Below are 133677 nucleotides of genomic sequence, written 5' to 3' on the forward strand. Positions count from 1 at the left end.
ATATTGAGGTCTTTAATCCACTTGGACTTGAGTTTTGTGCATGGTGATAGATATGGATCTAATTTCATTCTTCTACAGATTGACATCCAGTTTTGCCAGCACAATTTGTTGAAGATGCTCTCTTTTTTCCATTGTATATTTTTAGCTCCTTTATCGAAAATCAGGTGCTCATAGGTTTGTGGGTTAACGTCAGGGTCTTCTATTCGATTCCATTGGTTGACTTCTCTGTTTTTATGCCAATACCAAGCTGTTTTCAATACTGTAGCTCAGCAATTCAGATTTTATCGTTGACTCCTCTACTTAAAATGAGATCATATCTAATACATATCACCAATTTTTTTCTGAATCTCAGCCCCCTCTTTTGGAAAACAAAGACACATGTGTGTGTGTGTGTGTGTGTGTGTGTGTGTGTGTGTTCTTCTTCATCAAACCATGGCTATGTTTTGAAATCTGAAAAAAAAACAACCTAAAATTATGGGATATTGTTGATTTATGTTTTTTAATATATTTATTTATTTTTTTATTTTATTATGTATACAATATTCTGTAATCCAGAAGAGGGCACCAGACCTCATTACAGATGGTTGTGAGCCACCATGTGGTTGCTGGGAATTGACTCGGGACCTTTGGAAGAGAGGGCTGAGCCAACTCTCCAGCCCTCGTTGATTTATGTTGTCTGCTGTGGTTTATAAATGTTTTTCTCTATAAAAGTAAATATTGAGTAAGCAAATACTTGCAACAGATTTTGCATAAAATTGATAATGCAACCCTAATGTCGATTGTGTTTATAACCTGGATTCTAAGAATTGGAGACCTTCAATATTGCTTAATCTTTAAAATGGCAGTACCAGGCAGTCATTATTATCATCATTTGAGAAGGTATAAATCACTAAAGAACATCAGTCCTGTATGTTTTGTCCTGGTATGCAAGACAAAGTTCTAGACTGAAGAGCATGAAGCATTATTATTCCCTCCTTACAGATGAAGCTTCTAAAGCTTGCAGGTTAGAGTCACATAGACAACCAGGAAGAGACCCCACGGGGCTTTGAGGACACTCTGAAAGTTCTACTTCCCCTTTGTAGCAAGTGAGGTACAGGCAGGTTAAAGAAGCTACTGCAGAGTTCCCAAAGAGGAAGTGGAGGAGCGGAGATCTAATCCCGGGTCCATCCCCTGCACTGCTGTGTATTCCCACGACAACGGAGGAGAGGGATCCATAGAAGATAAGCAAACTGTGCCTTACTTTAGTTTAACAAACTGTTGTAAAAAAAAAAATCGTGTTGTGTCTTACAACGTCCTTGTTCGCTTTCTCCTCTCTCCTTGACTCTAAGCCTTTTCTCTTATTTTCAGGGCCCCTTGGTCTCCAGAATCCAAACTTGCTCTACTGTTTTCAGGGACGAAGGTGTGTGGAACGTTGCCCACCCCTTTTTCTCTTTTATGCCAGCTCTCCCCGTCTCTTCCTAGGAGTTCAAGGATTAGCTTTCTTAACGATGTCGCTCTTTGATGCATGAGATTTAGGTGGGCAGCTTCAGCAGAAGGATGAACTGACAAAAACTTTTTAGTAAAGTTCAAATAGAAAAACTTTGTACTTCTGAAAATGATCGGGTTTTTCAGCCACCGCACTTTGTTCCCAGTGTCCTGGGTTGTAGGCTATTCTTCAGTGAACCTTCTCCCTAGGAATCCTTCCGTCTTCAAACACCTTCTTTAAGTTCACTGTTCGTGCTTTCATATCTTATTTCTGCTCAACGCAAACTTTTTTTTCCCACCTCTCTTTCTCTAGTTAGCGCCATTGGAAGCGAGATGAAGGTGGCCTCTCACTTTGCGCTGAGAGTTCACCCAGATAAGCCGACAAACACAAAGGTTACAGAGATGATATTGTATAGGCCACGCTAAGGTCGGGTAACCAGAAACCCAATAACAGGGATTAAGGCCAAAAAAAAAAAAAATCAGCACCGATAATCTTCAGATTCCCATGTTCGCCACGAAAGGGCTCAGTGCTGCCCTGCCTATTTCCTTTGCTCTACATAAAAGAACCTTGTTCCACTTAGAGGCCCTCATTGTCATGAAATCAGTCATTTGAATCAAAGTCCTTAGGGACATTTTCCATGCTGAGAGCGCTGCTTTGAAAGGTGTTTAATTATCCCGCAGACCTGGGAGCTACCCAGCATGCCTTAGGACTTGACAAGTTACCTTTTTACCTTTCTACCAGATAAGAAAACCGTGCAGGGTAAATACTGGAGTATTATATCTAGTTCACTCGTTTCTTACTCCATATATGTCTTTATTTGACATAAAGAATTATTATAGTGCATCGTTATGCAGTAAAACCTAACGATTAGAATGATGGGCTTTAGGCGTCAGGTTGAATCCCAACTCTGTGACCTTGAAGTGACTTAACTATCTTGTGGCTTACTTTCCTCATCTGTGAACCAGAATGCTACTCACACCCCTGGTGAATGTGATCATCCCATGTTTCTTTCTGGAAACGATGGCAAATGCCTTACCGGAAACAGTAACGGGGAACTTGTGCCCTGTAAGAGCTCCCTCGGATACTAGCATCCCATCCTGCAGGGGCGCTCCTAGAGCAGGGAGGTAAACAACCTAAAGAGTACTTAAAGAACTGCCAGAAACTGACCAGATTCACCAGGCCCCTCCCTGAAATATTAAACAGTAAACCTCTAGGGGTGCAGAAGACACTCAGAGGAAGAAAGGCTGAGGAGCTGTGAAGACTCCCAGAGAAGAAAAGCTGCGAGAAAGACTCTGGGACCAGACTAACTGCCCAGAAGAGGCAGAAACCAGCCCAGCTGCCTGGAAGAGGTTTAGATCAACTGAGGTGCCTGGAAGGAACCCCTGCAACCTTTTGAGCCACCTGCAGGCTGTGCAGTGTGCTCCAGGTGCCCAGCTCTGTGAGCTGTCACCCATGCCGGGGTGGATCTTGGTGGTGGGTTTTGGTGATACAGCTGTCTCAGAGTCATTTCTGCTCCTGTAAATAACCCCTCCCTCATATTCTTGTAAATAAGCCCAGTAAAACACATTGGTTTACGGAAGTTGGAATTTGCTGGTGTCTATACTTCTGTGTGTTCTGGGTCCCCTATCTGGAGTGTGCACAGTTTTGTTTCCCCAGAAAAAGCTTTGCCAGACAACAGTTTAAGAGCACTAGTGTTCAAAAAATAATGATTATTCATTACTATATATTTATAGTGTTTAATGCTTGGGAGGTGCTCATAAACATTTGTGAACTGGCCTCACGCCCACTAAATATGCACGACTCTTGGGTTCTTTATGGTATAAATAGAAAGCAAGTCATAGATTTAAGTTTTACCACATATAGGGACATTATAAGTATTTCTATTATAAAATTTAAGCTAAAGAACATAGTAAAATTTAAAAATAATTTCACATATTTATTATTTTAATATACAGATACATACTTTTTCCTAATCCTCAATTTTAGCAAATAAAGACTCCTTTCTATCGTATGATGGGTAAAAATTAGCTACGGAATCCACTGTAGATTTTGGGAGAAGGATGAGGGTCTTGGTGTGGATGTGTATGAGTGTGGGTACCAATGGCATACATGGGATGCCAGAGGCCCACATCATCTACCTCGATTACTTCTCTGACTTTTTTTTTTTTCAATAGGATCTCTCACAAAAGCTGGAACCCTCTGAATGGCTAGCCAGGCTGGCCAGCAAGTTCCTGGAATCTGCCTGTCTCCATCCCCTAACGCTAGGATTATAGTCACTGAAGGACTCAGGTTCTGATGCTTACAGGAGAAGCACGTTCCCGACAGAGCCAATGTTCCATTCCCCATCAAGATGGATCTCCAACAATATACTGGTTGTGTAGACAAAGGTCAGGCCATACCAAAGATTCTTGGGAGATTAATCTCCAGCCCTGAATGGAATTGAATTAATTGGACTCTTCCATTAAATTCTTGTATGAGTGAGTTGTCTAAGATAAATACATCATTAGCCACCCTCCCACATCAGTAGCGAGAGTATTTCAGAATATGTAGGAATCAAATCCGTAGTGTTGTTTTTATTGCTGAGATGTTTTGACCTCCTTGAATTCTCAGATCTTTTTGGTTTTGTTTGTTTGTTTTGTTTGCTTGATTTTACACTCTCAACTTTGGTTTCCCTTCCCTCCTCTCCTCCCAGTCTCTCCCCATCATCTCTCCTACCCATTCCTATACTCCCCCTCCTCTCAGACCTTTCTTAAGAATGATTATCTCTGAACTCGTTTAAGCCAGTCTACCAATCCTAAACAGTTTTAGTTTACCAATGAGAGCTCCTTTTTTTTTATATTTAGTGATAACGATTACTTAGTCAATATTTTCCCCACCACAAACTTCCTACTTTTTCTTACAATATGCTCTTTGTGAATATGCCCACCCGTTCTTATTTGTAGTATATGCCCAGTGTTCATATCACATCAGCTAGATCCTAAGGTGGAATCATGTGACTGAGGTACTTGCATGAGTGTGTCGTAGTACCTGGAGATTTCCAGTTAGAGAGCTCGTTTCCTAGCTGTGAACTGAATTTCTTATGTAGAATGTTTGTAACCCTTGGCACGCAGTACGCTTCATGGTGCCACCTTAAACATGATAAGGGGAATGGGAGCTATCAGAGCAACAATAAATCCAATTTAAGCGTGCGTCCTCTATCATCAAAAAGAAACTGTTTACTTGAAAATCGATGTTTATAACAATGATCACCTCATCCAATGTTTCACCTGGGCTATATGTGATTTGTCAAGGAAACCGCCAGAATATAGAGCAACAGAAAAGAGGGTGGGTGAACATGGGGGATTTATGCCACTGATGATGGCAGTTTCTGGAGCTTATAGTTCATTCAAAGCTTGGGATACTTAAAGCCCAAACACTATCTTTTCCCGCAAGGCTTCTGGAGAGTTGGTTCAAGACTGGTCAAGCTGCACATAACCTCTAGACACGGAGGTCATTTGCGACCTTCCCGTTTCTAGCTGAGAGAAAATTCATACAATAGGGCACATTGTTAGTAAGTATCTTTTATCCAAATTGATAAGGGGTTTGATGACGTTGGAAGAACACATGAAAAAGCTGTTACTTGTCTGAGCAAGTTGCACATATACTGAAAAGAAAAGAAAAAGGGGGAGGGGAAGTGGGTCGACAGGGCCCACTTTAGATTGTAGAATCTGCGCTGTGATTGTCTAGCTGCTTTAAAATCAGATCTTTGCCCCACATCACTCTGAAAAAAAAAAAAGAGAATACCACCATCTATGACACTGACAGTTTCTCTCTTCCCTGTTTACAGTTGTAGCAGTATATTTATTTGAGGGGACACCTGTGCACGCCATGGTGAATAAAGGGAGCTTAGGAGACAACTTTCAGGGCTCAGTTGTCTCTTTCTATCCTGTGGGTCCTGGGACTACAGCTCAGCTCCCCAGGTTTAGCAGAAAAAGGCCTTAACCTGGTGAGCTTTCCCATGATCTCTGCTGGTTCCTACAGGAAGATTCTGTCTTCAGCTAGAACCTACAATAGTACAATTAGCTAGGACCCTACATTCTTCATTAACTTAACCACTTCCAAAGTCTTTCAGCCTGTGGAGAGACTGGTGGCCTTCAGTTGTTCTGATGAAAGGACAGTGCGGCTCCTGTTAGAGAGAGGGAGAGAGAGATTCATACAAAACACTCTTGTCACTTAGGCAATAAACCATGCTCTGACAATTTCTCATTTAAATGATTCCTTAGCGGACGTACATTTCAAAAGTTAAATATGTAAAAAAAGAACTAGGCCCATAAATTTCCTCATAACCAAATAATTGAGAACAGATAATGTCCCTGCCCAAATAAATGTATCTAAAGGAGCATAAAATTGATCAGACACGTAGAAGAAGACATAACTAAAATTATGTAAGAATGTGCAATCATATGATATGTCATACATGATAATGGAGAAGAGTTATATAATAGAATACATGCAAGTTGTAGAACTCTAAGACATTTGAGCATCGAAAGTATATGCATATACTCTTAGGTTGTGAGGAAACAAAATATATGAAAAAACATTCCCAGAATAACACATCATGCAGAAAATCAATTCTGCCCTTTCCTCCTCTCTCAAATTTGTTATATGAACAATCTTAAAATCACTGGGCCAGTGAGATCGCTTAGTGTCTAAAGGCTTTTGTCACCGAGCCTGCTTGCCCGAGTTTGATTCCAGAACATATGTAAGGAGGTGGGCATCCCCCCCAAGGCCTGGAACTCCAACCCCTTTCTGCATGAGCGCACCTGCAGACACGTGTGGATGTACTCCCCCATACACACAAATAACTAAATATTTTAAAGTATAAACCACCCATTCCAGTGAGGTGGTACATGCCTACTATATTCCCACCAACTTAGAAAGCAACTCACTGGAACCTAGGAACTTGAAACAAAATTAACCAACATGAGGAGACCGTGTCTTAAAAGATCGTTTTATTTTTTTTTTTCACCCCTTTGAGGAACAGAATGTTTTCTCTTTCATCTTTATTGGCAGCTCTACTTCTGGATTGGCTAGGTTAGTTCTCATAAGTCAGGTCTAGACATGCGAATGGTGCCTTCCTTCTACTATGAATGGGCTCATCTTGGTCCTCGGGGGTTTTGTTTTTCTAGCTGCAGGTTAGTTGTGTAACTACAATTCACCAAAATTCTGTTTCAGTTTTAAACCTATGTTCAGGAAGTAAAACCGTTTCTACAATCTTTAAAGAGTGGAAAACGGGCTCACACAGATAGGTAAATTAAATAAAACGATCCCATTTCTTTTACCTGAAAACAAAGTTTCTTAAATTAAAAATGGCATTACCCTCCTGATAGAGAAAAGAAATGACAAGAAGATAGCCTCCCTCAAGCCCTGTAAGCATGCTCTCTCTAGAAGGCTCCATTCAGCTTTCCGCAGCTCATTGTATTCTTTCTGTCACTCAGTGTATCTTGAACAATGCTCTTTACTCTTCGTGGAGTGGAGGAAGCTTGTGTGTTACAAATTAATGTCCCTATTGACAACAGTAAACCTAACTAGAAGTGGAAAGGAATGAGCAACTGCTCTGCTTCATAGAGGAAGTGATATTCGAGCCAGGCTTCAGGAATGAAAAAGAAGATTTTAGGCAGAAAATAGCGGAAAAGCTGCTTTGTGCTAAAGGAACAGCGAGCAAAGGAACAAAAAGATCAGGAAAAGGGTAGCTATCCAATGGGGCCCATTGAAAGGAAGTAGATCCTGCAATAGATGAGCCCAGGAAACTACACACACTGTGACCAACTTGTGAGTCTTTAATTTTATTCTCTAGGTACCAAGAATAAAAATCTGTGTCCTGGCGGTGAAGTGGCATGGCTTGATTTGTACACACGTAACAGTAAATTTGGCAGCAAAGTTGCAATGCTATCCGCAGATAGTTAGGTGAGATTCACAAGACTTCTCTGAAGGACGGACAATGAGTTGGAAAAAATAATCCACAGTATTAAAGAGATAAGAATGGGCAATGAGTTGGAAGAAATTACTAGTAATATTAAAGCATTTTGGCAGAAATCAGTTATTGACTATTAATTGTTAATATTTAAAGGAAAACAGTGCCTTAGGAAAATGTTAATTGTCTACTAAGTGAGCCGGTGACTAGACAACAAGAGTTATTTTTGTAAAGTTGAATTAGTTCTTCTGACATACACCCAGAGGTTCTAGCTCTCAGACTCATTGCTCTAATAACGGGCTCATAGATGGTCTCTGGAGCTTAGTCAGACCGGTATTTGGTAGTTGTCCCGGCATTGTGCTCCCAGTCCTAGACCCTGGAGATGAAATTATGCACACGGGAAGGTGTGCACACTCTTTGGTTTGCGCAAAATGATCACGAAAGCAAACAGATGTGAAGTCGCAGCTGTTTTGTGTAAGGCAAGGGATTTATGATTCAGTTTATAATAAGACGAGCCGAGCAAATGGAAGCCGTCAGGAGTAGCTTCACTGAAGAAGGGACTACAGGGCGCATTGATTCCTCCCTGGATACTGGGCAGATGTGTCCTAGGTGAAGATGAGAGAGTGGGGAAGGGAGCTGCAGGTGCACTGAGAGGAGAGCCTATTGTGGGAAGCAGGAAAATGGCTTACCTCTAGAGCAGCTCAGGATATGCCTGGGAGGCCTTAAAGTCTCTCTCTCCCTCTCTTCCTTCTGTCCTTCCTCCCTCCCTCCCTCCCTCCCTCCCNCTCCCTCCCTCCCTCCCTCCCTTCCTCCCTCCCCCCCCCTCCTAGACAGGGTTTTCTCTGTGAAACAGTCCTGGCTGTCCTGAAACTCGCTCTGTAGACCAAGCTGGCCTCAAACTCACAGAGATCCTCTGACTTCTGCCTCCTGAGGGCTGGGATTAAAGGCGTGCATCATCACCATCCTGCAGGTTCTGGATTCTCTACGACAAGAGCAGTGGCAAGCCACCAAAGGCTTTTCAGCAAAGGGGGCTCTGTAATCAGAGAATGAGTCTTGCCCTTTGACTTGTTCCTCTTTAGTTATCTAAATTGGAACTGGATGGCACCCTTTTGGTACAGTTTGCTTTGACGGTGCAGGATTCAATTCGGTGTGCCACTTTTTAAAAAGAACAGGTACATGAGGCTGGGGCGTGGCTCCCTGGGTAAAATACTTGTTACACAAGCATGTTACACAAGCATGTTACACAAGCATAAATACAAATCCTCAGTGTGCAGGTCAGAATTAATGCATGAACACATAGGCCTGTAAGCCCAGGTAGATTATGGGTGTTCAGCCAGTTTAGATGAAATTGCTGTGGTCCAGGTGTAGTGAGAGACCCTGCCTCAAAAACTATAACTTGGCAGATTCCAAGTTTAGAACTCTGACTTCCCACATATGAGCGCATCTCACACATACGTGCATAAACACAAATACATCACACACACAGAGACACACACACAAATCTGCACGTAAAATCAACATACTATCTAAAAGGAGAAGACAACCACAGAATGGTAAGTGAACACAAGACAGGTCCTGTGTTCAAGACAAAGATTTATAACATCTATTTTTTCTAAATTAAACATGCCTAACAACAACAGAAAGAGTAAATCGCCCCCAAAGTTTTCCATCAATTCTACTAAGTTTTAAAAATGCACAAAGAACTACCTACCAATAGCATCAGAAGTATAGAAGACTAGAAAGCCGTATAAAGGCTTTCTGCCCAGCCTACTGCATCTTGAACTGTGAACTGTGTGGCAAGGAGTCTACTGTTTCCACGAGGAAACACCCCATGGGCCTTGTCTACCAGGGCATCATCTTGTCTGTATTAATAGATTTTTGGTTCTCATGATAAGGATTCATGATGACCTGCATCTGCTGAAAAATATCAACTGTGAAGGCGATTGTTTCTGACCCACCGCTCATCCTAGGATGAGTTATCTACGATGTTCAATTTACTATCATCTCTTCCCAATCCCTGTCATGTACTCTTTATATTTCCTTGACCTTTAAGTCACTTGATTGGATCACCCAAATGACAGTGTGGTAACCACAGTGGACAATGTGCTGTATACCTAGACATTGCTGAGAAAGTAGACTTAAGTTTGATTTTAAAATCTCACTATAGGCTTAAAGCAGTGTCTGAGTGGTTAAGAAGACAGATTGCTCTCCCGGAGGACCAGGGTTCAATTCTCAGCACCACAAGGCAGCTCACAACCATTTGTAACTCCAGTTCCTGGGGATCCAACACCTTATTTTTGCCTCCCTGGGTACCACATGATGCACAAACATACATGCAGGCAAAATGCACAGACATGCATGCAGGCAAAATGCCTATGTATAATAAAAAATAGAATTTAAAGTGTATATGTAATAAAATGTATATGATACAAATATGCAATATTTGTCAAACATTAGGGAAAAATAAATTCTTGACTTCAAAAATAATGTTTAAATGTTTTCATGTCTCGTTATTGTGCATGCATACGTATGATGTATGTGGGGATGCACACATGCCAGAGTGTGCACATGGAAGGCAGAGGACAACTTTGTGGAGATGATGCTCTCCTTCCACTTTTACACGGGTTCCGGAGATTTAATTCAGGTCATCTGATTTGCCCTGCAAGTATTTTACCTGTTAAGTCATCACATTGGCTCACATAAAAGTAATCCTTTTCTAAAATATTTATTCTTATTCATGTGCATGTGTGTGTATATGTGTCTGCTACAAGTGTGTAGGTGCCCAGTGGGGTTCAGAATTGAGGACTGGGTTCCCTGAAGCTGGAGTTACATCCAGCTAATAGTTCTGGGACCCAAACTTGGGTCCTCTAGCAACGCAATACATGCTCTTAATAACTGAGTTCTCTCTTCAGTTCCACAAAGTAACTTAATAGAGGAAAACACTTGCTAGGCCTCAACTATTAAGCATTTCTTTTTAATATTTTACGTATTTATACTCACCTATCCCCTTCCTTCTTTGACCAAATCTATTATGTAGCCTTGTCTTGACTGGTACTCACAGAGAACCACCTGCCTCTGCCTCCTAAATGCTGGGATTAAAGGCACACACCACCAAGCCCGCGATTGTTAATACTAGTTCTTGATAAAGACAATTTATACAGAAAAGGTTTGAGCCTCAATCATTCGTTATATTTTGTTGACCGATTACATTATTAAATATACTTCTTAGCATATACTAATGCTATGAACAAGTTCACCATTTGTATAAGCCATGAACCCACATAAAGTCATCTCAGGTTTCCTTGTGGCTGCGAATGCCCGCCTGGCTTTGAACCTTGGAGACAAGTTGTACAGTCTGTTGAGAAATCTGAAGGAAAATCAACCTTCCTCAAAACCATCTCTCATTAGATCTCAACACAAATTCTAGGGATAAAGCTCTTTTGTACATATAGCAGGTATTTGGGAGATTCTGTCTGACAAACCAAAGAGCCAGTGAAGGGCTGTGTCAAGACAAGGATTGCCAGGAGGGACCCCTTAGTTTAAATTTTTTTTTTTCCACTGTGCTTATATTTGGTGCCATTTTGCTTTCTTGTTCTGGTCAAAAGGGTTTGCTGTACTTTTTGGCTAATTTTTTTTTTTTTAAATCAGTCAGTTATATAATATCTTCAGCTTTTCTTCTGGTGTCCCTCATTAAAACTTAATAATCTTATAACTTCAGAAGGACTTACTCTTCCAGCTAGGAGCTCCCACTGAGGATGCACAGAGATTTGCCTCCGCTCTGTTCTCCACAAGCTTGCAGATGAGTGACGTAGACAGGATATTAGCCCCTAAAGCAGCCATGCTCCAGTGCTTGGAATCTGTGATTTATGTTCCCTAGCACTTCTGTCAAGAATCCAAGCTGTCAGTGGAATTTAGATTGCTAAACAATTGCTTTGAAAGTGGAAAGATTATTCCGGATAACCCCCGGTAAACCAATGCAATCTCCTAAATCCTTAGAAGTGCCACAGGGAGGCCGACCAGAAGGTAAGAGTTGGCTGATAGGAGACTCAGTTTAGCAATCCTGGCTTTGAAGATAAAGGTGGCTATGGGTCTGTGAACCAGGGCAGCCTTAGAAGCTGGGAAAGGCGAGGAAATGAAGTCTCTCACTCAAGCCTGCCTAAAGGAATGTGTCTTGGCAACAGCTGATTTGCCTTCAACAATAGGCATTTTGGACTTTTGACCCCCAAACACTAAGACTAACGTGTGATGCTTCCCACCGTTTAGTCTGTGCTAAATTCTCACAGCTGCTGTCGACAAGTAACACAGTGACTTTGGCACATTCGTTTTTTAACAATGACAACCGAGCCAATCAAGGCAAGTCTGGAATACTCCTCTCTTATGAGAACGACTGGACTCCTAAATTTATACGGCTCGCTTGCTCCAAATGATTACTGATGGGGGTGCTGGTTCAATATTTTCTTTATAAGAATTACCAGATGCTTCTTTATTATCCCCCAGTTGCGCTTAAAAATATTGAAGTGCTTTTGGAAAATCAAGAATATTATTGTTTGGCATTTTTTAAAGGCAGTATATACAAGGTTTTGAATTTAAATCATAACTCTCTTACTTGGCTATTTGGAAAAATTAACCTCCTGAGGCCATTTCTTTATCTGTAAAATGGGACACATATGCAGGCACCAGGTCCATAGAAAAGATTTAAAGAGATAATTTATGCATAGTTCTTACACAACACCTAGTACGTAATAACTGAGCCATCGCATAATGGTGACCATTGCATTATCGTTCCGATTTTTACGAACTTTCCTAACCAAAAAGTGGATCTTTAAAACCATTGTGGTGAGGACAGCTCGCACATTTAGTAATCTCTTTCAATTTCGTTTTCAAAAGGCGCTGTATGTAGTAAACTGTTCGGAAACATCTCCTTTAGTAACATTTGACCCTGACTCAATACGTTTCTCACTAAAGTAATTGAGGGGGGAAGAAAGAGAGACGGGCCAAGACACTGGCTAAACCATAGATTGTAATTAAACTTTTTTTGCTGTTGGTTCTATTTCCCTAAGGCGGGGCGGGGAGAAGTCTTTGCTCAGAACCAGGTGAAGTCTGTCGCGAGGCTTCACGGTGATAGACGGAGCTGAGACCCTCCCCGGAGCGCCGGGTGGAACCGCAGTCCCCAAGCGGTGCGAGGTGAGCCTGCTGCAGATCTGGGTCGCGCTGCCCGGGCGACTGCTGCAGGTTGCTCGATCGAGTCCACTGAGACGCCCCTCGCCCCAGTGGACTCTGGCCAGGACCCAGGCGGGGGACGGACGGACGAGGCCGGATCGGTCGAACCTCTGGGACGATCCCCGCCCTCCCTCCGGAGCGAGCTACTTGGCTCCCCGAGGCTCCGGAAGGGAAGGAGGCGTGTCCGAAGCGAGCGGGCGGGCAGGAGGGAGCTGTATATATAAAAAGCGCTGGCGGCTCAGCAGTCCGGGCTTCATTTGCTGTCTGTCGCCGGGACCGGGAGTGTCGCGGGAAAGCAACGGCCGAGGATAGGGCGCTGCGCTCGGGCTACCCAATGCTGGGACTATCTGCAGCCGCTGCTCGTGCAATATGCTGGAGCACCAGAACAGCTAAACGGAGTCGCCACACCGCTGCCTGGGCTGGATCGCAGCGCTGCCTTTCCTTATGAAGAAGACACAAGTGAGTAGGGCACGCCCGGGAGGTGCTCGAAGCCTTTCCAAGAAAATCGCGCCCGGAGCCCTGGGGAGCCCAGCGTGCCCTGGGACCGGCAGCAGGGCCATGTGGGGCTGCGCCCGTCGGGTGAGCCAGCCAGGAAGGTGCGGGGGAGGCAGGCGTGGTGTGCGAGCCCGAGCCTCCCCGCTGCGGGGGTTAGGGGTGAGCCCGGGAGCTGGGGAGCGCCAAGGGTGAGAGGGAGACGGTGGCAAGTTTGCAGCCGCAGCTGCGAAGTTTGGAGCTGTCAGTCGCAAGCCGCAGATGCTGGCTTCGCTCTTTGGCCTGGGAGTTCGACTTCTCACAGGGAAGGCTGTTTTAGCGAGGGAGGTCTTTCCCCGCGGATTCGGGGAGATTATGAAACAGCTTCCCACGCGCCACCCTCGCTCGCTCTCGCAGTCAGATTTATCTGTGCAGTCCCCAGGTGGGCGCGGGACGCGGTGCGGACGCGGGTGCAGCCACTGGAGTGAAGCCAACCCTGAGCTCCTAGGCGGCAGCGCCAGGCGGGGTGTAGAACCTGCCCGGCAGGCGGGGAAAACTTGGCAGCCTGAGAAGTCGGCCGGGTTCACAGCTTTGGGTGGGCCCTTCAGAAAGCTCTAGATGGAGTTGTAGTACTTCCACACTGCATGAAGCCCTCTTCCATTACAAAACAGTAAAAGTTCTTTTTTTTTTTTTTTTCCTTTTCCTTTCTTTTTCTAAATGTGCACCTCCTAAGGATAGTTATTGAGATAATGCCCGGGGTCGCTAAATTGCGCTTTATGCATAAAACATTGCCCGGGGGGTACAATTATGTCTTTTCTTCGTTGACGCACAGATCTGGCTCGGGGTTAGAAAGAGCTACTGTAGTATTCCTGTCTGTAGTTTTTTTACCCTTGGCGGTTGCTACCTCTTCACGGTTCTTCCTTTCTGATTTGTTCTGTTAGCTGCAGCAGGTTGGGTAAAGCAGCTCTTTCACTTCTGTGGGTGATTGCAGTTTCTGAAATGTACGGAAGGGAATGAGATTTGAGGGTTTGTACTCATCTGCTGCATTGATCAGGACGTCGGTGTGTTGCAAGTAATTAATTAAATTACTCCTATGACGTTTTATTTTAAATAGATAGCTAGGCTTGGAGACGGACCCATTAGGACACAGCAAGAATAAAGCACCTATCCTGGGCTTGGAAAGGGACAGGGAAGGGAGCATGGCTTGGCATACTCCAGTGTTTTCCCTAGAACACTCTCCCTGAGTCAGTGAGGGGGGGGGTGGGGGGAGAAGAAAAATGAATGGCAGGTATCCGCCCCTGCCTGCAGGTTAGTTTTTACCCAAGGCAGCACACCTGAGATCACCATAGTGTGCTTCTGAGATGGGGATGTGAACAATTCCTGCAACAAAGAAAAGTTTTGCTGTGTTTGCTTGGTGTACGTGCCTTCTGCTTTGTGGAATAATAAACAAGGGTGGGGTACCAATTTCTTTTCTTATAAGAGCATCTGCTTCCATGAATAATGGTGGCAGCTCCGAATGGAGCAGCTTCTGGTTCCGGAAGAGAGCCCCAACCTTCTTATTTAAACAAGAAAACAGGAGACAGACAAGGTTAATGTCCAACACGCCAAAGCCCAGCAATGGGCTACGGAGTCACTCTGAGACTCAGTAGGATTGATGATCCTTGCACCCTCTTTGCAAAACAAGCGCCGAGAGCTCTGTAATCGCCTTTCTCGCTTTGATGAAATGGCTGTGTAAATAGGATTACATGGAATAATTCCATTGAAAACCAGAAAGAGGTAGATCCAGCCTGAAAGGCTGTGGCCGGTGGCAAAGGGTGACTCAGTGCTGCCGACCAGAGACATGTGAGATGACTTAAGTATTTTAGAAATTTGACCTGTTCGGACCAAGTTAAAGTGCAGGCCCTTGGGGGGAACTTGCTGCTGCTGCTGCTGAAGGGTTTGTAGGCAGAAAGAGGGGAGTGCTCTCATTGAATGAAGGCGCTCATTGTCTCCCCTCTAATGGCCTTCAAGGTCTCCTTTAAGGATACTTCTAGCCATTCACATTCTTGTTCCTAAAAAATTGGACACTGGGGAGAAAAAAAAAAGCACAAAATCAATCAAATAATCCACGGCAATGAAGGAAGGGATTAGATTCTCTTTCCGGTAGTCAAGTCTCCTCATCCAAGAGTGGCAAGGAAATTTTCTGCACAGCTGTGCCTGTGTAAGGGCATGGTATAGGGAACCGGACACTAAGAGAAAGCCAGGCTTTTCTTCTTCTTCTTTTTAATTTTGGATGTTATCTTTGCTTGGAAGGAAAATCTATTAAATACTCTACTGTCAATATAGGAACAATACCAACTTCCCTTCTAGCCCCCTTGTTCTGTATGCTCTCGTTACCCAATAAGTGATAAAAGAATTTAATCATAACCCTTTAAAGGATTTCAATCTAAGTTATACAGCTTGACAAGAATTGTGGAGACACCAGGCATTTTGAGCCTTCAGTCAAACTAAATAAGTGTGAAAATTCCATCAGCAGCCACTTGGGGCTTGATGGATGACCCTTAGATTTACTTAGTACCAGTGATAGACTTCAGTATTTGGAAAATAAGTACACACAGCGTCATGCTGAGCAACCAGGACAATAAATTATGTCTTAAATCTGCAATGAGGAAGGTCTTTTGTATTTTTGAAGTTTCTCTTTGTGTTTGTTCCCCCCACCCCCATAGTGCATGAATTTACGGTATCTAAAGAAAACTGTGACTCTGGCTTAGACACTGTACCGCTCTCAATAAGCAGCTATTTTTAAAAACACAGGACCCTAACACGATGCATTACAATTGAGAGGCCATATTGCAAGGCCAGTGGTGTGGTCAGCTTGCTGCGTTCATGCTTTTGTCTGTTGTGTGCTTACATTTTAGTCCCCTACAGGTTTCCATAGTTGTGGGTGCTGTGGATGTCAGGAATCCTGAGACAGGAAAGGTCTGTCTTGAAAACAATGAGGAAGGGTCTATTTTAGGGCTAGAATACTGAAGCTCCCAAGGAAGCAACACATAGGATTTTAGCTTTTACGATACTAGAGAAATACCCTCTTTCCGTGTATGAGATATTTGTCACGCGGGTGACAGTGGCAGTTACGATATAGGACGTGAACGTGTTTGTTAAAAGAGCATTTTAAAATCTCGTCCCTGCAGTCACTCAGTTTGCAGTGTGTGCTTCCAGTAGTCCTAATTCATGCAGCTTTTAATTGATACATTCTGCCAAGACTTTGAGGCTCAAGTGCGAAGTCGATTACATTTAACATAAAACAGGGAAAATAACCATATGGGAATCTGAAAGTCGGTGCCAAACCAATTAAAATTGCTAAATTGTATTTATGTCCCTAACTGCTGATGTGAAGATAGCGAATCCTGAGTGAGCCTTTGCTCTTTGCTGACAGGTGAGCTGAATCTCACTGCCACCTTAAGTAAGGTTGAAAATGAAATCCCTGCCAAAATAGCTCCTCTTTCAGGGTTGGAAGTTTCTTTTAAGTTCCTTTTCCTCTGTCTCCCAGTTGGTGGAGCACCTCAAACACGTGTTAAGGGGAGGACTCTAGGCTTAGCCTGTGAGAGGCTTAGGCTTTAATTCCTGTTTTACCACTGGGGAGACAAATGACCTTAGGCAAACGGCGTCTTGGGATTTCCGTTTTGTAATCTGTGTGATGTTAGTGAAATAGTTATGAAGATGTTTCTCAGATGGTGGCTGATGGGACTAAAGGGGATAGACAGTCACTGTCCCCGAACAGTAGCTCACTCTAACTACTGTCTGAAGGGAATTGCCTTCCCGCCAATTTAAAAGCCAGAGGAAAATGACCTCTGAGGAGCAATGCAGAGAGCCAGCTTTTCTAAATCCGGATCCTTTAATTCAGCGCCTGGCCTTCATTACAAGCTGACTTCTGATTGTCAGTTGTCCTTAGCACAGACCAAACTAGGAAGGCCCGGACTCCAGGATGGTGCGTGGACCTGCCGATGGGAAGCTCTCAAGTTTTCATTCAAGTCGAAAGTAAAGGAGAGAACTAGAGTGGGATCCAGAAAATACTGGGGGGACACACGTTCCTTTGATTTACTCTTCAATTTATGTACTTGTGCCAAGTTCATCATTGGGTCTGAGGGCCTGTCGTCCTGAAGACGAAGGTCAGCTTGCTCTCTGTGTATTGTCATTGCTCTTCTCAGCGAGGCTGTACATTCATCCCCTCCTTACCAGGCAACAGCTGGTGATATTTCCCCCCATTCTATGAGTTTGGGGATGCCCCCCCCATTTTCTCAACTTCTGCGACGTTGCCATCTGTAAATCAGGGTAAGACACTGGGCTATAAATCTCTGAGTAGAGATCTGTTATCTCTTCAAGTAAGTGAATCAGCTGCAGCTGGAGCAATTCTGCCTTTGGTCTTAGTCTCCCCTGTGGTGAGAGAGAACACCCAAATGGGATGCTTGAACAGTAGCTGTGCCCGGCAGTCGGGCACTCGGGGCTGTTGTGTCTCTGCTTCATGGAAACCATTGGCTCCTGCCCTGCTGTTTTTTGCTGCTGCCTTTTGTCTTAATTATGGGCACACTGAAACACTGTTTACTGGGGCTAGAGCTGGCATTATCATTATCCTTCCCTACCTATTTCTGTCTATCCAGAAACAAAAGAAGGTGGGGCGCTTTTCATATAATTAGGCCTCCTGGTTCTTTTTTTCCCCCAGAAGGATGATGTGTGTCATCCGAGGGAAGACTGTTGTGTTGCCTGTATCCTTTGGGCTGTGTTTTGCTGGTTGCTTCTAGACTAGCACACTGCCTTGGCTATTAGGGGACTCTGGTGTTCTTTTCTTTTTTAAATTTCTTTATATTGCTTCATTGGTGTCTTGCCTGCGTGTAGGTGGGTGAGGGTGTCAGATCCCCTAGAATTGGAGTTACAGACAGTTGTGCACTGCCATGCGGGTTCTGGGAATTGAACCTGGGTCCTTTTGAAGAACAGCCAGTGCTCTATTCATCTGAGCCATCTATCTCTCCAGCCCCTGTGTTCTTTTTATAACCTGGATATTGAGTTGTGTGACTTTGGGAAATCTTCAGACCCCCTCCAAAACTGTTTCCTCATCTGAAAGATGGGAGAGTAGGGCTGGCTACTTCTCTGTGCCTTTGCTTCTAAAATCCCTTCTCTTCTAAAAATCCTTCTAAGAGAGAAATTTGAACCAGATGGTGCAGGAGCTTCCTTTTTACTTCTGACATTTTTGTAGTCATTGCTTCAGTGCAAATACAGTGCAGTATTGGGAGACATTAAGGTTTAATCTTTAGGAATCTCACCTACCGCTTGTTATTTCTCTAAAACAAGAATGATGTTTCTAATTGAAGACCTCCACTCTCTTCTAATGTTCTGAGTTCTGTGAGTGAGGAAGACTCCTAAATAGACAGACAGTCCCACAACGTCCGTTTTCGAGGTCATGCTTCTCTGTGTCGTCCTGCCAGACTCCAACATCTGTATGGGGGTGAAAGCAGAAAGACAAACCTGGTGATGTGGCAGAAAGCATGAGTAGAGAGAACCAGAGGGAGGGCTGTGTGCTTTCATCTGTCTCTAGGTATGTGACTTTGGACAAGTCACTGAGTCTCCCGCATCCCTGAGTCGCATCCATGAGTTAATACTGAGAAGACAGTGGAGGTGAGGGGCAGCAGCTGCGGCTATAGAAATGGACAGAACAGGGAGGCTTGGGGGAAGGCTTGCTCTGTAGTGATGTTTGCCAAGTCCCTGCTTGCCTCAGCATTTACCAGGGTCCGGAGTGCCTCTAGAGCAGTCCCCGTCCACCTCACTTCCTTGGCTAATACTAGATACAGGACGCATAGCTGGCAACAGATTTTCTTCAGATGTCAGAAGCCACGATTCTCCTTGTGGACGTCAGAATATTTAAACGTCAGCTGGACCGTCCTGCCGCCAAGAGACTAGAGATTCCTCTGAAAAACTGTGCATAGCCACGGCTACAATGCTCAATTCTGAGTGTTGCCAGAGAGTAATGAGTTGCCTATTAAAAAGAAAGTTCACAATTGAGGCACTACTCCAGACAACTGAAAAACAAAGACAGCAATAGCCGTCCTTTGGTTATCGGGATGCCCGGTTCACACTCGAGGCTGCACCTGTAGCTGCTGGCGCCGCTTGGCTCTCTTGAGGGCTGTGGATTAGAGCCCGGTTTTGTCGGGAGGGGCGTGATTAGGTGGCCTTTTTTTGTGTGTGTGTTCTCTGCACACAGACGGCAGCTGAAACATCTCCTCGTTGCCTTGCAAAGAATGCCTTTGCTCACTAGGGTGACCGCGAAAGAGGGCGTGAAAAGAGCACAGAGAAACCCATCCATCCACAGTCCCCCGCTTACAAAAGCAAGCCTGGGTCATCTTTGCAAAAGGGCATCTCTGCTGTGTAACTATGTCCCTGGGTAAACCCTGGAGGGAAGAAGACCACAGCCTGGCCGGGAGGCGGGGAGGAGGGGCAGTCAGGGGGGTTTGCTTTGCACACATATAATTGTGTTGCCCCCAGGAGTTCATCCTAGGAACAAAAGCCCCATGGGTGCTTAGAAATTCTTTTTCACCTTGATATATACATGGACTCTCTGAAGCAAATGACCTTTTTTCATCTCAGTGTGCTTACTAAACTCCTGGGCGAATCACAGCTCATGATGGCTTGTGTGTCTTTGAGTGCACATATAGACGAGATTGCTGCCGACCTGCAAAACTATTTAGTGGTGGATGCTTGTGAAGTGTCCCTAGATACTCTACAGTGGTGAGCTTTCTGCTGTATTCTGGGGTGTCCTCTCCCCGCCCCCCAACAACCACCTTATGAAAACACACCGATTCCTGGGTTTCAAAGAACAGAGTTAAGAGAGAATATGTGCTGTTTTGTTCTAAAGGTCTTGCTGCCTCCTGGGTACTGTGTGTTATGCAGTTAAAACTCAAGTCGCTGCTGGAGTGTAGCAGGCTGAGTCCTGGGAAGGGAGAGTAGAGATGTGTGCATAGAAAATAGTTTATACCATGATCTAGAAAACCAAGCCCAAGGGATTGCGAAACAAAGCCCAGGAGTCCTGCGCCAGGCCATTATTTAGGCTTCTATATACACTCACACTTGAGCGCGTAGGAAACGATAAACACATGAGGCCTTCCCAGTTTTCACCACCAACCCAAACTTCTGTGGCTGCTTCTGTCTGGATCCGGGACACTAGTCAACAGCTTGTGCTCGGCAGGCCTCACTGGAGACCTTTTTGGTGCATCCTGCTAGGTGGAGCGCCACACAGGTCTCTCCCCTTGGAAGTTGCAGCTTCACAGAGGAAGCACAGGTGGCTGTTGTTTCCAGGTGGTCACATAGAGGCTGAGCTGCGAAGTCATCAAGGGCCTAGGCAAGGTTCATGAGCATTAGAAAGGCGATGATTCATGTGAAGCTTTTAATATCAAGGTGAAGTTAATTTTGTGTAGAAATACAATTCGCATAGTTTTTTTATTTTTGTAACCAATTAGAAATTGGCTGGTTTTTTTTTTTTTTTTTTTTTTTTTTAATTTAAGCTCTCCCCAGGAGAGTGTTTTAAACCTTTTTGTTTGTTTGTTTTTGTTTTTCAAGACAGGGTTTCTCTGTAGCTTTGGAGCATGTCCTGGAACTAGCTCTTGTAGACCAGGCTGGCCTTGAACTCACAAAGATCCGCGTGCCTCTGCCCCCGAGTGCTGGGATTAAAGGCGTGCGCCACTACCGCCCAGCAAAACCTTTTGCCTATGCTATAATGTTTAAAAGCCACAGTAATCTGTGCCCTAACTCTATTTAGGAAACAGTAGAAACCTCTTTTTCGCTTTTAGAATTATGTCTGGTAATTTACTAAGGTGCAAGGTTTTATTCCAAGTAAACACACATTTCACTGTGAAGAATTTTAATTTAAAAATTCAAAAATAGTTTCTAATACTTACAGCTAATTTTGAAATCTACCATTCACAATCAGAGGGCTTTTTTTTGTTTGTTTGTTTGTTTTTTTTGTTTTGTTTTTCGAGACAGGGTTTCTCTGTGGCTTTGGAGCCTGTCCTGGAACTAGCTTTTTGTAGACCAGGCTGGTCTCGAACTCACAGAGATCCTCCTGCCTCTGCCCCCCGAGTGCTGGGATTAAAGGCGTGCACCACCACCACCCGGCCAGAGGGCTCTTTCTAAGTCCATTATATACTTCAACATTTTAAATAACAGACTTTTCAGTATAAAGTTGACTTGGCTACTTACTGTTAGCATTTCTGTGCACATGCCCCCAAATAAATAAGTCAATTTGAAGGGTATAAATGCTATAATCCATGTAAAGTATTGAAATGTGAAGCCAGTTTAAAGTTCTCACCATCATTTTACAAAATTTAACCAGTTTGGTAATAAAATGTGGCAAAATGGTGCTTCGTAGAAAGTAGTTCCATAATCAATTCACTTAGCTTTTCTTCTGGGAGGTAGATGCCATTCCTTTTTAAATTTCCTTATGCAGACGAGGAAGCTGGCACAGGCATTTCCTCCGTGAATTTGCAATGTTGCCGGTGTTGTCACCCAGAGGGATGTAGCGTGACTCAGCAAGCACATTCGTGGGACTTCTTCAGTTCCGTGGAGATACAGATTCTGTTTACAGGAACCCCGACTAGAAAGCAAAAGTGATTCAGATAGCGCCAACAGCTGCCAGGGAGAGCATTTGGACGGAAAGTCATAGTTACCGTTGCCTAGCACAGGGGCTCATGGTGGATGCTCAATCAACACGCAGTGAAATGAATGTGTGTCTGCTTTGGGTTGTTGACGATTGGACAACTGTTTGCAAACGTTTCCTTTTTTTTAAAGTGCTAAATTAAAAAAATATTACTCGTTTCATACGTACATAGCTCTAGAGGCTAGTTCGGCCACCACTTATAGGCATAATTTTCAGTGAGTAGGCAATTCATTGATTACTAAGGAGCATGTCCTCTGTTACTGGAGCCCACCTGAGTGACAAGAGCTGAGGACAAGACTTTGTTTTTATCAGTTGTTGGCTTTGTGACCCCCTAGTTTTTTTTTTTCTCTGTGTATTTTACTATCCCCATATTCCAGTGGACAGAAGTAACTACAAGGTAGGCGTTTCCATGGAGATAATCAAATGATAGACTATCCGATGTCCTGGCAACTGGCACTTCACATGTTACCATTTCTGTGAAAGGTACCAAGAGGAGTAGCTGCCTAAGAAGTGAAAGGGCAGTTTATTGGGTAAGGCTAGTAAGACTAGTTATTAAGTTAGTATATGTGGAACTCGCCAGGAAGGAGACACTGAGCCACAAACTGCATAAGATTTCCAAGCAAAAATATTTTGAAGTACATAATACAATGACTTGAGGACTATTCCCCCCTTCCACCCCCACCATCCTGCCTTTTGCCAATCCTGAGTTTTATTAAATAAACAAAGTTCAGAAAGATTCAGAATATTTGCCTGGGATTAGCAAGGAAAAGAATGCTAGGAAGTCCAGGGGTTTAGAACCGGAAGCCACACCTATTAAATTCTAAAGACTCCATCCCTCTTAATCACTGAGATGTCACACACCCATGTTGACACTGCTCAGAGACGCCACCTGTGCTCTACTGCTGTGCCCCCCCTCGGCAAGGTGCTGAAGGCTGGTTCTCTACCTGTAGTGCTGTTGGCTGTTGGCAAGTGGCAGAGTCTTCAGAGGGAGGACCTTATCATTTAGTGCATGCTCTTGAAGGGAGCACTGGAGCCCCCAAGTCCCCATTTTCCTTCCTCCTTTTGCTTTCTGGCAACCACAAAGAGAACGTGACTCAGCCACGCTGCTATGCCACCATGATGTGCAGACCCAAAGCAACGAGGCCACATGGCCACATGCTACAGTCTTGGAAACTCCAAGGCCAAAGGAACCTTTATTTCCTTAAAAGTTGATCATCTCAATTTCTTTACTCCACAGCCATGGAAACAAAGGTAATGTGTAAGGTTGGAGTGGCTGCTGTTGCTGCCTTCTCCTCCTACAACCCTCCCCTCCTCCTCCTCCCCTCCTCCTCCTCCTCATCCCCCATGTCTTTTTGAACCAGGGAACCCGAGAGCAAAGTTGAGCCAAAGTTTCCGGTTAAGTGGAAAATTTGCTTTGATGCCAGCTCCTCAGTGCCGTCCACAAGTGTCAATGGTTGTGTTTGAACAGGGCCTGCAAGTCAGGGATCCTGGCCTTCATGGGCAGCTCTCCAACCCCCCATTTCCGGGACTCTCCAATGGGAGCTCGATACTCAGGCCTCCAGACTGCTGTAGGAGAGGCCCATTGCAAACTGTCAAAACACCATTTTACTGGATGGGTTTGGCATCTTTCGAATAAAATAGTACTTGAAAGGCAAAGAGCAGATTTTTAAATGTTTTTAAATTATGCTTCTAGATAACTCAGCAAAGAGAGAGGGGCGCTATAGAGCTTACATTTATCAATTTTCTCTGACTATTTCTATAATATTTTTTAAAGACAATCTTAAATGGCCACAATCAGATAAGGAAACTTTCACTGAAATGCCTTTATGATTATGTCTGGGTCTTAAGTCTGTATTTTTGTTTGTATTGTGTTCTTTACTTTAGAATTCCTTGCTTATTCAGCAAAGACCCCAATACAATTCATGTAAGAGATTTAAAACCTAGCACCAGGATTATGGGCCTGCAACACTGTGCCTGGCTTTTTATGTGAGGATCTGAACTCAGGACCTCGTGCTTGGGTAGCAAACGCTATGCCCGAAGTGATAACTTTTTTATAGACAGTTGTTTTTAGCATCCTTAGCAACAGTATCACCATGTAACTAATTACTTTGTAGTGTAGGGCAGGCTGAGCAGAGGCTCAGCAGAATAGACTGTGGCAGATGGGCTGCTCTTTTTCATATAAGCCCCCTGCCTCAGTTTCTCCATTTGTCAAAGAAGATGGACGTACATTTTCTCATAGGAGACTATGAATCAAAGAAGTAGCCCGCAGAACGAACTTGGGCCAGCGCCGGGTAAAAAGGAAATAGTGCATAAACAAACACCGGGGGAAGTTACGTTAGCACGAAGAAAACGGGAACGGAGTGTCCATCTGTAGTGATGGCTCATTTCCTAACGAAATCAACTGTCAAGCCACGGAAGATTAGAAGCTTTTATCCAGTCTCAAGAGAGTTTACTGAGAACAAAGTTCCTTTTCTGTCACGTGCCCAAGGTCACAGAGCTCAGCAGTGCCGGGGTGGGGGGGTGGGGGGCTGGTTCATGAACCAGGAGGTCTGTATCCGAAGTCCACATGCATAAGCCCGGCGCTGAAAACTGGGGGTGGTGGTGGTGGGGCTCAATATTCCCTTTTCTCATTTTGATTCAGGGTGTTTCTTCCTTGCCATTTTTTTTTTTTTAATCGGAGAGATGTCGGTTTTAGCATCTGAAGAAATCCACCTACTCGTTGGGGGGGGGGGGGGGACAGTGTGGCTTTTGTGTTAGAGCACCTGGGGTTTCCCTCTGGCTCTGACTCCTGGTTGCTGTGGGGTCTTGGGCAATGTATTTAACTTGGTTTAACCTTTCTGTAACCCTAGCCAAAACAGAGTGATGAGACTTTGTAGCTTCCCTTTATTCCCCCCCTTGTTTGTTTTTTCTCTCCCTCCCCTTCCCTTGTTCCTTCCCTCTCCACTCAAGCCCCACCCCCACCCCTTTAAATTTAGGACTAACATGTATGTGATGAACCTTCTTGGAATTGTATGACGAGCATTTTTGCAGAGCTGGGGGCATAGAACTCAGTGTTAGACCGCTAGCCTAGCCCGTGAAGGGCCCTAGTTTCCTCCCTAGCCACAATGGTGCAAATAGAAAGAAATCTTGCAGAGTTCACACATTTCCTACTGTATTGATAGTGGACAAATTCTGTATTGTAGTGTTGACTGATAAACTCCATCTTCCAGAGGAACATGAGTGAGATTTAGAGTCTGAATGAGGCTTTTATCTTAACCTGTCAATCACTTAGACCGTCATACATGAGATTCTTTCTCCAGGCCTCATAGTTTCATCTAGCTCAGCAATCCTCAACCTTCCTAATGCTGTGACCCTCTAATTCAGTTCCTTCTGTTGTGGTGACCCCTGACCATAAAATTATTTTCATTGCTTCTTCATAACTGTAATTTTGCTAGTTATGAATCGTAATGTAAATATCTGATATGCAGATGGTCTTAGGTGACCCCTCTGGAAGGATCGTTCAACTCCCTCTCCCCCAAAAAGGTCACCACCTGTAGATTGAGAACCACTGATCTGGATGAAGGATGATGGAAGTAATTTACAGTTAGAGCACAGGATTAAATGAGGTACTCAGGGAAGTTGTCTAACTTAGGGGCCTTTCTCTGTAAGGAAGTAAGTACATTGTCTGCCTACTCTGTCAGTGTATTCCGTGGATAGGACGGCTGTGATCATTTAGAAGCCGGTCTCCTTGAAAAGCAAGATTGTGGGCAATATGAGATGTGGGCTGTGTCACTGCAAACAGCCTGGCAGAAGCGTGGGTGATTGTACGGATGCCGACACAGGTTGTCGAGAGCGAAGAGAGGCGGTGACGAGTGAGGTAGCACTCTATAGAATGTTTTCTCCTATTCTGGGGCAAAAGTCTTATTATCTCGAGCCTAGAGGGAGGGAAAAAATTTCAAGCATTCTAAATGCCTTTTTATTAACGTCTTTCAACATGGGCTTTAACCTTTTTTTTTCTTTTGATCACAGAGGCTGCTCTTCAAGTTGGGAGATTTTGATGCACTCTGTTTTTCTAATATTTAGATTTTCTCTCATTTGTAAAATGAGGCTAGAGTCTAATTTTTAAGGTGATTCCCATCATTGAATGACTAAGTATGTAAAGGGTTAGGAACTGGGTACCAGGAACCTAGAGAAATACTGCTTGCTTCCAGTTAAATGTTTTTTTTTTGGAGTGCAATATTGTTGTTTAATTATTAGTAATAATTATTATTATCATTATTATTATTAGTTTTCGAGACAGGGTTTCTCTGTGTAATAGTCCTAGCTGTCTTGGAACTGGTTCTTGTAGACCAGGCTGGCCTTGAACTTACAGAGAATCCACCTGCCTCTGCCTCCTGAGAACTGGGATTAAAGACACCACCACATGCCTTTAAGTTTGTTTAATTTTTAAAGTGTTAACTTTTTTGTTGTTTAATTTTTGAAGTGTTTCTTTAATAAATGTAGGAGACACGGTTTCAAACATCTCCCTTATAAATTCATGTTCTGTTTCTTTTCAGTGATTTCTTTCTTTCTTTCCTCTTTCTGGTGCTGGCGATTGAACCTAAGGCCTCACACATGCTAAGCACATGTTGTACAATTAAAGGAAACCCCAAGCCTCTTGCCAGTGTTTAATTGTGCAGGTTGATCTTGGAGTGAGTTTTGCATCCGTCAAGGCAGACACGTGTTTCTTTTATCAGTCTGTTCCTTCAGGTAAACAAGCATCCCGTTCACTGACAGAACATTAAATTGTTAGGTTTCTTTGATGGTGTGCTGACTTGTTCAAAGCCCTCGTGAAAGAGAGAAAACAGCTTCTGTTCCCTCTCTCATCTCTTCCAACCTCACAGTTGCTTCTAAGGGTTTCTTGCCTGAATCGTTGACTGCAGACTTGTGATGTCTCCGCCTAAACTCACCAAGCCACAATGTAAAGTCAGAGTGGACTCATTGCAGAGGAGGGTCTGACACAAAATTCCAACTGAGGGAAAACAGATGGGAAATCTCTCATGGATGGTGTTGGTGGGGTGGTACGTGTAGTGGCGGTAGTGGATGTTTGTGGGTGGTGGATGTTGGTGGATGGTGGTGGTGGTGGATAATGGTGGGTCTTGTTGGTGGGTGTTGGTGGTGGTGGTGGATGTTGGTGGGTGGTGGGGGTGGATGTTGGTGGGTGGTGGGGGTGGATGTTGGTGGGTGGTGGNNNNGGGGGTGGATGTTGGTGGGTGGTGGTGGTGGATGTTGGTGGTGGTAGTGGATGTTGGTGGGTGTTGGTGGTGGTGGTGGATGTTGGTGGTGGTAGTGGATGTTGGTGGGTGTTGGTGTTGGTGGTGAATGTTGATGGGTGCTGTTGATGGACGATGGTGGTGGTGGTGGTGGATGTTGGTGGTGGTGGTGGATGTTGGTGGGTGGTGGTGGTGGATGTTGGTGGGTGGTGGTAGTGGATGTTGGTGGGTGTTGGTGGTGGTGGTGGATGTTGGTGGTGGTAGTGGATGTTGGTGGGTCTTGGTGGTGAGTAGCAGGTGGTGGTGGTGGGTGATGGTGGTAGGTAGTCCACTTGCGATGTCTTCCCTTTAAGGAAGAGAACAAGAAAGATACACTGGCTACACATATAAAGGGCTTAGGAGCAGAGTTAGATTTTAAAAGAGCTGAAGTATCTACCTTTCCCCAAGGGTCTGGGTTGTCCTAATTTTTGAAGCAGAAGCAGAATAAGAACTTGTAAGGCAGCACAAATAAACATACATGTCGTTCAAACATAATTTTGCTCAGAGAGAAAAATGATAAACATTCTATTGAGGTTTTGGAATACAGTAGGCAGTTGCTTGCCTTTCTTTAAGACAGTGGATCTCAATCTTCCTAGTGTTACAACCCTTCAATATGTTTCCTCATGCTATGGTGGCCCCCAACCATAAAATTATTTTTGTTGCTACTTCATAACTGTTATTTTGCTCCTTTTAGGAATCCTAATGTAAATAACTGTTTTTTTTTTTTTTTGATGGTCTTAGGTTACCCCGTGAAAGGGTCATTCAACCCTCAAAGGGGTCACAACTCAGAGGTTAAGAACCACGGCTCTCAGGACCTCACACGATAGCTTGAAAGACAAGTACCAGTTGCAGCCAATTCTAGATATATGAAAGAATTAAGAACCAGTCAGGGTTCTAGGACTGAAACCGTTCCTTTTGCCTGCCAGATTCTTAACTGTGAGCTAAGCGGGTCGCATACTTTGCGTCCTAATTTGCCCCAGCTGTGAGAGTGGCCATGTGACAAATCCTTGTATAGAAGAGGAATATGGATGGGTTCAGAGAGGTTGAGCAAGTTACTCAGCATTTTATAACCGCTAGTCATCAAGTCTCATCTGTTCCCAGTTTCTTGTTCATGGCAATACTGTGCAAGACAGTTACGGTAAATGAGTCCCCTCCCCCGGGATACCCACATTCATCATGCTTCCTTCAAACGTTTCCCTGTGTTCTAGACTAGATAGGAGGTACTCGAGGTCGCCAGTGCAATAGGCATGCAGAGGATGCTGTGACTATGTACTGCTTTTGATGCATGGAACAGGCTAACTTGGGACTGTAACAGTGTGAGAAGTTCTCATTGAATCCCTCTGGGTGATATTTAGGAATGAAAGGCAGATATGGTTTAAGGAGCCTATCAGAACAATATTCCCACAGTTGAGGGATGACATAAGGCTGGGTGGGGTAAAGCTCTCTGGAGAAGGGTTTACTAGAAGGGGTGTTTTTAGATAGTGTGTGCCCACAGAGGGCAGCATCTTAGTGCTGGATATGATGGTATATGCTGAAATGCCAGTACTTAGGAGTCTGAGACAGGAGGATGGCTACAAGTTCAAGGCTAATTGTAGCACTTAGCAAAACTAGGTAAAAGAAAGGAAGGAAGGAAGGAAGGAAGGAAGGAAGGAAGGAAGGAAGGAAGGAAGGAAGGAAGGAAGGAAAAGAAACAAACAAGTTGTACCAGCCCTTTGCAAGTTTTCGATACTTTTCTCACCAAGGGCAAAGGTCAGCTCTTGCCTCAGTTTGCAAGCAGATGTCCAGGAGGGACCATTAGCAAGGGGAGGGGATAACAAAGGAAGCCAAAGCCCGTGTGAGGGAAGGTCAGTGCAGACTTGGCACTCTTGACGCTGCAGCAGCTGAAGCATGTCGTCTTAATTTCATTTAGCTGGATGCGTGGCTCCCAAGTCCCTCTCTCCATTTCCTGAGGAAGTTGATCCCATCCTCGCTCTCTGCCATCTGGTGAGAGAGTCTCTTTGCTTTCCAAACAGTCTCGTGTTTACATTTCTTGCTCCATTCTCTTTCTGAATCCTCAATGAAGCAGCTGCTTTGAAGAGAAGCCCAAAGGATTGCCCTGGGATGGTTTACCCACTTACCCTCTTTCCTGTCCCTAAGAGAAACTCGCTTTCTTCTTCTCCCAGCATGACTTAGTGTGGGGACTTGAACTCTTGAAGTCCCTTGTTCTTATTCTTCTCATAAACTGAGATTAATTGGTAACCTTCCCTAAGTTTTGCATAAGGGTGAATTTCAGACCGTCAGAAAAAGAATATGCGTACAGAACCTTTAAGAACATGTAATCATGTCAGTGTTGCTACACGCCTTAAATCCTATCACCATGGCAACAGAGACTGGTCATCTCTGGGTCCCAGGCCAACCAGGGATACACAATGAGACCCTGTTTCTCCAAACAAACAAACAAACAAATAAACATTTAATAATAGTAATGATGTCTGCTGGTACCAGCTATGCTGATAGATTCTAGAAATAATATCTACTTCTTTTTATTTCTGATATGCATGACTTTGGGGGTACCCTTTAGAATCTTATTATACAGACTGCTAGGTACAATTTCCCAGGTGTCATCATAAAAAAAAATCGAATAGGAAAGCTTAAAAAGGGAGCTTGCCTCACTTACTCATCCCATTAGCATAAATAGGCAATAAGGCAGCCTTTTTTTGTGTGTGCTGGTGTGTGTGTGTGTGTGTGTGTGTGTGTGTGTGTGTGTATGATATTAACATGAGTTGTCTGGCTTGCCACTTTCTGCCTCTTATGAGAAGTCACGTGACGGGGATGCGTCAGCACTCTTCCATGTGACCTTGAAGAAAGGGGAGCTGGTTTTGTTCTTGAGTCAAAGTGAAAATTTGACTGACTGGCATACAAAAATTCCACACTATCAGTCTTTTTTTTTTTTTTTTTTTTTCTGCTTCTGGAGGGATGACAAATAGGTAAGAGTCATCTCAAGCTTTGGGAAGGGATGTCATTAGCATTTCAAAGATGGACCCATGTCATCACTTCCAAATGAATCTGTCCCTGGGTGAAACCTTACTTCCTGTGTCCGTTTCCTCTGCAGAGTCGCTCTGAATAATTAGTTATGAAGTGCCAGCTCTGGATCGATTGCGGCTCATTTGCATTACAGGGAGAAAGTTCTAGCTGCCTGGGATTGTAGACTTCTTGGAGACTTGCTTTGCAAGACATTGTGGTGGCTTTATTTGGTACCACTGTGTTGAAACAATGTAAGAAAGTTGGTTATCTTTACACACTTCTGCAGACGGGGAGAGCAGGACCTTACCATCAGCACTCGGATTTGCTACATTTCTGCACCTACCATCACTCCACTAGGAGAGAGGCATTTCCCAATGATTGTTAATTCATGAAAACTTAATTTCCCTGTTCTGAAACCCAGAGATACAATAATAAGCAAAACACTTGCAGGGTTGTTTTTTTTTTTCCCTTGTTTCCATGGAGTCTGCAATCCACTCTTGGTTTTCTGTATTCATTTTCTGTTTACCTGGATCAAGAGAAATTTCAAGGCCGGGCGGTGGTGGCGCACCTTTAATCCCAACACTCGGGGAGGCAGAGACAGGCGGATCTCTGAGTTCGAGGCCAGCCTGGTCAACAAGAGCTAGTTCCAGAACAGGAACCAAAAAGCTACAGAGAAACCCTGTCTCAAAAAAATCCAAAAAAGAAAAAAAAAGAGAGAGAAAGAGGAGAAAGAGAGAAATTTCAAGGTGGAAGGAAAGCTAAAAGTTCAAACAGCAGAGCAGTTTGTTAATTGATCAGTTGGCTCTTAGAATTCTGACTCTAGACCCAAGAGTCAGAGGTTTGTACTCAACCATGAGAAGACTCTTCTGATGTTCATTCATGCATTCTTTAAATAGTTAGAAGAGACTTTTTCCAACTTGACCCTAGGCCAACCACCTTCCACAGAACAGTGACACACTGAACGTCCTGCCTTATGGTTGCTTACACTCCAGCGTGGGAGACAGATAAGCACCACTGGTTAAGGGAACATCAACCGCATTATGTAAATATGGGCACCATCTGCTAAGGATTGAAGTAAACACCACGGTGGTAACATCCATTCCGTCCTTTTACAATATTAAGGATTATTCTCAGGATGGTTGTATCTTAGTCAGCGTTTCTATTGCTGTTGCAAAACACCATGGCCTAACAGCAAGTTGGGGTGAAAGGGCTTATTTGACTTATACTTCAGCATTGCTCTTCATCACTGAAGGAAAGTCAAGATTAGGAACTCAAACAGGGCAGGAAACTGGAGGCAGGGACTGATGCAGAAGCCATGGAGGGGAGCTCCTTACTGGCTTGCTTCCCATGGCTTGCTCAGCCCACCTTCTTATAGAACCTAGGACCAACAGCCCAGGGATGGCGTTACCCACCATGGACTGAGACCTCACCCATTGGTAGCTAAATGAGAAAATGTCTTACACCTGGATCTCAACAAGGCATTTCCTCCACTGAGGCACCTTCCTCTGATGACTACAGCTTGTGTCAAGTTGACACACAAAACCAGCCAGTACAGGTTGATGAAGATGCTGCCATCATCGTGGTCTATACTGTATAAAGGAGAATTCAACTGTAAAAGATTGTGTGTGTGTGTGTGTGTGTTGTTTTTTTGTTAAAGGATCCTGATGGCCTGGAACACATCACATAGCCTAGGGTAACCTTAAACTCATGGCAATCCTCCTGCCTCAGACACTGAAGTGATGGGATTGCAAGACTACAACATCACTCCCGGCATTGCACAACTCTTATAAATAGTGTAGACATAGTGAACAATGCACACCAGTCACAAATGTGGATGAGTAGGCACTATAAGGAGCAGGTGAAGACAGAATAGGAATAGTAAACCCCTAATTCTTACACAAGGAGCAGGTGGTGAGTAGACCTACCAAACTATCATGCCAATTTCTACCATGGTTGCAACCGTGATAGAGTACTTGCCTACCATGTGCAAAGAAGTAAGCAGAGACAAACAAAAATAACCATTTATTTGAAGCAAGTGTGGAGGCCGAAGCAAGGTTGTCATGAGTTTGAGGCCAGTCTGGGCTGCATAGTAAGTTTCAAGCCAGCCTTGGTTACAGAGTGAGTTCTTGTCCCAAACAGGCAGCCATACACAGAGACACACATGCATACACACAGAGAGACATTATACACATACACACAGAGATACACATACACACAGAGATACAGACACACACACAAAGACACATTATACACAGATACACATACACAGACACACAGATACATACATTATACATACACATTCTACATAGACACACACTCAGACATACTCACATATATGCATCATACACAGAGATACACAGAGACACAGACACATACATTATACATACACTATATATATATATAGAGAGCACTCAGACAGATAGACATACTCACATATGCACATTATACACAGAGACACACATACATACACACAGATATATATATATATATACATTGTACACAGACATACATTCATACAGACATATACAATATACACATAGACATTATACACACACAAACACACATGTACGTTGTACACAGACATACACGCATCATTGCTGGGGGCTAGACATTGCTCTGTAGAGAAGAAAACTGACGTGGTTGATGGACCTCCCTGAGATGCTACCCTTGGTGTTGCTTGACAGAATGCTTAACAAAAAACTGATGGGAAAATGGTTTACTTTGGTTTCTTTATGAGGCTTTCAGTCCATTATGGCACAGTTCAGTTTATTATGGTGGTGGCACATGTGGCAGAGACTGTTCCATCATGGCTGACAGGAAGCAGAAAACAGAAATGGGCAGGGTTAGTGCCTTCAGATGCCTCTTTTTAGTAATCTTCTCTCACCAGCTAGTCTCCAACTTCCAAAGTTTCTAGAGCTTTCCTAAATAGTGCCTGCCAGCTGGGGACAAATACTTTAGTTGGGGGGGGGGAGAGGGAGAGGAAGAGGGAGAGAGGAAAAAGAAAAAAGAAGAAAAACAGAGAAAAGAAAAGCCTGTGTTACACACATCATATTTAACCATATCTAAGAACCAAATGTTAGGTTTCCCTGAGAAAGTGGTTCTGAGTATAAGAAGGATTTTTCATTCCAAAGCACAGGGGTCTTGAGGAACAAGTGTATTTCGTATGTTCCAGGCATTTAAGGAGGCTGATACAGCCAGAGCATAGTAGAGAGAGAAATCTTTGTAAGGCATGGAAATTCAGTGCAGTGGTAAGTTGTACAAGCCTTGGTTGTGAGTTCAGATCTTACTGGATGTGTGTTTTTTTATTGTGGCATTTCAGGCTGGCAGCAACAGTTTATATTTCCGGGGGAACACTACTGTATCAAGCACGAAAGGGAAAACACTTTTTAATAACCCTCACGGCCGTCCTCCAGTAACGGTGATGGAACTTGGTGGGAAGTGTCGTGGTACCAGGGACAAGCAGGAGGAGTGACTGTTTTGTTTTGAGACTGTATTTGCTTGTGGTATTAGGAAACATGACAGACAAGATAGAGAAATGGGGGAATGGAAAGAATCAAGATGATACTCAGAATTTTGGCATGAACTATCATCCTGCAAGCTTGGAAATCCTATAACTGGCCATGCTCATTTGACATAAGGTTGGAACATGACAATAATAATAGTCGAAGAATTTTCGAGACATTTCTCAAGTAATGTATCAAGTGTCTTACACACACAATCCCAACAATTCCATCTAATCTTCCACACGTCCGCAAAGTGATTTCTTTTCTTCTGCCCATGTCGCGGATGAGGAAACGGAGGCATAGAGAGATTAAATAAGTTTCTGAAGGCAACAGGTTGTTAGTTGATGGCAGAACAGAGAGGAACATTTGGGCTGTCGGATTCTGAAAAAGATGATTCCTATTTCTCACTCTATCTGCCTTCTCCCCCTCACCTACCACCCTGTAAAAGGATAAACACTTGGTCTCCTCGGGCCCTCTTGGCGGTGTCAGGGGAGCTGAGCTTGACTTTTGGAGCTTCTATTTAGGTTAGCCATTCAGCTATTGCCCAGCAAAGCAGTCTTACTTTTACAGCAGGAAGGCAGGAGCCTGCCTCCTCTGGGACTGCTGATCCAAACCCAGATCCAGGGATGATTTCACAACCTTTTATCACTCCTGTGTGCCTGGGGAGGCAGAACACGCCCAAAACAGTGTCTTTGCCTTCAGGTGCAGCTTGTAGATGCCAACATTTAAGGGATTTCCTATTGCTAATAAAATAGTAACTGGAATTAACTGTCACATAACAGCCTCATCTCTGCCAATCCTTTTATGGGTACTTTAAATATAACACCTAATTTAAGCTTTTAAAGAGATTCAGAAATGTCATTTCAGGAAAGCCAAGGCCCAGAGGGGCTTCATAATTTGGGTAGGGTGGGGACCCAAAAGTGACAGAGCCAAAATTTGAACCCAGGTCTTATTTTGATGATGCTCTACTTCAGACATCATTGCCTTTGTAAAAAGAACAGAAACAACAAGAACAAGATGAACAGACCCCTGCACTTGAAATGTATGAGGTGAACAGAGCCCAGACGTGTGCCTGGAGCTACTTCTGAAGTGTCTTATCACAAGAACGTGTCAAGCCCCACAAATGTGCTTCAAGTAGTAAATGTGTATTAAAATTCTTGAGAATTGACCACCAAAACTTCCTTTGAAAAGCATTTCAGATGATCATTGTTTTCCAGTTTACTGCTAATAGAAAAATCCCCAAGCTCCTGGAGAATAAATGCTTAATTGCTTTTTATAATTCTTTTTGTGTCAGATTTGCACAGATAATGTGCCATAGCAGGCATTAAACAGAAAGGGGTGCCCGGAAGTGCCATGGACGAGCTCTAAAACTGTTGGAAGGCACAGGGTGTGGGGTGAGCTTGGGAAGGCTTCCAGCTCTCAGAACTCGGTTAAGTCCGCTGCAGTCCATAAAGCTGCTAAGCTCAGTGCTGAAAGACTTGAATTGCTGTTGCGGCAAAGCCTTGCTGTCTTGCTCAGGTGCAGCCGGCAGACACATCCAGCCTCCAGCCTCTCCTCTCCACTTTCCCTTCTCCTAAGAAACCTTACAGGGTCATGCCTGACAGACGGATGGGGCCTGAGTCACATCGACAAGCCTAGCAAACTAAGCGGAGGCTGAGAGATCTCACTTTTAGCTTTCTAGGCATTCAGGATAGGATATGCTAGACAGAAAGTAGAGTGGGATTTGAAAAGCTAATCGGGTTATATCCCCCACTCTCACTGTGCTTGCCCCAAGGTATTTTAATCTCAGGCATCCGCTAGCTGGTTTATGAATGGAACCAAAGCCTGTATGCCATTTTAGACATTCGTGTGTGTGTGTGTGTGTGTGTGTGTGTGTGTGTATTCTCATTAATCGAAATTGTACTTAATTAGCTACCTAAAATAGTGTCCCAGCTTTCGGAGAACATATAAGAATCCCATAGAGGGTATGTGATGTACAAGCCTCAGATGCACCCTGAGAAATTTGGATTCCTCGTGATAGTCAGGAATCTGCATTTTAAGTTAGCACCCAAAATGATTCCGCTTCCTGTTACCATAAGAGAGCCGGCTGGCTCCCCTTTTTCCATGTGGGGCACAGTCGATGAAAGGGGAGCCCCCGGGTCATTCTGCAGAAGGCAATTGGTGGGTCCAGCACACATTGACCAATTAGGGATGCTGGTCTTTCTGACCTTTGCGTATCAGGCTTGTTGTCCCATGTGATGAAGAAAATGACCAAGATCGGGAATGTTTGTTGAGTTCATGTCTTTCTCTCTGCCAGCTTTGATGGCTTTGGGAAGGCAGATTGTAAAAGTTGATTGTATCATAATCGAGCAGAAAAACCCAGGAAACAGAAAAGTTTGGGTTTTTGGAGACTGTCTGACCTGCTCCCTGATGTGACTCTTTTTAATATTTTTATTAGCATCAGTAATTCTATACATAATAAAGGGTTCGATTATGACATAGTGTATTTTAATTATACTAGCTCCCCCTTCCCTCCTTTTCTCCCCCCTTATCTGCTAATCCTTTACTCTTCCCAACTCTGACCCCCCCCCTCAACAGCTTTTTTTGGGGGAAGGGGACACTCAATGTTTCCTTAGTAGGGTTGTTAGCTGTAGTATGGGTGAGATTTGTTTGCAGGGGCCTTTGTGTCTTATCAGTAGCTAGCTACACTTCTAACGAAAGTGGCTATCCCTATCCCTCCCTCATTAACCATTAACTGTGTATGAATTCTCAGGATTGACCTGGAGTTTGTTAAAAATTGAAATGGCCCAGCCGGGCGGTGGTGGCGCACGCCTTTAATCCCAGCACTCGGGAGGCAGAGACAGGCGGATCTTTGGGAGTTCGAGGCCAGCCTGGTCTACAAGAGCTAGTTCCGGGATGGTCACCAAAGCTACAGAGAAACCCTGTCTCGAAAAACCAAAAAAAAAAAAAAAATTGAAATGGCCCATGACCGCGCCCCCCCCCCAAGCCACTGTTTTGGCACCCACCCCAACAATAATTCACATTTAATTACATCCCTGGCAAGAAACACAAGGGGTTCTAGGATGCTCTGGGCACTCACTTCCAGACTTAGAGGGAGCTTACTCTCATTTCCCATGACTGGATTGTTTACAATTGGGGAGATTTTTACAGATTTTAGAGAATTCTGGGATCTGGATTTTCACGAGCTAGCATATTTCAGGAGCCAGCCTCCTGTGTAGGAGAGCACAAACTGCTGGTCACGATTCTGTTGCTAGTCAGTTGGAAGGACAGCTAATTGGAGTGTGATTGGACAGTTGTCATCATAAAGGGCAGGGCCTGTGGAGATGGGATGTTTTCAAAGGCTCAGGATGTTTTTCACTTGCTTCTTCTTTTTCTTTAATTGTATTTCTATAGTCTGACCAATTTTGGGAATTTGGGAACTGTTCCTCTTATGTGTCGTCTTCTTCTTCTTCTTCTTCTTCTTCTTCTTCTTCTTCTTCTTCTTCTTCTTCTTCTTCTTCTTCTTCTTCTTCTTCTTCTTCTTTCTTCTTTTGAAAAAACTATATTCCAAGGAGTTAGCAACAGATGTGCCCTTCTTCTATGTTCAGGGTCTTCTTGGCTGATTCTGTCCCATCTCATCTTCATAAAATTGATATGAATTAGCTGCTAACCCCATTTTCTAGTGTACTCCTAGGTCAAGGTCACCTCACCCCACGTTTGGTAGAGCTAATAAAGAACTGCTCAAAGGAAGATTTTTGTGACCTGTCTTTAGCAGAATAATACACACACCAGCTCAAAGGCTTATCCTAGCACACATGCATTGCAAATCCCCACCACAGAGCTGAGCACCGGCCCAGCATCTGGCTCCTCCTCATTGAGATCAAACCTTCTGAGCTGAGGTGGTTTTCCTCCCCCTCCCCACAGGTGAGTCATCCCCTCTGGGCCATTTGCAAGAGAGAACTGCTGAGGCTGTCATTTCAGCCTCCTCCTTTCCCCCTTTACCAAGGTAGAAGTGAACTTTCTACTGTTCCAGATGCTGCTCCCTCTGCTTTGTCCTTTTATGACCAGCTGTGCCTCTGCAGTCCAGTGACCCTGCCCCCTCTCAAGTCTGTGACCTCTCCCCTGTGGTCCGAGTTCAGTTCCATCACACAGCTGTCCTCGTCAAGGTCACCCACGCTCAGAGCTGACCTGCCGCGTGTTTGACCTCTGTTTGTGCGTGTTTCACTCGTCAGACCCTGCGTGTAGCTCTTTCTTTTCTGTTGGCCAAAGGTCATCCTGACGAGGCTTCTCTTCTGCTCATCTACGTAGATACATGACTCCGTGAATACTGCCGCTTTTCACCCACTCAGCCAGGTTGTAATCAGAAAATCAATTGTACCTTCCCTTTGCGCCACTCACTATATGTTAGTCAAGAAGGCCTCCCGTTCTAGTTCCGCATCTGGAGCTTGGCCACTTCACTCTGACTGACACTGTCTCCCATCATGCCCAAATATGGACCAAGTTGCTAGAGCTCCTCTTATGGATCTCCTACCTCTCCGCTTGCTCCCCTTCCCCGCTCCTTCCATTTGATGCCTGGTCATTCTTTCAGAAGTGAGTCAGATCTTGACACTCTTCTTTCTAGGGCCACCAGTCCCTTAATAGTAAAATTGCCACAATTGGCAAGGTTTTCTGTCGTTGCTAGGAGAAGAATGCTACTCTTAGCCTTCATGAGAGGCGCTCCCGGCTGAAGTAGGTGGCAGTTAATGTAGGGACTCACAGCTGGTCTGTCTGAGGGAAATAAATGACTGAAGAGTGATTGGCCCTGAGCCTAACATCTGCATTATCCCCTCCAAGGCTCAGTACATTCCGAGAAGGAGAGCCAGAAGAATTGGGGGTGTGTGTCCTGTATGAACGCTGCCTCTTGTGGATATGGCCTGACCAGTGGTCTCTTTGCCAGGCTAGATTAACTGATACCATTTAATTTCATGGAGGGAGAGGACTTCATGTGGTCCCAACCCTCACTGAGGGATTGTGGCCAGCTATTGGAGAGAGAGGACGTCCTTTTCTTAACTGTTGCGAACACTGATTAGTGGCCCACATTCCATAACAGTCCCACCCCCACTGCCTCATGCCAGTGGCCATGATTGAACTCAGCTAAATCTTTGACCCTGCAAACATGGTGTTCTGTGAACATTTCTTGTCCCCTCTGTTCTTTGGACCCTCACTCCTTACAGCTCATTTGACCTTCCTATCTCCTGTAAACCTTTGGAGAAACTTCCTATCCAGCAAGCTGCCTTTCTGCCTCTGTCTCTAGAGAACTTGCAGATGTATTGAACATCTCACTCCATTAGAAGTTGATGGTGAAGTCCCGGTGTGTGATCTGGTCCTTGTCCGGGTCCCCCCCCCCAGCCACTATCTCCCCCAGCAGGTTTTTAATCCTGGCCCTTTCCACTCAGTTGCTTTGCGGATAGCTTGAGCTTCTACTGATGTCTTCTCTGCTTTTATCTTATCTGCTTTTCTGGTACTCCAAAGTTTATTTGCTGGATAAGTCTCTTTGAGAGGCTTTCTAAACAGCAGAAAGCATCTATGCCTGTTAAGGAACCTTTCAATTTAAATTTTGGGTTTCTCTCTCTCTCTCTCTCTCTCTCTCTCTCTCTCTCTCTCTCTCTCTCCATAGACCTTTACATAAAACTTAATGGTTCGTTGCATGTAAATGGGATCAGTTTTATTACTGCACTGGCCCAGCTTAGTATAGTCTTTGGGAAAACCTAACTGTGATTTCCTAGGGGCAGGGCCTGAAGGAAGTTACTTAGTTTCTCAGTAAGTGTTTTATTGGCTTCCAGAACAGGGCAATGTTTACTTGGTAAATGAAAGTGTCCTAGGAAATCTTATTTGCCAATTGTTCATTCTTTGTGAAGCCCTTAGTAAACATATGCTGAATTCTCCTTTAAGGAGCCATTGTATATAACAAGGATTTTTACTGGGAGTGTTTTTCCCCCCTTCCACAATAGATTAATACTTTAAAGTCTTTAAAGTTCCTATTAAATTCATTGCTTTTATATTAAGCAATTCCTTTCTGGGAAAGTCAGACTGCTCGCTTGCTTGCTTGCTTGCAAGAGTAGCTCTGTCCAGATCCCTAGGATGACCTAGAGCTTGCGCTGTAATCTAGGTTTCCACTCAGCCTCCTGGAATTGCAGGTATCCACCACCGTGCTAAGTTCAGTGTTATTTTTTTTTTTTTGTTACAAGCACTCATCCACTACACACTTACCACCATGCATGTGGTAAAATACCTTTAACTTTTCTTTAACGCCTTACATCTCTTCGAGAGGATGTAAAGATGGTAGCAGAGTTGACCTCACAGGGAAGTGGCTGTCCTGCTTAGCGGGTTTCACTGAGCAATGACATTTAGGAAGGAATTCTTCTGTTGCCTTTCTCCCTTGGAAATGACTAGGCAAAAATCAGAGAAAGTTTGAGTCAGTGTACAGTGAGTAGCTGTGCCCCCGATAACGCTTGATGCTAAGTTTTTAAGCAATTAAAAAAAAAAATCTGAGAAGCAAAATGGTAGTAAAACACGAAGTGCTTGTTTGCCTAATGAGAACTGTGTTGTTGGCTTACTTGGGGAAAGTCTGTTTCTTATGACCTCAAAAGACCTGAGCTAAAGACTAATTGCTCTACCTGGGTCTTGATAATCTACTTCCCTGATTCTGGGTGGCTAAGCCAGTTGGGTATGCTCCAAGACACATTTGGGCTCCAAAGAAAAAAAAACCTGCCTGCTTCCAGAGTGGGCTCGTGACATTAAAGAGGAAATGAATGGCGCCTCTGGCAGCGGAGGCTGTTTTGTCCGTGGCACTCGTTCTAATACCCACTCTGTTGGTTCCCCTGCATACAGAACACTCTCCCCTCCCTTTATGACATTGTGGAGTCCATAACTTGGAGCCTCATAATGTATCGTCTTTAAAACTCCTCACGCACGTAGGCGCACAGGGAAGAGGGTTTTTGTACTTCAGGTTTACGGAATTGGGGTCTTCTGGTTTTTTGAGTAGCCTGGCCCGTGTGCGAGTTGGTTCCTAGTGCCGCGTAGGAACCGGTGGCAGCGCCACACAGGGGACGTCTCTGTGCGGACACAGGTTCCAATCAAGTGAATAGTGTTTCTTCAGGGGAGCAAACCCCCTTGCTGGATTGGAGCTTTGTGTTGTGTGGCAGGCTGCGTTCAGGGGATCGGGGATTAGATGAATGTTTCCCTGGCGTCCTGGTTGTTCTACCCAATAATGCTTTGTTGCAGGGGTGAGCTCCAGCTCCTCCCTTAGGCCCCCTGTCACTTTTACTATAAAACCTCCTCTCGGGAAAGGACCTGAGACCTGTCCTTCTGGTGGAGTGTGAGCTGTACACTCTATTGCTTCCTTCTCCCAGGATTGTTTCTGTTGCATGACAGAGTCCTAACAGAACTTGCAGATTTTTCTTGATTTCCCTCCCATAATGCCCATCATGTGAAAGCAGTCTTTGCAATGAGAGGATAAGTAAGTTTTATGGGGAGTGTGTGGGAGATACTTTTGATCCCTACCTCACAAAAGGGAAAAAAAAATTCAAGCCCTGCCATCAGTAAGATTTGTTTAGTGTGTCTGTGTGGCAAAGGTTATCTCAAAGAGGAGGTTATCACACACTGAGTGTGGCCTAGAGAGAAGACTTGTGCCGCCCTGACACAGAGTAGCCAAAGAAAATGCCATTCAGATGAAGAGAATGTTGCGAAACACAACGGCAAGTTGATTCTGCAAGTCGAAGAGATACATTTAGAACAGAACTCACATTTTGCCTCTGCGCCGTATCTCCACGGGGATGTGTGCTTACTTACGTCTGTGTGCACGCCCGTGAGGGAGGCGCTGGTGCACAGGCTCTCCTTGAAGGTTTTAGAACTTGGTGAAAGAGGGGGAGAAAGACAGGAGGAGAGAGATTCTCTGATCCTATCTTGGCACGCATCACTGGATTTTCCTGACTGCCTCCGCTCTCAACACAGTTGAAAAGTAAAGTGGTGTCTGACCCCCCAAACGCTGTCACAAGATCTGTGTATGAAAGTCCATATTCACCTTCCCCATGACAGATAGGAGTTTATCTGCCATTTAAAGGCCATACCGCTGTCCACCGTTACTTCAGACTGTAAAGGACTTCCTAAGGCTTTTTACACAAGCTTTTCATTCTTTCTTATTTTACTTTATTTCTTTTATGAGACAAAATCCCACTCTGAAACCCAGGCTGCTCTGAAACTGACTAGTTCGTTAGGCTGGCCTTGAACTAACAGCAGCCCCGGTGCCTTTTAGGATTACAGGTGGGAACCAGCCCTGCTGGCTTATTTAAACATTCCTCATTCCCCCCCCTCCCATCTAGCCAATCCAAAGTTCACAAGGCACACAATGAATGGTTGTGTAGTTCCTCTGGCTGGGAGAGTTCCTCATTTTATTTTTACCAGCAGCTTTGTGAGAAGGGTGAGGCTTGGGGCTGTTAAAGGGGTCTGTGTGTCAGCCAGGAGGAATCAACCGACTTGTTCAAGGCCATATGGTCAGGGGCTCTAGAGTGTTTGAATCCTGTGTTGGTTTCGCTTGGTTTCTGAGAGAGAGAGAGTGTGTGTAAGAGAGTCCTCCCTCCACCCCCGGGAAAGCTTTGTTAAACAAAATCTTACTCAGAGGCATGAATAAAGAAGAGTACAGAAAGAAGCTGGATTTCTTGGTTTAAAATAGAGGGGAGGGGCCCAAAGTTCTGATAGGGGGCAGCTCATTCTCCCCAGTAAGAAGGGCTTGATGTGGCCTCCTTACTACATCCTCCACTCATCTGGGAAGTGTTCCTTGAGGTCTGTTTTGCTTTTATATTTTGGCCGTGAAAACCACTGCAAATCCAGAGGCTTACTAGAATGCAAATATATTAGGATTTTTCTGAGATCATAAGACTAAAGTCAAATATTCCTTCCCAAGCACTCTAGGGAGGCAAAGCATTTTCTTCAGCTTTCCACGTTCTAGAAGTAGCCTTGGTCCTGACTCTTGGGTTATTTTCTCTGCTTCCAGAGCTAGCTGTGGTCAATCATGTCTGTCCCATGTCATTATTTCTCTGACCAGAGACAGTAAAAATGGAGATTTTAAAGGACGCAGGTGGAAAGAACTGGGTCCTCCAACCCAAGATGGTGGGTTTTGGTTCACTCTATTACATAAAACTACACATTCGCAGGTTCCATTATTAGGACACAGTCATCTTCAGGGATAGTGTGCTGTCCCCAGGATGGACAAGACTTGTGTTCACACACCACCAAGAATAAGAAAGGCTTGAGCGGCAGAGTAGAATGGGTCTTCCCCGGGGAAGAGCATGCCAGTTGGTTATCCAGTTCCCAGTGGTCAGCTCTGAAAACATACGTACAAATACAGACCAAACAGGCTTACTTAGCACTCTAAAATATATGTGTGTATGTAACAACAATTAAGGCGAAAAGAGGCCATGAATTGGAACGAGCGTAAGGGGAAGTAAATGAGATTGTTTGGGAGGAGCAAAGGGAGGGGGGAGTGATGTCATTTTATATTAGCTCAAAAAAATAGAAGAAGTCATAAAATTTTTTAAAAGACGAAGGGTACACAGCTGACAAGATGAAGAAGAAGGCAGGGGAAGAGCACCTTCGGCAGGCTCGAGAAGAAACACGTCTTCAGGAGGATTGTGATGAGAAGGGTGACTCACCAGCTGGGAAAGAGGATGAAAACTGGAAACCAGACATCCCTACACATCCAGAGATCTGGAGCATCTTCGCAACAGCACAAGGGAGCTGCTTTACAAAGGCCTCTGTGGAATACAAGTTTAATATTTCTACTGAGGTTCAAGAAATCAGGGAAGAGAGTGGGCTGTCTATGAAGTTACTTATAGAATCATTGATTCTGAAAATTTCCCATGAATTCTGCATTCTTGACTCTGCTTCCCTCATTCTCGTGCTGAACTATACTAGAATAAATAGTAAGTTAGGTCATTGCAAGAAAGGCAGGTCCTTCCTTCCTCCCTCCCTCCCTCCCTCCCTCCCTCCCTCCCTCCCTCCCTCCCTTCTTTCTTTCTTTTCTTTTTTTGTAATGTATGTTGGTGTTTTGAATGTCGGATCCCCTGGAATTGGAGTTACAAACACCTGTGATCTGCCATATAGGTGCTGGGAATTGAACCTGGGTTCTCTGGAAGAGCAGTTTGTGCTCTTAACCGCTGAACCATCTCTCCAGTCCAAGGGAAGTTTGTGTGTGTGTGTGTGTGTGTGTGTGTGTGTGGCATCAAAGTACATACAAAACTCCATTGCAATGCAGATTTATTTGTAATAGCTTTGAAATCAAGTTCTTCAAGAAGTAGAAGTTTTCTGGTGACATTTGATTAACACAGGTTTGATTTTCACCTTAATCAAGTACACTTCTATAAAAATCAGTGAAAAATATCTTCATAGACATTTGTATTTGACTGACAGCAAAAACTGAGGCTGTGCAGGTGAAATTATTTTGCAATTGTAGCAATCTGTCTTAATTGTATTTTAAGAAACTATCAAAGGACATACACTAAAAGCTACGATCATCTGAATGGTGTAGAATATTCAGCTGTGCCTGGAATATGGAGCAAATGCCTTCCCATATGTTTTGTATTTGCAAAATTATTAAAGTACTAGAGCTATGTCTTAACGTCCTCGTAAACGATCTTACAGATTTCCTTGGGACAGTGTGTTGTACTTAGAAGGACAGGCGTTAGAATCAGTCAGACCTGAGTTTGCATAGTGGTCCTCACTATTCTGAAATCACCTCAACTTCCTCATCTTTAAGATTAGGATGCACTAAAATTATGTTCTTTTGCTATAAGATAATCAAGATGCTCAATACATAGTAGATCTTTAAAATGAATAGCTTTCTTCCTTGCGTTGCTCCCCTCCTAGTCACACTCTCTGTCTGCACCGACCTTCCCATATTTTCTAGTTTTGATGAGCTATCTACACTCCTATTCAAAGTCAGCTGCTGTACCTAGACACAGGTCTTAACCGCGCCTTGTCTATTCAGATATGCATCTTTAGCCGTTCCCTCTCTTTCACCAGTATCTCCAGTTGTTTCCTCTCCCTGAACCATCCCCAACTGCACACAAGTCTGCTAAGGTTGCTACCTTCTTTCCAATTCTGCCCCCACCAACTCCTACTTCCTTGTCAGCTACCACTGTAGCTGTTTTGTTTTTATTTTTGTAGTCCGTTTATTAAGTTGCTTTCCTTTGAAAGAACATTCTTCAAAACAGTTTCTTGTTCATTCTGGTTCCCTTTTGCTCAAGCTTCCTTAAGCCACTTCAGACAAGTTCCCCTCCCCCCAAGCTTCCTCAATCAAAATGCTTGGCTAGTATTACCAATGGCTTCCATGTTGCTCTTGCTTAATCCAGGGGTTGGCCCTCTGTCTTTAATATAATCTGGCCCAGACCCCTTCTGCTTTGCTTGTTGTTGTTTTATCTGTTTTTGTTTCCTATTGAGTCATGGTGTCATTCACAACAGCACTGGGATCCACCTGCCTCAGACTCCAGATTCATAGTCAGGAGATCCCACACTCTGCTCTTAGCTTTGATTATACTTGATTTTTTTTCTTGCTTCTTTGATGTGTCTACATTTACGGTACAGCTCTTGCACGAGTTCTCATCTTCTGTGGGACCTGAACTCAAACACGGTACCATGGTCAGTACTTTGTTAGTGTCTCTGTTCAGAATCCCCGGGTGACCAAATCCATTCTTTTTGTTTAGAATCCAGTGTATCCATTGAAGGGGGTATGTTCATTTCCAGTCCCAACTGACCCCATAGCCCAAATCCAGATGCCAATGTCCTGAGCTGGTGTCATCCCTGGAAGACCGTACAAGTTACCTTACAAGCAACATAGCTTTTCTAGTCTGCCCCACACTCATCTCAATTGGCACAAACAATCATTTGTTCGGGTCCAAACCTTTGAGTTGCCTTGAGTCTCAAATCACTCCAATTGTAATTCTCCAGACCCAGGGATCAGCTGGAGGGCCAGACTCTTGAGGCTGACCAATGCTTTTTGTTATCCATCTTGGGTGGCTCCTACGGTATCTCTTCATTACTATCTCTTTACTTCATTCTTTTGAAAACATTTCTGCCTTTCATTACCCTACGGCAATTACAGTGATCTTGTTTATTTAAAGGAGTCTGTTTAAGTAATTAAAGTGTTTATCTTGAGACGTGGTTGTTTGTATTCCAGGCTGGCTTCAAATTTGCTATCTAATTGAGAATAGTCTTGAACTTTGACCCTCAAACTTGCTTCTAACTTAAGTGCTGGGTTTACAGGTGTGCACCACCATGCCTGGTTTATGCGGTCCCAGGGATCAAACTCAAGGCTTCAGCTGTGTTAACAAGCACTCCATTCCCAGCCCCTAAGTTAATTTACTTCTGTTTTATTTTAATTCGAAGCCTGCTCCTATGCCTTCTGCAAATCTCGTTCAGTCTTCAAGGCAGCTTGTTCCATTCACAGGAAAACTGGATTGAGGACTGAAATACCCACGATCCCCCACCCTGCCCATTCTCTCTGATGCCATCTGCTGTGCCTGTTTACTCTAGCCCTTTAAATAAACATGAACCCTTCACTACACCTTCGAGACTTGGCCTCCTCTTTTCTCTGTAGCGGCATTTTCCCACAGATGTGTAAACGAACTACTTTAGTTCCAGCCAGTCCTTGGGGGGGGGGGGTGGAATACCCAGAAGGCACCCACTGATCCCTGTGTTTAAAATGCCAGTCTGTTTTCACCCATGCTGCGGTCCTGGGAGGATAATGATAAAGGCCAGCTCTGATGGTCTTTTCTTTAGACTCCGGGATTCCAGGGAATTTGATCCTCTCTATAATTCTTTCCAAACACATGACCTCAGGATATGCATGGAGCATGTCTGTATTTCATCCCAGAGAACACAGCTGAAGATAGTAGGTAGCAGACGAAGTATCACTGATGCTTAATTGCCTTGATGCCTCCTGGTGAGGGACAGTCACTCTGGTAAAAGGATGAAGCTTCTCAATGTCTCTAAAGGGCCACTGAACTGGGACACTATAGCTAGAGGGGCGGTCCTGCGTGGCTGCCATCCGTCATTGCCACATGCATCCCAAGTATGCAGCAACTTGCAGACATTAGGGTTGGCTTTGAAGCTGTGAGAGACTTTAGCTCAGCTGTGTCTGCTCTTTGCTGTCTGTCCTGAGTTTTCCTCTGAAGCTGGAGATAGTGTGGGTTCTGTTCCAGACACCGTATCAAAAGCAGTGCCACAGTAAAGAGAGTCACTAACTAAGTCTTTGATTTTCCTGTACTTGTAACATTGATGTCCATACTCTTCTGTGTAACAGCATCATGTCTAAGTAAACAGTATGCAGGACTGGAGAGAAAAAAAAAAAAAAACACCTTTCCTGGGGGCTCAGAGCTTAAGAACATTGACTGTTCTTTCAAAGATCAGGGTTCGATTCCCAGCATCTTCATGGTAGTTGACAAACTGTCTATAACTCCAGTTCCACAGTCTGATGCCCTCTTCTGACCTCTGTGGGCGTCAGGAACTTATTTGGTGGGCAGAAAGAACACACATACCCGTTTAAGTGAAAATGAAAGATACTTTGTTGCTAAAAGTGCTGAGGACCACCAGAGGTGTTCGAAATAGGCACCCATAGACGCCATCACTATGTGTGTGTCACAGACCTTCAACCACAAACCATGATAGCTGTGATGTGCGACAGCAGAGCCCGATGAGGTTGGATATGCCTGTCCCATCCCCAGGCCTTCTGTTACAAACATCATGCCTGTTTGTGATCTTCCGTTCAAAGGATCTCATTTTAATTGTTTAGTACCAACCCCTTTCCCTGGCTCTGATTCTTTTCCCTAAGTCCGTATAACAGGCTACGTATAGCACAATTTCATTCTTGCTTATGGTTTATCTACTTAAGTCAAAGGTGAGGTTTTTGAAAGAAGAGGTGTTTTGCCTTTTTGTTCAGGGTTTTGCTACAGTGTCAAGAGCATAGTACATGATAGAGACTCAACAAAGTGCCCAATAACTATTTGCTGGATGAGCTGAGAAATCATTACCTCTCTCTGTCTCTGTGTGCTTGTCTGCCTCTCTCTTTCTCTCCAGCTTTTATTCATTCAGTGTCAGGCATGGTGAAGACGCGCAACATCATCTGCCTCCGTGTTTCCTAAGACCTACAATGTGAACATTCTTCTTGGAGAGGTCGGCAGTTACCAAGGTCCTTGGGGAGGCTTCCCAAATCTTATCAGGATAAAGGGCCTTGGAGAAATAATTTCAGGGGGAGGCACAGCTCAGCGTCAGCAATATAAAAGAAAAAAGAAAGGCATCATGAAATAAATACCTATGAAGGAAAACTGTGATATCAAGGGGAAATGTGTGTGACAAGTTTTTCCCCAAGCAGGGATCCCCAGACAGATTTGGCCTTTGCTGTGAGCTAACGGAGATGGTATAATGAGGTGTATGTCCCCCACATTGCTCGAAGTAGCCCCGAATAAACTGAGGTGGGATTTTTACTGCCAAAGCAGAAAACCCCAAGTCGTGAAAGAATAAAAGGTTTTTTGTTTGTTTTTCAAGGCAGGGTTTCTCTGTGTAGCAGTTCTAGCTGTCCTGGAACTAGCTCTTGTAGACCAGGCTGGCCTCGAACTCACAGAGATCCGCCTGCCTCTGCCTCCCAAGTGCTGGGTTTAAAGGCATGCGCCACCACCGCCCAGCTAAGGATAAGGGGTTTTAATTCCATCTGTAAGCCGCTGTATCCACCAAAGTGGTTGTTACAGTGATAGTTTTTAGCCAGTGAAAGTGGTCATGGGGTCCAGTGTGTCAGGATGTAGATATTTATTTTGAGAAGATAATAATTTAGCTCCTCAAAACATGTGGCAAGCTACAGAAGAAGGAAAGAGGCTAGCTTTGTGCGCCTGGGTTATTGTACCATTTTGAAATGCCCCAGATGAACACTAGTGCATAAAAGATCTAACGTGTTTTTAAATGCTTTCACATGCTTTTGTTTATGTTATTTGTTCGTTCTGCCATGGTCATTTTTTCTTTATTGTCGTTCACAAAGTCTTTTCGGGCCTCAGCCAGGGTCACATTTCCTCTCTCCGTTTCTTCGGAGCCGCCTTTTTACTCCCTGTCTCCCTTTAAGATCAAGGGATGAATTGCTCTCTTCTCTGTGTTCCTAAGACATTTATCGGGGATTGGCGGTGTTATTTATTTACCTGCTTCTGCGTTTCAAGGACATCTTCATCATCTTTGCTTTCCTGGTGATGCTGCAGTCACTGCCTCCTCCCAACACTTGTTCAATAAATAATTACTGGATTAGAGAATTAGAATAGGTTTTCATCTTGGCCATGGATTCATCCGGCAAACACATAGTGGAGGGATTTTTTGTATGCAAAGCACTGGCGTATGTGTTTTGTAGATGTTTGGGGGGGGGGGAAGCGCAAATCAGATGCTTAAGTTCTGAAAATCCTGTGATCGACTGTAAGAAAGAAAAACAAGTCGTGAATAAAAATAACCAATCCATGGTGGAAGGTGCTATTTTCTTAGAGGGGTGTGTGTGTCTGTGAAAGAGAGGATTTGAAGGAGGGAGACAGAGGGGAGGGAAAGAGAGACAGAGGAGGGAGAAAGAGGAAGAGAGGGACAGAGAAAGAGAGGAGGGAGAGGGAGGGATGAGGAGAGGGAGGGAAGGACAGAGAGAGAGAGAGAGAGAGAGAGAGAGAGAGAGAGAGAGAGAGAGAGAGAGAGAGAGATTCCCATCAGAGTTCAGAAACACCTAAGTATTGGCTAAGGCAGTGCTTTCCCTATAAAGTGGCCACCAAATTGACTCCGCACAGTGATTCTCTCGCTGTCTGAGAACTGAGGTTAAATTCTGCCTTGGATCTACAGACACACAGCTCAGCCTCCCGTGGCAGGGTGTGCTGATGCAGAGGTCTAAACGAAAGTTGCTCGCAAGGTTGTGTTCCTGCTTGCCAAACTGTCTGCATTTAAAAGGAAAGTGGTTCCCTTCAGCCCTAGGGTATGAATTTTATGCATTCCTCCTTTTTCCCTGTGGTCCCCCCAAGTGATAATTCCTCCACGTGTTGCTACAAGTTCCTCACTAATTGCTATTAGGAAACTGGCTGTGGAGAGCTTACAACAGAAATTAACAGTAAAGCCATTGAAAGGATAATTCAGTCAGGATTGTATCCAGGAATATTTTGTTGTTGTTGTTGCTCTTTTTCTTTGAAGTTTGGTGAGAGCAGCTTGAAGGCTTAGCATTTAATTATATTTATGCCATCCGGTTTTGAGAAACGCGCTGGTCTATTTGCATTTGCCACATATGCTATACGGGGGTTACTGGTTTGCATAATCATGCGTGTTTTACCGATGGGCTCCAAGAAATGTTTCTGTTTTTGTTTAGACTTGGATTATCACTTGCATTTATCTTCAACTGCTCCTACTTAATCCTCTCGTCAAAACTAAGGAGATCTGCGGGAATCCCGTGACTGATAATGTAAAAGACATCACAAAATTGGTAAGTAAGGAATGATTTGGGCAGCTACGACTCCTCCCTATGCTTGCTGACCACAGATATAGGGCACTCCTACCCTAAGCCCATAGCTCTCTAAAGCAAGGACTGTGCTGACCATAGATTTAGGGCACGCTTGCCTTGTGCATATAGTTTCCTAAAACAAGGACTGGTTGAATCTGAAGGGCTTCCACAGAACAGATAGGAGATGTATAGGTCTTAGGATTTGTCTGTGAAACTGGCCCATTGAATATATGACTTGGAATTATGACGTTGAATATATGATATTGAATATATGACTTTGAATTATGACGTTGAATATATGATATTGAATATAATGACATTAGTTCTCTGCTGGTCTTGTCCTCTCTGAAAGACAGAGACTGGCTTTTCCCTGTTATCTGCTGAGTGGCTTTCTCTGTGTGGCGATGTCTGCTACATGCTTCCTGCTCTCCGAGGAAGCTTAGCCACAGGCCACCTATGACGACCATGTTCCCCTGGCAGCACAAAGATTGCCGTGTGTGTCAAGAGGTTTGATCCCAATGAACATAGCAAGAGGTACTTCTCCCGCCCCCTAGAAGCCTCTCACCCCCATGCTTGTCACTCTGGAAGCCTTCCCTCAGCAAAAGCCATTCTGAACACAACTGGCTTGGCCCCAGCGAGCTTCCTGCTTTGTTTCTCTGGATGCTTCTTTCAAGACTCAAGACAGAGAGCCAAACACAATGGAAATGCACTGTGTGGCACTCTCGTGACCTAGGAAAGATAGTTTGTACTTGAACTTGGAGTACTGATGATGATTTCAATATCATCAAAATTTGAGCTAGACATGATGACATACACAAAGACATGATGCTAGCAGCTGAGACAGGAGTATCCTAAGGCGGAGGACAGCTGAGTTCTATATGATGACATAAAAGAAAGAAAAGTAATTTGAGTGAAAATTCCTTCATTATGTATCTCTTGGTTATTAGAAAATTGACTATAGAGAACATAGGTGATACGAAAGAGAAAGAAATAAAAGTTGTTATATGGAGAAAAGGAATAAAATATACTTCTTGGTATTAGTAGATGAATCAGAGGAAGTTCCATCTTTAGATATTCATTACTGGCTTATGAGTTGATTGTGTGTGTGTGTGTGTGTGTGTGTGTGTGTGTGTGGTGTTCATAACAGAACTTGAAAATAGAAGTTAAATTCTGTTGTTAGGGTTTAGCTAACTTAGCCTCAGTGAAGAATTAGAAGCACACACACACACACACACGATTTATGCAGATTCCTTGGCATGCCAGCACATTCCAGATTTAAAAGCATTCTTGCCCAGTGTGCACAAGGCCCTGAGTCTGTTCCCTAGCACTGAGTGTCATAAAATATGACAGCGTATGCACACGTCACCAGAAGGCCTGGTGAGCAAAGTGATACAGTTAGTGGCTCTCCAGCTTGGCGCTGAGGACCACATATATGAGGGTAGGGGGGAAGGAGTTTTGGAAACATAGATCATGGTCCCTTTCTTCAAGTTTTGTGTTAACTGATGACCCAAGAAATAATATTAAGACGGCGATGTGTGTTTATATTCTAAAGTTGGGTGTATATTAACAGAAGATGTTCACTTGTTGACCCTCCCCCACCCTGGGTGTTGGAGGTGGGTGGTGGGGTGGAGTAATATGATATTAAGACCTTGTGTGTGCTAAGTAAGTGCTTTATTGTTGAGTTACATGCATTCACCAGTGAAAAATGCAAGTGTTTGGGAGATTTGTTATTTCCTTGTGTGTGTGTGTGTGTGTGTGTGTGTGTGTGTGTGTTTCGTTTTGTTTCATTTCTTGAATTTGAATTTGCCTGTGTGCACCAGTCTGGCCTCATGAAACTTCTGGCCTTCTAAATCCATGATGGGGTGATAGATACTCGGCACCACACGGGAGTCTCTTTCCTAGTTTTCTTTTCCGTTGTTACGAATAATGGAAGCAGTTTGAGAGAGGGATTATTTGGCTCATGATTCCAAGTTAATAGTCCATCGCTGAAGGGAAATCAAGGAGGCAGGAACTTGAAGCACCTGATTATATCATACACACACAGTCAGGAGAGAGCCCTGAATTAATGCACAGACGCTCGTGCTCACTTGGCTCGCTTTCTCCATCCTAATACAGTGGGCGGTTCAGGCCCAGGGAATGGTGCCACCCATAGTGAATAGGTCTTTCCACTCTAGTCAGAGCAACCCAGATAATCCCCCACAGATAGGCTCATAAGCCACCTCATGTAGATAGTCCCTCACTGGGACTTCCTTCTCAGGCAACTCCAGATTGCCTCAAGTTGACCATTGAAACCAACCCTCGCACTCACCATCGTCCGGTGTTGTTGAGTGAATGGGGAAGTCGCAGGCTGCACTTCCATGCAGATCGTCTATGCTTGTGGTGCTTATGAGACACTGGGCCCTGCTCCAAGGAGCTGATTCAGTGAGCCCGGGCAAGGGTCCAGGCACCTACATTTTTCATGAAGTTCTGTAAGGAGGTTTTAGAACAGTTTGCTTTAGATGGCCTCTTCTGTCAAAAGTTTAGAGACAAAGTGTTTAAGATGTAACTCGGGACTAGAGACGTTCCATGTGTGAAGCCCTAGGCTCAGCATGGAGTGCCACAAAAGTAAGGATAATAGTAATTTTAAACGGGTCAAGAGGTCATTATCTTTGCTGTAATTCAGTCCCAATTCTAGTCCCCAAGTGATGCTTTACCATACAGATTTTAAGAATATCAGTTAGTACAAAGCTCCAATGTATGCTTTGAAGTAGGTCACTGAAAAGTAACCTCCTGGAACTGCTACTATATTGGGGAACACTGAGAGTGAGCTTGGGGAGTTGCAGATTTCAAGTAGGCAGTCCCAAGCTGGATTGATGCTCAGAGGTCAATAGTACTGGCCGCTCTTCCAGAAGACGTGGGTTCTGTGACTCCAGTTCTAGGGGATCCGATGCCCATCTCTGACCTCCTTGACACCAAGCACACACACGGTGCACAGGTGTGCATGCAGACACACAAAGTACCCATACGTGCTGACTGAACATGCAATTAATGCAATGCTTAAGAGAAATACTTGCAAAGTGTTGACAGGACATAACTTAATAAGAACGAGTTCTTGTAAATGTCAAAGTGGTATTTGCGAGTGCCGCAGGTGGGGACTACAAACACCTTCCAAGACTCTCTCTTCCTCTCTTTATCCCCGGAGTATTTATTACCTTTTAATAATAAGTTGATACACTGAGAAATACTACAAAGGTAGTAAGAAACTGAGAAAGAAGAAAGGCTTGGAAAGGGGGTGTTTGTTAATATTGACAGTAAAATATAATTTCTCACTCCAAACACACATGTTAAAATCACTGAACAAGAAAAGAGAAAGGCTTTCTGCCTTCCAGCATTTGGCTTGGGAAAAACATCTAATAGTTCCTCTGTTGAAATCAATATGTTTTCTAGGGCGTTTTATATTAAGACATTTGAAAATAAGTCAAGTTAGGAATAACAGGGCTCCGAAGGCCACTGGCTACTGAATAAAGACCTATAGAATTCACAGCCTGTGTTTGATGGAGAGGGAAAGGAAACTGTATAAAAACCACCCTGAGCACAGAGAATTATTGAAGGAGTTTGATAGATCTGCTCTCTGAATCACAATGTGAGCCAGCAAGTTGGCGCAGCAGGTAAAAGGCACTTCTTGGCAAGCCAGCCAACCCAGGTTCTATCCCTGGGAGCCAATATGAGAGAAGGAGAGAATGGATGTCCATAAGTTGCCTTTAGACCTACACACACACACACACACACACACACACTCATGTGACTGCGCACGCGCGCACACACACACACACACATATATATATATATATATATATACACACACACACACAACACTAACTGTAATCAATTTTTTTTAAAGTTCACAGCATAGTATAACCATCTGTGTACATTAATTACAAAATAATCAATTTTGGCAGATCTGAGTTTACATCCTCGCTCTTTTACATTAGATAAGGAATTACCTTTCTAAATCTCAGTCTCTACTTCTCAATTTTGTGGCATATATTAAGTAAGGTGGTTTTTGTTTGTTTTATTTTAACCAGTTGGTATCACATAGATTCTCTCGACCTCAGTGTTCTTGCCTCTTCCAATAAGTTAATCATGCTTAATCTTATCAAATGATCGTGAGGACTGAGATAGAAGAGTGTCTGGGCAAGCGTCTTCGGATGCTCAGCCATTTATGGCAGTGGTAGTGTGCCGGATGTAGAAGGGAATGTGGAGATGATCCAAGGAAGCTATAAACAAAAAAAGGAAACGAGGGTGCCAGAGAAGGGAAGCCTAGCTCTGGGGCCCCTTACCCCTTCTGTGCCTTCAGGAGCAGGAACTGTCAGGGATTCCTAGAGGCACCAAGCCCTGAGACTTTTGTTTAGTGATCTGTGCTTCCAGATAAAGCTCGGCCTGACTCAGGAGAGCTTTTGAGAGCCTGATAGGAAGCCTGGGCTGTAACCAAAATTGGTAGGCTAGAGCAGAGCAGCCCTGCCAGTCTCTGGGGAGGCTCTGTGGCCCTGGTGCAGAAGTGCTGAGTTGCTGCTTGTGGATGTGGGCCGAAGGCTTCCTAGGCTACAAAGTTGGATGGAGGGTGAAAGTATATGATGATTCCATGATTCACCAGAGGCTGCAGAGCTGCTTTAGCCACAGTGCCTACGTAGGTTTGTCTCTGTTTTGTGTGTGTGTGTGTGTGTGTGTGTTTGGAAAGTTACGTGTTTCCTATGCTAATCTAGCAGTCTCATTCGTCCTGACAAGAGTGACTGCTGAGATTATGGGGGCAGAAGATTGCAGAATCCCTCTTAACAAATGGTAGGGTCCTACATGCTGGTGGAAGCTGGGTAGTTTGAATGCCATTCAACACCTGGTCATCTGCTCATAGGCAAATTCCTGGACCCTTCTAGGATTCCCTTTTCTGGATGTTGAAATGAGAAACATGGTCATGATTGAGAATCCTTCATCTTTGAAGCTCTAAATTGTGCCTTCCTATTCTTTTTCGTCCACTTCAGAGGGGGCTGTGTAGATAGCTTTCCTCACTTTTCAGAGAAGTCTGGGACCCCAAGAAGCTCAGTATGATTAGAGAATTTTTTTTATTTATTAAAGATTTCTGTCTCTTTCCCACCGCCGCCTCCCATTTCCTCCCCCCTCCCCCAATCAAGTCCCCCTCCCTCGTCAGCCCAAAGAGCAATCAGGGTTCCCTGCCCTGTGGGAAATCCAAGGACCACCCACCTCCATCCAGGTCTAGTAAGGTGAGCATACAAACTGCCTAGGCTCCCACAAAGCCAGTACGTGCAGTAGGATCAAAACCCCGTGCCATTGTTCTTGAGGTCTCAGTAGTCCTCATTGTCCGCTATGTTCAGCGAGTCAGGTTTTATCCCAGGCTTTTTCAGATCCAGGCCAGCTCTCAACTTCCTTAGCGATCAGGGAAATGCAAATCAAGACAACTTTAAGATCCCATCTTACACCTGTCAGAATGGCTAAAATCAAAAACACCAATGATAGCCTTTGCTGGAGAGGTTGTGGAGAAAGGGGTACACTCATCCATTGCTGGTGGGAATGCAAACTTGTGCAACCACTTTGGAAAGCAGTGTGGTGGTGTCTCAGGAAATTCGGGATCAACCTACCCCTGGACCCAGCAATACCACTCTTGGGAATATACCCAAGAAAGGCCTTATCATACAACAAAAGTATATGCTCTACTATGTTCATAGCAGCATTGTTTGTAATAGCCAGAACCTGGAAACAACCTAGATGCCCTTCAATGGAAGAATGGATGAAGAAAGTATGGAATATATACATATTAGAGTACTACTCAGCAGTAAAAAACAAGGACTTCTTGAATTTTGCATGCAAATGGATAGAAATAGAAAACACTATACTGAGTGAGGTAAGCCAGACCCAAAAAGAGGAACATGGGATGTACTCACTCATATTTGGTTTCTAGCCATAAATAAAGGACATTGAGCCTATAATTCGTGATCCTAGAGAAGCTAAATAAGAAGGAGAACCCAAAGAAAAACATATAGGCATCCTCCGGAATATTAACCTTCATCAGGCGATGAAAGGAGACAGAGACAGAGACCCACATTGGAGCACCGGACTGAAACCTCAAGGTCCAAATCAGGAGAAGGAGAGAGAGCACGAGCAAGGAACTCAGGACCGCGAGGGGTGCACCCACACACTGAGACAATGATTAGAGAATTTGGCAACCCTTCTAAACTTTAAATTATTCTATGCCGCGGTGAGGTATCATCATTAGCTTGTACTGCCTAGACTAAATCAATCTTGCCCAGACTAAGGGCAAGAAGAAGAAGAAGAGTCTTTGCAGGCTAACCCTGGCACATTCGTCGTGGTGGGAAGAATGTGAGCCCATACTGTTTCTGTGTGCCCTTTGTACTCTGCCAGCTCTGTCCTTACAGTAAGTGAGAATTGCCCAGTGCCCATAGGCCTAAAGTATGTTTGTTTGCTCGGGTGAGATTCCCTTGCCCCATGAGAGCATGATTTATAGCTTTACATTTTTTTTTTTTAATTTCTTCTTGGATGTTTTGTACTGCCTCTATGGTCCCCATGGCTTTTATTTGAAATCCTTCTGGCATGTTTACTTAGCATAATAGGTTCATCTATTTACAGAACGTTTTGCTCTGTTTCTGAAAAATGTTGCAGGGCCTGTTTTAAATGGCAAGCACACACCTACCTAAGGAAAGAGTTGAGTATCTGGGGAAAGGATGGACTTGAAGAATTCTATGGATTGTTAGGATGCAGTGTTGAATGTCACTGCTCGTGTAGGAAGGCATCCAAATATTGAAATAGTTCAAGGAGATCTTTCCCATCTGTTGTCCTGACTCTTCATTTGTGGTACTTTTCCCTTCCTTTGGGGGAACTTAGTTAAATGTAAACTTTTAATTCTTTTTTAACTGTTCTGTTTAATCTTTACATATCTTCTAAATTGTGATTTGTTTTTCTCAAAAGTTTTTTGTGTGGTAGATTGATATTCATAATTGATAAATCTTTTCCAATAGCCTGAGGTAAATGTTTTAGCTGTCCTCTGTGAATTGCCAGGGTAAGACAATGAATTCTGTTTTCTGTACCACCTTTTCTCATGGAACCTATCAATCACATTTAGAAGCTCAGTTACTATAACAACTGAAATCATCATAAGGTTTCTGTATCTTATTCTGTTTCTGTTGCTAAGAGCATAGTATCTCAGACTTGGTAAGCTATGGAGACTTAATTTGGCTCACAGTTCTGGTTAAGTCAAGGATGGTATCTGGTGGTCTGTGTAGCAGAGTCCTAAGACAGGGCAGTGCACCATAAAGTGATACAGAAGGCAAAGATAAGACCCAGTCAAACCGGCTTTTAGGGCAGGCAAACTCTTGCGGTAGCCCATTAATCTGTACATTATATTAAGAGAACAAACCACATTCCTAAGGACAGAATCCTAGCTCCCTCTTCAAAGCCTCACACATTCCCACCACCTTTCAAAATTAAATTTCAGCAAGAAGAACTGCTGAGTTAGTTTAGTGAGCAAAGATATTTGCCTGAGGGTCCCAAGTTGAATCCCAGGGACTTTCACAAAAAAGCAGAGAGAACTTGCTCCCACAAGTTGTCTTCTGATGTCCACAGATGCACACGCGTGTGTGGAGGTGGAGGTTTGAGGGGAGTATGAATCAGTGTAAAAATGATAAAAAAAATAATTCCATCATTAATTTTGCAGGAGCAAACTATATTCAAACCATGGCATTGTGAGATAGATTTTTAAAAAAATGAGCTTAGGCTAGGTTGTAGCTCAGTGAGTAGAATTATTGACCAACATGGATAAGGCCTTGAATTTGATTCTTAGTACCATATGCACAGAAAAAAAATTAATGTGTTCTTTGAAAGGAAACAAAGTTATCAGCTTTCATTGAAGTGTTCTGAACTAATGAGAGATGGCATAGGAAGTTTTCTGAAGTCATTGTTTCAGTTTTTAAAATGGCAATGGAAATCACCCAGATACCCGGACCGGCGGTGGTGGCAGACACCCTTTAATACCAGCACTCAGGAGGCAGAGGCAGGTGAATCCCTGTGACTTCGAAGCCAGCCTGGTCTACAAGAGCTAGTTCCAGGACAGCCAAGATTGTTACACAAGGAAAAAAGAAATCACCCACATCCTTAAACAATCAATGGTAGCTAATCTAGTTAATTAGATTTTTAGGCGTTACTCATAGGGAAAAAAATGTCCAAAGACACTAAGTATTTTCCTGGAGTATACTGGAAACTAAAAGCCACGTTAGAGAAAGCTGGCCAAGACCCAACTGACATGGATGCTGGGAGCCTTCTCTGCTCTGCCATGATTTTTAAATGACTGCTCCTAAAGAGACCAAAGATCACGACCTTCTTTCGTCGTAAAAGCTTAGAAAAGGAAAACATTTCACAGATGGTGCCAAGGAAACCATGAGTCACCACTGTGGACTTGAGACCCTGAGACCCTGAGGGTCTCGTCACAGATGTCCAAGCTCCCGTTGATCACATGACTTTTCGGGATCCGAATGACATTTGAGTCATGAGAGCCAGACATTTTAGAGCAGTGACCCGGAGATGGAGTTAAGTGTCCTGACTTTGTGTTCTCTTCTCTTGAGCCCAAATACCTGCAGGGGCTGGTGAGCAGCCAGTGCCAGCTTGCTTTGCCAAGATGTTTTCTTGGCAAAGTTTTGAGCCTTTCTGAAAACTGTTCTCCTTTGCTGGTTTTTTCCAGCGTTGCTGAGTATGGTTAATCCTCAGATATCCAAGGAAGACTACAGACGGGTCCTTGGAGTAAAGTTAGTGCTTCATGTGGTCCTTACCACCACCATCGTGTCCCTCTGGAGAACCCAGACGAGGCCCCCGCTTTTCTTTTCCTCCCTCTCTTCTTTCCACCTTTCTCTTTCTCCTTTTATCTTTCTATTTCTTGCCCTTCTGGGACATTTCATGTAGCCCAGACTGGCTTGAATTCACCTTCCCTCCATGTAATCTATATCTAACGTTGACTTTGACCTCTCGATCCTCCTGCCCTCACCTCCGGAGTGCTAGGATTACAGCTGTGCACGCCAACACCCAGCTTTAGTTCACGCTTTTCTAGAGAGTTCCGTTCTCTGTGTAAATGTGGAGCACTTGCGGCACTGGCCTGTGACTCTGCTCGTCTCTGACCCCTCCATCCTCCCATCCGTTCTCCTAGGCCCTTGATCCTGAATTGACTGCCTTTTTCCTTCCCTGCTTGCCAGAAGGTTAAACCAGACTTAATCTTAGTAATTAGCCATTTAATCCTCTTTCACAGGGTAGAAAGTCCTCGGAGATAATGGAGATAGTGAGACGTGCCCAAGGCCACTGTTCCCCTTGGGTGGTGCTGCCTCCCACAGGAATCTGTGTGCCCAGCGTTCAGATGTCCCTCCAATGTGTCCCTAATTCCATGTGTCTTTTCTATCTCGTCTCTCAAGCGTACCTCAAGCTCTCCATTCCTTCCCTTACATATGATGCTTTTGTATTCAGCAGGCCTCCACTTGTCTCGCTCTTTTATACACCGTGTCCAAGCCCTCCCTTCTCTTCCTCCCTCCATCCTTCCTTTCCTGCACTTCCTTTCTTCTACTGCGGATTTTAGAGACAGGGTTGCTGTGTACCCTACAGGACTTTATACTTTCTATGTATCTCGAGGGTCTCGAACTCATGACTGTCCCTCTGTTTCAGCTTCCAGAGGGCTGAGAATCAAGGCATCCATCACATGCCCAGCTAGCTCTTAGTATGAGTTGTTTAATCCTCATAAGTCCTTTAGCCACAGTCTAGTTTAATTTTCACTTGTGCATATGAAAATGAAAGCTGAAGCCGTTCGAGTCACTTCCCAGACCTGAGTTAGCAGGTGGCGGGCCAGCATCCAACGTAAACGGCTGTCTTCAGAACCTGTGCCGTTGGCCCCAACTTCAAGTTCCGCTCCTTTAAGCAAGCATCTGTCTGTCAGGTCCAAAACTCTCTCGTCTCTATAAAACTTTCCCCAGCGATCAATAAACATATCAGAGATGTAGAATTTATATCTCCAGGTGATTCGTGTTTTCTCAGTCCTATTCAACATACTGCAGATGCAGAGAAGTATTGTGATGATTTATGAAGTGATACAATACATTATAAACATCTACAGCTCAGTTTTTCAAATTCTCTTCCAAAGGTAATAGGGGAAGCCAGGCTCTATCAAGAGCCAACACCGTGGCTTGGTGTGCAGATACCAGCACAGCCAGTCAGTGTTTCTCCCTTGCTGCAGGTCCCCCTGTTGCCTCTGACCTCGGAGGTGCCACTTAACCCCATACTTAACTTTCGTACCCCCATACTTCCCTCCTCATCCTCATTTGTGAAGTCAGCTTGATAAGGCATGTCTCATGGTGACTGTATGGAAACCTACTATGAATTGTAAAACCACATTCAAATACACTCTCTTCTTACTTTTGGTCCTGCTACAAGTCAAATATCAGTGAGGTAGCTCAGTGGGAGCTGCATCCTCCCCCTGACACTGTGGAGATGCTGGTGTCCTGGTTATAGAACTTACTGCGAGCTTTCCTTTGCATCTTTGTGTTAATTTCTCATAAAATGAGAATCGGCCAGCATCTCCCTTATCTCTGTCCTTTTGTATACCCTTGCCCCTGAGGTTTTTAAATACTAATTCTAAATTTCCACTTTAGAAAGTAATATAAACTCTTCAGCAACTCGTGTTGAGAATACTTACCGCTTCTTGGTGTATGGAATGGCTTTAATCTACATGGTTAGTCCATCATGAACACAAACAACTTCTCACTCTCGTGCCTGTTAAGGTAAACACTGTGCCTCTGTTGGTACACTTGTGTAAAATGACTAGGTTGTTCTGCTTTTCGAAGTAGGGGGTAACGATGTACAAAGCAAAAGAAGTAGTAGAAGCATGGTCAGAAAACTGATTAAGAAGAAAAAAGTTAAAGTATAGAGTGTAAGAGTTAACTCCTAAAAATAAATAAAACACCACCACCTTCTACAGGAGCCCAGGTTTGTTTCCAGCTGACAGTAGGATTATCACGTGATACAGATAATGGTGGAGATTCACAAGGAGAATTTTATTTGCCACCTGGTCACTAAGCTTCACGAATACTAGGATTGCAGGCATGTGTCACATGCTAGGCAAGTAGTGGTATTTTACATGTAGACTGTTGGGTCCAGTCTGTCCTAATGTACAAGGGGCCAAATTGGATGAACCTGTGCTGCTGAGCTGTGCAGCAATTCATCTTCCATTATTAGGGAAACCTGGATTCTAGTCCACAAGTAATACCTGAGAGGCAGGTGACTTTGGCCAAGCGATTTGGTCTCTGGGTCTCCATTTCTTCACTTGTTAAATAGAGATACCATGGTAGAGAGACAATATTGCTCTTGCATGCTGAAGAGTGCAGTGCCTAGGATGGCGGAAGTATTTGAAAACGATGAGGCTCCTTTGCTGTTAATCATTGCAGATGTTACAGAAAGCTCAGATGTTAAATTTGTCCAGCGAGGATGAAATGGGTGGGTGGTGGAGTAAAACCTACTGTGGTGCTAATTACTACGTCAGTTTTGCTCTCGTCACGAGTATTTGAAGAAGTGGCATATGTTTTATGTCATAGAAAACTTGCCCGAGACAACCCGCCCCTGTAAATACACATGTAATCCCAGCTTTCTGTATGAACAGTGAAGACAGCAGCCACAGGATAAAGACATCAGATGCCTTTGAAACTGTTTCCCTCGCTAGTTCTCAGGAAAGGACATGGGTTACTATTCTACAGTCTGTTTGGCGTATTCACTTAGCTATAACTGGATCTCTGTTTTATAAATGAGGAAAATAGCTTCATTCCCAATTCCCTAGGGCGAGCGCTCAGCCCATTGCTGGTTGGCTGATGCCAGGCTTATCGCTTTAAGAGGTTAAGATGCTTTTCCAGACCTTTAGACGTTAGGCAGGTTGGGGAAGCACGTCAAGTGTCCAACCCAAAGTACCCAAAAGGAGTCCTATCACAAAACCAGACCTTACTAAGTTAAAATCTAAAGTGTCCGTCCTGGCTTTTTCTAGGATCAACATGGAACTATAGCGCTCCCTCTTGAGAGTTTGTCAGCATCCCCACGGGACTTGTTATATAAAATGATGCAGCGCTTCTGATGAGGCTTGAGAACTTGCGTGTCTAGCAGTTTCCTTCTTTGGCCCGCCCTGGCACTTTGAGAATTACTGACGAGAAAGGCATAACGACCTTACGTAGAACCAAATTGGAAAATTGTCCTAAGGGGGAATTCCAGTGCTACTTTTGGAAATGAAGATGCGTGATAGGTTTTCCAAAACTCAGAGGAATTAACAAAGCAGTGGTTGTAGGTTCTCCTCTGAGAGCCGTGCCTTCTCTAGCCGTGGGTAACTGGCTAGGTTTCCCGTACCAGGTATGGTGTATACTTAGCCAGCCGTGATCAGATTGAGAATTCAGAAGTCTTGTCTTAATCACTGGGTTTTGGATGACAAAGGGGCGGGGGTGGGTGGGTGGAATGTATACATTTTCTCAAGGAGTTCTTTTGTACTTACTCACATCTATTGGTCTCTGTAGGTGGCAAATCTTCCAAATGACTATATGATAACCCTCAACTATGTCACCGGAATGGACGTCTTGGTATGTAATCTGTACATTTCTGAGTTGTATTTTAGTAGCTAATGGGGGAAATGGGTCGTTCAGACTAAAGAGATCCTCTGCTCTTTGATTTGATTTGAAGACGATATCTGTAGATTTTTGCCTTATACAATTTTTTTTTAAAAAATTTCCACTCAAGCAATTGATTAACATTTCAGCTTGTGATTTAGGCCTATAAACTAAAAGGAAACAGACGGTCTTCATTAGATTGAGCAACTGATGTCTCCTTTTCCCCTGGACATCTCTCAAAGGGGCTTGAATGTAAAGTTAATGCTACACTCAATGAGTGTAAAGTACATGTTAATTCATTTTAATTCTTTGACGATGTCATATATATACATATATATGTATATATATATACATACTCATTCCTATTTTGTTAAGAGCATGGAATATTTTATATCTGAACTTATTAGCCATGCTAATAAAAGTATGAATAAAAGTATGTGGTTATAATTAAAGTTCTCCTCTGTCCCTCAAACACTATTGCGTAGCATCAGAATTTGTGAATGTGAAATAAACGTATCATGTATCGCCTCCCCCTGGAGCTTATCAACCCCTGGCATTGCACAGTCTCTGCTTCAGATCTTCCCCCCATGGCCTCATACAAGCTTCCCCGTCTCCATGACTCCCCTAATTGTCTCTCAGTGATGATAAAAGTTATTCTGAGCTAGAATTTTCTGCCTTGATGTTAAGTTCTTGGTTGTTCGGCTGTTGGCAAGCCCCACTAGAGCTATACAGGCCAACAAGATGCACAGTAATCCTGAGCGAAGGCTGCTATCCTGTGTGTTCCAACTTGCCACGCAGCCGCCTGTTTTCAGCACACATGCTGTGCATCCCTGTTGAGTCCCTGTCACGACTGCCGTCCTGAAGCAAATTTAAAGCCACCTGGGCCAGTCTCACCTTTGCGATTCCCATAGTTCCCTGCCCCAGAGACTCACCGCGTGTTGATTATGCACGTGTTATTTCTGGGTTTTGCGAACCGATCAGCCATCATGATCAATGTAAGCATATTGCTATGTTCTTTAAAACGCCTTTCAAATACTTCCCGCGAGTCTTGTCTGTGGCCATACTTCTTTTTACTGGGTGAGTGTATTAGCATGAACTGCTGAAAGTTCTTTAGAACTCTATGGAACATGGGTCTTCATGCTGGGCCAGCTGTCCGTGAGCCTAGCCACTGGCTCAATTCAGGTGGCTGCGTTCTCTGCAAATAGACAGAAAGTCATAGCAGCTTGAAAATCGGTCAGTGCAGACATCTGGTCACACTGTCAGCAAGAGCTTGGTGAAGATGAAGATCACAACCGGACCTGTGCTTACAATGTTAAAAACTCTGGCCTTGGTATTCAAGTACTTGCCTAGCATATGTAAGGTCCCAGATTCCACCCGCAGCACTGCGAAGAGTAAATAATGAAAACGTCTTAATAAAAACTGAGAGAAGAGTAAGTACATAGCCTGTGTGTGACATTTCTTTTCTATCTGTGAAAGGATGGATGTCACTCCCCGCTTCCCCCAACAAAGGTGAGAGAAAGTCTGTATATTAGTTAGATGTTATCGTCCAGTTTTACAAAAGACTCCAGGAGGTTTACAGCCCGGACTTATTTTGACCAGGGTTCTGCAACTTGAACGTGACTGACCTAAGAAGCACACCCTAACCTCTCCCCATTCCACCCATCTGACTCTTAACCCTGGGTTATTAACAATGGCAATGTGGATTATTACAGTGGTGAGCCAAATGTTGCAAGTTTCTAGGTAATAAAGACTCCTTCCCGCTCTCGACTGCACCCCCACCCCTTGAGCTCCAAGCAACCCTGCTGTTCTTTGCAAAAGCAAGCCTTAAGCCGGGGAAATAACTGAATAGACGGATTTTGTGCTGGTCTAATCATAGATGGTGCTAAATCATGCATTGCAGTATGGGCTGGCGATAGCCAGGACCAGGCTTGTAAAAATAAAACCGACTGATTGCCACATATTTGGTGCGTGTTTCTGCAATTGAGAGAAGCCTGCTATTATTTGGTCTTGGCATGCTATCGTGGAACTACTGAGAAACATTGTTCTTGGCCACCACAGTTGGCAGGAAAATCAAGCCTGTGTGGAGGGCTCAGCCCAGAAACTGGGGTCTTACCCTTTACCTTCATTTTAAAGTGTTCATCCCAGCCAAGATAGAGGCCTTTCCCAGTTGAGTGGCCGGCGGCAGCAGTGATTTGTTGGTGGTCAGAACCCCAGCTGCCTAACCTTTTGTCTTTAAACAAAGGAGGGTGGAGTGGGTCTTGACGCCAGAATGGTTCCCTGGGGCCTAAAGCAATAAAAGTCAGCCTCGGGCACTGGGCAGTTTACAGTTTATTTTTCACTTTCATTGTAAAAACCAGCTAAGTACTACAAAGGAAAGTCTACTTTCCTCACTCTAGGGCCTGGCAGATTCCCTCTCCAAAATAGCAGGTTTTGGTCACCCAGTTAGTATTTGAATCAACCGAGCATCACGCATCACCAATTCAAATCCTCACAGCCGGAATACCGCCAGATGGGTCGGGAAACACCTTCAACTTCTTAGGCTTAGAAATACCAGAATGATAGGGGAACCCACAGAGACAGCTGAAGGGAGCTCGTGGACGCAGGGCCAACAGTCAGCGAGCCTGCGTGGGAACGACCTAGGTTCTCTGCACGTGTGTGGCAATTGCATAGCCTGGTCTCTTAGGAAGGCTTCTAACAGTGACAGCAGAACCTCTCCCTGGTGCTTAGCTGGCTTTTGGTAACCTGTTCCTCATGCTGGATTACCTGGGCCTTCCTGAACTCAAGGGGAGACTCGGTCCTGCCTCAACTTGATGTGTCTTGCTTTGTGCAAGCCCATGGGAGGCCTGTCCCTTTCTCCATGGAGATGGAGGAGGAGTGGATGGAGGAGAGGGGTAGATGGGAAACGGGAGGGAAAAAAAAGGAAAGGGGAGAGGGGAAACTGGTTGGTACGAAAAATAAATAAAAAAAAAATGTTATTTTAAAAAAATTCCCTGAAATACCTGAATGAACATTGCTGGGTCCTTCGTTCACCCTGCGGTTACCATAGAAAGAATGGACGTGGGGTTGGTGAAGGTTGCTACACAGCTGTGTTTGTTCTGGTGTGTCTCAGCCATACATCAGGAGCTGCTTGGGTAAATTCCTCATCATTTTTAAATTAGAGTAAATTATATTTAGACAGTCGCAGGGTTTTTTTTCTTTTTATTTGGAAGTGCCCATAGCTGTACAGAGTAATTGCAAGAATATTCAAAGAACAACATATGCCCTAGTTCAGGTTCAACTGTTTTTTTCCCCCCAGTATCCATTTGCTTTAGAAAAGCTATCGTTTTCTATATAAATATGTATTATTTTTCCAAATGCATTGTGTCCTTCATGGCCATTTGTTTCTAAATACTTTAGTATGTCTTTCTTAAGGAGAGAATAATTTCTTACCTATCAGCAAGATACTTTCCGTTTTTATTTTATTTTTTTTTTTTTGTTTGTTTGTTTTTGTTTTTCGAGACAGGGTTTCTCTGTGGCTTTGAAGCCTGTCTTGGAACTAGCTCTGTAGACCAGGCTGGTCTCGAACTCACAGACATCCGCCTGCCTCTGCCTCCCAAGTGCTGGGATTAAAGGTGTGCGCCACCATCACCCGGCTAGCAAGATCCTTTCAACTCTAGTAAATTTAGCCATTATATGTTAATGCATTGGCAGTCTTCAGTTTCATCCTTCTGTGTTTTCATTTCTCTGACTCTAGCAAAGGTCCATCCCTTGATCATGATTTATGATTTATTTTTTCAAGATTTATTTCTAGTGTTTTAAATTGTGTGTGTGCATGTGTGAGCATGCACACACACAAACACACATGCATGCTCACGAGTACAAGTGCCCATGGAGACCAGAGGTATTGCTGGACATGGGTGCTGAGAATTGAACTTGAGGCATGGGGTAGAAGAACAACTCCTAACTGCTGAGCTGCTCCCTCCCCCATAGCATGATTTTAATATCAAGAATAGTGATTTCCCCACAGATACCGTAGTCCCGTTAATTTATCTGGCTGTGGGGACTTTGAAGAAGTGATTCAGTTCAGATTGCGAGATGAGAAGATTAGCCTGGAAGAAGTAGTTAGGTTAAGATTTTATTATCAAGTGGGCCCAGCCAATGCCCTTGCATCCTTATCAAGGGATCTGCGGTGTCTGAGATTGAGAGGGAAATTTGCAAATGTTCTCGTGCTGGCTTTAAAGATGAAGGCAGTGGCTCTGGGAACACTGGCTGGCTGGTGGCCTGTAGGAACTGGAAAGGGCAGGGCAAAGTCCTCCCTGAGTACCTGTGAGTGACTTACCTTTAGCTCAGTAAGATTTGTCCTGAGTGTCTGGCCTCCAGAACTGTTGAAGAAACTCCATCTTGTCTACCAGCTCTGTGGTAGTTTGTTCTAGCTACAAGAGAAATCAGCAGATCGTAGTAGCATGAAGTCCTCTTCAGAAGTCCCTGCTCAGCCTTTCTTTGTGTTTATCGTAAAGTGTCCCCTTTCAAGTGTGACTGATAGTTCCTACTGATTCTGCCGAATTGATGCAGTCTAAGCCAGGGTGTCTCTTGCTGGCACTTGCTCAGATTGTCCCTCCCGAGGCTGGCGTGCATATATGCCATCTCCCACAAGGCAACTTGTTTCTCTCACCTAGTGAAGATGTTCAACTGATTCCTGTGCATTTACCCATTAACAGCCTTACAGGCACCTTAAGCCCGCGTGAACACCCTGTTCCTTATCAAAGTTCATAACGATTGACCTTTATTGCCCGAGCTAATCTCTACCGTTACATCTTTTTCGGTTTTGGTTTGCTTGTTTTGGTGCTTGAGAGCAGACCCAGGATTGTGGTTATGCCGGGCACACTGAGTCACAGGCCCGGTTCCTAAAGGAGCAGCTAAGAGGGAAATGATTGATTGAGGACCTCTATCATTACGGGGACAGTACACCGCCTAGCTGTCTTTATCTGTAGCTTTCATCTGTGTCTTCCTCCATAACTTTCCTCAGTCACGTGAGGCCCTTTCTCTGTCTCTGTGTTCTTTCCTCCTTTGCCATTCCAAGACTTCTTATTGTGTCCTTCGGTTCCTGGTTTGACAAGGTGACTTAAAAATGACTGTATAACTGTGGCTCTATCCCTCCTTCGTATATATTGACTGACTTCCCTTTCATCTTCTGAAACAGGAAAGGGCATTATTCCAACCAGGGCTCCAAATACAGTTTCCTGATGGGTTACAGGGCTATTTGATTATTAGTCTTCCCCTAGCCTACAAACATTGCAAAAATGAAGGAAGCCTATGCATACATGTTGTTTTCATTTATTGTGCTGATCTTCACCTGCAGTGGCTTCTGGGGGGGGGGGCATTTAGTAAATATTTGATGGAAGGATACAATGAAAGGAAGTAGAAGCATTCCCCCACATGTAATCAATCCCTTGCGATCCTTAAGGTCCCAGGTGATGTAGTAACTGAACCTCTGCAATGCTCCTATCTAGTTCTTTAAATTTGTGCACATCCCGTGAGGTCTTGGTTGCAAGAGTTTTTAGTTGTGCATTTGAGCCTCCTAATCTGTTGGTATGGAATCATTTCTGCTCAAGAACCATCTCGTTCTCATTTGCAGAAGGCTTAGCTGAGAGCCAAACCCCTAAGCTTGCTGTTTATAATCCATAATCTCCACAACCTTGCCTCGCTCTGGTATTACCCATGTTTCCTCCGCACCAACTCTCCACCCCAGCCTGAGGTTTCACTGCCCCCTTAAGTCCTACCTGTTCTCAACTTCTGTGCGATGCTGATTGCTGCTTCCCCTTTCTAGGGATGTCCTTTCCTCTGCTCACTTACCCTGCCATGGAATTGTGGCTATCTGGGAACTGAACATTTGGTAGCTAATGGCTCTTTTAAAGTAGGTTAAGGTCTTTCTCTTTCCTTTTTAATATGGGACCCTAGGAAATTGATGCTGAAGACACAGTGGCCAGCAGCACTAACACCATGTGCGCACTGAAGGAATGTTGTCTTTCAGCTCATTATCTCTTGATTTCTGTGGAATTCCCAAGAAGGTATTCATTGTGGGTATAATATCATAATTCTTAGAAGCAGCTGAAGTATATGGGGTTATGTGCTCAGCTCAATGTGTTGGGATGTGCTGCATGCACATAATAATTCTCACCATCATTGCTGTCATTATTATTATCATTATGATGACAGTAACTTGGTGGGTCTCAAGCTCGAAGTCCTCCTGCCTCAGCCTCCCAAGGGCTGGTTGCTGATTCATGGGTGTGCTACCATGCCCAGATGTTATGACTCTGTTGTTGACCCCTTTGTTTATTCTGTCTTAACTACAGAAAGAGCAGGGGTGGCCTCTTCACATTGTTGTATTCTTTTCCAGCCTTTAGATATAGTATTTCTTCTTTCCGTTCCCTAGATATAGTACATTCCCGCATATAGTACTTAGAAACCACTTACCAGACAACGTTTAATTTAATTGTAGTAAAAATGCCAGATTTCTGAGTATTGAAGAAGCCTATCTTACCATACTGATAAGGATGCCCATGTCCTTTTTTAACAATAGGGGACTCAAACTTAACCAGGAAAAGGAAGGGTGGGGGAAAGAAAAGGAAGGGAAAGGAAAGGAGAAAGGAAGGGAAGGTAGGTCCCTTTGTTGGAGGATGAGAAAAAACAGCTCACCGCCAAGGGCCTGGGCGTGTGTGTGTCTCATGGGGACCATGGTTGCAAGGCTACCAGGTTTTCCCTTCCTTGTGTCTGATTCTCTGTAGATTTTCCTTGTGTCTGTGCAGAGTGCTTCTTCCTTGTTCCACAGCTGTCTCAGTCCCCAAATTGACACATTAGAGTTTAGCCCAACTCAAAGACTATTAATTATAGCTCTGATCACCATAAAAAAAATACTACTTTGGCGGAGATTTTTCTTATGGGCTTATCTGAATCAGGTGTCCACTGTCATCATAAGACATGTCCCTGTCCATATGGATTTAGATGGTCCACCCCTATGATATGATACTTACTTTAGAAATTAAATTCAGCTAAGTAGATAAGTGGGCTTATCTCTTCATCTACTTTAGCCTTCCATTTAGGAAGAAAGTATTACTTTAAACTTTTTATTTTTTTTTTATTTTATTGAGAAGTTCTTCTGTAGCCTAGGATGACCTCAAACTCACCATGGAGCCAGCAATGACCTTAAATTCCACAGCTTCCTACTTCATTATCTTGAAGTAGTGGGGTTGTAGTCCCATGCATCCAATACCTGCCTTAAGAAAGTGTTTCTTAAAAATGAAAGAAAAGAAAGAAAGAAAAAAGGAAAATGGATAAACTGGGCCCTATTTAGAACATGTAACCAAATTACTGTCTGATAGGAAACAAAAAACCACATGTAACCCTCACTTCTTGTGTAGCCACATTAAAAAAAAGTTTAAAAGAACAGATACAGTTGAATGTAATAAATTATATTAAGCTTGCAATATTCAAAATGCAATCATTTACTTTAATGTAAAATTATCAACAGAATAGTGTACCTTCCTTTCATTATTGAAAATTCTCTGCACATTTCATACCTACAACAAATTCTACTTCAGACACTAAATGTTCACCATGCATGCTGTTACAAGTAACCACAGATGGGGGTCGACTCCAGCAGTTGCCAGGACAAATGAAACAGATCCTTTTATTTCACAGAGGGAGGGAGGGAAGCCCTAAATGAATTGTCTTGCCTAGAATTCCAAGTGAGGTGACTGTACCTAAGAATTGAGTTCGTGACCTTAGGGCTCTGCTACCTCTCGGCGATGTGTCCCCCCCTTTGCTATTTTGGGTTTGGCTCAGGAGCCATTTCTAGTCCTGTCCCAAGAAATAGCATGTGTTTATATTGCTTGTTTGAATACCATCTTGGTCAGACTGAGTATTGTCCATCTCTTTAATTCTAAAGAGAAAATGCAGACTTAATGGATAAGCGCTGAAGATCCAGACAATTGTTCAGGGGAGGACTCACAGAGTCCTCCCCAAACCCAGATCATCTAAAAGGAGCTAAGTTTTGGGGAAGACTCTACTAACCATGGAAAGACATAATCTTTTACAGCGCGCTATTTTAAGGAAACATTAGATTTTCCCACTCTTGGAATCATATTGCTGTGGCCAAGAATTAGAAGCTGGGTGTGTACTTCTTGTGAATACCATTCAAAGTTTACTAGCTAGGGCTTTTCTCCCTCAGAATCTGATTGCTAGTAATATACCAAACTTCAGCTCACTAAGAAAGTACATAGCTACCAAGTATACCAAGTATGCTTTGTTTACTGTGAAACCCTTCTATTTTTATTTTTTTTTTATGTTTTTTCAAGACAAGGTTTCTCTGTAACTTTGGAGCCTGTCCTGGAACTAGCTCTTGTGGATGAGGCTGGCCTCGAACTCAGAGATCCACCTGCCTCTGCCTCCCGAGTGCTGGGATTAAAGGTGTGCACCACCACTGCCCAGCTGAAACCCTTGAATCTTATATGGGGCACAAAGAGACTGTGCTTCTCCAACTGATGGAGAATAACGTGTCAGATTCTGAGGGGACAAAATATCCAGACTTAGCAAGCCCCAAGGTATTCCTACCACATTTTCATCACGCATGGCTCAAATCGACTGACTGATGCCGCAGAGCTGCTCCATCACACAGCTTACGGAACCCACGCATCTTCTTTTCAACACTCGCCTGATTGTAGGGCTGCGTGGGTGTTTTCATCATTGCCTCTGCCAAGTGTTCAGCTCCCACTCGTGTTTAGAATACCTGACAATTGTATTTGCTTTTCGTTGTATCTTTCATTTAGTCGTGTGGTGAAATCATGTCATCTGGTGCCCCCACGGTCCATTCAAATCCCTAGGAAAAGTCGTAGCTGAATCAGTAGTGGTAGTGAACCTCTCCTGGTCCAGAGATGGTGGTTTAAGGTCATGCAGCCAATTAGCATTTTCGATTAATACGGGTACAAATATGTAGGAGTAATACATGATGCTCCAGGAGCCTCGCAAAGACCCACTCTAATTAACCTCCTACCAACTCTCAAACGAAATACTTAGAGAATGGAAATCGGAAGGTGACAGGAAGGAAGGTAAGATTATATGCAGTATGGAGGCAAGGAAAAGTGCAGGCCAGTTTTCCTATTGAAAGCCGTTTTCATTTCTTCTTTTGATGGATATATGTATGGATTAGAAAAAAAAAAAAGACAGAAAGCAAACCCAGTCAAGTCAAATGATGTGTCCTTCAGCTATGTGAAGGCCATGCGTTTTCTATAACATCTTGCATTACTGTTAACTTTCCTCACCCTTCACATTCTTTGAGCCAGCGAGAATAGTCTGTCTTCTAATGACGGCTGTGAGTTAATATTTACTTTTAAGCATTAAAGTTTTAAATGGCCCCGGAAAGATAAGAAGTTACCTTAGTGCCATTTTCAGGCAAAGCAGAAAGGATTCTGTTTGTGAATTTGACAACACTTAATCAGCTATTTCATAACCATAATCTTGGAACAATTGAACAACAGACTTCCTCTGGCCTCACGAGTGAAATGCTTAGTGCACTCTGCTTTGTTCTCCTTGCAAATCATTGACTATATTTAATTAAACAGAAAAAAAGAAGGAAAAGAAACTGCTTGATGTTCTAGTCAAAACTGGTCATCCTTTGCCCTCCTTTCTCCCCCTCAACCTGTTCCTCCACATTCTGTCTCTCCACCCCCCCGATCATCCCCCCACCCCTGCCTTCCCAGCAGGAAGGTGGAAAGAGGCTGACAGTGAATATGGATTTGTTTGCTTTGGTTGTCTTTCCAGTAGATCCAAGAGTCTTACAAAGCCCCTGCATAGCTGCGTGAACAGATTAGAGAATGCATAGGGCTGAGTTAAAGATGCTGTCTTTGCAAGAAAACCCTGGTACAAATAATGATGGCTGTTGAATAAAATATAGCAAGGGCTTAGAAATGGGTGAGTTTTTAGCAGGATGTTCAGAGATGTATCTAGCAAGCCTGGTGTATGGTGGCGTGTTTCTCTAATCCCAGTACTTGGGAGACTGAGGCAGAAGGATCACAAGGTGGTCATTCATCTGAACTTCACAGCAAGGTCCTGCCTGTGTAGCAGGGTGGGGAATGGGGATAAAATGGAATGAAATGAGTGAATGATTTTTTTGAGACAGGGTTTCTCTCTGTAAAAGCCCTGGCTGTCTTGTAACTTGCTCTGTGGACCAGGCTGGCCTTGAACTCACAGAGCTCCATCTGCCTCTGCCCTCCAAGTGCTGGGATTAAAAGGTTCACCACTACCACCTGGCTGATGAGTGAATTTATGTCAAAGAAGTTGTTATTATGAAGACAAGTTGTCCTTGTGTTTGAAAAGATAGACCTTGGGAAATCCTATTACTCAGACATGATTTAAGTCTGGGAAAATGAGAGAAGTCTTAACTAAACAGAAAGGAGAAGGTGAAGTGTCATAAGTATAGAGCTGAACAGAGGGCATCGTAAGTCTTCTCAAATTTCTCCAGGTTAAAAACAAGAAATGAATGAGGCTACAGAGTCTTCCACTGTAGCCAGGGGGTCTTGGGGGGGGTACAGAAAGAAAGTAGAGAGAAGGAACACTTTTTTTGAAGAAACAACCTCAGGATAAAACAAAGGGATTTAACTGTGTCAGAAGATCCAAGAGGATAGGCACGAATATCGGCAGTGCGGAATAAAGAGGAAATTTGTATAGCTGCAGCTCATTGCACAGGTTGGTGATGACCATTTTCCTGTATAAATGGTCTTGTAGTGTGTCTGCTCCAGAGCCTACCTATCGACCCGATAGGGGACACACTCACAGAGTGGATCATGAAAGACTGACTTTGAAACCAACTTGTTGATAATCCAAGTAGGAACTTGGAGGATTTGCAGTCTTCATAGTGAGTGCTTGCTTATATATATATGTGCACTGTGTGTTTGCCAGGTACCCTCGGAGGCTAGAAGAGGTCATTGGGGTCCCTTGGAACTGGAGCTGGAGATGTATGGGAGCTGTCCCGAGGGTGCTGAGAAGTAAACCCGTGTCTTATGCCAAAGCAACTTGTGCTCTTAACCAGAGTCAATTCTCCGGCTGCTAATTAATTCCTTTTTCCCATCCATTCATCTATCCTTTTAGTACATAGTTTCTGAGCAACTCCACACGCCCCAGAATACGCTGCAGTAGAGGCCCCACAGATAACAAGACATTAATTCTAGACCAGAGTGCAGCTGGGCCTGATCACAGCTTCTCCTTGCTATCTAACAACTGGGCAGAACTGGCCCCCTAAGCTGTGCCTGCTGGGCGCCGTGTGCCGCTATCACAGCCTTGAAATTTTAGATAGTTTTTGAGCAAACTGTGGAATGATAGTTTTGAACAAGGAAAACACTTTCACCTTGCGCTCTCCTCCCACACACAACACAGCTGGTACTGCCAACGAGGCTGAAGGGCTTCCATTCAGCCCTCAGACCACGTGTCCGCCCGTGTAATCTGTCTGCTCAGAAGCCTTGAAACCTATTGAGACCTTTAGGTTAATTTATGTTAGCCTTGGAGTTCCTTCAGAGCTAAGACTCCCCTTCCCAGTAACTGTTGGTAATTCCTAAAACACCAACCTGTATCTAATGCTCTTGGAGGGGGGGGATCACAGTGAGTAGACCATAAATAATCTTCTGTAGAATTTAAGTCCATTCATAGATGAACTTTGTGTGGGTTAAGGGTTAGCTCTTATTGGCTTCATTTTCTCCCATGGAAGGGAAAGTCATGGACCATTTCCTCTGATCTCATGCATTCTGGTTTTTTTTTTTTTTTTTTTTTTTTTTTTTTTAAATCTGGCTGGAGCAAGACAAGAGTTGACCTGCTGTGTTCTAAGGAAGTCCTTTGTCCTGCAGTGGGTGACTAACTAGGGTGACAGATAGATGTGAAGAGCCCTCTGGCTCCCTTGCCCTTTATTCATGGATGTTTGGTTTTCTCTTTGAATGTCTTCCAGCCCAGTCACTGTTGGTTACGAGATATGGTAATACAGTTGTCACTCAGCTTGACTGACCTTCTGGACAAGTTTTCAAATATTTCCGAAGGCTTGAGCAATTACTCCATCATAGACAAGCTTACGAAGATAGTGGATGACCTCGTGGAATGTATGGAAGAAAATGCACCTAAGGTAACGTGATAGTCATTAGAATTCATTCTTCTTATACAGCTCTTAAGACCTTTCCTATCCAGTGGTATTGGTGGGATGGGAGCCTCCTGATTTGGTGCTATTTTAAATATAAACTTTTATTTTAAAACTAGTCAGAGTCCATAATCTGTAGTTCTGCTGCAATGCTGAAATGAATATTCGGGCCTAAATATTGCCACCTAAGGTGAAAATACAGTATCTTCGCACTGTAATGCTAAAAACAATTTTGCTTTTGCTATTATTTTCATCTCATACCTCAGTGGAGTTCATATCACCTTCCCAGTAAGTTTCAAATGTATTTAAACCCAATGTTGCCCTTGGAGAACTCAGACTGCTGACTCTGTTCTCTGTGATGTAATTAGCTCACACTGACAACAGCAGTACACTTGGGTTCCTCCTGTCATTGTAGAATCATTGGTCCATCTTCAGGGTCTGGACAGGACCCTAGTGTGGCTTCTGCTCCTGTGGGATAGTAATGGACCCCAGGACTTAAGGAATTAACAGCAAGGAGTTCAAGTTCTAAGTCTGTCACTGATCAGCTTTGCCTGTCTTAACTTTTTGCTACTTTAATTTCTTTATTCCTAAAATGGGGCCCAGGGGCACAATCTCTCTCACAAGTGTCAACATAGAGTGTCTCTGATGAGTACTTTTGGGCCACATGAAGTGAAATAAATGTGTACACATCTTGGTATTGTTATTTGTAGTACTATTTCTGCAATAGACTAGGTTTTGGAGGATCTAATTCAGTGGTTCTCAATCTGTGGGTTGCGATCCTTGGGGAGCATCCCCTTTTTACAGGGGATACGTATTAGATATCATACATATCACATATTTATGTAACCGTTCATAAAGGTAGCAAAATTGCAGTTATGAAGAAGCAACGAAAGTAATTTTATTGATGGGGGGAGCACCACAACGTGAGGAACTGTATTAAAGGGTAACAGCTGTAGGGAGGTTGAGAACGAGATCCAACTGGTTAGAAGGCTCATCTAGCCAGTTTGGCCTATTGGATGGACTTCTAGAAGTCTAAACACTTTTTTCTTTAAGCCCTGAATGTTCTCTCCCTGTTCTCACCAAAACTCTAGATACTCTTAAGACTCAAATCCTACTTAACACTGTCTCTGCTTGGTGTTCTTGTCATTAATAATCTCTTCATGACAGTTTACCATTTCTCTTGTTTCACAAAAGCTTGAAATCCACAATCTTAACATTGACTTCTCTACATACTACCTATTACTGTTGCAGCTAGAATGTCATTTCATTCATAACAAGTAAAAATCACAAAAGAACGGGTACCTCGCAAGATTATCACAAGGGAAATAGTGTGTATATTGAGGATTAAAAGATGACTCGCATTTAATGAATGGCAGTGTTGGATAAAGCATCACAAATAACAAAGAATGTGCATTTGCTAACCATGACATTTTTACTGGGGCCACAGAAATTATAGATGTGTGCTATTGATACTATATAATATTAATTGTTTATGTGTTCCTAACGGAGAGCTATGATTTGGATCTGTAAGCTTTATATAAGCCAACCATACTCTTTCTATTCTTCTGATGTGTTTCTTTCATCCCCTATTGTTTATGTTATAGTAACTTCTGTACGTATAACGGTTGATTCCATTATTACTGAGAATACCACTGTTTAGTAAGCCGCACATCCATTGATTGGCACAGGGTGACAAACACTGCTGCTATAGTTTTTCTCTGTCTTATGATATGTGTGCATGAGAGTTTCAGTAGGGTCTTTCCCTGTGAGCAGAATTTCTTGATCGACGTATAAGAATTTTCTGTGTGACTGTGGAGATGGCTCAGCAGTAAAGAGCAAAGGCAAATATAATAAGGCAAATAGAAATCAAGTATAATATTATATATAATATTATATGATAATATTATATATAATAATATATAAATCAAATATAATCAGGCAAAGGCAATAAGCTTTCCAAGTTTATATAATTTCTAGAACCCATGCCGAGTAACTCATAACCATCTGTAATTCCACCTCCAGGGGATGTGATACCCTCTTCTGGACTCCATGGCCATCTGTACTCATACCTGCACATGCCACCAACCCCCTCAACACATATGTACAAATAATTAAGAAATAAAAAATTAAAAGAATTCCCTTCAGTTCAAATCCTTTCTATATTTGGTCTGCCCAGATGGAAATTCTTGGAACATGTTTTCTGGAGGAGTCTTTTAAAAGCTAACACTCACTGGGTGTGGTGACACACTCCTTCAATCTCAGTACTTGGGGAGGCAGAGGCAGGCAGATCTCGGAGTTCAAGGCCAACCTGATCTACAAATCTAGTTCCAGGACAGCTATGACTGTTACACAGAGAAACTCTGTCTCAAAAAAAAAAAAAAAGAAAAGAAAAACATAAATAAATAAATGCTAACATTCATACTTTAATAGGCATATTTAAAAATTCTTAATTTTGGGGGATCATTTTACTGTACTTTAGTATTTCTGCCTCCTCTAGTTGCTTTGGTCATGAGTTGAATCTGAGACTGAGCTGATGTAATCATTATCCTCTATCCAATTCGAGTTGTGTCTATTAGAACAGCTGTTCGAAACTGTCAGCTTGTAGAATTCAAATAGTTTATCTTTGAGGGCACAGTCTGTAGTCCATTGTCTTGACATCAGTGAAGACTTTGAGTTCTTTGGAAAATAGAATCTTATTTATTTCGTTGATTTATTTCTTGGTCTAGAATGTAAAAGAATCACCGAAGAGGCCAGAACCCAGGCTCTTCACTCCTGAAGAATTCTTTAGTATTTTCAATAGATCCATTGATGCTTTCAAGGACTTTATGGTGGCAGCTGATACCAGCGATTGTGTGCTTTCATCAACAATAGGTCCCGAGAAAGGTAAGACATTTAAGCATTTCTGTTTTAAATGTATGTAGACAGCTGGGACTTCTATTAAGACTCTATTTCTGAATCAGCTGGATGTATTATGATAGTAAGACCATGTCTGTTTTTCCAATAAAAAAAAACCCAAGTATCGATGACCACTAGTGATTATCATCTATTAATTGTTAGAGATATGTCAATTTCTGAGGCAAAAACAATACTCACTATTTTTAAATGGAAGAATTGTGTGAGTTAACAATGCACAATGGTGGCTCACATTTTTTTCTTACCTGATATTTGTTAATAGAGTAGAATTCTGTTATTCTTCATTCCCAGTGTCCCTACTCTTCACTTCTCAGATCTTTTCCTCAAGACTTGAATTCCAATCCTCACTGGCTCGTTTGAATCCCTATTCTCCCTGAGCTGGGTCCCTATGATAGAACTAACATCATTGCTTTCTTCCAAAATGTGACGAATTACCAACGGCCTTTCGTTATTCACATTTCTGAACATGTGTATGCATGCCATAAATCATTGTTCTGCAAGATGGCTATAGTGGATTTTCTTGAAAAAACTGATTAACAGGGCTAAGTATGAATAAGTAGGAACTGGATGATCTAGATTTGGGGAGCAGGCCCAGCACGTGCTCTGGTATGGCACTTCACCTTTTGGGGACTCTGCGATTCATATCAATCACCATGGTAACACTGACACGTTATTGCTTTCTATTTAGATTCCAGAGTCAGTGTCACAAAACCATTTATGTTACCCCCTGTTGCAGCCAGCTCCCTTAGGAATGACAGCAGCAGTAGCAGTAATAGTAAGTACGCGCACCTGACTTAATGCATGCACGGCTCCAAGTAGCCTCTCTAGGAGTATTGCATGGACCTTAAAGACATTTTATACACTATTGCTAATCATACTGTTCTGTTACTGTTATTCCTTGTATGGTCTTCCTGACAATTAAATATCTGATTGATAGACTTGGATTTCCCTGGAGTTTTAAGGTAATGATGAAGGAATTAGGCCAATAAACTTTCTGCTAAGATTATTTTAAATAAGGCATGGAATTAATTGTAGAAATATGATGAAGACTTTTTTTTCTATAAAATCATTGTAGGCTTAAAATAAACTCTGTGGAGAATGTCCCGGGCCAGAATGGGGTTTTGACATTTAAAGTATTTGTGCTAAGTCTCTCTCTTCACATCCAAGGATATTTTCAGTTTTGTGTCTCTGTTTACTACCACATGTTTGGGAAATTACCGACATTGTCATTTTGCCCAAGAATGTATGTTGGAGGAGAATGTAGTTGTTTCCCTGAAATTTCAGTCCTCTCCACCCAAGAGCCCAAGTTCCTTTAAGACTGTGTCTTATTTTCAAATCTCTGCAACGAGAATTACAAAGGCTCTTGAATATACTGTGTATATACTTTGGCCTCATTCCTTTACAGATTTATAGTAACTTATGTCATTTAAAAGAAAAATCATCTATACATTTCACAGTATAGACTTTTCATACATCCGATGGAAGGGTGGTACGAGAGCTTACAGGCTGGCAGGCTACAGGGTCCGATGTTTGCTGGACAGTCTCCCGAAACCTAAAATGCTGAACTGCATGCTTAACACATTGGATCTGATGAGTTTCTCATGCGTGTGTCATCTTAGGGCTCTCCTATTCGTCTGTTCAAAGAAATCACTTTTAACATCTTAGACCGTCAGTTCCTGTCTCGTTGATAATAATATTTACTGTTTCCATCCTCCTTACTTTGCTTCTAACATACTCAACCTGCCCCAGATCCTAAAGCTGGAAAAATTGCATAGTTGATTTTAAACTAATTTCTTTGCCTTAATAGGTAAAAGTTCCTTTGTATGCACTGGTGTTGCTGATTCCCATATGTTTTTGTATATTGTGTTTCTATGGTTTTTCAAAAGTATGCATACATGTGTGATTTTTTTGGAAACAAATTCCTAATGTGTAACCAGGCTTGCTATCTGCCTGTCTCAGTTTCTGGACTGAGTATTCCAGTAAGGGTACCACAATCAGCTGCCTCTGCTGTTTCAACTCTTTATATGTAATGTGACTGTTGTGGATAAATTTTCCCCTGCTTTCTTGCTCCAGTTTTTATTCCCTCTTTTTTCATTCTAGCCCCTTTGTTCTGAGGGATCCATTTTATTTCTGTTTGATCTTCAGCATCTTTTTGTGTTATTTATAGTGATCTGGGGAGCTAAAATATACATCTTAACTTGTAATATTTTTTAGAGTTATTATTGGTGTACTTCAGGAAAAAAAATCATGGACCTTACCTGACCCTATCTATTGTGTTTATAAAATGTCATACCCTTAAGTCATAAATGCCCATATTCAGAGTTTTCAAACTGTTGTTCTAAGCAACTCTGTATCCTTTCAATAAAAAAGTGTGTCACTTTTTATGCTATTTTCATACCTTCCATTTCTGCCTCAATCCAAGTTTCTACCTCACATTAATTCTTCTCAGGAAATAGAACCCCTGTGGCATTTTCTGCAACACAGACCTATCCACAACACATTTCTTGAGAAACATATGTAGTATTTGTTGCATGTAGAGGTACTTTTTAGTAGATAGCTAATTCCAGGTTAGTAATTTTTTTCTTTTATTCTTTGAAAGGTAACACCATTACATTTTCTCCCTGCAAATAAGGTGTCTGAGAGGCAAAACCAACCATTTTAGTTGCTTTTCTCCATGTACTTGATATCCCCCCCTTTTTTAAATTAATGTGAAAGATGCCAATGACAGGTGATTTTTCTTGTATTCATTTTTCTTGACGTTTGTCTGGTTTCTTGAATTTCTGAGTTTACTTCCAATCCCAAAGCTAAGGAGAGTTTGCCCAGAGGTGTGCAAACATTTCCTTCTTATTCTCTTGTCCCTCTTCTTCTGCGACAGCTGGTCACACATCACTTTGTTAGCTTGGTATTGTGGTAGGTGTCACAAGACTTGCATTGTTTTTATTTTTCGTTCCTTGTTGCTTCCCTTAAGAAAAGATCTCACACAGCCCCAGCTAGCCTTGAACTCACTGGTCACACCTTGCTGATTCTCTGTTTCCACCTCCCAAGTGCTGGGATTGTCTACATTAATTTTATGAAACCTCTTTTTCATTGTCGATCTCAATGTATAATTTTCACTTCTTTGGTTTCCAATTTACTAAGGTTTTCTTCAACCTCCTTTGGACTGAATCTTACAGCCAGAGTTTCCTCTCATCTCTGGTTTCTTTTTATGTTCTAGAATTTCCATCTAGTTACTTCTTATGTTTTGGTGCTGAGATTTTCTATCTTCGAATCAAGACATTTTCTTTCTTTCTTTCTTTCTTTCTTTCTTTCTTTCTTTCTTTCTTTCTTTCTTTCTTTCTTCCTTCCTTCCTTCCTTCCTTCCTTCCTTCCTTNCTTTCTTTCTTTCTTTCTTTCTTTCTTTCTTCCTTCCTTCCTTCCTTCCTTCCTTCCTTCCTTCCTTCCTTCCTTCCTTCCTTCCTTCCTTTCTTGTCTAATATTCTTACCGCCTAAGTTGAACATGTATGTCATCTTAGCATTCAATCTCTATAGCTTTTTTTGTTTTCCTGATTGTGGCCAGATATTCTCTAAACATCAGTAATTTTTTAACATATGCCACATATCATGACTGTTATATTGTTAGATGTAGCATTCTTTTAGAGACTTGCATTTTGTTTGGTTAGTGGTTCCTTCACTGATAGAGAAGCTTCATCTTCCTTTTCAGGCTTGTTTGAAACCTTTGTTAGGGACAAGGAAAGGGTAACAGCCTCATTCTTACAGTATGGGTTTTCTGAAATGTCTCTAGAGTACTTTGGATACAGAACAATCTGGGCCGTAGACCTCCTTGTATTGCCGTGAAGAGTATCAGTGTGTTTGCTCGGTAAGAGCTGTGTTCCAGCAAGCCTTTGCTATGTGTCTCCCTGCCCTTGTATAGGTTGTTATTTGTCTGATACCTTAAAGAGATTCAGCAAAAGGTTTGTGATGCTTCTTGTTTGCACAGTTCATTTCCATCAAGTGCAAGGGTTCAATTCCACCCAAGTCAGCAACCCTGAACTCCCATCTCTCAAGAGAGCCTGGAGCCTTAGTGGAGTTGCATCTTCCCAGCCCAGAGAAGCCAAAATCAGTAATGGGTCTTTCTTGTATTTCTGTTGGCAGTCACATCTTGTACTGTTTGTGGCCTAATTGGTGAGAATAGTTGTTTCATAGAATGTGTCCAGGGTTATAACTATGTAGTTTGAGAAGGCTATTACTCCTGATTTGAAGGAAAGAATTTCCTACTTTCTAACTTCAAAAACAACATCAACCACAACAGCAACAACAAAAAACCAATCAAACAAACAAAAAGAGAAAACCTGGATGCAAATCCAAAAGCTATTTAAGTCTCTCTCTCTCTCTCTCTCTCTCTCTCTCTCTCTCTCTCTCTTGTAAGGTGGACATCCTGGTCTATCTTTCTTTTCCTTCCCCATTCCCATTTATTTCATCCCATATGTTTCATATAAAACATAGGTCTTACATTCCACAGCTTGGCTAGGTATAATGTCACTCATATGTTAGATACCAGTCTTTTGCGGTGCTCACATTCTAAGAGATATGAATAAAACACCTATGTACAATTTATAATACGAATCACCATAGAACTGTAAAATGTTTTTGCTTACAGCATCAAGGAAATTAGTCTGTTTGTGGAAGAGTGGTCAGAAAAATTTGAAAAAAGAATCATAGTTTGTAGAGATAAGTGTTTATAATCAGGGGCTGGAGAGATGGCTCAATGATTAAGAGCACTGACTGCTCTTCCACAGGACCCAGGTTCACTTCCCAGCACACTCATGGCAGCTCACAACTGTAACTCCAGGATCCAACCCCCTTACACAGGCATACATACAGGCAAAACACCAATAAAAGAAAAGAAAAAAGGAAGGGTTTAAGCGGCCAAGCTGTGGTGGCACACACCATTAGACCTAGCACTCGGGAGGCAGAGACAGATGGCTCTCTTTCAAGGCTGGCCTGGTGTACAGTATGAGTTCCAGGACAACCAGGGCTACATGTCTTGGAAAACCAAAAGCGAAGTTGAAGAAAGAAGAGGAAGAAGGAAGAGGTGGAGGAGGAGGAGGAGGAGGAGGAGGAGGAGTTCTAAACTGTGTCAATCAGAGGACCAGGGCTTATGAAAGACGTGAATGGGCAGGGAGGAGTCATACTCAGGCCTACTACTGTCTATATGAATGGGGTTCTAGTTACAGAGTAAACAGTAGCATTCTTTATGCAAAGCCAGAGCGTTTCCAGAGCCCTTGTCTGAGAGCCTTCCGAGCAGTGTTGAAATAAATAGTGCAGAAGGAAAGCCCTGCTTCGTGGTCAGATGCACATCCCCTAGAGATCTGCTGTGAACCAGGAAGCGTGGACCCGCGAGAGCGAGCTGGGTGACCTTGGGCAAGCGGCTTGCACTTTCTAAATCTTTGGGCTGGTGTGTGCTAATCCCTCCTTCACCGGGGCTTCTGTGAATTTCGGTGACTCAGTGTGCATGTGCGTGGAGCCATACTTAATGTGAGAGAGTTAGTCATTCATACGGAAACAGCTAGACGCTGTGGGACAATAGGACTGTGGGGCAGTGATGCTGTTGAGTCTGGGATCTGAATCATTTGCCTGTTTCTGAAGTGGCGAGAGAGAGCCATTGTCAGGGAGTTCCTAAGCAGGCCAATTCCCTAAAGAGAAGCCAGGCAAGATTAGCACAGATGTCTGTGATCCAGGTGTTTTCCAGATGTTAATTGCTAGGATGTGTAACAAATGAATCAGTCTGTAAGCTGTTTCAACCGCGGGCAGGTTTTAGTAATAATGAGAGACAGTCTGTGCTGTCGTGACCCAGGGACGGAGGATGACTCAGAATCTGTCTTGATCGACTCTCTCTCCCACAAGGTCTTGGCAGGCTACAACAGTGCTCTGTGATGTGCATGGGCTTTGGGTCAGCTACCCTTCCTGTGGGCTATGAGGCATCCAGTTCTGGTGGAGAAGCCATGGTGACAGTGCTGAAGTCTTCCCTGGTGTGTGTTAGTATGAGCAACACTGACCTCTGCAGAAGAAATAGCATCCGTGCCTTTTTTTTGGATCCCTCTCCCTTCCTCCTCTATAGAAGGAACGCTGCTGCATTTTAGACTGTACAGCCTGTGTCTACCAATAGTCCGAGGGTGCGTGGTCCCAGTAGACAGTGGCAGCCATAGCTGGTCATCCTTCAAAGAGGATACAAACACAGATAGCCAGATTGTTTATTGGTAGGCAGTGATACTGAGATTCCTGAAGCGGTGTAGTTGCTTATGATGTACGTCACTGCTTTGGTTATACTCAATCTGTCTGCAATGCAGGGGCTGCTTTGTTTGAAGAGGTAAATGCTTACCTGGTCCCTAACCTAGGATGCCTAGAACATGTCTCTCCCAAGTTTGTCTGATGTCGCAGCCAGAGCACTATTAACTCTGTCTTGAGGTAGTGTTAATATCATCTAAGTGGGTGGTACCCCTTCCCACAACTTCCTGCACAATCTTTGTGATTTATGCTGAACGCCCACCCTTCGCATCCCCTCTCATACATGTGTGTGCATGAGCTCACAAGCAAACATGATGTTAGAAGTACAGGAGTCAGAGAATTAGGAAATTCCCTCCTTGTTGCTGACACGTGCAAGAGGAATAGCGGATCCCTGTTCTCGCTGTAGTGGATAAGATTGACTTCTTACATTTCAGGCTAAACCTATGAGCTTTCCCCTTATCAGCATGGGTTTACATGCACAGTGGATCTGTTCCTTTACAGTCATCTCTTGGAGGGGCGTTAGATGGTAAATACATAATTCTAAGCTGACCTCATGACCAAATTCCTGTTATAAGGTTAGCTAAAAGCAGTCACTTTAACCTTGATCTTATTTTAGTTTGAGTCCTGTAATTGTTGGAGATTTCTGATTTCTTTGAAAGGAAATTCCAAGCTAGCATATGTGCCAGTGTTTCCAAATAACTCAACTGTTCTCTGTGAGGAGTCCCATAGGAAAATCAAAGTCAGTCTCACTTTGGGAGGAAGAGGTTATTGTGCGACTCATTGAGCTTCTCAAAAAGAGGTATCAGCCTTCGGTGTCATTTGTTTTTGTCCTCAAGGTGTTATTTCGACTGGGGTGACACTGGTGGCTTCAGCCAGTCTTCAGTGTAGTTTTGAACTTTCCGATGTAGAAAGGAGAAAGTCTGTTCCCCTGGGTGCACTGAGGATGTGAATAAGTAATGAGCCATAGTTTTGAGGCCGCTTAAAGTGCTGTATATGCAGTATGCATTGAATGACTTCGTGTCTGCAGCAGACTAAACCTCAAGGGACTGCAAGCAGGATCTGATGGTCCACTTTGCAAGGCTCTTTAAAGTTGGAGGGTGGGGGGAGAGTGATCAGAACGCTAAGGCCCAGACGGCTAGATAATATTTGACAATTGATTAGAGAGGAAAGATTTGCTTGATGGTAGAAATGCTTCTTGCTCGGGAAAATCCCAAGCCCATATTCCACATATGCATGAGCCTTAACCACTTCAAGTCTCTTTCTGTCTGCTGTCTGTTGGGTTTCTTTCTTTTTTTTTTTAAATGCTGGAGCATGTATGGAATTTATACTGCTTGCAAAAAGAGAATTCAACAGAAAAGCCTGCTTTTGGAAAACTGTGAAGGGTTGTGCACGTCAGTACGGAAGCCTTTGGGAACAACCACAGCCTGATGGGCAAACCTCCCAAATGCAGCAGCTGTCCTCACCACCATGTTCTTTGAATCGCAGGGAAAGCCGCCAAGTCCACTGAAGACCCCGGCCTACAATGGACAGCCATGGCATTGCCGGCACTCATTTCTCTTGTAATTGGATTTGCTTTTGGAGCCTTATACTGGAAGGTGAGCCTCATACTGGAATTGCTATTCTTCCCACCCCATCAACAGCTTTACATGTTTGTTTGTTCATACCATCTACACATATATACATACGATTGACGTACTCCTATTTTCCAAGAAATGGTTCTATCGAGAAAAAAAGGTCATTTTTATCATAGTGTAGAACCTCAATGAAATTCAAGCTTTAGAGAGATTTCCATCCTTCTTCATTGTGCGTTGGAGCAGTCCCGTAACTGAGTATGCACACTTAGGGGATGGGACCCAGTTTAACTAAATATAAAAAGGAATTAAATATACTGAGACTTATATATGCTGTGCTTAAAAACCAAACAGATATTTCTATATGTGGCTGCTACTTTGAACATTCCCTCTTTTGTTCTCTTGCTGAAGTCTGTCAAAAATTTTGAAGTTGCTAAATCATTATGACTCAACTTTAAGAGATAGCTTTTTAATTTGATCACTATTTATAGAATAGTCTAAAACTATTGAGTTGAGAATGCTCGCACGACCTTCACTGCGGGCGCATGCGCACACACATTTTGCATGCTTAAGAAAAGGCACCTGGGATGGCACGTAGTTGCCGTTAGTGATGTAAGTGAAGACCTCTGACCTCAAACCTTGCAGCAGTCATTGGTGTTTCTGCAATCCATGCCATTGGTTTGTTTTTGCTTTTATTTTTCCCAGAAGAAACAGTCAAGTCTCACAAGAGCAGGTGAAAATATACAGATTAATGAAGAAGATAATGAGATAAGGTATTTTGTTCTCTGGAACCGTGTGTGCTTGGATAAGCTTGGTGTTGCCATTTCCCGCGCTGTGCATGATCGTAAACATCTTTAGGGGGTTGTTCATTGTTGGACCCCACCTCCCATTCAGTGTGTTCCCCGATCTTTTGCCGTTTCTGTCTGCTGTCTTCTCAGTCCTATGTCTTTTCCTGTGGACCAGCTGTCTCTGAGGGCACATTTGCCTGTGTTCTCTTTCCACAGACTCCTGTGTCCTTAGAAGCTAACTTTTTTTTTTTTTTTGCCTGTGTCTGGTGTCTGTCTTATCCTTGTTGCCTGAGTTGCTTTCACAAACAGCATACAGACAGCATATTCTTCATCATCTCTTGTAGATACATTCTTTGTCCTGCTACTTTTTAAATCTCTGTGTGTGATTCAACTTCCTGGTCAAAACCCTTTAGAATGACTTTCTCTGGCAGCCTTAACATACCTTTTTTACTTCAATCTGGTTTCTGCAGCCGTTAACTTTGCCCGTTTTACTTAACGTTTTATTTAAAGCTAAATAACGCCATTATTTTAAATGTTTTCCTATCTACTGTAACTGACCCAGATGACTCTTCCACCTCCCACCCCAGCACTTTGTTTTATCTGCCTTCGATTATAATCTCCACCATGGTAATTTCTCTTATGTCTGTCAGTGTACACACACACACACACACACAGCATATAAACATTATTGCTATATATTTTTAACTACTTCAGCTGATGATTGTGGAGCAATATTATACAGGCCACATCATCTTTCTTCTCTGTAGGACAGACATTAAGATAAGCTTCTTACATGTTTGCATTAACCCTTCCCCACCCAGCAACTTTTTTGCTCCTGTATTTACTAACATTTCTAGATCAGCTTCTTACAGTGCGCTGCTGCTGGTGATGACTTCAGAATCTCTCCAGAAGCAAATGAGGATTTTTTTTCTTGTTGTTTTTCAGTATGTTGCAACAAAAAGAGAGAGAGTTTCAGGAGGTGTAATTGTGGATGTATCAACATTGTTACCTTCGCACAGTGGTAAGTTGCTGGAAGTCAAGCCACCAGAGCATGCAAGAACCATAAAAGATTTTAAAGGTCAACATTTAGAAACAAACTTGATTGTTGTGTCCTTGTTGGCACTGGTGTCTAAATGTAGCTGGAGTAGTTACAAAGTCGAATGGTGCCTGCCTCACTCACTGGCAAATTCTCAGGTTTTGAAAAGTAGGTAGCATTGGTCCACAGTAGTGGCTTCATTTTAGATGGGAGATACATAAAATATTAATCATTGATTTTTGACTTGGAATAAAAGGAAGCAGAGAAAATTAGTAATAAAATAAAAAAAATAAACGCATCCGATTTCACTTAGGTGTGACCCCTCTCAAAGGACAGCAACCCATTTGCTAGATAATGACAAGAAAACCCCAAACTATTTTCCTGCCATTTAAAGGAAAACAAAACAAAACAGCTTCTTATAGCCAGAACAAAACTGTTAAGGCAGAATGTCACCGGTGCAGGCCTGCTCAGTGGACTGACTCCATAAACCAAGAACAGACACCTGATGTGATCATGTGGTTTGGGATGGGGGTGCTGTGCAAGAAAGGAGAGTACGGCCTGGCTAGAGGGGACAGGTGTTCATTATCTCTCACGCCAGCCACTTTTCCTGCTGTCAGGCACAGATGCGGGTGGTGGGACACCCAGAGAGCCCTCAGCTTGATCCATTATCAGTTCAACCTCTGACTCACTTTCACTTCCGGCACCTGGTCAGTAATGATCACTCTCTTAGCCTTGTGTGCATTTTCCGCAGCAAGCAGGACTGGCGGCTGCTCCTCCCCTTCCCCCCCTTTTCCCCCCCCCCAGAGCCTCAGTTCTTCCTACACACCTTCATTTCGAAGGACCATTTCCTTCTTCTCTCGGGATACAGTGCCTGGCGAATTCTCTCCTTTCCCTATAGGTCACTGTCCTTCCAGCTGTCACTCTGTCCCAGATTCCAAAATTATCTCCAAATTGAATCTTCCCCGGGGAACCTGGGTCGTAGCCTCTGCGTCTTGCTCTAATAACTCCCTTTGATTGGTGTAAGAGACCATTTTTAACAACTGGACTTACCATGAGAAAATAATTGCTCCATGTACATTTGGCTTTTGCCGCCAGCCATCCCCCTGACTGCCACGTGCATGCCATGACTGTGGCTCTTATCTGCTCCCGTCCTAGCTTCTTGAGGCTCAATTTTCCCCTCTCCTGTAATAGATGAAATAATAAGGAAATGAAATCTCCTCCCCCCCCCCAAAACAGTGTTCTTTAAGTTGAAATCATTGTTCTTCCTTGAATCCCCTTTCTCTGTCCTTCAGTCCCAGCCCAAGCTTCAGTGTTCCTTTCCCACATGCCTCCCCTTTAATGGTTAATTGCACCCTAGAAGCTCAGGTGATAGCCACTGTTGTTTGGGTGGGGGATTGCATTTCAGGGATCCTGTTTTGGTGTGTAGTTCTTCAGTCCTGTATTTTGCATTGTGGTGTGTGCCCTATGACATCTGGATTATGATGAGGGAACCCAAGCCACTGCTTAGGAGGAGAAGAATTGATGACATCTTAGAACAGACGTAATCAAAGGAATTATACACACTTCTACCAGTCTCCTAACATTCAAGGACAGGAGGTGGGGCTGTCTGGTTCACGTCACATCCCTAGCACGGGAAACTCTTCCAGTACAATATGGATTCTTGATGAATGTTCGTTATGCGGATGAACCAGTGAGGCTTAAACTATTTTAACCAAATGGAAGAGAAAACACTGACTAGCTGATTGTCCAAAGGAAATAAAATTTGTAGATGAAAATAAGAGTAATGAAAATAATGTGGAAGGAACTAAATGATGAACTGGAAGCAAGAGAAGTTTCTTTAAAAAAAAACATGTTAAAGTTGTGTTTGTTTGACATCAAACATGAAAAATTCTATAGCACATAAGAATTTGACTTTGTTACCTAGATGACATTAACTACCCATCCAGCAGCTTACTCATGAATTGGGTTGTATGGGGTACAACTTAAAAGAGAGAAATAAAGTGGAGATGACTTACATTAAATGCTTCATTTATGTTGGTACATTATTGGGAAACTGTGTTCTTCATGCTTCTCACAATGTTATTCCAACAAACTGCAAAAGCTACATTGGTGTGTGCACCCCACCACAGCATAGTTGTGTCCTCGTGTTAACTGTGGCCTACGAAAGGTAATAATACTACAAGATGAAATGTTGAAGTAAATGAATTTACGAAGGTCAGAAGTAACTAATGGGGTGTGCAAAGGCTACACAGTAAGAAGTTAAGAGATGAGGCCACTGCATATAGAAGATGTGAGCTTGTCACAACCCTGGATATTGATGTGGACAGCATCCCCTAGGGTTGTGTCAAGCCCAATCTCTCCATCTGAGGGGCTAAAAAAAAAAATCACTGGCCATAGAAGAAAGGTTTGGCCCTGTAATTGATCAAGGTAATGTGTAGACTAAATGTGTCAAATGGCGGCTGATTGGTACCATTCTATTAGCAATAGAGAGGGTTGATGTAGAGACTTCACGTGGCATGAACAAAGTTAGGAAGGGCTCAGAGTACAAACAACTGTTGCAAAGCCACACAGCTGGTACAAAGGACTCCAGTGGAAGTCACATACTCAGGGTGTCTTTATTAGGGTTACTACTGCTTTGATGCAACACTATGATCAAAAAGCAATATGGAGAGAAAATGCCTTATTATTATTATGCTTCCTAATCACTGCTAAGTCATCCAAAGACCTCAAGACAGGATCTCAAACAGGGCAGGAATCCAGAGGCAGGAACGCATACAGAGGCCATAGAGGGGTGCTGTGTAACTGGCTTTTGCTCCTCCTGGCTTGTTCAGCCTGCTTTCTTACAGCACCCAGCACCAGCAGCTCAGGGATGGCACCACCAACAATGGGCTGGCCCTCCCCCTTCAATCACTAATGAAGAAGATGCTTTACAGCTGGTTCTTAGGGAGCCATTTTCTTCAGTGAGGTTCCCTCCTCTCAGATGACTTGAGCCTTTATCAAGTTGACAGGAAAAGGATTCAGCACACAGGGTCAGTGCTGAAAAGAAAGAGTGGATGTCAGTTTAAAAGCACATTTGAATTCTAGGAATATGACTTATGTTCCATTAAGTAATCTAAAAGCTGTTCGGGGGCTTAGAAAAGTACTAGCCATGCCGTTCCAGCAGACACTTAGGAAATGTCATCAGATACTGATGTGGCCAGAGGGACCGAGGTTTGAACTGGAGGTAGAGGCTATCCCCCGGAGAAATGTCTTCCATTCAGATGGAAGAGATGAGAACTAGGGTCAGAGCTGTGACAATTTGGAAAAAAAAAAAAAAAAAAAAGATGGACCACTTTGGAGACATTGCAGTAGAAGAACCAACCAGCCTTTACTGGTAGACTGGACAGCTTGATGGGTCTCCATGACGATCTGTAATTTAAGGAAGAAAGGATGGTGCTCCTGCCCAAGGAAATGGGATGTCTGAAGTCAAGAGAGAGTTCTTGATGAGGTGAATATTGAGCTGAGAAGTTACCACATACAGTGACCTCCAAGTAGGGAGGTCACTTGGGGCTGGAACCTATAGATTGGAATTTGAGAGTTATCTATGGAGAATCTCACTTGAGACCTTGGGAGAAACATTTGACTCATGGAGAAGCCTCAGGCTGGCTGGTCATTAATAGCAAGCACTTGTAGCATGTACTTAGTTACTTTCGGTTATTTCACCATGGTAAGAGTAGAAAGTAAATTTTAAAAAATATAATTTCAAAACGTCTTAAAATTATATGTTTTCATGTATTCATTATAACTTCAATATATAAACATTTAAGTATTTTTGAAATATATTTTATAATTTATATATGTATATATACATATGCATACACACATGTGTAGACAGTCATAAAGAAAGATTAAAAACAGCACAAAGTAAAATTTCCTTTTAGATCTGAGCTACACTAAGAGAAACAGATCTGAGACTTGGTAGGAGAGGAAGCTCAAGCCATGCCTGGACTTTTAGGGCGCAGACTTGGAAATGGAAGGTCACTTGTTATTGAGGTTCCTGATTGCTTTCTGAGATGTTTCCTAAAAGTGTCTTTGTTTGGGAAGGGCTCCTTTTTCCTGTGAGTTTTCTTTTATTTCTGCATGATAAAGCAAAAGATTAGAAAGGGTTAGGTTAGGCCTGAGTTCAAACCAGTTGTAGCATCCTGAATGCTTTGGCATCCTTTAACCTCTGTGTTTTCATAGGCACATGCTGCTGTGTACCCTACTTGTGATGGTGTTGTCATCCAATGCCACCATTATACTATAGCCTAGGTGTGTAGCATGTTGTCCCAGCTAGATTTGTAGACCTGATACTGTTGCTACAACAAAGCCACCGAATGCCTTGTTTGTAAGACGGCATCCCTATCGTTAAGTGGCACATCGTTGTATACTGATGGAATAACAGTACCACTCTATTTCATGAGCGTGCTGCAAAACCCAAGGCATCATTATAAAGAACTTGTAATTTTGTTCGATGGAACAATTGCTGTCAGCCTTCAATGTTATTTTCTTTGCTTTAGTGACTCAAGAACAAAAATCTAAAATAGATTTCCAGTACAGATTTCTCTGTATTCAATTAACTCTAGAATTTCAAATTATACATAGCTCTCCTGTGCTCTCTTATTCCAGTTTGTTGACTTTGCCATGCTCTATTTTTAAAGATCTATATATTCTCAACTTCTGAAGTTTTCTTTTCATCTCTCTTCGTTTCTCTGTATAGATTTAAACTTGCTTTCCTAAATTACTGGAAAGCAGAAATATCTGAGCATTCGGTGGTTTAAAACCAGCCCCGAGAAACTAAAACAAAGTATGGTTTTTGTGCTTCACCAAGTACAATAAACTACCGAGGCCAAGTGAATTAATTCTTCAGCCTGTGTTACCACCATTTCATTAATTCTTTCTTGGTTTAGAAACAATGACTGAGAGCCTGCTGCTGGGATTTCCTCAGCTGGGAGAAGTGATTGCTTTGAACTAGCTAGGCAGCCAGAACCCTGGAACTGCTCAGCCCTGAGGCTGGAACGGTGGCCTCTGGACAACTTCTCCACCTGTCCCATTGTCTGGTGCCACTCCATCTGGCTCCACACTCCCTAGACACTTCCTTGGGTTCGAACCTTCTTTGCTCACCATCCATCCACTACTCTGGATGCTAGAGAACTTCAAAGCTATTGTAGATTGCTCACTCTCCTGCCCCAAACTGAGAGAAATGGAGGTTTGGGAGCATGACAGCCATGGGATATTATTCATTCTTTTTTCTTGTGTACGTGTGTTTATGTGCGTGTATGCATGTTGAGACGGGAGACCACTTTGGCTCTCATTCTCCGAGTACCACCCATCTTGTTTTCAGAGACAGTGTCCTTTACCAGCTTGGAGCTTGCTGGTTCATCTGGGCTGGCTGGCCAGTGATGTCCAAGGATCTACCTGTCCCCATTTCCATAGTGCCAGGGTTACAAGTACATGCCACCATGTCTAGATTTTTCTTTTAATTTAAATATTATTTTTATTGGCTTACAAAGAAATGGGTTTGGGTATGGCGATACATGCATGTGTATGTATATTTGTGTGTGTGTATATACATTTATGTATGTGTCTATATATATGAGTGTGTATGTGTATATGTGTGTGTGTGTGTTTTTCAAGCAGTTTCTGGTGATCAAATTCAGGTTTTTATACTTGACTGGTAGACACTTTTTCAGCTGAGCTGTCTCTGCATCCCACTTGTCCATTTATTATTATTTTTAATTTTTCAATGATCATTCTGCTCTTCTGTTTTTATAATATTTTTCAACAAAGTATGCTTTTGATTCTCTGCCCACTCATTTCTCCTTCCTTCCTATAGTTTACAGTCATTCATCCATAGGGGAAAAAACTATAATTTTTTATTAGGTTACCTTGAATTTTTACAGCACACTCATGAAATAAACAGGGTGACCTCACCTTGCTAGAGCAAATCCCCCTTCCTATCTCCACCCCATCCTACCCCCCATTGTTTCCTCCATTTTCACGTCTCTTTTTTGCCCTTTTCCCCGCCCCACCCCATCCTTCCTCATCACCCATTTACCCTTCTTGGTTTCCTTTACAGCTTGCTAGGCTTTTTCCACATTTATGCCCATTTGTGTGTGTGCATGCATGTCTGCGTGTGTGTTTGTGCCTATAGAAAAATCACACACTTTTTTTTTCCTTCCCGAGTTTGGGTCACTTCACACAGTATTATATATTATAGATCAACCCATTTTCCTGCAGATTTTGTACTTTCCCTTTCTCTGATGGCTGAATAAAGTTCCACTGGGTACAGGCACCGCCACATCTCATTATCCATCCACCTGTCAGGGGACACCTCGGCAGACTCCACTTTCTTGCTATCATGAAGAGAGAAGCAGTGACATTTATCCATTCGTATGCCCAAGTCTATTATACTGCGTGCCAGGCCCTCTTCTGAGGGTCGTCTACAACACTGACAATCATAGACGAAGTGATCTGACCTTGTAGAGCTTCTGGTCTAATGAGAAGAGAAGACAACAGATCATCAATAAGATGGTTTGAGATCCTAAGTCTTCCCAAGGAGACAGTGGCTCATTATCACAGAAATCCTACCCAGTCCTTTAAGGCTCTGATCCTTGCTCTGGGGTTTTATGTGAATTGTGAATTTAGCTATAAAAGAAGGCAGCAAGACACGTCTTAATCCTCCTCTTCTTTCTCGTTCTCTAGGCTGGTGACAGTTCATGTTTGCTTCATAAATGAAGCAGCTTTAAACAAACTCCTATTCTGTCTGAAGTGACAGCCCTCATCTTTGTCTGGTCTTGCTACCCATGACTTTGTATGGATGATTCAGAAGTGGGAGCAGAGCGTTTGGCTGCGAACCTGGTACTGAATTTGTCGTCTAGAAAGAAGAATTTACATGGAGCAGGACTCTGGAGGTTTCGCAAGTGATGATGGGAAGGAAGGAACACGTGTCTAGTCCACTTGCGCCGTTTGAAGGGTTTGGGAAATGCCCACACAGCTTCAGTCTTCAGTTACAACCTGCAGCCTGTAGTTAATTCTGGACCCTGCAAGTAGATCTCAGCCTGGATATTAGGGGTGAGGGGGGACTTTTTTCTTTCACAAAGGGATGTAGAAAACAGTTTTAAAAATAACAATTCTGTAGCATCAGCCACTGTATGGAGTTGAAAGCCATGGGGGAGCATGTTTTGTTTTGGGAAGCAGGCACATCTGTTTTGTGGTTGTGATTAGCAAGAGCAGCCGAAGCTTTGGCTCTTCCTGACTGAAACCATGTGCACCACATCCCGCCGGGAAAATGGACATGGTGGGCTGGTTCGTGCCGCAGAAGCAGCGCTGGACTGAAGTAGGATGCCATGGTGTATGGAAGACTCCAGTGCAGTCGCCGCAGTAGAGAAAGCTGTCGCCATGGACCAGCGGAAGAGCGTGCCAAGGAAGACATTTGGCCCCTAGTGAAGCCGGTCTTTTCCCTTGACCGTCACCCTAGAGTGTGTGATTCGTGTTTGCAAAACTAAAATGTGACACGTTTAGGTTTAGAAACTACCGCAGAACTATGAAAGCAGACTTGGGAGAATATGCTGAATGTGTAAGGGTCCCGCTGTTTTTTGTTTTGTTTTGTTATGTTTTTTAATTTTATCATGGAAGAGAATGAAAATAAATGATGATATGTAGTACATAAGGTTAGTCATGCACACTTAATGCTAATATGGGTGTTGCAAACTAAGTAACTCGGACTGTCCAAGAATGCGAGGAACGAGAAAACTTTAGTGACTTACAGTGTAGCCATTATCCCCTTCAAGTAGCCATTTATTGAAAATCAGACCCTCTGTATACATTAAGGTTTATGAAATGAAATAAAAAGAGAGCTGTATGTAGTTACGCCTGTCAGTTTGCTACTTCAAATGTGTGACAGCATTTCTCCTAGTAGACGGAAATTGGCAGTGAACAGTGCGTTTAAAAACAGAACTTCCAAGATGTGATGTGGATTCCCCTGGTCCGTTTTTGTTTTGTTTTTAATAGAACAATTGGCCCAAATCAAAGAATAAAAGAATAACTTCTCTTCTGCTTTTATTTCGGTGAAGGGTCTTTTCACCTACCATAGGCATATACAAAACTTCAAGATTTCATTCTAACTTAACCCTTTGTAACAGTCTTATTTGCCCTGTACTCAAACCTCCAGACAGCTGTTTTCAATGTTCTTACGTGGAAGTGCATGGGAACTTAACCGCTAGCGTCTCTACGCTCTTGAACGTGCATGAAAAATTCTAGCTTACATTCCGAGCTAGTCCAAATACAACTCCAGTATCTGGCCGCTGCTCTTCTCCATTCCAAAGAATTCAGGTGGCTTCTTTAGTTCCTAATCTCAAACTCCAAGGTTACTCCAATGCTATCATTCCCGCAACTTGAAGCCAAGTGCGTCGAGACGTTGTATTTGCCTGTTCAAGCCCTAAGATAGCCCAGTAATTAGTAATAAACTAGAAATCAAGTTAGTTACAGAGGGGACCTATTTTGTTGTTTGGCACTGATTGCTTTGGGAATAATAATAGATGTAGCTTAGCACAAATCATAGGTGTAGGTGTATATAGGTTGAGACTGCTGTTATTTCTCAGTTCCGTGGCTTGATCTCTTGCTCTGGAAGTCGCATTTTGTTCAGGCTTATGACAGTGCTGTTTACTGAGCTGGAGACTACAAAAAATACATTGGTTTTCAAAGCTAGCAGTTGGGTTTTAACACTCGAAACCACGGTCTTAATCAATAGTGTGATTAAACAAATTTAACAGGCTATAACATCTGATGTGTATAGGGTGGAAGATTAAATAGGTTGGTCCATGGGATTGCCAATTCTTTTTAAATACTAAGGTTCAATAAAATGCATGAACAATAGGAAAATGCTGACCATTATTTTGAATGCTAGCTGCTTGGACATTAACTATGGCATATCTGCTTTCAGATTAAAAAAATACATATCTTTGCATATTTTATTCCATATATGTTCTGAATATTTTTCTTAAAATATGAAAACCTCCCAGCTGAGAAGATGAAGTGTAAAATCACCCTGAAAGTGACCCATTTTTCCAAGAGTTCTCTTTTGTAATGTTTAAAACTTGTTTTTCAATGTTGACAATCTAAGAAATCTGCAGAGTGTAAATTGTGTTGGAAGCTTGGTGTCCCCCGGTAGAAATGAAGCCTGTAGCAGTACTATCTGTGTGACCAGTGGGTTGTGCTAGAGGAGTCCTGGGTTTATATTGTTATCGAACACGCTTATCACACTGCCACATTGTAATGAATCATAGAAAAAAATGAACTTTTCTCTACAATAATAAAAAAAGCTGCACTACAAAAAGTATTGAGAAAAAGTGGAACTATGTAAACGAATGCAACCACAATGAAGTGTGTGCTTCTAGTTGAGAAATAAACACATTTCAGTGAACTTTCATGTGCTTTGAAATAAGCAGCGTGGCCTAGTTTGGTTCTGTAACTGAGTTGAAGTTAGAAGTGAGCAGAAAAATCCCTTGTGGAATAGTGATGGTCTCTGCTGTGTTTCTACAGTGGGTTTTGATTTTGTGACTTAGTTCTGATATGGAATCTTAGCTATCCTAGACACAGTCTTGAAGGCATATAGTTTTTAAATTAGGCAGTGAGGTGGCATCAAGTGACTGTTGAGAAAGATTGTCGGGGGACTCTAGGTTGACACCTACTGGATACAATAATTCACCTCCCTCTTTGGATCTCGGTTTTGTATTTGTGTGTGGACAAGCTCTGTGGTCTCTATTCAGGGGTGAGCCCTTACAGCACACAATTAACAAAACAGAGAAACAGCTGAAAACATCCTATGGAAAACACACAACTCTGGCTTTCTGCATAAGTGTTGGGCTGGAAGAAGTCCTTTCTGTTTTAGTTTCTAATATAAATAGGGTCCATTAGTAAAAGCGAAATTCAGTTTTAAGTAGGGTGAATTGGATAATCATGTACACATGAGATGGCTTTCACCTTTTCTTCAATAAATGTTTGGGATCATCTCTGAGGAATGAAAACCAGTAGTGACTTTTCATCAGGAAGAGACACAAGACGTGGGTAACATTTGGAAATGTGTCTGAGTACGAGTGTAAATGTTCTCATGTTGTTGAAAGCTAAGAACAAAAAAAAAAAAAAATGGAGGGTGCTACTAAAGATCTTAGATGCCAAGAGATATTTTCAAGCCAATCTGTAAAAGGATAATTCATAAATTACATTTAAAGTTGAGAAAGTAGGACGAGAATTTGAAAGTAAGCCGGTTTATCTTTGGGATGATATTGTGAAAGTGGCTCTAAATGTAACCAATTCAGATCAAAAAAAGTTATTTATGGGATCTGATGACACAACTCGTGTTACTGCCTTCCACTAAACCAGTCTTAAAATGCCTTTGTCAGAATAAAATTCACGGCAACTCTTTCGTAACAGGTGTGGGTGAGGAGCGATCCATACGAAGGTGGCTATTTATGGTTCTGAAATGTTTGCTCTTAAGTATTGGAAATGCACATCTGCCATCTCCTAATATTTTCTTACAATGCTGTTTTTAGAAAATGCTTAAAGAAAAAAAAACCCAGGTATTTTCATTTACTCCATTTCTAGGGCATAAGACTTCACTAAATACAAATTCGCAATCCAGATTCCTATAGTCTTCTTCTCCCGTAGTCTAGGGATTGGTGTGCGATTATTGTGCCCACCTGCCACTGTTTTTTTTTTTTTTTTGAAGTCAATAGACTTGAGAAGTATTCAGACATTTAGATGGCTTCACAGATATATTGCTAGTTCAGTCATAGATTGGAGTTTTCATATTGTAAATGTAAGTGTATGTCAACACTATTCTAAATAGTTTATGACTGAAGTTTAATTAAATAAAAGTTGTAAAATGTGATGTGTATGTGTATATACTGTATGTGTACTTTTTAAAATAGGTATATGTCCTGACCCTTTTTATACAGGTTTGAATTTGAAATTACATTATATAAACATATACTTTATTGTTCTAAATAAAGAATTTTATGCACCCTCATAAATCTGCCCTCTCATTTGATATCTTCAGGTTATTACATTATTAACAACATGGATTAGCATGTATCAAGCTGCAGATCTATGTGTGTGTGGACCCTTGTCATCAAGTCATCATTTCATAGAAGTATAAGTGCAAATAGATGGGAAATTTTTACTATAAAATTTTTACTATAAAAAGGTGATCAAGATTAGATAGTATACTGCTTTCAAGAGTTTTAAAGCATAAATAGGAAAAGGAAATAAAAGTCACCATAATGTGTGCAAAGTCACACTGCAGTAACTACTTACACGCTACTCCTACATGCTAAACTGGAGTCCAGGCAACATGTTTCTGGCACACAAGAACTGGATTAAGCAAGGGAAGTTCTTTAAAGAGTTGGTTTGGAGTTATCACTTGGAAGGATAAGACAGTCTCATACTTGAAACCAAGGAAGTGTCAAAAACCTCTTAGCTTTTCCCACCTAGTCAAACAAGCGTATCCTCAGCATATATTATATAAAAAAAGATATACAGAGAGATGAGACCTAAGGATGGTACAACAGGTAATGAAGACACAGTCCTAGTGTCTACATTCATGTGTGTTTTTAAGAAAATCATTGGCCAATTAAACTCAGTATGATGTCTGTGGTTTGGGCAGTATATAAACATTTTACTCAATCCCTGGCTGGCACTGACTGGAGACTATGCACTGATTAATCTTTGTGTCAATCTGTCTTACGTAGTTGCGTGGTTGCCTAGGAAAAATACCACCGGGTGTGTTTTATTTGTAATAAATACAGCTTTCGAGACAGTTCCAACGGATACTGGAAGACCCACCTAGAATGTGATATGAGTCGCAGCGTTCCATGTGCTGGTGCCCCAGTCTAAACAGAAAGAAGTTGCGTGGGGCACTGGCATTAATGTCTGTTTCCTGACCGAGGACCCAATGAGTCCAGCCACTTCACACGCATGCTGTCATTCCTTCATCATCATGACTGCACTCCTGAAGAAACACAAACTTTGTGGGAGGACTGTTGAGGAATTTGGAGATACGAGCTGCAGAAGTCTCAACTGCTACAAGCTGAGCTCAATGGACCACCGTGATGGGAGTTTGGTCAAAGTCAGAACCTGGAAACAACCTAAATGCCCCTTGACTAAAGAATGGATAAGGAAAATGTGGTACATTTACACACACACTGGAGTACTACACAGCAGAGAAAATAACGACATCTTAAATTTTGCAGGCTAAAGGATGGAGCTAGAAAACATCATTTTGAGGGAGGTAACCCAGACCCGGAAAGACCATTATCACATAAGTGGTTTTTAAACATAAAGCAAAGAAAACCAGCCCACAAATTACAATCCCAGAGAACCTAGACAACAATGAGGATCCTAAGAGAGACTTACATAGATCTAATCTACACAGGAAGTAGAAAAAAGATCTCCTGAGTAAATCGGGAACTTGGGAGAGGATTGAAGGGGAAGGGAGAGGCAGGGAGGGGAGCAGAAAAAAAATGTAGAGCTCAATAAAAATCAATAAACAATTTAAAAAATAAATTAAAAAAGCTGCTAGGCTGAATAAGATAATGCACCTCATTGAGCTGCATCCCAAGGACAGTGCAGGGAAATGGTTAGCTGACTTAGATGCCCTTTGTTCTGCCTTTTGACTGTATTTAGTATATATACTGGCTGAGAAATAAACTTGGGGCTGTTTGGTTTTGCCCTTCAGTCCTCCTAGTCTATTCTAAGAAAGAAAGAAAGAAAGAAAGAAAGAAAGAAAGAAAGAAAGAAAGAAAGAAAGAAAGAAAGAAAGAAAGAAAGAATACTTTATCTAACATTTCAACTATGACTGCTTGAATCCACTAATTGGGAACCCACTGATGACAAAGGCCTGCTTTATTCATACTTTGGCTCTTTCACACTTTACAATGAAGCACTACTACCCTGAAGTAAGGAATAATGTATAGCTCAAAGTTTAAACCTAGCCCTATTAGCCCTAACCCTACAACCTTCCCTCCATAGGACAGTTGGCTGTGCCCAAGGTATCACTTCTACCTCATCTTGCCAACCTCTAGAATAGTTTTGGAATGTAACATACACACACACACACACGCACACACACACATACATGTGTGTGTGCTTGTATGTAATTGTAATATTGGTCTGTACTTTGTAATGTAATATGTAGAAAACAATGTAATGTAATATGTAATAGTAATGGATCTCTGTGAGTTTGAGACCAGCCTGGTCTACAGAGCTAGTTGCAGGACAGGCTCCAAAGCCACAGAGAAACCCTGTCTCGAAAAACCAAAAAAAAAAAAAAATGTAATAGTAAATGTAATGTTGATCTGTACTTTGATACACTTAGAAGAGTATACATTAGTCTAGAAAGATCTACTTCCACTGCTGCGGAATATTATTTCAAGATGTGTTACATTTGTTGATGCTGTGGAACATGTGTTTAATGATGCAAAGATGTGTTGTATTCTTTTATGCTGCATTTGTTTAACTCTGTGAAGCTGTGTTACTTTGCCTGGCGAAAACACCCTAATTGGTCTGATAAAGAGCTGAAGGGCTGATAGTAAGGCAAGAGAAAGGATAGGTGGGGCTGGCAGGCAGAGAGAATAAATAGGAGAAATCTGTGAGGGGAAGACTGAGGAGCAAGAAACAAGGAGAGGAGGACAGTAGGGGCCAGTCACCCAGCCTCCCAGTCAGCCACAGAGTAAGAACAAAAGATACAGAAAAAGAAATAAGAAAGAGAGAAAGCCCAGGGGCAAAAGGTAGATGGCATAATTGAAGTTAAGGAAGTTGGCTAGTAATAAGCCAAGCTAAGGCTGAGCATTCATAAGAAAGAATAATACTCAGTGTGTATTTATTTGGGAGCTGGATATTGGGCCCCCAAAATAGTAAAGACTAGAAAACAGCCAAGTACACTCCACTGTACATCAACAGTCAGGAAATCACAGGTATATGCATCAAGGTTGTGATGTAATGTGTGCCCTTTGATGACATTTCAGCCCACACTTAGTGAAATGCATGATAGACTCAAAATAATTTCCCCTCATCATTTCAGAATTAAACACAGGTTCTTATCAGGACCCCTCAGCCTCCTCAATCCTCTCTGTCAATGACTGTGCTCCCCCATAGCTGCCACACGATCTGAAGATGCGTTCTCCATTCCTCATTGCATCATCTGGGGGCACCTTTTCGGGTCCTTAATTTGACTCGTCTATGCCCAGAGTACATATTTAACGTCATTCCTTGTTCCTTTCACACACTAGCAGATTTTCAGGCAGTTCCTTGGGGGTTTTATTGCCTGGATCACTATCAGTTGATTTATTTGTACCCTTGTCTTCGTTTCTGTCATACTCAATAGACTATCATATCATAATCTCTTGTTTCACACATACATTGTAGGGCATGAGAGGCAGTCTCGTCACATGTTCGCCCATGGATTTCTGTAAATTTGCAGCCATCTATATTTACCAGTAGCTGTGATGATGGCAGAACTGCTTCCAGTGACAGTTACTGACCATGTGCCAGCTCGCTAACACATCATGACCTGATGGTGCAGAGCCAATTGCTATAACACAGTGGAAACGTGTTCTTGTTGAAATAGGAGCGGCGGGGCTGCGTCCCCAACACCCCGGCCGCTTGGCTAGCTCATGCCCGAAATAACAACACACAAACTGTGTTCATTTAAGAACTGCTTGGCCCATGAACTCTAACCCTTACAGGCTAATTCTCGCACCTGGACTAGCCCATTTCTAATGATGTGTGTAAGCACCCCAAGGTGCGCTTACCGGGAAGATTCTAGCCTCCGTCCATCCTGATGTCTCTGCTCCAGAGAGCAGAGCTGTTGGGTCTCTCCGGGAGCAGAGCAGAGTCTGACCTCACTTCCTCTTCCGCCCAGCATCCTATTCTGTTTACTCCTCCCACCAATGCTTTAACCTATGAGGCCAAGCAGTGTGTTTATTACTTAACCAATGAAATCAACAGATTGATATATGACACTCCCACATCATGTTCTGTGGACCTGATACCTGAAGTTGGTTGGTGATAGTTGAGGAACTGCATGGAGCCAGGAGACACTTTGTAGAATGTTTTCAGAACTGCTAATTTACCTTATAAAGGAAGACTGGTTTCATCCAAGTCTGGGCAAACAGAAGTTTCTCCTGGCCAGAAAGTCAGTGAGGCAGTTTGCTTATCCCTTGATACTGGGGGATTGTTCTAAGTACCTGCTGCCCATAGCTAACTCTAAGATGTCCAGTTCTCATATCGGAAATGCATAGTGTTTTCACCTATACACATCCCTAATATAGAAAATCATCTTGATATTTCTTAATATGAAATAAAAAAGCCAGACTCATATGTGTTATACTGTACAGCTTAGAGAATAACCACAGAAAAGTATGAACATCCAGTCCTGTACAGACACTTGAAAATACTTTCAACAAAAATTGATTGAATCCACAGACATGGAATCTATGGACTTGGGCTGATTGTATACAGAGTTAAACAAAAGACAAACTTTTTAAAAAAATTTTTCAATGGCAAGGAAACAAGAAAATTTAACAAAATTAGCTTTTGGAAAGAGAGACTTTCATAACCTTTGTGTGTGTGGCACCAGATTCATGAGAAGATCGGAGGACAACTCACAGGGATCTGTTCTCTCCTTCACTCATGTGGGTCCTGGGGTCCCCTTCAAAATTATTCCATTGTATGGATCACAGGTGTTTTTGCTTTTTGAAATCTATTCGTTTAACAAAGGGCATCTTGATTGGTTCCCGATTTTGATCATTATTATTGAAACTACTTTAAGTACTACTATATAAGCTTCTGTGTAGGCTTGAGAGTGCCAATCATTTGAGTAAACGCCTAGGAATACACTTACCTAGTTATACTGTAAAGCTATGTTTAGGTTTGGAAGAAGCTGCCAAACTATTTACATCCGGGGCCACGATGACTAGGAGGACTTCCTGCAGCTCCCCGTCCTTGCCAGCCTCTGCCATGGCCAGCTTTGCCTTCGAATCTGGGGTCATAGTCCATTGCTATTGTTCAGCCTGCAACTCCGCGGTGACCACTGAGGCGGATGTGAATGTTCTTCATGTGCTTATTCTCCATCTGTACATCTGCAGTGAGGTTTCTGGTCACATCTTTTGTCCACTTTGAAGCTGGGCTGTTTGTTTCCTTACCTAGAGTTTTAAGCGTTCTTTGTGGTGTTTTGGAAGCAAGTTCATTGTTAGATGTTAGATGTGCACAGACTTTATCCCAGCCTGTGGCTCGCCTTTCCCATCTGCCCGGTGTTTGCTGCAGAGCATCTGCGACTGTTTTAAAAACACGTGAGACTCATATGATGAGTCCGTTCCTTAATCTCAGAAAGCAGTCTACATGGTACCACAATTTGATGCTTCCCACATGTCACAGCTGTTGTATGTTTTCCTCCCCAGTGTCTCATGTCGACAGAACATGTTTAACACTTGAAAACTTCGATTTTTTTTTTTTTTTTTTGGATTTTTCGAGACAGGGTTTCTCCGTAGCTTTTTGGTTCCTGTCCTGGAACTAGCTCTTGTAAACCAGGCTGGCCTTGAACTCACAGAGATCCGCCCTGCCTCTGCCTCCCGAGTGCTGGGATTAAAGGCGTGCACCACCACCTCCCGGCTAAACTTCGATTTTAAGAGGTCAAGATGCTGTATACTGCACCCTAAAAAGCAATACGATACAGCATGTCATCCTAACGATTTCTTGAATGTATTTTTAATATGTAAAAAGTCAGAACACATTAAAATGTTGACAAAAATTTATATACATTTAACTGCAGTTTGGAAGGCTGTTTTGGAATGTATCATAAAAACCATTTCAGAAATTATTAAACCCGGATTCCAGCATATAAAATAGATTTAAAAATCTATGTCTGCCTCTGTATTCATTTATTTAGTAAATAATTGAGAGTATATTTACATTAAATAAATAAATATGAACCAGAAATCAATAAAGATCACCAAGGAAAGAAAATTGCATTATTTTCTGAGAATTGAATTTTAGCAAAAACATCATATATAACTAGTAATTTATGACCTCAGATCCAGCTCTCCCACTATCACAGGCAGCAAGGGGGACATCTCTCCCCTGAACACACCACCATATGACAGATGAGGGGCGGGGCGAGATCTCCATTCTCTGTTTTCGAACCAGGTCATCAGTACCCCTGTCAATAGGGTCAGCTTTGCTTTGTTGCCCAGGAGAGGTGTAGGGACCACTTTCCTGAGTGTTATAGCTGGTAAAGGGAGGCTCAGATCACTGGCATAGCAGTGGGGGCCGGGGCAAGATGAGGAGGGAATCTTTCCCTCGCCCGGTCCACCACAAGGCAGACAAGGGGTGTGTGGCCAGCTAGCTCACTCTCACGCGCTCAAGGGCTATCTCACCAGTGACTCTACCAACAAGGTCAGCTTTATTGTGGTGTCCAGGCCGGGAGCAGGGCCTACTTTCCTAAGTACTACAGTTCATAACAGGAGCGGAGGCTCCCTCCTCTGTAGCAGGGGCGAGGGGTGAGGAGTAAGGAGGGACGCCCCCCCCCCCACCTTCACTGCTACCCCATGACAGACAAGTAGTGCGGACAGTTCTCCCAATGCTCACATCCTCGGGGCTGGCCCCTTTCCTGCCTCTGGCAGGTGGGAGAGCTGGCCCTGAGGTCATAAGAGCAGGATAGCTAGGCCTGCCCCACCACAAGCTGTAGGACCTAGGTGAGTGGCCCCTGCACCTCAGCTGGGCAACACCTTAGAGCTGGCCCAGATGATTCAGGTGTGGGAGTAGACCCTAAGGGCAAAAAACCAGGAGAACGGGCCAGGCCCCTTCCTCAATGCTGCAAGGGATGAACTAGCAAGGCGCGAAGGAGCAGGGCTGGGGAGCTCACCCTGGTGGTAAGGGTGGCAGACTGCTGGCATCCACCCTATCTGTGATCTGCTGGAGCATGGGAAGGGGCCCGTTGTGCAGACCCAAAGCTGCAGGATCTCCACAGGATATTCAAAAGGAGTCCCAGTGAGGGCCCAATACTGGTGGTGTAGCAGAAACCAGAGGCCTCAAACCAGATCAATGACTCTACAATGAACATTTGCAAGTAGAGATATATGACCAAAAAGGTACACTGTATAACACTAGGGCTTCCATGATGAGATTTTTCCCCTTTTTTTCCTTTCCTTTTTCTTTTTTTTTTTTTTTCTCTTAAATTTTATGATACGAAGGGACGGGGAAAGAAATGGGATCGAGATGCATGATGTGAAAGACACAAAGGATAAATAAAAATAAAGTTAAAAAAAAAACAGTAAGTTGCCAGTAGAAAAATGTAAGTTCACAAAGGGAATAATGAGCAGATAGTTAGATAGGCTTATAATCAATTTTGAAATGGGCCAACTGGAATATATTGACAAACTACTTAAAGATTTTGTTGATTTGATGCAGCTCTGTGTTTTCTGAGAATAGAGAAATCTCACATACCCGTAATCTCAGCAGGGGGAATGAGTCAGAAATATTAAGCTGTTACACAGTCTACACTGTTGTGTGGCAAGACAGACCCATTTCAGAAAAAAAAAGGAAGAAAGAAACTAAATATCATAATGAGGAAAATAATGCAAAGCTCATAATATGTTCTCCACGACGTATTAACTATAAACTGCTTAAAAGTGTCGTCAGTTTAACAAATGGTTGAAGATCTACACAGTTGAGGCTTAGATAGGAAGAGACTGCTCCAGGCTCATGAGCTGAGGGTCTGACCCTACTCACTGGACCATTTAATAGGTGACTGAACCACGGGGATGTTCCTTATATCTGTGGATGAGTTCAGAGCCTTAGGAAGAGCAGCCAAGTCAGAAAGATAACTTTAAAGAAGAACTTACTTCTGATCATGTTTTCTGTTAATGTTGGGAGACTCTATTACTTTCAAGTCTGTCTGTGGTGAGGAAGAACGTCATGGCAGAGGGAGAAGGTGCTAGAGAAGGCTGTTTGCTCACTGTAGGCCAGAAAGCTAAGAGGAAGCAGAGAGGAAAAAAGAGGGAGAAGAGAGAGAGAGGACTGACCTACTTCATTCAGCTAGACCTCATTCCTCAGTCAGCTCTGACAGGCCCATCTCCCATGGATCTGGGTTCAATTCCAGCAGTCACATAGAGGTTTTCCAAATGACTTCTTAGAATTAATAAGAATTATTCCCTTAATTGATATCTCTTAATTGAAGGATGTCTCACTACTATATAATTTGCTAGAATCAAACATTGTTGGACCTGGAGAGATGGCTCCATAGTTAAGAGTGCTGTGGTGTAGGAGTAAGGTGTTCTGATGTACTGTTGCACAGAATAATAATCGTAAACATTAATAATGAATATAAATTTAAGTAACTTTAAATTGCTGTGAGATTTTCATCATAGTGAAATGATAAGTGTTTCAAGAGACATAGCTATGTTTACCCTGATTTAAACATTATATAGCACACAGTAAATTTTAATATGTACATTTTTGTCAATTAAAATTAATTTGCTTAAAATAGTTAATAACACACAAATAATATTCATACTGTGACTAAAGTATATCTAAATAGGAACATTAATTTTAGCACTTATTTATGTATTCTAAATTTCATTTAGAAATTATCCTAATATAGAAATCATCTCATTTATAGGCAGGTCTGAAAGATTCTATAGTATTTTACAAGCAAAAGGAAAGATCACCATTGTAATTAAGAATAGCCATATTAAGGTGAATATAATGTGAATGTCGGTTATATAAAATATATTAGTGCAATGTCCTTCCTGAAGCTTTCAGAAACTAGTGCAGCTTCAAAGACTACTTAAGGTGGTTAATCGTGACTGTCAGCTTGACAGACCGTGGAAGGAGAGGTAAAAAGAGTAGACATGCTCTCTTTATTTTCTCTTATGAGGACACTAATCCCATTTGTGAGGGTAGGACCTTCATGATTTAATCATTTCCCTAACAACCCCCTATTATTACCATGACATCAAGAATTAAGTTCCATCATATGCATTCAGGGGACACTCACATTCAGACCCTTGGTAATTTAAATAGCATACTGTTGAGAAGGAAGGGGCAAGCCAACCCAGGGTACTATTCCTTCTGTATTAGATGAGTTAGGAAAATGGCTTCTCATTGCCACCCATCACGACAGCATGTGCCCAAGTGTGTGGGGAGGGGTTTGCCCCTGCTCTGCTCTCTCAGATACTCCGAGCAGTCTGAGTAGTCATGGTTTTCAGTGGACTGCCCCTAAAGACTCATGTAAAACTTGATGCATCTACATGATTTTTTTTAAAGTATACAGACATATATGATTACTGGCCTTTATGTTTTCTTTTCTGTGACTTTTCTGCCTACATTTTTGCTAATCATGTTGTAAGTGTTTCTTGTTGTTTTGTGGGTTTGTGAATATTTTTTGCTCACACAGAAATTCAATTCTTGTTTATATATTCAACAGATATTCTTACCAGTTTATGTATGTATGTATGTATGCATCTATCTATCTATCTATCTATCTATCTATCTATCTATCTATCTATCTATCTCATCTTAAAGATAATTTTTGCTACCTGTTCAGTTTGGTGCTGTGTTTTATATAATTCTGTGACATGAAATTTCATGTTTTTATGTAGTCAATTCTGTCATTAATTATGTGGGTACTGCATGTGTTGTTTTATTTTTTAAAAAGGCATTACCTGTTCCATGACAATGAAGAAAAACTATATCACATTTTTAATGTTCCTTTACTGTTGTTGTTAAGTCATTTGTTTTAATAAAGCATTTATTTCAGTTCAAAAATGTAGCTTCCACTTGAACTTCAACCAAATGGCTAGCCAGCTGTTTCACCCCTATTTAGTAAATAATTGATTTCCCTCACTGTGTGGAAGGAACAGCTTTGTCGCGCACCGAATCCCCATGAGAATTTTGTATTTATTTCTGTAACTGTCAGCTCTGTTCTGTCATTTTAATGCCCTCTCGGAGACTGACTGTTTAACTCACTGTGATCCTGAAAACAGTTTCTACTTGAGCATTGCATATTAATGGATTATTTAAGTTGAGGGTTTGAAACATAATATATTACCCTTCCAAACTCTTTTTAAAAACTAATTCCAACAGCTTAGTGAGCACTGATTGTAAAAATCACAATTCAGTTGTTGTCTGAACAGATGTTCTCCAGGAGACCTCTTTTCTATCCCTTCAAATGTTTATCACCGTTCCGGACACATTGTCAGGGCATAGAACTTTCATGACTCAAATGACTTCCAACACTGAAGTAGGGTAGCGTGAATGGATTTCTTATAAGTGTAGAAAAGTCTAAGGATGACTTTTCTATATATAGCCACCTACCTGGTTAGTCAATTGTTATTTAAAAGTTTTGATTGGATCATGAGGGTTAATCATAGTGATGTATTTGAAAAGAATACGCCATCATAACAGAACATCCTCTAAGGACTTCCCCTAAAGACTCAAGTGAAACTTAATTCATCTACATGAATTTAAATATATATATGCAAATACATATACTAATAATTTATGGTGTCTTGGGCAAGTAGATTCAGAATATTAATGTCAACCTTAAAAGTTCGTAATAATTTCAGTCCAAGTTCCCAATGTACTCACAAGTGATTAATTGTTCCTCCCCTTGCCTTTCACTCTACATAAATCCAGGAGAAACAGGAAGGACATAAAAATAGGAATTAAAGGCTTCCTTCGCCCACCCCTGCCTCCACCTTCAGGTCCATTCGAGACATGAGCTTTTGGCTGGCAGTAAGTACAAGTACTATTTTCTTTACTTTTGACAATACAATGTGCTCTCTTGAGCTTATGAAAAACCATTTCTTGGGAAAGCAACTATAATAACCCTTCTTAGTTATAGCAAGTGGTGAGCAGATTAAATGTGTGGGCGGGAGCCGGCGAAGGTGAAGAACATAGAAACAGAAAAGTCCTGTGTACGGCTTTCACCAAACTTAAATAGCCGTATCCCAAACACCTATTTTATTTAATCCCCGGTTTCTGAGGATTTTTGCTTTAAATGACTTACATTGTTTCACGAGACAGTTGAAGACCAGCTAGCTGTATTATGTGTTACTTTGCTCCCAATGTTGTCATTGAAATGTCTGGGCCATTCATACCATTGAAAGTATAATTCTGCCCATATAGTCAGGTAGAAGCGTTTCCAACTTCTATAGAAAACAGACAAAGCCAGGATGTTTCCTGTGCCAATTAGCAGTTTTGCTGAGCAAGAAGGAAGTGTGTCTAAAGATGCCTGAATAAGAACCCAGCAAGCCCAAGTATTTGAATGAGAAGAACGCAGCAAGCTTCCTTGGGCTTTTGGCACTCATGTGGACTACCCTAAAGAGTTCCCAGGAAGGTCATCCAATCCCACTGAACCATAAGGATTATGCGGGAGGGAAGTTGCTGTGTGGCTTGTTTGCTCCAGCACATGTCCAGGGGAGGACATTTGCCAATGCCTGGCACCACGCAGCTTAGAAGTATTTTCCAGTGGTTTGATGAATACTGCTTTTCAAACCCCAGACAATCGGGGCTGAAGAATAAATTCAGCAAAACCTATGAATTGTCTGACAAGTCAATGAAGTTGCAAGTTTGTACTTGGAAGTAGCAGATGTGCCTCAAGCTCACATTTGATTTAGATGCTGAGGACAAATTTCTTTGGCTGTGGAGTACTGACCCGGTGGTTAGCCCATAACAGTGACTTAGCACAGGCATCTGAGTCTCTACCCAGGCTTTTAGCAACATTTAATTTTAAAGGAGTTAGGGCTGCACTACAGGATAATCGTCATTTTAGATGTTAAATTGATACCTTTTTTTGTATCATAATCCTCAATTTGTTTAGGTCCTAATTCATTTTGGAATCTCAAAACATTTTTGCTTTATTCTTTGTTTTAAATCTATTATCTTCCTACATGCAAGCTTATGTAGCTTTCCTTTTCCCTTAATCTCACCTGCCTGTTTAGTTTTCCTCTTCTGTGATAAATGCTTTGCATACATTTTCACATCACATTTAATACATGCACACATGTATACACATATGCATATATATGTACATATGCATATACACATATGCATATATATGTACATATACAATCACTAATGAAGAAATAGAAAAAAGTCAATAAAATGATGACCACTCAGTAAGTCAAACAATGTCGAGTAGCAAGCATATTAAAATGAAGAAACATCAGTCTTGGTAAGGGGGAGAGGAGCAAAAGATGAACAGATAGCTAACAACCACAGCTTGAGAAACAGCCTCCCAAAGTTAGCTCTCAAATCAGCAGCCAAGAGAGGCCTTGGGGGTCAGAAGCCAGATCTTGGCAGCATCTGCCCATAGCTATGTTGGGAACTTACAAGACCCTGTGCATCTGATGTCTGCTTCCCATGTGCACCCCTCTTTTCTTTCCCACCTTTCTCTGGTTCTCTACTCCTTCTCTTCCATCACACAGTAATTTTGAACATGCCCAATATCCTGCTTCTTTTTCCCCAATCATACACTTACTTCTTAACTTTTTTTTTTTCCAGACAGAGTCTTGCTGTAACAGCCGAGGCCGACATCAAACTTGTAATTCCCCTGTCTCCACCTCCCAGGTGCTGGCATTAACTTGTAGAATCCAAGCACACCTGGCCCTCCTCATGCCTTTGAAATCATTGTTTAAATTTTGTCTTCTGAAAGAAGCCATAAAACTTCCCTAACCCTCCTGTTTCATATTGCAGCCACTCCCCATGGCTATGCATTGTATTTGTCTAGCTTTATCAAAAACATTTTAAATAGCCCTCCATCATGCTTCTGCTGCTGTTGGTGTTGGTAGCATTTACTTTGTTTTGTCACCTAGAACATAAGGTCCATGGAGGCTTGGAGTTCCACTGCTTTCCTTTGGCTTTGGCTATCCAGAAACTGTCATCTACAAATCCCCAGTAAATATACAGTGAGTGGATGGAGGATGAATAAAAGGAAGTGTTCGAATTCTGCAGAGAAGCAGACAGATTATGTATATGTTCTTATGTTCTCATGTATGTGTAGAGAAGAGGAAAGGGGGTGAAAGATAGAGAGAAAGCAAAAGAAGAGAGATTTGGTATAGGAACTTTAGACTTTCATGATTATGGAGATCAAGAGGTCACACGATATGCCATCAGCGTGTCTAGAACCACCAAAAAGTTGGTGTTGCAATTTTGCTCAGTTCAATTTCAACTGGAAGACTTGAGAAGCAGAAATACCCATATCTGAAATCAGGAGAAGATGGATGTCCCGACTCAGAAAGTGAAACTTCCCTTTTGCATTGTTCTTGTATTTAAGCCTTTGGCTTACACTCTCTTCCCATAGTCTATGTATTCAAATGCTAATTTCTTCTAGAAGCTTTGCAAGAATTCTGAGGAATAATGCTTCATCAAACTGTCCTGACAATCCTTAATCCAGACAAATTAACACATAAATATTAGTCATCATTCGGTGAGGAAAAAAAACATTATGGGAGAATAAGTGTCAATGATTCCTGCCCATGGGATGAGGAAGACTTAATGGAAGATGTGATCATTTAGTTTGGTGTTGAATGAAAGGTATTTTGCTTCTTGAGAAGGAACTGCCCTAGTCGTAGAGAACAGTGCATTAGAGTGTTTTGAATGAACTCATAATGGAAGTGACTCAATGATTTAGTCTACGAGGACAAGCATTGACTTGTAATGAGAAGTCCTGAAGCCTGGGGCTGGAGAGATGGCTCAGTGGCTGAGAAGTCCTGTCGTCAAATGGCCTTAAAGTTGACATTATCCAATAGTTCTTGGACCATTCTCTGCCATGCTTCATCCCTAGAGTGACTTTCTCTTTGGAGTAGCATTGCTCATAGAAACAAAAGAGCCCCAATAGTTCTAAGATCCAAAATCAAAAAAAAAAAAAAAAAAAACCTCTGAGAAGGCAGAACATACCTTTTTCTTTGATCCAGACTCTTTTCAAGTCAGTCATTTGACAAGTCAGACTCAGTAGATTACTTGTGGGCAGCCAGGGTTGTATGAATTAACTGTCAGGAACTGGGGATTCATTAATATTAGTAATAGTATGTTTTGAATAAAATAATTATCTCAAAATGTGTGAAAGTAGAAGGGTGCTTCTTGAGAGGAAGGATGCAAACCATGAGAGTGATTATGGGGACATTTGTCTGTGACATACAAGTGTGAAAATGCCATAAAGAAATCCATCATCTTGGATGCTTTTCTTCTGTTTTCCTCAAAATCATTGAACTTCTTCAAACTCAAATGATTCCAGGTCCCTTAAAACTTTTCGGCTTTCCTTAAGATTATTTGATCCCTGAAATGTACTTCCCTAAATATTGGGAGACATAGAATATTCACTTCAGGCTTGACAGTCCTGAAATATCAAGTATCCTATGGTGGGATCTCCATAAATCAGAATTCACCAGTATAAAGAAGTATCTTCATCCTCTTGCATTGTTAACTGTTTCCAGACACTACAGGACTGTAGATGAGTTTTTCTTTCCTGTTGGTAGCCTCTTCATTAGAAGGCAAGCATCATAAGGGTAGAGAGTTTTTTTTTTTTTTATCATAATGGCACACTCCAGCTGAAACAGAGTAATGTTATCAGGTAGTCACATTCAGCAATGTTCCTGGCTAGAGGTCACTGAGCACACCGGCAAAGATATAGGTACCATTGTGTAGGGGTCCTCCACCAGATGGAAAAGAAGTCAGCATTATTATACACCATTGACTGGTCTATGTGCTTCAGAGGAGGTCCCATGATTCCATTTCAATGCCCAGGCTTGGGAAGATTGAGCTAGTCTGGGAGAAAAGACCACCTTGCTGGACTTCCTCGCAGCCTGTCAAGAGCCACACATTCACCCTCCTCAATCTTTTCAGGAATTTGAGCATCACATCTCTCAGGGGACCTTGACGTCTCCATCTTTCACGCTTGACAAACCTGTGATCTGCCACCAGGACTGAGTCCCAGAGTCTGCAATGTGAAGGGCCAATGCTGCTTGTCTTCTGGTATCTGCTGTGTGCCTTCCCATCTTCATACTTGGCCATCAGAGAGTAGAGGAGAAGAGAGACAGAAATCCTTGTTTCCTATCCAAGTTAATTGGAAGTCACAGCCAGATCTTTGCCTTGGATTCTTCCATGGTTTTACTCAACCCACTGTCTTCATTGGAAGATCAAGTGGAGGCAGCCAGTCCCCAAGTGCACACATTTTTGGAACATGACTTTTTTTGCACATACTTATAATGGTACAACTCTTGGCCCTGATGTTTCTTGGAGAGCTTTTGTGAACATGTAATAGGGTTCTGCTGCAGTTTGGGAGTGATCTAAACCCTTCAGCAGGATGGATTTCACAAGAAAGAAGTGGAATGCTTTGCTTAGAGCTAATAATTCTTAGCATTTGTTTACCAGTTATTATCTGCCAAACAATATCCTGAATACATGGCTATGTTTTACTGATCTGTTCCTAGGATTTAGGATTTAGATGCTATTATTAGTCTCCATTTATATATGAGGCCCAAAGAAGTTAGCTTCTTGATCAAATTCATGTCACTGGCAAGTGAATGCATGGGGCTGACTAGCACCTTTCATAACTCACATCTGCTTGGAACCTCCGTGCATGAACTCAGTTGTTAGTAGGGTCTGCAGATGTATGGTTATCTCTGTGTTACTGGCAGGCAGAATCGAAGGCTCTAAAATTCAATGATTAGAGTTGAAAGAAGTTGTAGGGTGATAAAGTCAGAGAAAAGAAGGCCATGCAGTGATGGGGCAGAGAAGACAGTGACACATTACAAATCGAGGATCGCTACAACTGCCAGAAGTTAAGTGGAAGTCATAGAACACATTCGCCCTCAGGGGTCCCAGAAGGTTCTGACCGTGTAACTGAACACTTCACGGTATTAGTCTCAGAGTGTCCTTCATATAGCTCTGTCATAATCGTCCTTTATGGCAGTTACTTGAAATTAATGATAGGAAATACATATTTTTGTTTTGCTTTGTTTTTATGTACATTGATGTTTTGCCATGGGTGTCGTGACCCCCGGAACTGGAATTACAGACAGTTGTGCACTGCCGTGTGGGTGCTGGGAATTGAACCTGGGTGCTCTTAACCACTGAGTCTCACCAGCCTCAAATGTGTATTTTTAAAACATTGTTAATCAAGGTGTATTTGGCAATAATTATATACAGTCATCGCTTGCTATTAGGAACCAAGCAGATGAAAAAGTTTGCAGATCCTCAGGTTACTTAAAATATATCTGTTTATAATCTGTCAGATCTCTAAATTACCTTTATATCTAATGGAACTCAAATTCTTCATGAGTGTTCTTGGACTGTTCTGTTTATAGCATAAAGAAAAGGAGACAAATCTACAAGTGTTCAGTACAGGCATAACCATTATATCCCTCATTATTTGATACAACAAGTGTATTAATGAACAATTTTGAGCAACTGTTGGTAGAATTCAGGCACAATGCTGATTACTAAAGAGGGCTCACTGTTTATTATGGAAGCAAATATGTCTTACTCATCTTTTTGTCCTCATACTTTGCATAGTGCATGACTCAGAATACGTAATTAGTCATAAATAAATACGCTTTTTGTTATTACTGGAAAACACTTCTTTTCTAGTTCTCTCATGCTTTGCACATTAAAGTAAATGGTGGAGACCAGCAAAAATGGACAGAGTAATAAGCATCATACTTATGTTAGATACATTCTTGTAGTTGATGAGTTTATTAGCTAACCCCTCATTGGTAACGTTTATGTTCTGTAAATCCAGTGGCGTATTAAAAGAATATTAAACAACCAGATAAAGAAAGTAAGGTTTGAAAGGGTCTTGAGAGTAAGAGTTGCTGTTCCCAAGGAGCTAGGTTGAGTCATGGTCATGGAATGCTAATGAACCCTTGTCTGCTTCCCGGGAGCCTCTCCAGTTCCCGTGCACAGATGATCCATTAATCTTCTTTGGAGTTTTTAACTGCAACTTTATTGAATAGGCATCCCTGAAGCTTGAACAGTCCATGTGTAAATATAATTGGATGAAAGGGGATGTCTGATCTAAGGATACTAAACAGAAGACAGGGGACCATGTATGACCTGTCCTGATCCTTAGTGGCCTCTCTCAGCAGCAGTCCCCGGGGTAGAAGCAAAACCTCTTTTGACATGAAGGCCTTTTATCTACTATCAGGCAAAGTAGGTCAAATAGCATCAATGGTCAACTCTAAGGTAGAATTTTTGGGAAATGTGGCCTGCTTTGGAGAGGGAGTTGTGAGCCAGGAGCTCTAGGTAAGATGCGTATGTCTTTATGAGTTGTAGATCTCACAATGTCAGAGGGAACAACTGAAGAGCAAAAGAAAAATTAATGAAAGTAAGAAGTGGGGTTTGAACCAAAAAAAGGCATGAAATAGATTTTTGATCTTGGCAGAGATTAGTCAAAAAATGGATGCTAACTTTTGTATCAGTAGAATAAGACTTTCTTTATATATTGTATATAAATGTACAATTATCAGTATGCCTTTTGTAGGTTAGTCTTCACTAAAGATCAAGGTGGAGCTGTCTCCCCTGACCCCATATAAAGAAAGGGATTCACATATGGATCTCCATCTATGCTGTCCTGGGCACAGGGCTCCATCATTGAAAAAATACAGATTTTTAAGTTCATACACAACTGGGTTCCAATCTTGTCTCTGCCACCTACCAACTATAAGTAATTAAGAATTTCATTGTTTCTATCACTGTAACTGGGGCTAATAAAAGTTATTTTTTTCTGTTTCTTTGTGGGTCAAAAGATATAATATATATGGAGGTTTTAGAGGGGGTGATGCTTTGGTTAGTTTCCTTTGATGAATTCCTAGCTTGCAATAGATCTCTAAGCAGTACTTTGTGAATTTCTTTCTTTCTTTTTTTATTTGTTGATTTATTTATTAAAGATTTCTGTCTCTTCCCTGCCACCGCCTCCCATTTCCCTCCCCCTCCCCCAAAAGAGCAATCAGGGTTCCCTGCCCTGTGGGAAGTCCAAGGACCACCCACCTCCATCCAGGTCTAGTAAGGTGAGCATCCAAACTGCCTAGGCTCCCACAAAGCCAGTACGTGCAGTAGGATCAAAAACCCATTGCCATTGTTCTTGAGTTCTCAGTAGTCCTCCTTGTCCACTATGTTCAGCGAGTCCGGTTTTATTCTTTTCTACCCCAGATCAAAACAGATATGCATCTGTAGCAACTTTAATCGGACACTCAACTACAATTCTCCACTTTCATGGTCATGTATGTGCCAGTCTTTATTTCATAGTATGTCCATGCATAATGACTTTATAAATAATCAATTTAAATAATTAAGCAATGTTTACATTAATTCTTTAAGAATTTCATTCAATGCATTTTAAACACGTTTAACAGCCCCCACTTACCCCAACTCAGCTCATAAGTACCACCTCCACCCTCCCCCACTCTCCATCCTATTCTGAGAAGAATCTTCTTCTTCCTATCAAATCCAGTTTGTGTTGTTCAACTAGTTTCGGGAGTGAGGGCTGCCCTGGTGTGTGCTTGACACAAGAGTAGAGAAAACAGACTCTCCTCCTCCCAGCAGCTATCAAATGCCAATAGCTTCTCGACTGATGGTGAGATTTCGTATCCCTCACACACACACACCCCTAGTTATGCTGAGATTCTGTATCCTGCCCCAGTTATACTGATCTTAAGCTTGTGCAGATCTCGTACATAATATCACAAAGGCGTTGAGTCTGTCTTTTCCACTGCCCTTCTCTGTCTGGAAAACACTGTTCCCTTGATATTATCCACCACCGCTGACTCGCAAAACCTTGGTTCCTCTGTTTCTCAAACCTCCCAGGACGTTGGGGGAAAGACTGTGATAGGTGTGGCTCAGCTAGGGATGAGCAGGTCACAGTCTCTCATTCTCTGCACATTGACCAGTGGAGGTCCTTTTGGTTCCTACTGCAAGGAGAAGCTTTTCTGATGAGGCTTGAGATGGACTCTGATAAGTGAACTTCACAACTTAAAAAAAATTGGAAAAAGATAATGTTATTAAAAACAGAAGAGTAGGGGCTGGAAAGATGGCTCAGCGGTTAAGAGCACTGACTGCTCTTTCAGAGGTCCTGAGTTTAGTTCCCAGCAACCACCTGGTGGCTCACAACCACCTATAATGAGATCTGGTGCCCTCTCCTGGCCTACAAGTAGGATACTGTATAAATAGATAAATCTTAAAAAAAAAAAAGCAACCATTAATCTCAAATATTTAAAAAAGAATGGGAGAGTGTTTTGCACTGTTCATCTCAATGAGCAGGGGCTGTCGGTTGAAAGAGAGAGGATAGATTGGATGCTGTTTTTTACGCCTAGAAATCTACCATGCTTTCTAGCTGTCTCCCTGGCGAAATATTTTGTATGACAAACATGATTCAAACACACTTAAATTAAAGATATGATTGGCACTTTGACCCCTAAACAAAAGTTGACTTCTTCACTTAGTATTGATTCTCCTGTGAAATTAGAAATTCATTTCTTCTTTGGACGAGACGCTAGATACACTGAACTCATTGTGGGAAGGCTCCTTTCCAGAGAATCCTAAGCCATAACTTTGATTGTGACCACATGTAAAATCTAGAAGCGTATTTCAAAATTTAGTTTGTACCAAAGCCCAGCGTTGACTTTATACTTTGTGTCAGAAAACAGGGGCTGCATAAGCACATGTAGAAATAAAGAGAGGAAATTGGGGTGCGGGGGGAAGAGTTTAACATTTCAGGCTTGCTAGTTGTATACAAACATGCTTTTTCTTTCCATTTGTGCTATCAGGAGCCTTTGGCCTTCTCCTCCTAGCTGGGAGGTAAAGCTCCCTGGAGAATTCCTCTTCCTATCTGTTCCTCTCTTACAGGAACGAATGCTACCCACCCCACATTCTTTCCCCAGATTGTTGGATGGCTTCAGCCTGAGAAAGCTAGAGATAAAAGCACTCCAAGATAGGGTTAGGAGGTCTGAGATTGCATCCTATGGCAACACACTCTCTCCTGGGTCTTAGAACTTTCCCATCTTCTCTGAACACAGCAACAGATGACCGTTATTCTGCCATACTGACAAATGGGTTTTGGATTTTTATCCTAGGTTTTAAAGTATTTCCCTAACCATAAAGTAGGAATTCTGTCTCTACCAAGGACCGTTGATTAAATTTCTTCCCAAGTACAATAAAACGTTTTCCTTCTTTCCAAAGAAAGAGTTCATCATTTCAGGCTGGGTGGTGGTGGCGCACGCCTTTAATCCCAACACTCAGAAGGCAGTGGCAGGCGGATCTCTGAGTTAGAGGCCAGCCTGGTCTACAAGAACTAATTCTAGAACAGTTTCCAAAGACACAGAGATACCCTGTCTTAAATAAACAAAAACAAGCAAACAAAAAAGATTTCATAATTTCAGGGCAAAGCTGAGAGATTTCAGCTTTTTTCTGAAAGGAAAAAAAGGATTCTATGTTTTATTCTTTTCTTTACATGCCTAAATGGGTATAAGTATACACAACAAACCTCTGAATTTATTATAGTTACCTAAGTAGTAAACAAATTAGAAACATATTTTGCTCATATACCCTCATGGTATTTTGCTGTTGCTTGTTTTCCAGAAGTGTCCGGCACTGAAATGATATATATTGCTTTTTGAAAGGATTGGATTTCAACCATGAAGATTGGCTGGGGCTCCGTAGCTAATTCTGACAGAAGCCATCGTTGACTACACCCTGGCATTCTCTTGCATCCTCTCTTCCCTGTTAGCACAGACCCTGATAAGTTTGGTTAATCCACAGGGCTCCTGGGCAATTTGACCTCTATCCCAATTCTGGTCTAAATTACAGTAATGTCCTTCCTCCTCAACACTGATTTCCTGATAACTTATCTTATCTCTGGAGTCTTGCTGTGACCCAGTTCTGACGAATATAATAAAAAAGAAAGTGGAGAGACACGGGCTCCTAAGAAATGTTGTTTTCTTGATTATGTTAATATACTGGGCTTGGCTGCCTCTTCTGTCTGCGGTAGCTACTCTCTTTATGCCTAAAGAAGAGAAGCAAACCTTCAATGTACTATGGGCTTCTTTGTGATTACATAGCAATAAAGAGAAGGGAAGAAATCTCTACAGCAGGGAGTTCACCCTGGATTCTACGGCTCAACTTCTTTCCTTGTTAGATTTCTTTTAGCACCTTAATTTTGCCTAGGCTCTCTGTAGCTGAAAACCCTCTTAAATGACACCCAGCCAATGTTAGGCAGACACCTTAAGGCCGGGTTGCTGAGACTGTCTTCAGTTCCTTAAACCTTAAATGTTTTTTATTTGTTTGTTTTTGTTTCTTTTTTTTTTCCTAGCTCTTATATTCTGGTTCAACAGTTTAAGTTTCTAATCCCTGAATAGACTCTATTAAAGATATTTTTTTTTCATTTCATCTTAAGAACTTTCAAGACAAGAAATATTGCCCAGACGGAGCTTTTGACAAGGTTTCTAGCGTTTTTCAAGTTTATATGGTTTTTAACCACTTCGCTGAGATGCGCTTACTAAGGCCCTAACAAAATTCAATTGTTTCTCATTTTCTCCCATGAAGTTCTTTCTGTTGTTTCCTCTCCCTTACTACTGGGAAGATTCTGCAAAAACTACCATCACTTTTATTCTATTTTATTTTTTATTTTTATTTTTATTTTTTGATAGGGTGTCCTACACAGGTAAAGCCATAATTTCATGTTCTATCTTTCTCCAAAATGATAGTGCATGCTATAGGCAACATTAAAGTCCTCCTGGACTCAGTGCCTCTGCTGGTTCCTAAGGTGCATACATCCATAGGGCGCTTGTCTAGCATCTGATCTTGTAGCATATCTAACTGCAGAAGACTATTTCCCCAGGCAAGGCTTTTAGAGAAAGTCCCGCTGCCTCAGGCTAACTAAGGAAACCCCGGGCCTGACTTTGAAATGCTTTCAAACTCCAATGTCATAGACAAATGCCTGATCAAACACGGGATTTGCTGCTCTTCCTTAGCAATTTTCCACTTACAGTACGTACATCGTGCAGATAAAAAGGCTTAGACTTTAGTCATTCTTTATCCAGAATCATGATTTATAGACTCATTGAGATGCTGGCAGTAACAGATGACTCATGTCTGATACACATACAGACCCTCACTCAGTGAGAGAACAGAATTCATTAAGAGACTTAGAATAGCAGAGCTGATTGCACACAATGCTGCACAGCTTTGTAAAACACGCCGTACAAAGCTTATCCACAAGGGATTACTAAAAAATTAGTTAAACTGTTCTATCTTCATCAGAAGCTTCAGATGCTCAGCGTTGGCAGGCACTAGATAAGAATTTGAGGTTGGCTATAGCACTGAGTGTGAAGCTTCAAGGGCGGAGATCTTAAATACAAAGTTTATTGCTAAGAAGAAGGATTGCTGAAACAAATCTCTACACATTGGGAACTGCTTTTCCTATGGAAATCAGACTGTGAAAATAGCGGTTATTCCTTCAGGTGAGAGAAATAAGTTCTGCATTATATATTACTTATTATTATTATGTTAATATGACTTATAAAATTATGTAACTGGAGCTAGAGGAAAAAAAAACAGTTCAAGGAACAGGGGAGATGGCTCCGTGGGCACACATTTGCTGTGCAAGCATGAACGGCTGAGTTTGGAACCCCAGCTTTTGTGTAAATGCCTACGTGTGCTCTGAAGCCCATCTGAAATCCCAGGGCTCACACTGCAGAGATGGGAGAAGGGCATCTCCACAGGCAAACTGGTAGCTAGACTAGTCATATCCAAGAGCTCACAGGGTCAAGAGAGACCCTGCCACAAGACACAGGATGAAGAGCAATCAAGGATGTAAAACCACTGAGTTATACATATACAAGCATAATTGCATGTGCACCTATGTGCTTTCATATACACAGGGAACACACATACGCTAATACATGCACACCACATACTAATGCATATCACCCACACAAGCATGTGCCTTCATATACACAGGGAACACATATATACTAACACACGTACGCCATATACTAATAGATGCACACCCCCACACACATATGCCCCATCCCAATAAAAATAGTCACAGTGATCTCGCTCAAAGTGGAATTACATAATCTTAAATAAAATGAATATATAATCAAAATGAGGTGGTGCTGGTTAGGAGGGAGGCAGCTAAGCAGCATGGAACACCTTTGCAAAAACAAATTTCAACCATTTTAAGTGTATGTGAGTGTCAATCCTTCCTCTTGGGTTTTCCACAAATATTCTGTATTTTAACCACCAAACTTGAGCTCTCTTTTCTTCCATCTTCAGCATTTCAAGACTGTCTTCTCCAGCATCTCAAAACCTGATTTGTTATCTTGTGTTTTCTCAGTGTTGCTAAGGCACAACTACACTTATCTGACCATAAGTCAGCCAGGGAGAAATACGAAATAAGAAAGCCAGGTAGTGATGGCGTACACCTTTAATCCCAGTACTCGGGAATTTGAGGCCAGCCTGGTGTATTGAGTTTTAGGACAGCTGAGGCTACAAAGAGAAACCCTGTCTTGAAAAAAAAAATGAGAGAGAGAGAGAGAGAGAGAGAGAGAGAGAGAGAGAGAGAGAGATTTTACTTACTTACATGCCATTTGAAAAAAAAACTGGGAGCAAATTGCTCCTTTAGTAAGAATACAATTTTATGGGGTAACAAGTTGAATTATGAGCTAAAGTAACAGCAGGAAGGTATAAGAGGTGTTAAGAGCAAACTCTGTATTCAGAATTTGTAGACTCAAGTCCTAAGTTAACTGTTTACTTGCTTCCCGAATGCAGAAGCCACTCCCCTCCATCGTCTGTGAGGATGATGAAGTACCAACCCCAGGAAGCTCTGGCGAGCATATGAAGTGCCTCACACATAGCGAGCAATAGCTCTATCATCATTATTGGTCTTATTAATTATTAAAAGTTAGACTCAGTTTAAAAGATCACAGTGACTTCTGAGTTGTTTACATTCTCGGAGCTAAGACTAAAGGTCAAGTAAAGGAAAAGAATCAGAATGGCCTCTGGGGTACAATTAATTTAGGGGCAGATGATGGTCAACCTAGACTCTTAATCCTTCCCTGTGCTTAGCCAGTTGGCTCTTGACCCGTCACGTCTGCTCTGTACCTCTTCCTCTCCTCAGACATTAACGCCAGGTGTGGAACTCCACAAGTTCTAAATCTGCTGATGAGTACAGCCAGGCAGCAACCAAGCAATGTGTTGTTGAAGTTGACGGGCATGAATTTTAAAGAAACAAATGATGGCTAAAAATAAATGTACTCACCAGCTGATTTCAAGTTCCTGTATTAGATACTTATAGATCATGGGTGACTTCGCAAAAAGCTCTCCTCCAGCTGGTTTTAAGGGAAGCCAGCGATCCTCCATGACAGGGTGCTGACCAGTGTTACCCTGGAAGGAGGCAAGCTGGCAAAGGGGCTCAGAAAATGCAGAGTATCATTTAGGAAAACTAGCTGGCATGCGTGGGAGTCACACCCCACTCCTGAAGGGCATGTGACCCCCAATGTCTGCCTTAACTCACACTGCAATGAACCTATAGTGTTTTGTACACTAGCAAAGTACTTTACCAATTAAGCTACAACATCAGCCCTGTACTCCTTTATTTTACTGCTGACTGCTGCAATCAGGATTTTTCAAAATTTTTATTGAATTTCCATTGGAATTCTATTGAATTTAATGAATTTTATTGAAATTCCATTCCTTATGTTGATTTGCTAAGAGCTGTTTTGTTTTGTTTTTTCATAAAACTGGTGTTGCCAGATTTTGGAAAAAATATTTGTTTATATAAGATGATTACATATATAAAATCTAAAATGGCATCAAAGTATAATGTACATATTAAATAGAGAACAAATATAAGGACATATTTGATTAAATTTTCACAAACAGAATGTACCTTTTAATCAGGCTAGCATAGAATATTATTAGAATCTCATATTCTCCCAGCATGCTTTGTTACGACTTCACCCCCACCAAGGGACAGCCATTGGCATGGCTTACTGCGATGTCATGTGTTAATTTAATTTCTTTCTGAAGGTATGTAAATGAAATCAGGCAGTATGCACTGCGTTGAGGCCCATATCTAAACATGCAAGGGCATGCTTGTGAGAGTCAACCTTGTTTGTACGTAGTTGCTCATTCTCTTGCTGGGCATCATACTGATTTATGGGTTCTGTTGTTGATAAACTTGTCAGTGGTCTCTAGTTTGAAATGCAACGCTGTTATCAATGCTTTTGCACTCATGTGTCAACACATGCACACATTTTAACTGGCTATACATACAGAACTCAACTATTAGCTTACAAATACCATTAAAATTTAAAAACTGAATTATTTGCAATTCTGGTACTCCTGTTATTGTAACTTTAAATCTCAAACTAAAAGTGCCAAAGATGTTGAATATTATAACAGGACTATTACATTTAAATTTTATTCAATCGTAGCTGTTGGATGGTATATTTTACTGCTCAAAGACATAAACAGCAAAGAGGAATGGAGGCAGTATGAGCATCTCATAATTCCTAGTCTGGAATATTAGCTCCTTTTCAACAGATGGTGAGGAAAAGCTGGGCTGAATAGGGAGATCCCAAACCTTATTGCACCTGTGGTCTTGACATAGCTATTATTAGGATTCCACTCTCCTGTTAGGTCACTGAGGATAATTAGAGAAACTTGAACATCTGCTCTTACTACAAGAATTCCAAAGAGAAAACAGTCCTCGGTTAAGAGAGCGAGCAGGAGACCCTTTGGACTTTGGGGATTGAAAGCTAACAAATGGTTGCTCACTGCGATGTGGCTTGTGCAATGTGCCCAGTCCGGGCACTGGTATGGACTCTCTATTGAGAGTTACTGTTACAAACAAAGAAGGGAGCAATGAAACCATCTTTTGACTCAGCACGAACAGCCATAGAATGACCACATGGCTATCAGCAGTTTGGGAAGGGGAAAAGATTCCAGGCCTAAGACTATTAATTAGCAGTGGAAAAGATTAGCCAGGAGGACACAGGCAACAGAAATAGACAGCTAACAATGCAAACAACAGAATCAACTTTAGCTTTGATTCAGGGTTAGGTTCTGTGGCATATTACTGGGGGACATTAATTCTGAATTGTTTTCATTACAAAAGGGTTAAAAGCTGGAGTTAAGCAGAACAGTATTAAAAAAGAAAAAAGAAAAAGCTTGTGAGACTCAAATATTAAATTTAACATTTATTTACACATAAATAAATATTAAATTTAAAGACAGAAGCATAAGTATGCAGTGTCTTAACCTCACCTATCTGTGGGATAGAGTGACATAATGTTTCACTTAGGACCACTGAGCCCCACAATCATCTTTAAAAACATTTAATTTCTTACACAATAGATTGCAGCTTCTGCTTTTTATTGTGCAGATTAGTATTGCATATTGAGAAAGAAATTGGAAAATTAAAGGCTGATCTTTAAAGCCTTAAGCTGATGAAAGAAAAAAATGTATTCTGGGTCACAGCCAAGAGTAGGTAAACACTGCATGTTGTGGTTGCTCTGTGGATTGCAGCTGGGTCACTCTTTGCAGCGAGCACATATTACAACTATATCTTGCAGAAGCAGTCTGCAAGGGGAGAAGGAAGTGGGAGGGCAGGAGGATTTGAATGTGTTTCTTTGTCCACATTGTTCACAGGGGGTGAATGTCCCTTCACACTCAGGTAGCCAGCCTCCAGAGAGGACCCGCTCAACACTGTGATGCAATTGTCGGAAGTGCGCTGTTTCAGGTGAAGGTTCTGGAAGCCCCCACAGCAAGTAGGTTGTAGAAAACAAAGTACAAGGTGAAATGGAAGAACACAGGCGCCAGAGTCAGATAAAATTCACTCCTTCCTCTGCACAGCTGTGCACGTTTATTTTCTGGGACTCCATTTCTTCTTCTATAAGATAGGACTAACATAAGCATTTCCACAAAGAACTGTATCTGGACATATATTCCAAACAGCCACTGCAGGACATACATTTAGTTTTCTGTTGTTTTCTCTCACCTTCCTAGAAGCAAAAGAACAGCTTCAGGACTTGACTCACCACGCTCCCGCCCCAAGGCTTTAGGAACCTATCTGCAGAGCCCAGTGCTTCATGCACGCTGAAGTTTTCCAGAAACAGAGCTGGTTTCCATTACCTGACACCCAGATCATCCAGTGAGCACAGGGAAATCAGATTCCTGATCATGTTTAAGCATCACTAATTTTCACCCAGCACAGAGGGAAATTATCAACAAGTCTCTCTTACAGGTGGTCTGTATTCTGTGCCTATTTCAAAACCATTCGTGAGTTATTTTCTTTCATTTTATATTTAACAATTAACTTTCTCTTAAGTTTTCCATGTCTATGTCATCTAAAAATTGCACATTGTTCCTTTAAATCATATATATTTAAATCCATTGTAGTTTCATCTAGATACACTGGCAGATTCTGTAGGCTTCCCTTTGAGAAGAATGCACTTGGTAGCTTGATTACATCTTCTGTCATAGAACTTGGAGCAACTTGAGGTCAAAGACAGTATGAAATCCATAGGGTTTGTTTCTTATTTGATTGTTTATGGCTAGAGCGTAAGAGCTCAATAGATTAATTTCATCAACTTAATAAATACCTATAGTATTATTTTAAAAAAATTTGTTTAACATATAGACTGTGGAACTTGTAAGTTATTTTGCCCATAAGCCTACATTCAAATTAATGGCTAATATCCAACCTTCCCTTCAGTCAACACTAAGTATGCAAGTATATACTTAAGGATGTGTGTGTGTGTTAAAGACAGAGGATTCCACCATTACTTAAAATCGCAATGAAGACATAGAGTTCTTTCTCTTTCCTGTAACAATACAGAATGTATGCTCTGGCCCTCCTTTTCCTGATGAGTAGGAAGGGATGCTGGTGTAGGTTCACTGCTCCAGGAAAGGAACATATCAAGGAGGAGAATGTTCTCACTATTAAATGAAATGGACTTGAAGTATGGAAATGATATCACTTCTGTGCACATATAAGAGTAAAATGGCAGCCATATACCCACTGGTAGCTCAAAGGGAGGCTGGGAAATGTAGTCCAAAGCTGAATAGATGTGGTCTGATTATTTTTATTTCTGAGTACCATGGGGCTGAATTGTGTATCTCCCAAATTCATATGTTAAGACCCACAGTTTTTTTTAAAAGTAATTATATTAAGAAATGGAATTAAAAAAAAAGAAATCAAAACAATGACTTTACGATAGGTCTTAATCCACTTAGATGTCCTAAACAGAAAAGAAAGCTAGGCATACATAGGGCTGACCACACAAAGACATACATTTACAAACTGCAGAGGCATCAGTACTAAATGTCAGTACCTTGATCTTGGCCTTCTGGCTTGCAGAAAGGTAAGAAAACAATGACTACAAACTGGTGTCCCTGTCCCTCTTCCATTTTTCTCCTGATGCACTTAGTCTTTAAAGCAAGCACACACCCCAGAGCCTTTTCACTTGCTCTTTTTCTTCTAACGAGTATATCTTTGCACCAAAAAGCTACATGACTTTTTTGGTAATCATGCTTTGCATATCTGCTTAAAATCCATTGCAGCAGGGGCTGCTCTGACTTTCCTGCAGGCACTAGCACTCCACCTGCAAGCCTTTGCACACTCACCTCTGGCCCTGCACTGTTCTTCCCCGCAGCACGCGTTTCTGCATACAGAGTTCATGCCATGTTGTTTTGCTCACTGCTGTTCTCTCAGCATCTAGAGGCTCTCAGATAAACCTCTGTTGTTAGTCCATGTCCACCAGATATCGTCAGACATCTGCACAAGAATTTTTTGTTCTGGAACAGAGAAATCCTTTATTTTTATGAGCCAAAATATGAAAGATGTTAAGGAGATATGAAAAGAAAGCAAAGGAATTTCAGTGTAATTTCTAAAAAGGGAATGTAATTTAATACTTGCAAATAATTATGATATTATTTCTGACTCCATTGCTCTGTAAATCAAGCTGAAAATATCACAATGATGAGGATGTTCGTCTATTTCTCTAAAGAATGTGTTTAAACATTAGTTTTCAGTCTTGCACCTCAAGGTCTCTGATTGCGTAATTCTTGTGCGTTGGTCAGCAAGATTCTGCTTGTTGATTTTTCTCTTTCTCTTTAGGTTGATTTTTCTCTTTCTCTTTAGCTTTGCCTTAATTCCACCACCAAGCTGAAGTTTCCTTTATTGGCCCATCTTTATTGAATGTCTTTTTTTATTTCTGTTTCAGGCCCTCTAGTCTTCAAAATTACCCTCCTTGGGATAGCTTCCAGATCTAGAAACACAGCTTGATCCCCCTCTTTCCAAACCATAGTCTCATGTTAACCCCACGCTGTTGTCACGTCAATCAGACTCTTGAACGTTCATTTGCGGTGTGCTGACCTTGCCACCCGGTGATGGTACTGAGTAGACAGCAGCCATAACTTGGGCTTTCAACTGGGAGACCTCTTTATTTTGTCTATGTTAGCATTTGATTTAAGAATTGCTTCGCATCCAGTTCTGTTTTTTTTCTGGTTACTTTGTTTTACACATTAAAACACGAAATGAAAGAATATCAGGGATGGGGATGTGGCGCAGTCGGTAGAGTGTCTACCTAGAAAGCATTAAGTCTTTAGTTGTTTCCCCAGTCCTGCACAAACCGGGTGTGGTGCTGCATGCTTGTAATCCCAGATTTGGGACAGTGGAGGCAGAAGGATCAGAAGTTCAAAGTTATCCTTGGTCAGATAGCAGTTTCAAAGCCAGCCTGGGATATATGAGAAAAGAGAGAAAGGAAAGGACGAACGAAACAATATCATACACCCCCTCCCAGAGTGCCTTCAGGGAACTACCCTGTGTCTAAGCATGTCAACTAAACTGTGTTTCACTGTGCTAGTGTCTGATTCTTCCTACGCCAAAAGTTGCTGGCAATTCCCATAGGAAATGGGATGATCTCATTTTCATCACAGGCAGAAATATCTTCACCAGGATATTCAACCATAATAAAAGTCATAGACTTATGCCCTGACCTCTAACCTTACCTAGAAACACAGCCAGTGTTGGTATCGATGGCAGCTTTGGCTAATTCATTAAACCACATACCAAATCCTTGACTTATAAGGCTTGGGGCCCTATTTTTCCTGAGTTTTAAGTTCTCTCTCTTTAATATTTTCAGTTGTGCTACCTCTTCTGTTTTGGGGATTTATTGTACACATCATTTGTATGGTCTTTAGTTGCATCCATTTTGTTCTTTGACCGAGGGTCTACATGTGTATCTGTGGCCATTTCTTTTTGAACTTGGCCTTGTTTTTTCCTAAGAACTATAAAGTTTTTGGATTGTGCCATTTTTTTTTTATTTTTTAAGAAGGTTGTGCTTTAATGACCTGTTCAGTTTTTCCAAGGGAGAATTAAAATTTTTACATTTTTTATAGGTTAACTGTTTTTTTTTGGGGGGGGCATTTTTATGATGTTCCCTTTTCTTTAAGGCATAGGTATTCTTTGTTCTTACAGATGTGCAAAGAAAGGATTAGGAATATCATACATAGATATTTGACTTGGCTTAAAAGTCGTATATGTCTGATTCTTACTGTCCTAATCATAGAATAGGATGGGACTCTGAATTTGAAAAGGCCAGTTTTGTGCTAGATTAGCAAGCAGGACTGGGACTTCTCTATGCCAAACATGAAAACAACTAGAACGTTCAAACACACTGCTCTGCTGTGTTGATCTGTTTGTCTCAGACTCCCACTGACTTATGGGCTTGAAGTCTATCACTCTGCAGAGAGCACTTTTCAGCATCAAGATCATGCTATATTTACTAGTTATGATGACTGTCATCTCTGCCCAGCAGATTTTCATCTTGTTTTGAAAACCGTTAGCATAGGTTTCTATCCCGGAGACAAACATCTTAGCCTGCTGGTTAGACAGACTGGATTCAGCTGTTTTGGAATCCTTTAAAGCAGTGGTTCTCAACCTTCCTAATGCTGTGAGCCTTTAATGCCTTTCCTCATGTTGGGGTGACTCCTACCATGAGGTTATTTCCATGGCTACTTCATGACTGTAATTTTGCTCTTGTTCCAAATCATAATGCAAATATCTGTGCTTTCCGATTGGTCTTAGGTGACCCCTGTGAAAGGGTTGCTTGACCCCTAGAGGGGTCGCGATTCACAGGTTGAGAACCATCACTTTAAGGAATTACTGTACCATTGCCATGAGGCTCCTTTCTCTCCTCAGTCACTTTGTTCTCTTTTGAGTCCTGCCTCTCTCCTGGGCTTGCTTTTGCTTCATCTGCAGTTTCTAATCTGGAGTTTAAAACCTTTGCCTTTACACCTCATTATGGGTTTTGAAAAATACAACTATGTCATTGCTTAAAGAAAAACTGTTGGCACATGAAGACATCACACACATGTGTTTGCTCATTATCTAGAGTCAGAAAATTCATAGTTTGTTTGCCTGCCTTGATTTATAATCCCAGCTCGACCACACACTCAGGTCTGTGGAGATGCTTGGCTTTTCTGAGCCCTTTATCTTTAATATTTTTGTTCTTATTGTCACAGCCACAGAGTTAACCAAAGCCTAAAGTAGCTCATTAAAAAATGATTTTAGGCATCCCTCAAGTCCTCATTTCTGCTTAGTCACTGTGCCCTTCCTATGAGTCAGCACCATGTGCAAGAGTGGGACATGACTTTTCTAGGCCAAGAGCACTTATGCCCTGTCCCCTACTGAAAATGAAACAATAAGACTTGCATTTTATAACTGTCGTCATAGAAATGTGAATATTTGTGAGGCTGAACTCACTATTATATTTCAAACTTACAGTCTTCCAGATTAAGCTTTCAGAGTACGGGCTTACCCAAGAGAAACCCTGTACCTGACTCTCTTGCAGCTTTTTTTTTTTTAAAGATTTATTTATTATGAATACAGTGTTCTGTCCGCATCTATACCTACATGCCAGAAGAGGGAATCAGATCTCATTATGAATGGCTGTGAGCCACCATGTGGTTGCTGGGAATTGAACTCAGGACCTCTGGAAGAGCCACCAGTGCTCTTCACCACTGAGCCATCTCTCCAGCAAAACAATTTCATGAATCAGGAGTTACAGCAATTCAAATACCTGCACTGGTCATCTCTATCACTAGAGATGTAATATCATGAGTTACTGTCTGAGCAGTAACCATAGATTTTTCAGAGAGGTCTAACAGCAACTCCCTCCTCCCCCAAAGCGTTAGTGACTTCTTTTCCATCTGCTACTCAGAGCAGAGAACTGGGAGAGCTGGGGGAGGTGAAAGGGGGAAGTGCTTGAAGAAGGGGAAAGGACTTCATAAAAGAGAAGTGAGCCCAGCAGAAGACGTTTGCTGACTTCACCATGCCATTCTGCTCAGAGGTCACAGGCCTCACAAGAAAGAGGTCTTCTGAACTACGCCATTGATAAGAAGTTCCAGAACACACTGGTGCACATGACACCAGACTCCTGACTTGTTATGAAAAAAATGTGATTGAAAACGTGAAGGCATTCAGATACCTACTCTTATTCTTTTCACTTTATAAAAATCTATTTTTATTTCATGTGCACTGATGTTTTGCCTGCACGTGTGAGGGTGTCAGATTCTCTTGAACTGGAGTTACAGACAGTTGTGAGTTGTCATTGTGTGCTGGGAGTTGAACCTGGGTCCTCTGGAAGAACCGCCAGGGCTCTGAACCACTGAGCCATCTCTCCAGTACTATTCTTATTACTCCATCACGTCTGCTTGGATTTATATTTTCATTAGACATATGTATAAGATATTAATTCAAAATGACCACATATGTCTAAAGCAATGAACTGTCTTATTTGCCTCTGTTATTTCAGTAGCCATCAATACTCTCTCCATTCTTTCGGGTTCCAGTGTCTTCTAAAGACACTAACCAAACGAAGGTTTTTGTGTCAATACACTGAGAGGAGAGAAGCAGAAGCAGTCGGAGCTGAGGTGCTGTGTTACGATATATGGTAATGACTGGACAAAGACATAGGAGTCACAGTGGTTTACGCAAAATCTTACCCCCTGCTGTCCCCTTACATAAATCCCACAGCACTTTGAGATCTCAATACTTTCATGAGAATACAGATGGTCACATTTGTTACTAGAGATTTATCACTCGCATTTATCTCTTCGTTTTAAATTTATTATTTCCTCATTTTACATAAATTTATTTTGTAAATGTAATTTATTTTATTTTACTACATATCATTTGGGCATTATAAGTAGCATGAGATTTTATCCTCATTTATTTGGATGGCTAATGCAACGGGAATTAAACATTCAATGCCTGCCTGGGCTACAGGGTGGTTTCAAGGCCAGTCTATGCAATGCAGGAAGATCTTGTGCTTAAAAAAAATGAAAAAAGTAAAAGGAGGATTGGGGAGGGAGTTCAGGGATGGAGTAGTTTTCTAGAGTCTCGAAAGTTCTCGGTTCAGTTCCCAGTATGGAAATAAGTAAATGAAGAAATGAATGAGTAAATAAAATAAAGCAAAAATATGACTTTGGAAGAAAGATCTTCATGGTCTAAAGAAGCAAGGGATGGCTTTTGTTCTTGTTTTTATAGAAAATCTACAAAATTTTATAGCTGATATCACTGTGCAGAAATGCTGCAACTCTTTGGACACTTCCAAGGGAATGCATAGATACACTGATTGCACTCTGAAACTAAGGAAGAGCTCACTGACTCAACAGCCATATCACATTTACTTATTTAGATTCTCTCATATAGAAATCATATTACATTGTTTTGTAAAGGACTTTTGTTGCAGCTCTTCATCTGAAGGCAAAAATGATCAACCCATTTCTGGTCTGAGGACCTTCTAGTGGGGTTTGACACACCCATTCACTCCCATTTCTCTGAATGTCAGTTCACAGAAAATACGTCCTTAGATAGTGAGTTGATGCACTTGTAGCTTTAATTTTTATCAAGTGAAAATGAAGTTCTTTCTAAGCTATACTGATCTTGGCAATGTGTAGAGAATCTCAGTAGACAAAGCACTCATCAGCTCCTCTCTTTAGACCCACTGAGGATTCAGCTGATTAAGTGAACTTAATTGAGAGAGAATAGCTTTTTCATTCCAATGAGTTTTATTTTATTATGCTATAACTATTAATTCCTTGAATCCTTGAAGTGACTGTTAGTATTTGGGACATAGTTTTAACTGTGTTGTGAGAAAATAATGATCCACTTTGTCATTTAGAAATGTCTTACTCTATTGGATGTGATTTTTGCACAGTAAAGTTAACTTCATATGTTGTTTTAACTTGCGTATCCCCAGAGCTTTCCACACTGAACACTTTCTAAAGCTTTTATTGGCCACTTGTAGGTAAAATCAATCACTAGTTTAGAAAGGAAACCAAAACCCCAAGAGAGACAATGACTTCCTCAAATCATGCAATATATGACGATACAGCCCTGACTCAGGCCATCTCTCTCTCTTAGACAGTACGCTCCACCATTGTCCTACCTAGCATCCTGAGTACATTCCTCTAGTAGCTGATGCACCTTCTGCAAAGTGGGATTTGTGGTTTTGTGAGTAGCCCCTATCCTAATTGAGAAGTAAAGAAACAGATTAAAAGCAAAGAATAATCTGCCCCCACAAGGTCCAAGCCACTCCCATGGTAAAAGAATTTTAAAAGCTTAGCTATCATTTAATCTAATCTTCACTTTCCAGATGGAGAAACTGAGACCCATGCTGATCAAACATTGTGCTCAAAGTTAAACAGTGATTTCAATTATTTGTTAAAGCAGGACATTTGGCAGGGTACTGGGTTCCCTTGTACAACAAATATTGAAGACAAACATTCGTGGAATTGAATTAAAAGTTGAAGTCTTTCTTGAGATGAGATTGGGGCCATGTGAGGCGTGTTGGCTAGGACTAGTTGTACATCTTGGCCATGTTTCCTTGATTCTGGGCCACACAATGATGTTCTTCCTGGAAATATATTTATGTGCTGGCTGTGTCGTCACAAGACTTGCTCTTCTATTCATATTTCCACACAAGTTTCTCTAACTTGTGTTGAACAAGTCTAACAAGTGTTTTATGTTTCTGTTATAACTTTAAACATACATACATTTCTACCACACATATAAGTTGAACTCTTTCAGGATGCTTTCTCCCAGTTTTAACAAATTAAAATAT

The 133677-nt window shown here is 42.3% G+C and overlaps 1 protein-coding gene across 4 annotated transcripts; it reads left to right on the forward strand.

The window, feature by feature from the left end:
* Positions 1-12567: 12567 nt before the first annotated feature.
* Kitlg (KIT ligand) lies at positions 12568-97651 on the forward strand. Of its 4 annotated transcripts, XM_050135500.1 has the most exons (10): positions 12569-13097; positions 49944-50057; positions 62657-62719; positions 74715-74885; positions 77624-77780; positions 78499-78585; positions 85560-85669; positions 86351-86418; positions 87379-87454; positions 94193-97651. In XM_050135500.1, exons 1-9 carry the CDS (start codon positions 13083-13085, stop codon positions 87416-87418), a joined length of 825 nt encoding a protein of 274 aa, XP_049991457.1. In that variant the 5' UTR covers positions 12569-13082; the 3' UTR covers positions 87419-87454; positions 94193-97651. The 4 variants fall into 4 exon arrangements, with proteins under 4 accessions (XP_049991458.1, XP_049991457.1, XP_049991460.1 ...); XM_050135501.1 differs by lacking the exon at positions 86351-86418 and having other exon boundaries at positions 12568-13097; XM_050135502.1 differs by lacking the exon at positions 78499-78585 and having other exon boundaries at positions 12570-13097.
* Positions 97652-133677: the final 36026 nt, after the last annotated feature.

The sequence above is a fragment of the Alexandromys fortis genome, unplaced genomic scaffold, assembly GCF_014885135.2.
Source record: "Alexandromys fortis isolate MF-2015 unplaced genomic scaffold, M_Fortis_MF-2015_v1.1 scaffold_24, whole genome shotgun sequence".
Taxonomy (NCBI): Eukaryota; Metazoa; Chordata; class Mammalia; order Rodentia; family Cricetidae; genus Alexandromys; species Alexandromys fortis.

What these genes read in the sequence shown, in the direction of transcription:
- Kitlg (XM_050135500.1), top strand. An exon ending in TAAAAGACATCACAAAATTG is followed by an intron (nt 50,058 to 62,656) that starts GTAAGTAAGGAA and finishes TGGTCTCTGTAG; the next exon opens with GTGGCAAATCTTCCAAATGA. An exon ending in TCACCGGAATGGACGTCTTG is followed by an intron (nt 62,720 to 74,714) that starts GTATGTAATCTG and finishes AATGTCTTCCAG; the next exon opens with CCCAGTCACTGTTGGTTACG.